Source organism: Dermacentor albipictus, chromosome 1 (genome assembly GCF_038994185.2).
Source record: "Dermacentor albipictus isolate Rhodes 1998 colony chromosome 1, USDA_Dalb.pri_finalv2, whole genome shotgun sequence".
NCBI classification, from domain to species: domain Eukaryota; kingdom Metazoa; phylum Arthropoda; class Arachnida; order Ixodida; family Ixodidae; genus Dermacentor; species Dermacentor albipictus.
The window spans coordinates 51,168,329-51,312,507 of record NC_091821.1 but is presented as its reverse complement, the minus strand read 5'-3'; the positions used below and the strand labels follow the sequence as shown (position 1 = coordinate 51,312,507).

General features: G+C 43.2%; 3 protein-coding genes and 3 pseudogenes across 4 annotated transcripts in view; 3 read left to right on the top strand and 3 right to left on the bottom strand.

Annotated features, from left to right (window-relative positions):
• Positions 1-36,033, top strand: part of Arp5 (Actin-related protein 5) — a 47,545-nt gene extending 11,512 nt beyond the window's left edge. The window contains exons 8-18 of the mRNA XM_070521018.1: positions 5,130-5,231; positions 5,324-5,404; positions 6,608-6,738; positions 8,202-8,292; positions 10,699-10,759; positions 12,496-12,521; positions 13,727-13,827; positions 18,823-18,900; positions 21,805-21,922; positions 24,952-25,063; positions 35,668-36,033. Of these exons, the coding sequence (XP_070377119.1) occupies positions 5,130-5,231; positions 5,324-5,404; positions 6,608-6,738; positions 8,202-8,292; positions 10,699-10,759; positions 12,496-12,521; positions 13,727-13,827; positions 18,823-18,900; positions 21,805-21,922; positions 24,952-25,063; positions 35,668-35,870 (1,104 nt within the window). The 3' untranslated portion in view covers positions 35,871-36,033. The remainder of the gene's footprint in view (positions 1-5,129; positions 5,232-5,323; positions 5,405-6,607; positions 6,739-8,201; positions 8,293-10,698; positions 10,760-12,495; positions 12,522-13,726; positions 13,828-18,822; positions 18,901-21,804; positions 21,923-24,951; positions 25,064-35,667) is intronic.
• LOC139054966 (uncharacterized) lies at positions 29,122-30,537 on the top strand (annotated as a pseudogene).
• On the top strand, positions 30,564-31,831 carry LOC139054899 (uncharacterized; annotated as a pseudogene).
• Positions 36,034-46,473: 10,440 nt separating the features above from the next.
• On the bottom strand, positions 46,474-47,819 carry RfC4 (replication factor C subunit RfC4). Its single transcript, XM_065444382.2, has one exon. The coding sequence runs from the start codon at positions 47,699-47,701 to the stop codon at positions 46,688-46,690; it is 1,014 nt and encodes a 337-aa protein (XP_065300454.1). The 5' UTR covers positions 47,702-47,819; the 3' UTR covers positions 46,474-46,687.
• A 2,214-nt stretch (positions 47,820-50,033) lies between these two features.
• On the bottom strand, positions 50,034-50,205 carry LOC135912020 (U2 spliceosomal RNA; annotated as a pseudogene).
• Positions 50,206-60,269: 10,064 nt separating this feature from the next.
• On the bottom strand, positions 60,270-141,699 carry LOC135912003 (uncharacterized). Of its 2 annotated transcripts, none has more exons than XM_065444383.2 (18): positions 141,373-141,699; positions 140,626-140,811; positions 136,174-136,301; positions 128,624-128,753; positions 118,834-118,902; positions 110,338-110,441; positions 101,083-101,167; positions 100,448-100,615; positions 92,957-93,043; positions 83,797-83,891; positions 81,378-81,494; positions 74,121-74,181; positions 73,224-73,334; positions 71,051-71,115; positions 70,887-70,958; positions 66,486-66,588; positions 64,712-64,778; positions 60,270-61,981 (listed from the first exon to the last, which is right to left on the bottom strand). In XM_065444383.2, the coding sequence occupies exons 1-18, from the start codon at positions 141,487-141,489 to the stop codon at positions 61,869-61,871; spliced, it is 1,878 nt and encodes a 625-aa protein (XP_065300455.1). In that variant the 5' UTR covers positions 141,490-141,699; the 3' UTR covers positions 60,270-61,868. The 2 variants fall into 2 exon arrangements, with proteins under 2 accessions (XP_065300455.1, XP_065300456.1); XM_065444384.1 differs by lacking the exon at positions 141,373-141,699 and adding an exon at positions 141,159-141,366.
• Positions 141,700-144,179: the final 2,480 nt, after the last annotated feature.

The window sequence follows — 144,179 nt, the reverse complement described above, 5'->3', positions numbered from 1 at the left end:
AAAAGCAACAATGCACGGTTTTGCTTGCCGTGACAGCTGATGGCCGAAAACTACCGCCGTTCGTGATCTTCATGCGGAAGATCACGAATGGATTCCCAGTCGGACCTCTCGACCAGTAATTCTGACTAGATCATGCATGACCGGATCTGGCTGGTTAAAGTACGTGCTAATTCTGTTAAATAAACAAGTACCCTTCGTTTGCGCTATTATTTATTTTCTTTTTAATGTACATACCATGCACATTACTAGATATTGCACGTTATTTCGAATGTGTTCACAAAATCTTCGCATAATTCGCGCACCCCCTTTTCAGAGCTCTATAATTGCAAAAAAAATAAAAAAATGCGCAAATTATGCGAGTAAGTACAGTAGCTAATATTCTAGTTGGCATTATGAGGAAGTAATGGAGTTGGGCAGCTCATGTAATGTGTAGGGTAAATAAAGGGAGGTTTATTAGAGTTACAGAATGTGTGCCAAGTAAAGGGAGATGCAGTCAAGGACAGCGGACAACTAGGTGGTGTGACGAAATTTAAAAATTTTGTGCATAAGGGCCTGTTGGTGCAGTACTGGGTTAATTGGAGATCACTGGGAGAGGCCTTCATTCTGGCAGTTAAAGGACCTCTCACCAGGCCGCATAGCATATTTTGATTACATGCTGGAAGTTGTTACATGCCCTCTTGGGAGTGTCCTACCGCAAGAATTTTTCAAATTAGTTTATCAATAGCCGAGACAAATATTTCAGTGCTGGGAACCCATGACTTCAGGAGGCAAGGGCCACTGTCAACAAGGACACTCTCTCCACTTGCCCCGTCCTGCCTGCGCGAGCAAAATTTCTTCCCTGCATTCTCCCATACCAGAGCTGGAGGATGGCGTGACATATACGTCATGCGCCCAACCTTTCTTTCTCTTTTTTTTTCTTCACATTCTTTGCTGTGCGCACACTTCTGCTGACAGTTGTGCACGTGAGCTCTTGCATTGTCTCGTTTTGCGTTCTGTGCACGAGAACACCTGACTGGCGATATAAGTCAGTGCTGCACAAATACTGAGGCAGACGCAAGCAGATTACAGAGCATGATTGCGCGTTGGAACACGGTGGAAAATGTCATAGTTCCGCTCTCAGCGCGCACTACTGAAAGACGGGGGAACAAGCAGACGGAACAGAAGTACATCTCTCTTGCTGCATTGTGAAGTAAAACAAAAACACCCAGACATTCAGTATTGTTTTATGATTTTTCTAAACTTTAATTCATCTATTAAAGCGACAGATTACACAAATAACAGATGCAGCCCTGAATAATTCTTGAAGTGTCCCGGGTAACTATGAGCGACGTCGCAGCATATACGTGTACATAGGTGCACTTGCTGATATATGGCATTTAGTTCGAAATTTCGGCACTTTCCACAGCGCCTCGCGATGTAATTCTTAGAAGACATAATAGTGAGCATGCATTGACTGCACTGCACTTGTCAGCTTAAAATGGCCAGTCCTGGTAAAGGTGCCTTTAACCCTTTCCCTACCAAGTTGTTCGGCCAAAAATAATACAAAAATATCAATTTTTTTTATTTGCCTAAATAATTCTACCTATCTTGAAAGAACCAAAAAATATCCTCTAAAGTACTTTATTTGTAAGGTATGTGCAAAATATCTTTTTAAGTATGGAGTGAGGGTTGGCTTCACTGCACTGCACAGTGGAGATTCTTTGACTTTCTGTAGAGCTTGTTGCAAAAAAATGTCTCTTTGGAAATTCAGAACAATACTGTGACAGCCGAAGCGCACACTTGTGGCAAGGGATGTCAGATCCCTATATTATCCACTTGGTGTGGTACATTTCAAAGCACGAAAGGGTGCAGACTGCGACTCCGCATTCCTCGCACCAGGTACATGTAGCGCTTGGTTTTGCGGAGAAGAAAATGCATTAGTTAATTCGTTCGAAAGAATTCAAAATACCACGCACAGTTCCCGTCCTCTGTCACATGTACCATTATGCCAGGTGCGGCCATGAAAACAAACCTTGCAGGTGCCGGTGGGGGGTTCTTGACATCTATCAGCGTCCATTTCCGACGCGTTGAGATGCTGTTGTCATCCAAATCCGACAACACAGAGAAAATATGTTGCTCAGTATCGTCGCTGCCGCTTTCGGACGAAAAACGAACTTCTTCACTGTCCGAGTTCGACAAAACATCTGCAAACATTTTTTTTTTCTTTTTTCCGGAGTGGAGCCATTGTAGCACGTGTAAGCAAAAAGTGGGATGCCTCTTCTACATGCCAGTTGCCAGCATCAGAACATTTCTCAACCAAAATGCAAGCTTTGAGTGCATTCTTTCTTTTTTTTACTGCACCATCTTCTGAAGCCAGAAAGAACTAAAAAGATTTATCGGGGTAGCTAGACTGCGACAGTGCACAAGCGCTTGTTTCAGTGTAGACGAGCCTAGCTTCTCTTCGGTCGGAGTGGTACAAAACCGTGTGGATGAGCTCAGCTCGTCTAATTTTGTATAAGTTTCTATTCTTTAATTTTTGATGGAACACAGTAAAAGCTCGGTAATTTGAATTGTGCAAGGATGCTACGAAAACTTGAATTATACGAATTTGAACTAACGAAACTCTGAGCAAAAAATCACTTGGTTAAGGCATGTATGCAGTCCGATGTAGCATGAGTGCTCCAGGGCACATGCTGGCTCAGCCAACGTAACTGGACGTGACCAACGTGGTCTGACATGCCCGACGTTGAGATGGCTTTTGCTCCATCCGCATGTTCGTCGCGCGGTCTGCACCGACCTACAATGCATGGAGTGGAGAAAAAAAGTGCTCATGCCTCTTCCCTGACGGTTGCAGACAGCCGTTCAAAGCAGGACGCGGGTGGGGGATCGTTCTGCGCATGCTCCGAAGAGAGCAGCCGACGGTGCTCGCATCAAAGTCTAGAGGGGACAGCATTTTGGCTGGTGCAGTGCAGGCGGTGTAGCATGACTGGCCGCAAGCAACATGCGCCGAAGATGTCGGGACTATAAACGTGCCTTTGCGCCACCGCCGCTCGCCGCAGGAACAAGAGCTATGCTCTAAAATGCACTCGCGAGACACGCCACAACCTGCTGCGACGTTGGTCTCGGTTATACTTTTGTAGCTGCACCGGCCAACACCGGCTGCAAGCTGCTGAGTTCCACTATACGTATAGGTGGCACCCAACAAGTATCCCAGCAATGCTTTCCTTTGAGTAATAACCACGAATTTTAAAGGCTATGCTTTTCAGTACTGCGAGTGCTGATAAACATCACGGCCACCATGTTTTAGACATTACCTGGTGCCGCTTCTCGGCAGAACACCTCATAAGAAAAGAGCATAGCCTCAAAGATCTAACATTTAAAAAAAAAATGCAGCGCTGCATTCACGTTTTTATCTTGAATGTCTTGAGAGAGGGAGAGAACTGACCTGCAGCAGAGGTATTGGCCATGTCTGGCCAGGCGCAAACATCTCTCTCCAGTCAGGCGTAAACAAAGGGCCGCAGATGGAAAGAACAACCCTGCACGGTGACGCCACCATCGTCAACGTGCTCCTGCACACTAGCACTCTCCCCATCAATGATGGCACGGAGTTCGAATTATCGATGGCGGTGCGGATTTCAGTGTGAATTAGTGGGATGCGTTACGAAGGTTATGGGATCGTTCCCCACCTGTGGCAAGTTGTTTTTTCATCCACTTTCATTTCCAGTAATTTATCGTTTCTTTATTTCATTTATTAAGTACAAATAATTTCCCCTATGTTGTCCTTGGTATCAGTGTTTGTTGGCTTCTTATGCTATGACTAATACAAATTGGGCCCCTCAGTTAACCCCCTTTCTTTTCGTTTAACACACAAATAGTATTTTTAGGGCTGAATAAAATCCAGCTGTATATTAAATTACATTATAGACTTGGCCACCTTTTCAAAGAATGTGAATGTTTGCTGGCATCCATAACAATTACTCACTTATGTCTAAATGGCAACTAAATGAAGGGTGCTTGGAAAAGGTTCATCAAATGTTAGTTGACAAACTAAAATGGCGCTCTTATAGCTGGATAGCTAAGGTCACTTAGGTTGGTGCCAGGGAATTACCCATAGACAGTTTCTCAGTTTTTCACTGGCGCTTTCGGGAGCATATCCCCCTAGCCCCAGCAACAATGAAGTGCTATGCTTCATAGAGGACTTAGATGCGATCGTCATGGCATTGAGTAACCACAGTCTTGTGAGCAAGGTGTTCATACAACACAGCCCTTCAAGGGAAGATTATTGAAAAAAATTTTTGAAGAGCACGCTCTTAGTGAAGATAAACAATGTTTGAAGGGCTACAATGGATGCATTGAAAGAGCCAGGCCAGCTCGTACCATTTAATGTACTTGTGCAATGTTAATGGAAGGGAGAGAGGTAATATTAAGTAATCAATTATTTTATAGTAGCTGATCAGGTACCTTCATGGGACAGTACTTAGTAACTCTAATCAGTTACTTTTTGAAAGAAGTAATTGTAATCGGCTACTTTCTTCTGTAATGTTTGCAAGACTGGTTGAGAGCACCTGATAGCATGTGCACTGTAACAGTGCATTTTGCTGTACGATTTCCCTGTTACGAGCCATGTTGTGTTTATTCGGTGAGGTTGAAGGGTACCCGTGCCTTCTGTTGTCCTTCACCATCATTTTACTCATGACGAACCTCTTATGCCACATGAACACTTGCTCCTATGATAATGTCTCGTTGCCGTAAGTATCACAGTGAAGCTCATACATTGTGTGGCTGTCTTGCCGAGCTTCGCGCAGAATTTTACATTTGCACACTGTTCTCAACGTCCCGCACTCTACCAACTAGCCCAAACCATCACCCTTCTAAATCACTCTACAGTCATTCACTGAAGAAAGTATCAACGACTAGTGGCAATGAATCCTTCTGCGTCATAATGCCATCCAGCGACTGCCACAGCAGCAAACACAAACAACACACATACCAACATATATTTAGAAGAATCACATCCCTTACTCATACATTCCTCCCGCAACTTTTTCTTCTCTTGTATTTAGGCGAAGCTTAGGTCAACAGTCTGTATGCTCTTGACTGCACCTTGCCTGTGTGAATGAAAAAGTGTCGTTGTGTGAACTCTTTTCCAGACTTCCAGTGGTGTTATTGGCTCTGGAGTTGGGAAGATGGATATCTGCTTCAACATTGTAAAGAGAGTACAGGAGTCCATAGCCAAGAAGAAACAAGACACGGTCAGTGTTAATGATGTGCTATAAAAGAACAAGGGTTATTGGCCATGTGACTGACACTTTCTGTACTTTGTTTATTCTTTGTTTCATTGCAGCTTGCAGATGACGAAGAAAAGCTGCAGCAGCTGATTAGTATTCAGGAGCTGTTGGAATTTGAAGATGAGGCAACCTTTCAGGTCAGAAGTCTAACAGAAGTATGATGTTAGCAACAGAGATTTATGGGACATGACAGTGCTGCCAGAGCTGCACTATCAGGCCATGCAGTGTTGCATGCCAAGTGTCAAGGCATGAACATTGTGAAATGCTGCATATTTGTGAATTTCAGTGAAAAAGAAAAAGTAACTTTTTTGTGAGCATGAACCCTCTGAGGGTTCATTTTTTTTCGCCATATGCGACCGCCCAGGGTCGATTTTTTTATTGCAGATTCCGATTCTTTTTAGGGACTTATTTCAAAAAAATTTACCGTAATTTTTCTAGGGTGACCGTAAAGTGAGAAAAAAATCTTTTGCGTTGGTATATATGCACTCTTCATTCATGAATAACAACAATAAAAAAGGAAATACACTTATCAGAATGAAAAAATTTATGCATTTTTATCCAAATCGTTCAAGGCTTTGAAAATCCGCGAACAAGAATATTTCGCAAGCTTCAAATGTTCCTGCTCTTACACTAATACATACGTCCATAGCGTAATCGAACTGCGTAGGTGCACGCACTCAAGAAAACTGGTTGTGTGCCCATCAAAAAAAGCAACATGTGTGACAAACTTCCACTGATCTTTATCTTATCGCCAACCAGCTAGGGCAATTAGTTTTTGCCAGTCTTAAAAAAAAGAAAGGAAACGGAAACGCATGCACGGCGGCATCCTTCCTTTGCGCACCCCTGTGAGCACTAAATGAGCGAGACACAAGCGGTCACCCTTTGAGCGATTAGGAACGAGATAGCCATCAGTTTCGCAAGCGCAAAAAGCCCAAACCGCCCGTGAAACAAAATTCAAACGGCCGCCCGCCCGCGCCAATGCGCGAGTGGTAGTGTATAGACGCGCGGGAGCAAACTAGCGCTGAAACAAACCATGCAAGGAAAACCGAGAAAGGTAGGCGCACGAAAAAAATTGCCGTTATCCCCACATAGTGGCAGCACATGATAGCTAACAAAAAGTTAGAAAATTGGCGCACTTTTTAAACGTACAGACGGCGCCGTAAATATACGGCATCGACCATTTTCGGACTTGTTCGCGGCGCCGTATATTTACGTCATTGACCGTCAAAGGGTTAAAAAGTTGTCACCTAACTCCCAAAAAGGCACCCAACAAGTAATTAGTATTATTTTAGTTATGCTTTCTGGCACCTAGAACTCATTTATGATGTTTACCTTTGCAGAGGACATTACAAGAGTTGGGATTTTCCAGCATTGAAGAGCTTAGCTTGGTAATCAACGAGTTACGGCGACAAGTCCAGCAAGTGAAGAATTCACTTGCCAGTGGAAACAATACAGAGCCCGATCTCACGGAAAGTCTCTTATTCTGCCTTTAAAAAAAATTTATTTGTTAGGCACTTTAAGTTATTTTCTGCTTAGACTGTGCGAGCAATGGCATAATTGGAAAGGAAGCCATTGTAGTATCTCTCATCTCGTCTATTGCACTCAGTGGCCAATCCTGGCTATACAGGGTGTCCCAGCTATCTTGCACCAATATTTAAAAATATGCAAATGCCAGGTAGCTGGACAGAACCAAGGTAATCTAGTTTGCCGTCGCTTGGTGATACTAAGATTATTTTTGCATTCTGCCTAATTACATAATTAGTCTTCATTAATAAATAAACTCAAATATTATAATTAGATGTAAAGTGTCAATAAAGAAATTGTAGAGCAGCATGGTAAACTCCCGATACAGCTTTCCATTGCTCAATACATGCTACATAAATGTGTTTTTCCAAATGTGAAAGAAGCCTGCAAATACACACGAAGTGCTTCGAGTGGCCAGTTGTGCATGAATTTTATGTGTATTCGCAGGCTTCTTTCACACTTGGAAAAATACTTTTATGTAGCATTCATAGAGCAGCATAAGGCTGTAATGGAAGTTTTTCATGTTGCTCTACAATTTTCTCATTGACACTTATCATCTAATTATAATACTTGAGAAGGTGATTAGTTAATTAAGACTAATTATGTAATTAGGTGGAATGCAAAAATTAATCTGAGTATCTCCAAGCGACAAACAACATTACCTTGGTTCTGTCCAGCTACGGGTCATTTGCATATTTTTAAATCTTGGCGCATGATAGTTGGCTGTATAACGTTGGTGCAGCTGTGTCGGCACCAGTGATGAAAGGTGATGGCTCCTAATTTTCATTTTCTTGTTAGATCAAAGTTGTCAAAGCTTGGCAATGCGTAAGATTATTTTAGGGGAACACATGACCCTATTTTTGACTGAACATTATGACTGAAAACTTCATTTAGGGCAGTGTTCTAAAGATGTGACGCTTGGCCAGTTTTGCCTTATTCTCAAGAAAGACCTTGGCACTGGTTTTAGAGGCACATATGTACTGTGAATAATTGCTGGCTGTTGCTGGCACGTGATGGCAACTATCATCATCATGTTGCTAAAGACTATTATAACTTGCACCTGCCCACCAAATTTGTTTAAATGTGGATATTGTAAAAAAGCTGAAATGCTTGAAGAGTGAAGCATGCAGCCAGGAGTGATTCAGTTCGTAGCCCAACACTCTTGTGCAGAAAGTACTCAACTGCACTCTGAATGGTTAGGCTGCAAAGCACTTGAGCTTTTTTGCTTATGTGCACAGGCATGCATTTCATTTGTTACTGCCGGCTCCTTTCCTTAAATAACTGTTTATTGGGTTTCTCTTTTATTGGAAAGCACCACTTTTCTTTTTAACATGCCTAAACTTGAAGTTCGCTGTAATTATAATGTAAGCGTGCCATTTTTGAATAATTTTGTGTGTATGTATTACAGGAGAGTGCATTAAAACGATCTTGTTCAGATGTGGACCCTCGTTTCTTCACGGAACCTGATGCTTGGATATCAGCTGTTAGGAAGAGAAGGGAGGTGAGGACATTTTGAGTGGTATTCAGTTTTCTTTCTTTTTATTAAGGGAAAGAGGAGGAAAGAGGCATTTAGCTGGGGGGGGGGGGGGGGTATTCTGTAAGAGTCCACCTAGTGGACTGTCCATTTCTGCCGCTGCTGATTGGATGCAGCTGTACGAGGGAGGAGGAGACGAGCGGCCCCAGCCAATCAGCAGCGGTCGAAATGGACAGTCCACAAGGTGGACTCTTATAGAATACCCCCCCTCAGCTAAATGCCTCTTTCCTTTATCGCATTCTACTACTATTTGGCATAGAATGCCAAAGCCTGCTGTTGAATTTATCAACATTTACTTTGTTTCTATTATAGCCAGCAGCCACACTGATGCACTTTAACATTTAGGAGTAGAAATTTTGCATTTGACATAAACATAACCATATATTGTCTCTGAAGCTATAAGCAGGAATATACACATGCTTCTTCAAACTAAGAGCAACAGCCAAATAAAGCATTGCCTTTCTGATCACCTCTCATAACCAGCAAAATATATTTCAGGTTTAGTAATAGCATAGTGCCAAAGACATGATGCATGGTTCTAAATGTAATCATGCCCACTGGTATCACACCAGCATCAGTTTTCACAGATGCTGGTGTGTTTTCGCACTGTCATGCGTTTCTACTGCAACTAGAATAAAGAAATGGTCAAAAAGACACATCTCGTTAATAGACGGGAAGAGAGTGGTGTGGATCAGATAGCAAACGTTGATAACCGATGTTCTAATTGACATTAAGAGAAAAGAATGGAGCTGGACAGGTCATGTAATGCGTAGGTTAGATAACCGGTGGACTATTAGGGTTATAGAATGGGTGCCAAGAAAAGGGAACTGCAGTCGAGGACGGCAGAAGAGTAGGTGGGGCGATGAAATTGGGAAATTCACAGGCGCTAGTTGGAATTAGTTGGCGCAGGACAGAGGTAATTGGAGATCGCAGGGAGAGGCCTTTGTCCTGCAGTGGACGTAAAATGGGCTGCTGATGATGATATTTACTTGTCAGCTCAAAGGCACCTAGAGGCACTAATGCCATTCAGAAGCTTCTATCTCTTGTGGCAAGTGCTTACCTTTGACCCATTCTCATGACAACAGTGACAGTGTATCATTATAATTTGTAAATGTTGACAGGGGAGCCTGATGTCCTGTGTGATTGACAGCAGCAAGAGGCCATGTGGATCTTGAGAAACTTGATGTGTGTGCTCGAGCACAGCTGAAAGTCGAATCAATAGAATAGAATAGAATGTTATTTTACAGCCTAGTCTATAGGCCTATGCGACAGCACACCATGTTGGACATATTTTATGCACATCACAAAAATGAAAAAATATAAAAGTAAAAAAGCACAATAAAAACAATATCGAGAATACAGGGCACTGTCATACAGCAGTGGCATAACATTAATGGTTAAAATAAAATTACACAGTGGATAATGCAAACAAAGTCATGCAAATCGCATAAAGAGGTTACTGATTGGAACATAGAATCATATGTTTTTCTAATTGCATTGTTGGGCAGGGTGAACAAACATCAGGATAGAATGTACGAACACCTGCTCGTTCTTTTTTTTTTTCTTTTTTGGTGATGTAGAAAAATGTTAAAATGTTCTCGCAAACAAAAATGTTCACACAGTTAAGCTCAGCATGCACAACTTGGTGCACAAATATCATGTCTAGTTGCGGCATTCATACTGAATGCCACAGAAGGCTCTCTATGTACACAAGGCACATGCCTAAAAGGAACTTAGTATATAAGCCTGTCTTTGACTCTGGTATCAGGCTCCCTCAAGGATTTATTTAGTGTAAAAGAGAAATGGTGACAAAAATAATTTGGTGAATGATGAAAAGCTTGGAAGTTTCTCCCACTTTTAAAAATTTAATCTGCTAAACCAACCAATTCATGAAGTTCTGTCACGGTCAAAGTGAAAGTTCACTGTATTGGTAACTGGTAGAATGTTGCTATTTAGTTGTGACCAAGTCTTTTTCATTAATTGTGTTTGAACACTCTGACAGGACACTCGCTGTTATATGTGTTTGTGTTTGCCTGTGTGTGCGTGACAACGTGCTTGTTAATTTAGTTAGTAAGCGAATGTTTACAGCAGCTTATGCAGCTGATAAAACAACTAAGGTTACTTCGTGTAGCTGTCTAATAATATTCTATCGCAATCAATGCTTCGCCTGTCGGGCGAAACGGTGACATTTATTCATGTGCGTTAGCTACATTAGCTGCATTGTTTCTTGAGCCAGGGTTCAGCTGTTTTAATCATTTAGTCACATCTGTGCAATGCTTTTTACAAAGCAGTGAACTCTACACAGGAAAGAGTGTATTCTGTATGACAGTCTTGGCACATTTTTGGTAATGTTTTGTGCTCTGCTGTTTGCAGGAGCTAAAAGAAAAGAAGATGCTGCAGCAGCAAAGGTTTCTGGAGCGAGCACACAATGCTGGTAATATAGGAAAGTCTATACCTTTTAGGTAAACTGTATGGTGTGGTGCATGGTGTAGCGTGTACAGGTTTACTTTTCTAGAACTAGGTACTTTGCTGTCACAAACATCACAGACAGGGGCTGAAGGTAGAGCTGTCTGAGTAATTCATTTTATCTTTTCAGGGAATGAAGTGTTGGGCGCTCTTAGAAGGCTAAATGGTCCCTCAAGGGCCCAATTGAAAAGGGGAATTTGCAAAAAGAAATCAAAAGTTCACAATCAGCATTTCTACTGCCTTCAGATATGCAGCATAAGTTGACCAGGATTTCCTGACAAAATTCATCACTTGTGCCCATAAAAAAATTCACTTATTCATGCTGCTTTATGAGCACATTATTGTGTGACACGTAATGTCGTGTGCTTGAGTTCTTGTGTTTCTTGCGTGAGCATGAATGTTCGGTATAGCATATTCCAAAACATTTGCCTTTGTTTTAAAACCAAAGGATATGATTACTTGTGGCGTGCAAATATAGTAATTATTGACTAAATCGGGAACTAATGGTGCAAAGCTATGTTTACGATAAGAGGGTCACAATCTGTGCTCAGCCTTTCTTGACAAGAATGTAGGAGGTGGTGAGGTGCACACAAAAAGTGTGCATACATCATCCGCTATTATAGCAAAAACAGTCAACATGAAATTATCTGCTGCGCGGGACAGCTGATCCATTTCCATCCTGGCTATGATGCCACAGTGCTGAGACAGCTACTAAGTGTTAACGTCTTGGAAATTATTTTCGAAATATTTTATTCGCACTCAATTTAGCTTGGTCACAAGTCTATCCACATCCAGTAAAGTTCTGAAAATAACTATTTTCATATGCATTATTTCTGGCATACCTGATGCGTCATTCAGAAGGTGCCGAGTTCACTCAACACACAAAGTTAGATAAACTTGCTTTCAGAGAAATTAATTCAGCATATGTTCAACCATGAGAAAGGCTCTGCACATTTTCTGCTCTTATAGCAGATGTTTTTGCATACTGCGAGAAATTGCCAAAAATAGTGCACAAAAATAGAGGCAAGTCTTTTCAGTGACAATTTAGTCAGTATTCAGGATGTTAGTGTGTTCTCATTCTGAGTGCAGTTTAGACATTGCATTGTTTACGCACTGGGCTGTACCGTCTGTTAACCACTAATACAAAGGTTCAACCACAAATATAAGATTGATTGGCCAGCCAAGGCTCCTATTGCTGTTAGTGTGGTAGTTAAAGGTTAAGCCGGCACCATTCAGGAATGCAAATATGGGAGTAAAGTGAGAACATGCATTAGTGTGGCTTAAATTTGCCATAAATTAATTGCCTCTGGAGAAATTGCAGGCATGTGCACACGCCCATGCATCTAAAGTCTTTTGTGCAGTTGCTAGAGCTCTTCTCACAGAGCTTGCCAGTATGTGTGCATTGGTGTGGCACCTGCAAGCACTTGCCTGTAGTGAGGCAGAGCTTTATTTAAACTTGCTTCTGATGTTTGCCAGTGGCTCCAACATACAAGAGTTGACACGTCAGTGATGAATGTGGCAGCCTTTCTACTTTTGCAACAGGCTGTATTCTGAAATATACTTGTGGGCTATTTATTTGATAACAGCATCGACTATTGACTTAACAGTGGACAACTGTATCAACATGTCTTTGATGGGGATATTTATGCTTGAAATTTAGGTTGGTACAAATGTGCATAAGGTATGTTTCATTGTTTTTTTCAGGACAGAAAGGAAAGTCAAGGAAGAGGGTGAGTGTCAAAATTCTGTAATGTGTGCTATTGTTTTTACCTGTTATTTATCTTTGTTGTTGTTTTACAGTCAATTCGATCCTGCCGGGGCGGACAAAACTAGTCGAATTATCCTATGGTTGAATGAAACAAAAGATGGAAAGGATGCCTTTTAGTTGGCACTAGTTGCCATTAATGTTATCATTGCCACAATGCAGAAGTGTTATGCTATGAAGCATACCAAGGAGGTAAACGTGACACTGTCACGGGACATGACATGTGTTACTTAATTTGCACACGCATATCTCCAGTGACAGTATGAGCGCTCAGACGCCTGAAAAGTACTGGCTAGTCTTGAGAGCTTTAGATTGACCCCCGCTCCTTTATTGGCCCTAAACGTCCCCTTAACTTTGAGTTTCTTTATGTTACCGCCTTACTTTTTGCTAGCATTCTCAAAACATAGCGGAATGTTGCATGTCTTGCAGTAAACTCTTGTTTTCTGTTTGGTTTTCCTGTCATTGTAGCATTTGTTGCAGTTTCTATAAGTATTCATCTTGGCACGCTCTCAAGCACTCCAAAGGACAACAAAGACAGGCCGAAGCAAAAAGCAAAACTAATGGGGCTGCGGCCCCCAATGTTGTGAGCGGGTTTGCGTCATCGTTGTTCTCAGAGTCAAAGGCCAACAAAAAGGCAGCTTCCTCAGACTTGCTGCTGCTCGATCCATCAATAAAATTAGGCGCTGTAGATAGTTTTTCTGCAATTTTTGGTTAATTGAGGAACGCAAACTAGGCCCTGTTAACGGTCTCATATACAATACACGCATAGTGGGTGAAATGAGAGCTCAAATCGCCACAAGAACGCCAGAAACAGTCCTGAATGGTTGCCAGTTTGCTTATTTAGTGTTTAGGGTCTGGCTCAGCGGCCGGAGGTGGTGCATGTACATGTGTCTAATTAAGGAATGCATACTATGCCCCGTGACAGTGGCCCCTTTCCATTCTTAGTATGCTTCACCGCGTAACACAGCTCTATAGCGGCTTAAACAGTCAAGTTCAAATTGTCCGGCAAAGGCTAATTTTGAGATTGAAATAACAAAAGTTTGGGCCCATCAAAATGTATGGGCGCCTGCCTGGACCTTCAGTCGGGATTGAAATAACGAAATCGAAATAACAGAAGTCTGCTGTATTTTGTTTTTTGGAGTATATTTACACATGTATTTCAATTTTTAGGAGTCCCAGTTTTCGGACAGTGAGCTTGACGATGCTGATTATGCCGAGGAAGGAGAAGAGATGGAAGAGATTATTGCAGAGTTTGAAAGGGAGTTCAAAAAGTAAGTCCTCGCGGTTCTACTATTTTTAGAGCTCAGCTTGGGTGTCAAGCGGGGTTATTGTATGAGGCATGTTTGTTTGCATGTAGCACGAATTATCCACAACTACCAAGCTACAACAAGATAATGTGATGAGAACTGAATAGAGGAGGAGGAGGAATAAACTTTATTTATAAAGATGAGCTGACAATGGAGTAGTCTGAGTTGGGCGCGGTCCCTAGTCCAGGATGCCGTGGGCCTGAGCCGATAGCTTCGCCCTGCTCACCAGACAATGCTGGTCTTCAGGACTTGGGCTTGTGACCTGGGCCTCCCACTGCTCAATGGTTGGTCCGGTTATGTGTGTTTTAGACTGTGTGTTACAGTGCGAAGCGAGACAGGGGACACAGGAAAAAACAAGGACAAGTGCTTATTTCCAACTGAAATTTTATTCTTTTAATTTAATTTAATTTTTATTACACAGCCTAAATTGGAAAACCAACTAGCCCAAACCATGACCCTTCTAGGTTATGTGTGGTATTGATGGATTGTGCCGACACTTCCATATGTGGTAGAAGATATTGGGCACAGAGCAGAAGGCATACTAGTAAGTGTAGCTCGCAGGATACATGGCGTGCAGCAGGGTGCCGTGCCATTATGTGCTGGTCTGTATTTTGCAGAAGATCGCCGCCTCTTCTCTAGTCAGCTTGGGATGTGGGGGAAACTAAATATTATAGTGCCAGAGAATTGGAGCCATAGTACAAGGAGAACAGGGCGTGGTGAACAAATACAAATGCAGTGCCTGATTATGTCCATGGTGATTGGAAAACTACAGCGGGAGATTTCCAAGTTCGCTTGTATGGAACCGTTATAGTATTTACAGTTAAACATCAATATAATGAAGTCACTGAAATCAACACTTCGCTTCATTATAACGAAATTTCATTGTATTGAAATTCAACCTTTTATCCAAGTGAGTACAGTTGTTAAGTTTTCCTTACACAGAAAGAGCTGTAAAGATTTCCAAAGTATCAGGGTCGGAAAAAATCAATTTCTATGAGAAAAAAAAAATTTTATTTGAGAGGCGGTGATCAGAGATACGATCTCGTGCTGTACTGACAATAACTTCATGCCAGTGGTACGAAGCGGTTTCTGCAAAGTCCCCGCTGCTGAAAGTGTCACCCACTGTGGGACAACGCTATCAGGAAGAGCGCAGGCAGATGGGAGCGAACACTTTGTCTGCCTCTAGCTTTAATGTGTCTCCAAAGCTTAAAACTATGCGACCTCCAGCACTAAATATGCGGGAAGACAGTGCACACGAAGTCGCGGCCATCTCAGCTCACCCATCGTATACACTTGACGCAGATTACCTCCAAGACAGGACACATGTACCATGTCTGCATTCAGCTATGCTGACAGCCATGCGCAGCTACAGCTGAGCTAGAGGAGGAGACACGCACCCACCTGCTCTCTCCCCCCCAGTGCGCACTTGATCACGTTACCATGCAGTTGCCCCCACTTCCCTCCGCTACTTGCGCAGTAAGACAGCACACATCAAACTACCCTTTTCATTACCTTCACACGCTTTACCTCACACCCAAAGCATATGGTGTGTGGTGTGCAATATAATCTTATTGCACTTGGACTTCATACGGAACATGACAGTGAGAGGGTCTTGCTGCTGTGCTTTGGTAGCACGTGATTTGAGAGGTAGATTCACAGGCAGCCACATGTAATTAAACCATTTGACAATCTGTGTCAGTTTCCATTTATTGCCTCGGTATTCCTTCGTGGAGGCAGTGAAGTTTCGTTATACAGTCGAACCCGACTATATCGAACCCATTTACATAGAATTATTCTGCATATCAAACAATTTCTGAACATGGTATAGTTACAATGAGTATATATAGCAAAAATTACGCTTACATCCAACAAAAATAGCAGCGAATCCTGGTATATTGAACGTCAAGTGGTGCAAAAGTGCCCCCAGAAGTTGGCTTTCCCTCGTGGCGGCGGGGAAACCCTGCGGCGCCGCTGCATCCAACCGCTCTCCCTACCATGACAGCGCTGCGTCGGGCGAGCCGTCGATACCCCCCTGCAAAAAGTGATCCTGGCCCGCCCACAGCACTTGCTCAGACAGCCAATCAGAGGCTCTTGTGCTCTCGTCGTGTAAGATGGTGCAAGTGCGAGTTATCTCACTGATTTTCTGGTTCATTGTGCTTGCACCTTGTGGGCCTTCTCCTGCAAACAGCAGAATTTGCCTTTCACCATGACACCACAATCGGGTCGAACGTGGTGAGAAGTCGGATGTCCCCGCATCGTGTAAGATTCTGAGGAGCACTCTCAGCACGATCTTGAAGAATAACGGGGAGATTAGGGCGAAAGCAGACAAACTCGCGACCCGGTGCCCGTAGCGCGTGGCGCCTACACACAGCGGTGTACAAGTGGTTCATCCGAAATTGCTTCAGACGTACCAGCTTCCGCGGGCCCAGTGATGACTGCAAATTCTGATGAGAGCGTCGAAGACATTACCGGTGTTGCCGAAGTTTGGGGCAAGCTGTCAGAATTTCCGGAAGCCGCTGACGAATGAACGATTGACGAGTTTGTGAATGCAGATGATGGTGTCGTGACCACGAGAGAGCCAGAAAATGAAGACTACATTGCCGACATCGTACTGAGCACAAGTGAAAGGGGGCACAATGAGGAAAGCAACAAAGGTCCTTTGCCCACATCCTCCGAGGTGATTGGTGCATTCGCACTTGTCCGGCGCTCTTGTGCGAACGTGGAAGTTTGCGGCCTCAGCTGCTCCGACTCTTTAGACAATGTGGAGAACTGCGTGCATTGCAGGCAGGGAAATTGCCCAAGCAGAAGAAAATACAGGACTATTTCATGCAAAACTACGCTAGTTTCATCAACAAAGTAATTTTATAAATGGTATGTGCTTTTATGATGTCCAATTCTTTAGCAGGCTTATATGCAATTATGCTTATGTCGAACTGATAGGCGTTTCTTTGCGAGTTCGATATAGCCGGGTTTGACTGTATTGAAATTGTGGATAAACACACTTCGTTATACTACAGTCAAACCTTGTTAATACGTAGTCGGCTGAAAACGGCATTTAGGTACGCACTAAACAATGTACAAATTGAATTAACCACCAATGCCACTTTAGAAGCTGCTTACTGGCCGGAAAGAACTAAGTCACGATGTTCTCAAAGACAGGCTTTATTTGTGTTTAGGCAGCAAAAAATCGGCTATCTTCACTTGCCGCCACGAGTGAGTTTGTTCACGAGGCCCCGCTTCTCTGCGAAAGCTTGCATGATGCTCAGAGCACGTGCTGCGACAGATAATGAAGGGCTGTCGTCCACTTCCACATCGTCGTTGTCATCACTTTTGCTTGAAGATGGGCGAAGTGCGACGGTGGCAACAATGTCGCTATCCGAGAACTCCGCGGATGTAACGTTGACTTCTCGATAACATAAATACGACATGCCGCAGCAAAGACCGTTGTGCACCGCGGCAACACGATGACTGTTAACACACTGGCAGAATGCAGAAAAAAAAATTCCCGCAGGAACTTCTCTGGGAGTTGTCTAATTATGCGTAAGCATTGTGCCACTTGCTCATGTTCACGCGGCCAGTGTCATTATCAATGTTATGAAACTTGATCCGGCCAGTACAAACAAACAGTGCTGCGGCGACATGAACTAATGAGCACAGAGGCGCAAGGTGAATTGATAATGCAAACAAAGTACTGCAGGTGGTGGCACCCGGTGCGCTGATGATGTTCCGATCATTATAAGCCGTTATCGTTCATTAGCGCCTTATCCATCCATGTCGAACCATTATGAACCGTGATCAAATGTGCACCGCGGCGCCTGCCTATATGGCACGGCCGCGTGGACCGTATCTTGAAAATGATCTGTGATGCGGACAGAGAGTGCTGACTACTAGCTCCGTGCGCTGTGTTTCCGCCACTGCGCGCTGAATAGAGAGAGATGCGTGGGCCCATATCTTGAAAGCGATCTGCAGGGGCAGGGCGCGGCTTGTGCCGAGAGCTTCGTGAGCGCTGTGTTCTCGCCGCCTCGTCCGCATTGAAGTGACAGGAAGTGTGAAGGTACAGTCGCTCACTGCTGCGGGCTTTATCTTGAAAGTGGTTGTCTTACGGGACGGACGAACAGAAGGACATTTGTCTCGTTGGGTAAGCATAAAAATGTCTCTGCATATTAAAAAAATGTGCTTCTGCATGGTTACTACTTGAATTAGATTGGGTTCGGTGGTGACAGCGGGTTTGCACCTCTACCGGCAGCTTCTTCGCTTTACCGGAAACGAATCTCGAAGGCTGTGCTTTTGTGCGCTGCAATCGGTAACAGTTGTATGAACTACATCATGGTGGCCATGTTTAAACATCACTATCGCTGGTGGCTGTCGTCCGGGTGTCGAGACTCGAGAATTATGCCGATTTTATGTCTGTGTTTGTAGAACAAGAAAGAAAATAGTATGTACTAACCGTTTGGTGGGCACTGAGCGACTACGGCTTAACCGATCAGCCTACTCGACAATGGGGTTCAGTGGGGGCTGAGTGGGGGAATTTTTGTGGCTATGTTTAAACCGCAATTACACATTAAGCGGGTACGTATTAACAAGGTTTGACTTTATTGAGGTTCAGAATACATGGTTTTCTATAGTCAAGAGGTTGATACATGGTGTTTTGTGGACAAGAAGTTATAAAAAGTAAAATACTTCGTTATATTGAGTTCATTATATTGAGATTTAACTGTATAGCAGGTGACTCAGACATGTGACCTATGAAGCAGTTGTCTGTCTGCTATGCATATTATCGGGCACCTTGAGTTTGAGATGCCTGGTATGTTGCACGATTCCATCTGTGCTGTTTGCAGATGGTCAAAATAAATCTGGAGTCCCATACTACAGCAGGCCTCATAATCATATTGCAGTTTTGGCCCGTAAAATACCAGAATTGAATTAAGTTTTATTTAAAATCTGTGTTTTATGTTTCAGAAAACAACTTGGTGCTGAACAAGTGGGCACAAGCATTGCTGAATATTATCAACTTCAACTAGGAACTGAAAGGATCAGGTTTGTTTGAGTCTATGCAGCTGTCTTTTAAGCCTTTCTATGCCATGGACAAGTCTCACTGTCCAGAGATTGTGGCAGTAATTTTATCATTTTGGTGTGAATTCTGCTTTACTAGATAGGGCAAGCTATTCAGAAAATAGATCTTTTTATAGGCACGGTTGGTGGGAGCGCAGCAGAAGTCTGGCTCCCCTGGGTTTTAAATGTGACAGTGCAGATTTTTAAAGGGGCCCTGATTCATTCTTTATCGAAGTTGAGAAATGCATTTGAAGTTAAATTAGACTATTTCAGAAGTACTTTGGCCGCAAGAAGTTCTTCAATGTTTTCAGCAGAAGTGGAGTTATTGGCAACCAAACACACCACTCGTGTTGCTTCCGCTCCTTCAATTGCTTGCACTGCGAAGGCTATACGGGAGCAGGGTGTGCCCATATCGCTCCGCCTACTGAACGTCATCGTGGCGCAGTTCAAATTTGATTTTGGTTGTTCACGTAGACACCGCTATATCTGATTTTCATGCCTATGATGCACCGAACGCGGTTGTCCGCAGTGAGCTGCAGTGCGCTCAGCCAGCTAGGGTGTCCTGATGTTCTCCTTGCTCGTCAGCAAAGAGGACATAGAGGCACCCTAAGCCAGCGGACTCGTCGCAGCGCCCCACGGCGGCCGCGGTATCTACACTACGTAGCAGACCACACTTTCATGCAACTGCAGCGTTTGCTTTGTGCACGACTGGGCTAGCACACACTCATGCACATATGCTCCTGTCTCGCTGTGCTACGTGGTGCAGACCAGCTTTGTCCTGCACCAGCTTGACCGACGTATAGTAGCCACATTCAACTTGCATATTTTAAAGCGCTATCAATAACTCACTATGAAGTGAAATGTGCCAAGGCATCTAACCAGAGGCAAGAAGGGAGCGTGTGCTGGCAAGCAGGCGTGTAGTCTGATCTTAAGCTTTGCATAGTTTGAGAGTAGTTGAGTGTTCAAAACTGGTAGAAATTAGTGAGACCCAATGGCTTTGACACTGATCAGCTGGGTGGCCAAAGTTTAATTCCTAAGCAGTTCGCTGCAGCCGAGCATGAGCAGACGATAGTCAGCTTCTTCTGGATTTTCCACGTAATTATTATAGAAATTCAAAAGCAAATTTTCACTTACTTCAGCCTGTTTATAAACTGTGTCATTAAATATAAACAGTAACAGTAGGAAGAAGTGGACTGACCCAAACACCTTTCTTCATTGATGCAGACTGTTGGCCAAAAGCAGCTGCATATGGGAAGCCGCCTTATTGTGAAATAAAGCATCCAGAAAAGAATGAGGATTAGGCTTCCGCTGAAGAGAGAGCGTTTGAGAGAAAGGTGACTTCCCGCTCTATTTGTGAGCTCCATGCACCACACATGATTGCAGAACTTGGCTGAGATGTTGACAGCAGTATATCCTATTCGTGGACTGTGTTTTTTTATTAAGCCCAAGGGGTGGTTCAGGTCCCCTTTAAGCAGCTGTGATAACGATGGCCTTTTGTGAAATGCCTGGAATGTGTTTTTGGATGTTTCTTGACTTCCAGTAAAAAGCAAACCTGAAAACCCCTAGTGAGTCAGGTTCAGAGATTAAACATAATAGTGATGATGTGTGAGGACGAGTTGGAGCTGCTGGAAACCTCTCACATGGAACCGGCTTAACAGAAATGCATTGCTGTCTGTGCCTCTGCAATTTTCTTTCTTCACAGCACCAGAAATGGCTTGTCCCATAGAGAACAACAAAAGCACACTTGATTTCTGTTCCAAGAAATGTGAAGCCTCATATAGACTTCTGTGACCATGCCTATCTGCACTAAAAAAGCTGGAAAAAATATTTATGGCAACAGGCAACATAAGACAACAAATGAGCTGCTGATATTGCAATAACAAAAGCTGTTTGTAATGAATTAGTCATAAAATAATTTGGAAAATTTTGCTGGGCTAAAAGAATAGCACGGAAAGGGTTAACCCTTTGAGGGTTTTTGCTCTACATGTACGGCACCGTATGGTTTCTGGTGTACATGTATGACGCCAATCTTATGTTTGATATTTTGCACGTATTCAACTCCATTGGTTGTTGAGAGGTGCTGCCATCTCTATGGAGTCGCCTAAACTCATTTTAAATTGTGTTTCTGCTAACCGGGGCGCACAACTCTACTTGTTTACCTCCAAGCACTTCATCTGCTACCTCCAAGATCTTTGCGAAGGAGATGCTACCGTTTTTTATGGTCGATGCTATCGTGTTCCCGGTACCTTAGCTATAGCCCAGCATGACCGAAGTTTAGAGATACTAATAAATTTTCTTTTTATTTTCCTTCGGTTGCAGTTTGCGTATTCCATTACACTGGGATGTGTGCAGTTGTGGTTTTGCTGTAGTTGTGCATGGTACCTCTTCTCACGGCAACTGCTTAAGCTTTTCTTATTCCAACTCATTTCTGATGCGTTTCTTCTTTTGATGAAACACGTTTTTGGGAAAACACATTGACAGCCGTAAATTTTGCTAGACATTTTTCTCAATCTCTTACTGATATCATATCTGTGTGTATAGTGTTGATGTGAGTAAAGCATTTTTGAGACAAAATGTTGCCTGCAATAAATTATTGCTGTATTCATGAGTTCTCAGTCATTTCCTACTACTGGAAACTGCAATAAAAAGAAATTTACCGCAGGGGCACTGTTTTTGCAAGAATATTCAACCTTAAAAGGGTTAATACGTAGAACCTTACCTATACAGTGTCTTTCTCTGCTGATCGTGAATTAGAAGCGTGACTAGTATTTGTGTTAGTGTGTAAAAGTAACTCGGTATTGTAGTCCTGATGATTTGGGCATTGCTTTTGGAGCTCGCAAGAATTTAGAAGTTGCCAACTGTGGCTTTATTTTCTTTGTGTCTATGCAGGGCACCGGAGATACTTTTTCAGCCAAGCATAATCGGTGTTGAACAGGCAGGTGTTGCCGAGACCTTGGAGTTTGTGTTCTCTAGGTACGCTAAAGAACAGCAGTCTTTCTTGGCTCAGGTAATGAATTCACTTTTGTATTCTGCGTTTTTATCAATATGGCAACAGCCTTCGCTAAAAAAACATATGCAGAGTTTGGTTGACTTGAGCTTGAAATAATGCTATGTTAATTGTTCATTGGCATAGCTGTTTACTTTAATCAAGGGGGATGATGACTGGAGGTGTTGAGAAAACAATATGTAATGTTCTCTGGCATACCATATAGACTTTTGTCGGAGCCGCACCCATGCAAGGGCCACAACCTCAATTTAGCAGTTCAAAATTTGGAAAAATAATTTTCCAGTGAACAAGAAGTTGCATTCGGTGCACCGGTGCAGTGTGCACGCATCGGTGAATTTTTTCACGCTGTGTACTTCTGTGTGCCGCACAAGATTCGAGGTGTGCACAAGTCGCCAGAAATGGTTCGGTCCTGTGTGAGGGCTGCATGTCGTCATAATTGTGAAAGAAAAGGTGCGGCCCCTACATGAGTCTATACAGTATATCATATGAAGAAAACTTGCTGGTGTGCTTTGTAGAACTATTAGACTTAAACTTTATAATATCTTCATTCAAAAATAGACAACATAGTATTTGAAAATCCATTGACATTTCTTCTGGAAAGTTACCTTTTGCTGTAAATTTTGCCTGTGTGATTTTGACAGACTGAACTTTTTCAGTAGAGAGGAAAAAATTATCATACGCCAATGTACTTGCCATTCTTCAATCTCTGTGAGCTGTCTTCTCCACATATTTGCCCTGTGCTGTCGACACACACTGTGAAAAAATTTGCTCATGAATTTAGCATGTCTTCCAACCAGCGGGCCTTTGAAATCACATTTATTTTCTGGGAAATGCTTAATTTTCTCATCTGTCATCTCTCTTTTTCTCTGTTCACTGGGTGTGTATCTGTAGGCTGGGTAGAGTGCACATTCATAGCATGCTTGTAATGGTAGCATAATGGGGAAATTCACCAGGTAAGAAGAAGCCACAGCACTAAACGATATAGTGTGATCATATTTTAGTGCTACACATGCAAGTTTGTCATGATGATGTGCATAGCATTAACATGATTCAGTTATAAACAAACTTAGGTCGTGCACCTGCTCTTTTGTTCTTGGTGCTAACGAGAGCCACCTAAATGCACTGCACATTCTAGTCTAGCCTCTCTTTTGCTGAGGACTGTGGGAATTAGTGGGAAACGTGCCCATGATAATGTTCAGCCTGTTGCATGCCTGCCGCCGCCAATATGCCCTCATCATGGCTTTGTCATCAGTTGCGCCGTCATCAAACTGGAGGCCGTTTGCGGGCTGTGCTGACGCATAGTGACGGGAATTGAAGTGCACTTGCTCTAAATGAATTTGCATCTGTAAAAGATTCTAGTTACCCCAAATAATTACAGCGCGGCCATTTGATTGCAGGACTGCACTGGACCAAAGTTGAGTTGAGAAAACTAAAATCCTAATTTTCAAGAGCGAAGTTGGGGGTGCGTTTATCATGTGAATGCGTTCATCACACAAATATATGCGGTATGCTACTGATTACTGAGAAGCAGTGAGCACAAGAGGGGCTGGCATCAGGGCACATGAGCATTGGGTTTTGGGGAGTCGCTGGAAAAGGGAAGGTGCACATATGGTGGTTTCCCTGGTTTGTCGGTCCTTTGATGTCAGTGCAATGAGAGGTTTGGAGGTCACACCTCAGTTTTACCAGAAGATGCTGAAAAGGTGAGGTAGATTGAAGGGCTCCTTGAGAAAGTTTAGCACTGTGCAGACGAAGGAAAGTGCGCTCTGTTCTTTCCTCCATGGTGTTGGCGTACACTGAAAACTATGATGAATGCATTATTCAGGCTGTTGCACAATTCTTGTCAAGCAGCAGTAAGTCAGGCTGAAAGAGGTAATAGAAAATGTTTTTCTTAAAGAGGAGGCACTGCCAGAGCTGAAACAAATCATTGATGTACAGTTGCACCTCCACTGAATCAGATGAGAGGACAGTACAGGCATTAGAGACATAAATGCAGATGCTATAGGTTGTCGGGCTTCAGAGGTCTGTGGTGGCTGGCGAGGCTCAGTGGCTGGTTTGGGAAGCCAGTTGTTCCCGAGGTGCTGGCTCGGGTGCTTGTGATCACCATGTACGTGGCATCTGAGTAGCAGTGAGCAACCACATTTATTGCGAGAGCTGGCCCAACCATGGACATGGTCGCGATGCTGAAGGCGGAGTAATGGTGGAGACAACCGCCATCCCAGCCAGAGTGTGCAGTGCCATCATTGGCCTTGTTGTTATCATAGCAATGATGGTGCCACACATCAAATCGAGGAGAGGTAAATATTGTATGTACGGAACAAACAAAAAGAGAAATCAGTTCACATCTCGGCAAACGAAAACGGTCATAATGGGGGTTGGTGTTGTATTGCTCGGTCTTATAGTTCTTGCCATTGTTGTCCAATCTCTGGTCACACCAATATTGGTTTACTAGTACATGCTGATAAGCACATAGAAGAGGGAGGAAAGAATGAGAATGACATCTGATGGTCGGGCCTCTTTCTGTTGGAAAGTTGCAGTGTGAGGTTACTGTAAACACGATCTTCTGGTTAGTGGAATACATCAGCTAATTTTTTCTGAATGTAAACGGAAGACATGACACCGAATGTAATGCTTGTGCGCCCATTTGGTCCCATCATGCTGCCATCACTTGTGCTAGATTCAAGCTTGAGAAGCTGAAACATTGTAAAAAACAAAATAATTATTTCTGTATTGTGCATTGATGAACTTATGCTGCAATTGACAATCAGTGCACATGCAGTGTGGTAAGCAACAATAGGTAACAATCTGTTTGCATTTTAAGGCTGCCCACATAAATTAGTCATGGCAGTGCATTAAGAGAAAAAGTTACTAGGACTGTCAAGGGAACTCTAACATTTCTATGCTCGTTTAGTTGTTGAAGGGCTGATGAGACCTGAAAAAGTATGTAACCATTCAGTAAGAGTCCTTGTTCTGGTGAAACGGTTGAATTCTTGATATTGCTGTTTATTGTGTGTTGGCTTTTCTTTTTGCAGAATGTGTTCATAACGGGCAGCCCAGCATTGCTTCCTGGTATTCGTGAACGCTTGTGCACAGAACTTTTGGCCATGCGTCCCTTTCAATCACTCTTCTCGGTAACATTAGCAAGTAAGTAGAGAACACTTGGTGACATATTCTAGACATCTGGTGTTGAGGAAACAGTGTGACTAAATGATTCTAATTTTTTTCTTCTTATCTCATTGTATTTACTTTCTTTTTATATTGGTGTGTTTCTTGCATCCCTTTCGCATTCCACTTGTGAAGCACTTGTAGTTGGGTATTTAAGATGTTGTTTTCAATGTTTCATCTGTCTTTTTTATGCATTGCTTTTCATTCACCGAGAATAAGCATTGGCGAGGCTGGCAAGCAAGTACCTGGAATTCTTTTATTCCAAAATATATACATAGGGGAACCTTGTTAGTATGTATATTTATGAGCAGTATGAGCAGAACACCAAATTTGTTTTCAAGAAACAAGTACTTGTGATGTGTGAATTCGAATGTGATATTTTAACATGCAGCAGGTAGCTCTCCCTCTTAACATTTAGCTGCATTGAGCACTTTTGTGCTGCCATTGTATGTTAGGCCACTACAGTACTTTGAAAACAATTTCTTTATTCCTTTTCACATTGCTTGAGGGGATACCTGTTTGGAACACAACCTGACCACGTACTAAGCAGTAGTAACCACCAACTACAAATTTGTGCCACACCACAAACCGTAGTGGCACAGTTGGATTCTGCTCAACAAGAAGAGATCATGGCATGCACTAACCTATTAATACAAAACCACGGTGGTTAAGCTGTCAGCCAATAGGCTTTATAGAGCCTGAATCAGGGACTCATTGCAACGACGTCTTAACCATTGGTATCACTTAAAGGGAAGCTGAAGAGTCTGTACAATTCAATAAGACGCTCATATACGGATGCGGGAACCTTATAAACCATGTAGGTCAAATTTGGTTTTTTTTTTTTCAAATAGGAGCGACGTAATCGTCGGTTGAAATTGCGCTGTAGCTCCGCCCCCCGTCGAATGCCGCGCGCTGCTGCTGACGCTGACGATGCGAGCGGAGACCGGAAACCGCGGTGTTGTGACGTCAACTTTAGTGTTTTGCTCCTTCGCAGCCTTCGTGACCGTGCCTGACCGTGCTTGTTTCTGCGTGCGTGCCGTCGTAATCTGCTTCGATCGACCCTGCATTTCTTTGTTGGTGCGTCTGTGTGTATGTAGAGTGGTGGTCAACGTGCGCAGCATCAACTGATGTGGTGGGCCGATCATGCCGTCTTTCTGTGCAGCCTACGGTTGCACGAACACCAGCGGCCGCGACGATGTTGTCTTCCATTGCTTCCCACAAGACAAGAAGCTTTTAAGGAAGTGGGAGGCTGCTGTAAAGCGAAAGAATTTCAAGCCCTCAAGAACAACACTGCTGTGCTCCAGCCACTTCCGTGACGACGATTATCACCAGAATTTCCACTAGCAGGCTTTCTATACACAGCGCGAAAAGATCGGAGCAACGAAAACAAAGACGGCACGAGCGCGGACTGACTGATGATAACTGGTGTTGGAAGGCCTTATGAATGCACGAACTCGCCCAAACCTGGATTTTTATTTACTGCGAGCTCCTTCATGTTAGCACGCTGAACGGAAGGTGCATGTTTATTTCCCGCCCTCGACGCAGGTTTCGTCGCAAAGCGCCGCGAATTTTCTATTTGCACGTGTGTTGTAAAACAGCCTGCACGCAGCTACCATAACGCAGTGCAAATGTAGAGTTTGCATGTGCTGGAAAGCCGGCGCACGCCAGGACGCTACGCTCCCCCCGTCTCTCGCGCACAGCGAGAAACCGACCGTCTCACGTAGCCGACGGAATTCGCCGCCTTTACGACTTCGGTTACGAGTAGTGTGCGGATGGCGCACAGATGAAGGTCACTACACGTACTGCATGAACCGGGAAGCTTTTCACGCGTTTGAACCGTCTTTGTAGGTTGCCGACAGCTTTGGACAGCGCACAAATGCCGACGATCGCATCCCCGCTTACGTTCCACGAGGAGGCATGCAGGAACACAACACTGCAGTTGTTTGACCGGAAACGAGCTCACTAGATCGGCGAAAGATCGGCGAGATCACTAGATCGCTTTGCAAAAAACATACTCACCAAAGAGCATTTCCAACACGAGGAGATCCCAAGACTTCACTTTCGTTCTCGTCGAAAGCACTGCTCGCACCAGCATCGTTTGCTTCTTCGAGAGGTCGGCTCTTTGCAATCGGCTCGTACATGTAGGGAGCAACGCCGAACTCTTCAGAAAGACGCAGTCTCTCTAAATTTTCTATTACCTCTGAAATTTCTATTACGGCACCAAACTACCTGGCAGCGCGCTTCGTGTGGAGCGGCAGCGGCCGGTCGCTAAAGTTGACGTCACGGGTCGCCCGACCAATCACAGGCGGAAACGAGACGCGCGAGCTGGGCGTGTCCGCTGCTGCACTTTTCGTCGAAATAAAATATATTTGCGCTTTCTTTCGCTCAATTTCGATATGATATTCGAATTCGGAGAGTTGAAAACCATTATGTACACATGTTCACTCATTTTTTCTGGAAAACCTTTCAGCTTCCCTTTAAGTGGATACATATTAGCCAGGTTCTACTGTACATAAATATTCATCAATCTACGGTAGTAGTAGCACCCTCTGCTAGCATTTTCGTGTTTATGTTAGTAGTGCCACACAAATGACATATAAACCTTACAGCACACAGGCACTCACAACTGATGCAACTGCTTTTAGCCATTGAGGCTTCCAACTTTCATAGTTTGATTTTAAAAAATTCATTGCATTGGTTGATTGATGGCTTAGTAGGCTGACTGGATTGTGACTGCGCATTGCGGTAATTTGGTCTGGGAGCACATTCTTTTTGCCAGGAGTGGTGTGTGATCCTAGCTTACACATACCTGCCAGCTTTTACGATTTCATTGTAAAATGCTTGATTTTTAAAGCTCGTTTATGGCTGTTGTATTGACACAAGTAATATTATTCTTCTTCATTTGCATCCGGTTTAGGGCAAAAATTAATTTCAAAGAATACAAAACACTGTCCCTGGCCGATTTCTTGACCCTATTTTTGGGACCTGCTAGATTATTCAGGCCTACCCACAACAGCGCCAGATATTCATTGAATCAGTATAAGGAGGCACCGAATTTTCAACCGCGGTAACGTGAATGATTCGTGTATAAACTTCATGAACATTTCCATTTGTCTGTGGCCAGATCATTCTTGCTTTAACTACTGAGCAGAATGCCCATTCACAGCATTATGCTACACCATTGTGCTACTAACAGTCAGTCTCAATAAAACAATTTTCAATATGTTTCATAAAACTTCAGTAAAAAAAATAATTTTATCATTTTGTGTGCCATAACCACAATCTAATTGTGAGGCATGCCATAGTCCAGATTAGTTTTGACCACCTGGGTTCTTTAACATGCACCTATATTTAAGCATACGAGCATTTTTTTGGCATTTTGGACCCCATCCAAATGCAGCTGCTGTAGCCGGGAGTACAACCCGTGACCATGTTCCAAGCAGCATGTCGTATCCACTAAGCTACCATAGTGAGTACCAAACATTAGTACAGTGGAATCTCTTTATTTCATACCCACTTAATTTGAACTTCCACTTTACTCGAACTGACGCTGTGGTCTTGTCAAAATTATGTCTATTACAGCGAAGCTATATATGGCTAGCCAATTCGTCTGTCTGTCCGTCCGTCCGTATGTTGGTTGCCTGTGCACCGAAAACTCCTCTGGTGCAACCCCATGCACATGCACAAAAAAAGAGAGAGAGGAAGAGAGGCACATGATTAGCCAACACCACCTAGAAAGCACAAGGCCTGTTTACCCCAATCCATGACGTCACACTACCTGGCCAGAAATTTCCATTTACAAGGCTGGCGTGATGAAACAGGCAACATCAAATCATTTTTGCCTACTCGGGAGCATCCCCATTAGATTCTATGGCAGTCAGGTCAGGTAACATGACATCATGGATCAGGGTGAAAAGGCCTTGTTCTGTCTAGGTGGTGTTGGATTAGCTGCACCAATATTGACGTCGTTGCTCTCTGTTGCAGCCAAGTGTACGCGCAGCAGTTTCTCTCTGGCTCCGAAATGGGTTGGCCACGTGTCATACGTACTCCTTAGGAGCAGGCAGCTTTTGATCAGCAACGCTGCAGGCAGAACCGGGAACGAGGTTGTCTACGCCATGTCTGTGCTGCAGCCCATGCACAAGAACACTCTCATGCAGCCGAGTGCAAGCAGCAACTGCGTACCGAGGATCCGGCAGCCTACCAAGCCGTCATTTAATGATCTGTCAGGATTAACCCAGTGATAAACACCGGGGCCGCACGTTTCAGCTTCGCTGGTTAACCATCTGTATGGAGTGCTTGGACGGTGTTTTTTCAGTGCGCGACAATGCCCAGTAATTCGAACATGAAAGCGTTTGTGATGGTTAATTTGAACATACCTCGCCACCGACTTTGCTCTCAGCAGCGTGCCAACTCACATGATGATGCTTCCAACCCGGCAGTGTGGATGCGCACCAACTGGTGCACCTGTCTCCCATTGCAAGTGCCGTATTGTTGTGTTTATAACCCGCACCAAAAATTTCTTTAATTTAACAGTAAAGTTGGGGGGCTGTTAATATGCAAATTTTGCCTTGAGGGGCAGCTTCACAGCAGCGAAAACCTTGCCTAGAAGTGCGGCCTCATGGTAGTGAGGCACATGCTGCCATGAAGCCACACTTTTGCAACTCGTCATTGTGTGCCATTCCAATTTTCTGGAAGATGCCAAGGGTATACAAGAGAAAGCATTCCGATAGAGCGCAAACATCAAACAGTTTGATGCTGGATGCTGTGATATTGGTGTGCGATGAAAAGAAAAGTATAAGCGACGTGGAAGAAGCTTGTAAAATATCAAAATCATCGCTTGGTCGAGCAGCGAAGAAGTACAAGGAGTGCGATGACAGAGGCGGCATCTTGTTCAAGTCCAATTTGGTCTGCGGAATGGTCTTCACAGCAGAAAATGAAGTACTCTTGAAAGAGTATTTGCTGAAGGCAAGCAAGAAACCTATTGGCTTATGAGTATGCAGGTTCATTCGCTGGCATACCAATTTGCAACAGCCTTAAACCGGAAGTGCCCGGCGTCATGGGAAGTCAACAAGGTAGCTGGAAGTGACTGGTTTATGGGTTTTACGGACTGCCATCCAGAGCTATCGCTTCGAATGCTGGAAGCGACCAGTCTCACTAGGGCAACAAGCTTCAACAAGAGCAACTTTGATGCTTTCCTTTCAAATCTGAAAGGCGTCTACGACCGATACAAGCTACCTCCGGACTGCATCTATAATTCTGACGAAACGGGCTTCACAACTGCACACAATCCACCAAAGATAGTAGCAGCACGTGGTGATAAGCAAATTGATCAAGTCACATCAGCAGGTTACGGCGAATCGGTGACCATTTTGTGCACTGTCAATACCCAGTGTTAATTTTTCCACGGGTGAGATTCAAAGACTTTTTTCTGTAACGTGCCCCAGCCGGAAGTCTTGGTTTGGCAAGCAGGTCGGGATGGATGTCTGGTGAACTGTTTTTACTGGCATTAGAGCACATTGTGAGACATACAAAGTGCTCAAAGGAAGCACCCAGTCTTCTAATTCTTGACAATCATGAAAGCCATGTCAGCATCAGCACCATCAACAAGGCCAAAGAGAGTGGCATAATCCTGCTGACCTTTTCCCCACACTGTAGCCACCGCCTGCAGCCACTTGATGTGTCTGTGTATGGACCATTCAAATCTCGGTACAACGCTGCTTGTAATGATTGGCTCATAAATAACCCAGGAAAAGCCATCTCCATCTACATATAATGTTGAACTAGTGGGATCTGCCTACATATTAACGTTGACACAAAAGAACATAATCTCAGGCTTTCAGAAAACCAGCATTTGGCCTTTCAATAGCGAACCCTTCACTTCAAAGGACTACTTGATGTCATCAGTAATTCACCGACCTGTAACATCCGCAAGTGGAGAGGTGTCATGGCAGACAGCCACCGTCATCAGTGAAACAAACAACCCACGCCTTCTGGAAAATGTTTTGAACTTTGAGACAAACACCGACGGAGCTCGAAACGTCCCTACAGATGTCTTCATACCCATTGTCGATAAAGCAGCCTTGATGTCAATGGCATCTTCAAGCCGAATTGTTCCAAGCGATCTTAGGCCCTACCCTAAGGCTGCACTGCATAAGACAGGGCAAAAAGAAAGGAAGAAAGGTAGGACAAAAGTCCTTACAGATACAGCAGAGAAGCATGCGTTTGAACAAGAAGCTGCACAGAGGTTTTCATGACAGAGCCTGAAAAAACGAGCGCTTAACACAGTTAAGACTGCCGCCACTACCCGTCCAAAAAATAAACGGCGACTTCAGAAGGATTTTAATTCTCCAAGCGAAGAAGAAACTGTTGCCGTTTCATTCGATGATTCTGACAGTGACATGTCAGATTTCAATAATGAGAGGCAGGAAATTTCTGAAGCCGATTGGCCGAATGAAGCTGTTCGAGTGACAAAGGGTGACTTTGTTCTTGTCAGGTTTAGTTTTAAAAAATCTGACTTCTATTACACAAGTCAAGTCGAGAGCAGTGACAGCACTGACATGTGTGTTCACTTTCTACGAAAGAAAGAAGAGAGCTCAATTTTACTTTCCTCCTCATAAAGATATAGGGACTGTACCAGTCGCGGACATAGTGATGAAGCCGCCAGTTTCAAAAACTATTGGGGGAACAAAGCGTCTGCAATCTTGAATCAAGTTTTATGTTGACTTATCGGCTTTTAATGTTTGCTGAAGACGTTGGAACCAACGCGTTACAGATGTCCCATTCCTCCCAAATGATGTCCCACTCCACCCAAAGGGACGGGTCGAATGGGACAGATTTTAGCTGTTAGAAATTATTTTTTTTTAAAGCTGCGCCAGAAGGGGTAGGAACCAGTGCTCCTTAGAATTTGTGCAGCATGTTTCAACTTGTACTATAATCCATCAAAGATCTGGTTGCATTCAAAATAAACAAAACTAAAAATACATTTGTGAAGAGTGTCCCATTCCTTCCGACTGTCCCCTACTTGCTGAAATGCAAGACTATGTTCCAATAAAACAAATGATAAAACTGCGGTAACAAAGAGTTGTACTTGTAGAAAACGAAACGATGAGCTCTTTAACGTACAAGCCCTGGGTTTCGCTGTGCTGCCGATCTGCTAGTGCACCGACCGGCAGGCTTAAATTAGTGGAGCACTCAACCAGCTATCGCTCGCATATCCCTACCTGATGCATGTGCTAATGCCGACCTTGCCTGACGTTGGTTGTTTCGAATTGTGGACTTTCCCGTTGAACCGAAAACCAATAAAAAAATATTTCGGTTTCACTCCGAAACAAAATAATGAATAATATTTCGGTTACGTTTCGTTCCGGTCAAAAATATTGTTTTTTATTGTTTTTAGTTTTTTTGTTCTGTTCTGACACTCTGGCTCCATTATCGCTCAGTGCTGCACTGGTTCTGCTGTGTTGCGAGATTCCAGAACGGTTGACGCAACTTGACCAAGAGCAGCTGCAGCAACGAATCCAACTTGGTTCCATTTCTCCAGAGCCGTGCATTTGCGTTTTGCACAGAAGTCCATAGCGCTGTCTGTCAAACGCTATTTTATTCACTGACGATATTGAAGGGTGGTGATGGCGTATGCAACATCACCACTTCCCGCTCGGAGGCAGGCAATTTGAATTGCACTGAAAGTATGCGTACCCCTCAGATGCAATTTTCTCCAAAATTAAGTCTTTTCTTGGCACGAAATGAGTGTCCCAAGGTTTCTGGAATTGTATTTTAATAGTCCACGTCGACTTAGTATTTGTCTTTAGTGTCCCGTTAAGAAAAGTGGTCTAAAATGTACAAATTTATATTCTTGGTGCACTTAAAGATCTGTGACACGAAATTATAAATGAAACATCATTAAAACCAAAAAGGAAGATGTAAAAAGGAGACATTTATTGGATCTGTGTAATGCTAACCATTGCTTTATGCACTCTTAAAGGGGCCATGGATCACTTTTTATCAGTCGAGAAATGCATTTGAAGTTAAAATAGGCTATTTCAGAAAAAAATGCTGGCTCTCCCGTAATTGAGAGTAGACATAAGCATGAAATGGCTACCGGCAAAGCAGATTGGTTGGAGATGATACTAGCAACAATCTTAGAATGGGTGCATGTTCACAACAGCATACCCCACCTCATCACACTTCACCGCACCATACTGTGCACTGGCCCATATCAAAGTTGCCTAACCAGAAGAAAACTGGCTAAAAGCAGCACGACAGGCAGTGAAAGACGCCAGGGAGACAGAGTGCACTGCTCAGCTAGAATAAGAAAAGCATAGCGTGGTGCCATCTCTTGAGGCAACGCAAAACCCATGCTGCAGAACTCGCGGACCGCTGGCGTTCAAAGGAGCACAGGCAACCCTGTCTCAGCGCCAAAAAATGAAAATGAAGTGTATGGTGCCCTGTGTCTGCCTTTCGAATGTCGCTATTAGAAATGACAAATAAAACTTCAGTGCACTTGCAGTTACAGCTTGAATGATATTGTGAGCAAACATTAGGGAGAACTCGGAAGCAATATTTTTTGTACCTTGTTTGAGCAGTAACTAGCGTATTTAATTCGGTCCTGTACAAACTGTTGGGAACCATAAACCGCATTTTCTTAAGTTTTGACTGGTTACCCGGACCCGCTGTGGTTGCTTAGTGGTTATGGTGTTGGGCTGCTAAGCACGAGGTCGCAGGATTGAATCCCGGCCACGATGGCTGCATTTCAATAGGGTCGAAATGCGAAAACACCCATATACTTAGATTTAGGTGCACGTTAAAGAACCCCAGGGAGTCAAAATTACTGGAGTCCCCCACTACATCGATCAGATTGTGGTTTTGGCACGTGACACCCCACAAAAATTTTTTTTTTTTTTTTTTTTTTTTTGACTGGCTGCCCAGATGTCCTCGTTTGAGTGCTCGGGTAACGGCTCTGGCTTTTGGCTGAAGGTGACTTGAAGGCCGCCGCCGCCGAGAGCTAAAAGCATTGCATGCTTAATGCTTTGTTACAAAAAGTACTTCAATTCATTCAGCAGAAGTGGAGTTATTGGTAATCAAAGGTCGCGTATGATCCCCGTCGCAGTGCTTCTGCTCCTTCAATTACTTGGACTGCAAAGGATATGGCGGAGCAAGGCATACCTAAACACTCCACCTACTGCCAAGCTTTAGCTCAGGGGCTCCTATCTAAATGCATGGGAATGGACAAATCATTTTTCTTACCAACTACTGCACTGAATTTGATGAGGTTTGTTTCATTTAAAGGAATAAGTTAAAATCTACTGACCGCGGGAAACGGATTTTTTCTTTAGGCCGTCAATTTCTGAATTAAAATTGTTATAGAATTTCAATATTTTGAAAAATGAAACTTTCATATTTACAACTCTGGTAACTCGGCAATGAAAAGCGATATCGCAATTTTGTAAACTGTACCTAATAATACATCTAAAGCAGACAAATGTGATGTATAAGCACCCCTTTGAAATATACCACTAATATGTGAGTAGGACTTTTCCAAAACTCCTGGTATTATTGCAACAAATTCTCTTACGCTGTAAATTTATATATCAGATTTGTTTGCTTTAGATGGTCTAACAGATGCAATTCACAGAACTGTGATATCTATTTTCGGTAGTGTTATAAATTTGTAAACGTTGTGGTTCTATTTTTATTTACTTTCCTAAACACAAATTTTTGGCAAATGTTTTTTTAAATTTTATATCCTAAATCAAAATTCTGCTTGCTACACTCACTAGAATTTAACTGTCTCAGATGCAACAAATTTCATTCAAATCAGTCCGGCGGTTGTCTCATGAAAGCATTTCTGCGTTTTACATTTATTTGAATAGGTGGAGTTGGAGTTGGCCCTGAGATAAGGCTTCCTCTTAAATCTGATTCTGACAAAGCCGGGAAAGAAAGAAGACTGCTTTGCGAGGACAGCATTGTAGTTAAGAACGGTACAGGTTATCGAAACAAGATGGTGGCTAAGCAGCTTGCATGGAAACTTCTTGGAAAGTTTTGCTGTGCACAAGAAAGTGTAGACAGGCTTCCTTTCACTCTTAATATAGGCCACGTTGTGTTTTTTAAAGTTTTTTTTTTATTAACACACGGTAGCGTTAAGTAGCATAGACGCATTCCATATGCATTACAGTACTTGGGCTCAAAGCTATCTCAGCCGTCTAAGTAGACTGGTTTCACTGCAGACCAGACCCACAACACGCCCTTAGTGTCTGTTGATCAACAGTGTGCAGACAAGGAAAGCTTCAGCCCAGAGCCAGTATTTCAACAAGAAGACCTGTCTTTGTCAGGACCTTGCAAAGACAAGTCTCCTTGTCAAAACATTGGCTCCAGGCTGAGGCTTCCCCTCTTTGCCCACTGTTGATCAGTTTGTCTTCATCTTCCTGTGACTCTTTTGCATTGTTTGGACTTGGCTTCGGTGTATAATGCAAAAATTAAAATTAATTTCAACTGCAAATGTATTCCGCTTCCTTTTTCTGCTGCCAGTGCACATGCTTAATTATGCTGTTCAACTTATGGAAAACTTGTTTCTTTACCTTTTTCAGAAAACCCAGCATCGGATAGCTGGAAAGGTGCAAGGCAATGTGCTATGCAAAGAGATTTCCTCAGCAAGTTTGCTATCAAAAGGGCGGAGTATGAAGAGAAAGGTCCAGACTACCTGAAGGAGCATTGCTATTCTAACGTGTTAAGCTCGTCCATTTTGCCATCACCTGCAAAGCCTTTGACGTTGCAATCTAGTACATTGTGATAGAAGTCAGCAAAAAGGAAGAAGACACTCGGACAAAATGTAAATTATCTTGACAAGTGTTTTGTCCTTGTAAACTATTTCGATTTCATCAAGAGACATTCTATGGCTGTACGCATTATGTTGCTCATTTCAGTTTACGATAAACATGTTGTTTGTTTATTTATTTTTGCTTTGGGATCCAATAGTATTGGGAAACACAGCTAAGGGCACTGGTTTTTTGCTTCGCTGGGACTGTGGTACGGAGAATAGCATACTACTGTAATTAAAATGTTTGCAACCATAGCTTGCTGTGTTATGGAGTAGTTATATTTAATTACTCCTTGAGCATTCAAGTTTGGCTGTTTCAGTTTCTAAGAGCAGGATACTCTGTTTAGAACATAAAAAAAAAATATATATATATATACAGTATATATATATATATGAATTATGAAGTTAACAGCAGCAACCAATGAGTGGGATTCATTAAACTTTGCATTTCGAGGCCAACTTGGCTCCTTTAGGGGTTAAATGGTGGACATCTGTGGAATGCAGGTTTAGGTAAGATCTTGATAATAGAGGGAAGGAATTTCACCTATGCTTGTGAGCTTGTTTTTCTGTTGGAGTTGATCGACAAAGATGTTGAAGGTGTAGAAGTGGTGTATTGACCAGGGGTTAGTTGTTGATACTGAAGATGGGAGGCTACTGTTCTTGTGAACCCCTGTTTGTTCTTAAAAAAAAATTAAATTCTGGGCTTTTACGTGCCAAAACCACTGTCTGATTATGAGGCACGCCGTAATGGAGGACTCCGGAAATTTTGACCACCTGGGGTTCTTTAACGTGCACCTAAATCTAAGTACACGGGTGTTTTCGCATTTCGCCCCCATCGAAATGCAGCCACTGTGGCTGGGATTTGATCCTGCGACTTCGTGCTCAGCAGCCCAACACCATAGCCACTGAGCAACCACGGCGGGTTCTGTTTGCTCTTGAATGCGGCATGCAGAGCATTAATATAAACGGTGGAGAGCTTGCACGTAGAACAATTGATCTTGTTTAGCATGTTCTGTATGTGCCATGACTCCAGTGACAGCCTTTTTCAAGTGTTGGTCTCTGTGGAATTCCAATTTCATAAAAAGTGATTTTGTGTTGGCATCTTCTGAAGTTCAGTGATGGCATTTTGTACTAGTGACGGAGTCCTGGCATCGTTCTTGTGTTGCCTGATTTTTAATGCAAAAGCATTATATGCCCATTACGTGAGAATCCGTCGGTATTACCACTGAGCGATGGTATCAAAAATGGCCGATGGTGCAGAGTAAAAACATCAAAAATGCTTGGGATTGACGTCATATTTCTCAGCGAGGATTCTGTAAGCAAAGTAAATCAATGGCTTTGAAAAGAAAATTTGGTAAATTTCGGTCTGGGTAGGGACGAGCATGCTTCCCCAATGCCACAACGGTTCCACGGTTCTTGCTGACTAAAGGTGTGCCTAGTGCATGCTCATTGCACACGTCACGTCGCAGCCATCTGGCGGACTAAAGGTGTGGCCTAGTGTGTGCGTCATTGGGCACGTGACAACCCAACCAATGGGGAGGTGGTGGTGCCACGTCATGAGTGTATAAAGTGAGTGTATAAAATAAAAAGCATTAACGTTGTGAACTCCTTGCGGGCAAGCGAGCGCGTTGTGATTTGGCCTTACCATAGAGCGCAGGCGAGAGCTTGTGCGAACAAGGTATGTTTAGTTAGAAAAAAACATTTCGCTGTAATGCTTTCACATTCCCACACTTCAGCAATCTTGAGTGTTTCTGTAATTTTTTTCCATTTCCCCACTGTATGTTACCGGAGTTGTCACATGAGATCTTAAATTGCTCTTGCAGTGACTGGCACTGTAGAAATATTGCTCAATTGTCACAGCATGTCATGCTAAATAATTGGCATGTACTAAAAGCTGTGAATGTTGTCTTACAATTTAATTTACTGCGTATTACCACATATGACTCGAGGAGTAGACATACAAAACAATTGTCACTTAATAAAGGCATTGAGCTTTGCTTGATCAACTTATTTTCAGTGAGCTTTGCAATGAGCTTGGGCTTTGCCACAATACCATCTGGACTGTCTTGAGCCAGCATGAGCACCTGCTCAAAAGTACTAGGAGCAGCCGAAGTATGTACACTTTACCCATATGCAAAATATCCAGAGAGGATGTGCTCTCGTGTCCCGATGAAAAGGTTACATTGTAGTGTATTGATCACCTTCCTTGGAGCAATTACCCCAAGGTGGTTGTGTTGGCCTACATATGGAGAGTCGATCTTCTTGTTTATGTAGCCGATTTATGCAGAGATTATACCCACACCGAACTCCATTTTCTTGTGGATATTAAGTTGACTCTGGAGTCCTCATTTATTTAGCCAGACAGACACCATGCCACCTGTGTGACCATACGCTCTTGCTCACATTCTGGAATGATTGTGAACTTCTTTGCTTCATAAGAAACTGGAAGGTACCACCACAAGCTTAGCAAAAATATCGTGAAATGCTTAAGAGGAAGCTTTAGCTCAGGGTCAACTCGGATTTCCCTGTTCACATGGATGTGACATGCAGAAATGCTCTCATTAGATGACCGCTGAACCAATTCGACTGACATTTGTTGCATTTTAAGCGAAAAGACTGAATCCTACCGACTGTAGAATGCAAAATGTTGATTTAGGCCTCAAATATTTTTAAAATATTGCCGGAAATTGGCAATTGTAAAAAAGAACAAGCACAAAGTTTATAAGTTAACTCAATACCAGAAACGCATATCGCTGTTCTGTAATTTGCATCTGTTAAAGCATCTGAAGTAGACAAATTTGATGTATCACTTTACCACTTACGTAAAATTTTTACAATGTTTATGAAGGTTCTTCAAAAGTTCTACACGTAAATTAGTGGCATATTATGATACATCCAATTTTGTCACCTTTAGATCTCTCAATAAATGTAGTTTATAGACTTGTGATATCATTTTTATTGCATTTTTATTGCAGTATAGACTCGTATAAGGGCCACACTTATTTTTCACAATTTTGACAAGGTGGGGCCCTTGCATAGCACCGAACCTTTTGGTCAAAATGGTGTTGGCACAGCCAGTGACTACTGCGCACCCCGGATCCCTGAATATACCATTACATCAGAGGTCAACATGCAGCTTTTGCCATCTAGTAGGGGTATGCAGAAGTGTGCAGCATGCAAAAATTCGCTGATGTGTGCACAGAATTGGGACACCGAACCCGATTGCTTCTCCGATGGAAAATTGTTTTTTTTTTTCAAAATTTTGGGCTTCCTAGTTGGGGGTGTGGCCCAAACACAAGTTTGTATGATCGATCATGCAGTATTCTCGCGCTGCTCCAATCAGCACGGCTGTACTTTGCCTGCTCAAAGTAAGCCACAGCATACCAGCACCAATGACTCGTGTCATCATCAAGGACAGCGAAAAGGTTGAGTATGGAATTCTTATTGCATATAGTGAAAAGCCTTGCATGGGGTTGAGTTTTGTTTTACATGTTCTGCTTCTCAAAACTCTCTCCTTTGTGTACACGTGACATGTAACTTTACTGTTCTCTGTATGTATCCACCTTTCTCTCATAATCACTCCTACCCCTTCCCTGTCCCACTGGCTCAGTTCAGACTAGCAAGCTAGTGCAGGTGCCCTGTAGTCCACCCAGTTAACCTCCCTGCCTTTCCTCCCTCCCTTCTCTGTCTCTGCATTTCTGTTAAATAAATTACCTCCTCCATTTGACACATGATACTTCTCACTGTTGCACTGCATCTAATGAGCGTTCTTGTCTGAGATCATCTGATAAAACAAGTGACTCCATGTAGCGCTACATATACAACAGCTGTGTGTTGCTGAACAAAGTGAGGTTGTCATATTCTCCTCGTGTGCATGTGACGCAAGGTGTGCAAGGTATTTGAGGACAGCGCTTTTCAAAATGCTGTTGACAGAACATTCTCATTCTGTCTGTCTAGATGTTTAACATTGTTTTCATCAACTCCGCTGCTATCTTACAGTCGTGAAACGGGACACGGAAATGCACGTAGTCCCAGTTGCCTTTGACGCTGACCACAGTGACTTGGAGATTGGAGATTTCCACCTTCTTGAATGTGGTGAAAATCACTTTTTTTTTCACGAAGAGAAAAGAGCTCATGGCTTCAAATGGCAAACTGTCATTTGTGACAAGGAGAAAGGTGTGTTGCCATTTGTCGGGCGTCAAACAAATCTAATAAACGTATGGTGGCGCAATGAAAAGTAACATACAGAAGAGTGAAAAAGAGATGACAGGAAGAGTACCAGCTCTTTTTTGTCGTCTCCTTTTTTATTCCATATGTTATTTTACATTGTGCCACAGTATGTTTATTATTTATGTGCTAACTTGCCCAACATTATACACTGCTAAAGTCATACAAACAGTTGAGTGTCTTCTGCCTGCAGAGGCCATCATGAGTGGAAACCTTGAAGAGGCAGTGCTGACTGCTACTAAACACCTTTAAGATGCAGATTCACCAGTTGGACTTTCTGTGCACTAGAATGTAAGGTACCAGACCCAAGCAATTTCCTTCTTCCCACAAGGCCTGTGTGACACGAGATTGGGTTGCTGTGAATTTCTGCGGTAACTTCACTATCGCTGCGGCACCCCAGGTCCCAATATTTCAACCTGCTACACCGCCATGTAAGGGGGGAATTGGTGAGAGGGAGGCAAACAGCAAAACAAGCTAAAAACTTGCACAAAGGCTGCTATTGTGGAAGCACTGGCCAACATCAACAAGCATGCACAATCTGATGAGCATATAACCATTTTTAAGGGCAAATTCAGTCAGTTATTGGGGCTGAAGCTGGTTCTTCAAACAGCTTGTGAAAACAGCAGTGAAACAAATTGTAAAAAAATTGCAACAAATATATCTAATCTCACTGAAAACTATTGAGAATGCGAATGACACTGGAAAGATGCACAGACAAGTGCTGTGTCGCACTGTCGGTCTTTTCTGTGCCATTCATGTCGTTTCGCAATGTCAGTAGTTTTCAGTTTGGATTACCAACATGCCCAACGTAATGTCCTTTTGAAATGAGATTGAATCTTGTTTGAAGTATTATTTCTATTCCTGTAGTCGTGATTTTCTTTCTCTCATTACACATTCTTGTTTCATCAACATCAGCCTATTTTATGTCCACTACAGGACAAAGGCCCCTTCCTGCGATCTCCAATTGCCCCTGTCCTGCGCCAACTGATTCCAACTACCACAAATTTCCTAATTTCATTGCCCCACCTAGTCTTCTGCTGTCCTCACCTGAGCTTCCCTTCTCTTGGTACCCATTCTATAACCCTAATCGTCCACCGATTATCCAACCTGCGCATTACATGACCCGGCCCAGCTCTGTTTTTTTCTCTTAATGTCAATTAGAATATCGGCTATACCCGTTTGCTCTCTGATCCAAACTGCATGCGGCAGACATTGTCAGCTCCTGACTGGAAGCTTACCATTATCATTGAAAAGGAAGGTGTACAATCAGTGCATTTTACCGGTGCTGACATATGGGGCAGAAACTTGGAGACTGACTCTTGTGAACAAGTTAAGGACCGTGCAAAGAGCGATGGAACAAAGAATGCTAGACACAACGTTGAGAGACGTTCTTGATTACAATACATAAAAATAGGCAAAACAAGGGCTGGTATAACGTAGAACTATTCCAATATGTTTTTATTCCAAATCTTCCATTAGCCTTCATGATAAGTCGGAATGGTTCATGTCCACCCCGTATGGGCAGGTGCCACGCCCATATGGGCAGAGACCGAGCCATTTTGGCCAAAGTCTAGCAATGAACATGGTTCCAAAACGGCCCATACCCAGACAACACAAAGGTATCCCCAGTAGATCTCCGGGATGTTGGCAATGGTCATTCGTACATCCTTTAAGGATGTCCTGCGCTAATCCTAAAAGGCTTCTAATCAGGTAGATACTGAGAACATAGCAGGCACATAATTGGAGGACCATTTTAAGGTGATGTCGGGACATGTTCCAAGGCACTAGTATTTGACACTGTAATTAAATGGCAATTAATTATTAACAAATTGGGTTAATATATGCATGACGCAGCTTGCTGTATGAGAACCCATATTGTAGGGCTCTGTTTTGATATTTGTGTGCTTTCATGTGCTCTGAAATTTCTGAAATTTTGCGTCTGTTTCTTACCACGATTGAAAAAGCAGTTCAGTATCAAAAGAACTACCTAAGGTGCAGCACCACCTGTGCACTTACGGTGGCACAGCCTTTGAGATCTGCTTTTCTTACTTCAAGAGAACCGTTGGTGGAAGGTGTGCTTCGGACATCAAGTCCAATAATAATAATGATACTACTACTACTACTACTACTACTACTACTACTACTACTACTAATAATAATAATAATAATAATAATAATAATGTCTAAAACAAAATTTTAAAATCAATGTTTTCTTTTTTTCCTTTTGTTTCTTTTTTTTTCAGTGTGCCATTTGTATATTGTTTTTGTTTATACTCGCTTTCATTCGGACAAGCATGAAGTTCTCAGATAAACACACCTGGAAGCAATGTCCTGACAATATCCTGTTAGGGCTGTTGCTCAGATATATGTCCAGTTAAGTTCGCAATAAGTCCAGCAGGAGATGTTGGGTTTAAAGTTCATTGTGGGCATGGTGTTGTGGACATCCTCAGTACGTCCCATAAAGGGGTAAGATGTTTGGATCTATCTGGGACATCCATGGGATGTTTTGTGTCTGGGTAGCAATGCAAATGTTAACTGCACATTAAAGTTTCTTTAGCAGCAGATTATGGTGCAAAGTTGGTATCACAAGAAATAAAACAATAACATTTTCTTAAGATTATGTTTTCAATTTAGGTTCTACTCTTCACTAATGATTAAGCATGTACCGAGGTTTGGATCAGCTTACCTGACAGCTGGATTTGACACTGCATTCTTGTGAAACTCCACTTTTTTCAAAAAGCAAGCATATATGCTTTCATTTATTTGTTTCTTAAGCACTGAAATTAAGGTTTATCTTGTTTAAAGGGAGATTTAGCATGGTGCCAATTCCGACTGCCCTGTTCAAATTCATATTAAACACAGAAATGCTCTTACAAATGCTGAACCAATTTGAAATTATTTTGCATTTAAGAGAGCTAAACTCTACTCACTGTTGAAAGCATAATTTTGATTTATGTCCTCCTTGCAAAAACTTTGAAATATTAGTAAATAAAAAAAATTGTAGGCAACCTTAATCTTTGACTTGGGTATCTCTTAGTGGCACTTGCACCTCGGTGTTGGTGTTCGTTAGGTTAAGTGAGCGAACGTCCTTCCCCTCACACGATATACAGGCGTGGAGCGAGGGAGGGGGAGGAGGAAGCACAGCGCACGCCACCTGGGGGCGCAGCCCTAGCGAGCGGCGCATGAAGCGCACCTTACGTGCTCTCTCTTGTGCTGACGTTAGAGCATGTAACGAGTGCGCGCTTGCAGCTGTTGCGAGCAAACGAACAGGTGAGCGCCGGGAGAGAAGCAAGAGAGGAAGGAGTGACGTCGCATCCGCTCTGCTAGGCAGATGTTCAGTCTATGCCAGGCAACTGCTTTCCATTAATTAGCCGGTTACATATCATGCCACCTTCTTGTGTGTGACGTCATTACTTCTGCTTTTTACTTCCGGGTTTCCAGGAATTTCACCAAAGTCGTGCTCACGTGGCGGGTCTCTAAAGTCTACAATTCTGTGCTTTGGTGCGCGGTAATCAGTGATTTCTAATTTATTCTAATTGTTCCAGACACTTCAGTTACTCAACTTGTAAATAAACTCATGCTCTGATATATCTATAATGAAGCCCATAAATTTTGTACTGTACTCTTTTTTTTCTGACATATTTTGACTTTCATCCCCAGTCGTCTCAGGAGGTGAAACGAAAGTGCTGCACAAGAAACAAGAGTGTCACTTGATGCTCGTGCCACTAAATATTGAAGCACATATGTAACTTTATTTATGCACCAAGAATGGATATCGTGATTCTGCAAACTGCATCACTTAAGCAGACAAACATGAGTTTACATATATGCCTTGAAGAAGGGTAAAAAGAAGGACACCGACCACTGAATGAATACAAGAAAAGACGTTTCGGCTCCCCTGACGGGAGCCTTGTTCACAATGAAATCAAGGGCGTGCGATACAATGTTTATTTGGTTTTAAAATATGATGCAAGCAGCGCGTGTAGATGGGGGGGAGGGTTCCGTCATTCCGGTTGAGGGTGTTATCTGTCATTTGGATTAGGAGAGATTCCAAGTGGTGTCTTGACGTCAAATTTCTTTCTTTTTCTAATATCTTGGCGTTATCCCAATCAATCCTGTGGTCCAAGTCATCTGCATGCTCTGCCAAGGCGTTTGAGGCGACTTTTTTCTTTTTTACATCGTTGATATGCTGCTTCAACCGCTGTTCGAAATTTCCTGTCTCGCCGATATATACGCAGTCGCAGTCTTCACATGGAATCCCGTAGACGATGCCAGGAAACTTAGTCTTTGGAAGCTTGTCTTTCACGTTTACCAGCCGGTGGCGTAATTTTTGGGACGGTACGTGAGCTACCTGGACGTCATAGCCGTGTAGAACGCGGGCTAAGCCCTCGCTCACACCGGGCACATACAGTATGGGGGCGCGTTTTCTTGGGAGCACACAGTCAGGCCTTGGGGGCTGAGACAGATGGCGTTCCACCGAGTTCACAAACGACTTCGGGTAGCCACATGCTGAGAGATTACGGTGGACCTCTTGTAGGTCGGCAGCACGGCTTTGTGGCGTTGTGCAGATGCGCTTGGTTCTGCCGACAAGAGAGGCTACTACCGATCTCTTCTGGTTTATTGGGTGCACTGAATTAAAATGCAGATACCTGCCTGTGTGTGTGCTCTTTCTGTACACGGTGAATGCCAGACTGCGCCTGTCACGTTTTACGAGGACGTCCAGAAAAGGAAGCTCGCCATCTTTTTCTTCCTCGACTGTGAATTGTAAGGACGCTTCAATACTGTTCAAATGTGACAAAAATGAAGGAATTTGTTCTCGCTGAATTATGCAGAACACATCGTCTACGTAACGTAGGAAGACTCTGGGCGGCGAGTTGAAAGAGGCGAGTGCTCGACGCTCAAGCCATTCCATAGTTAAATTTGCAGTGGTTACCGAAATGGATGCGCCCATCGGTGTCCCATGCACTTGCCTGTAGAAGGTGCCTTCAAAAGTGAAGTAGGTGTTCTCCAGGCAGAACAGGAGGAGCCTCTTCAAGTCAGGAACGCCGATGGGCGTCCTTTCTGGTAGGGTAGGGTCATCGTCCAGAGCGGCGGTGCAAGTTTCCGCGGCGAGTCGAATAGGCACGCTTGTAAAAAGCGACACGACATCGAACGAGACAAGCGCTTCTTGATCGTCGAGAGTAAAATGACGAATCTTGTTTATGAAGTCTTCAGAATGGTGAACGTGCGTGCTGCCTCTACCAACGAGAGGGGAAAGAACCTTATGAAGGTATTTCGACAGTTTATGAAGCGGAGAGTGAGTAAAATCAACAATAGGTCGCATCGGCACGTTAGGTTTATGTATTTTTGGCAAACCGTAGAGCGCCGGCGCCGAACCGTTAGTGCACAGAAGGGAGAAGTACAACCCTTTGTGCCTTGGATCTACAAACCCGAACACATCCGTAAGAAGCTTCTGTAGCTCCCTCTGTATCTTCAGCGTGGGATCCTTCTTCAGACGACTGTACGTTGCTTCGTCTGCAAGAAGTGACAGCATCTTGTCACGGTAGTCAGTCCTGTTGAGTAGCACCGTGGCGTTGCCCTTGTCAGCCGGGAGGATGACGAGATTTTGGTTTGAGCGAAGGTCTTTAATCGCCTTGTTTTCTTCCGCTGAAAGCGGGGAGATGGAGGGGTGTGCGCGAAGCCGCGAGAGAATGCCTATGGTGCGGGTTCGTGCCTCCTCTCTCGCTCCTCTCTGATGCCTCCCGACCAGACGGGCTTCCGTCAAAGCCTCGACTTAACATATACGCCTTGCACGGTTTACTGTCGTGACCCTGCTCTAAACGAGGATGGTAGGGAAGAACGTCACCCTTGTACTAGGCATGTACTAACGTTCGAGTGCTGAATGGCTGTTATGCTCAGTTCAGGTATGATGCCTATTAATAGGGATTAGATTTTTGTGTTTTGAACGTGTAAGTGAACTGCACTACACAGCTTAAGGGCATTAAGTTTCTATTGATTATTAACATGGTAATGAAGTCAGAACTTCAAAACAACTTATCCTGGGACTAAATATTCTTTTTTAACCTACGAGACAACTGTGCTCAAATCGCCTGTAGAACATTTAGATGCAACACTGGCTCTGTATTGTTTCACATGAGCACTTTCTTTAAAACTGTTTTTGATTGAGTTCATTTACAATGACAATGAAGACTTGTTGGGTTTAGTGTGTTTAGCATAAAGTGCATGAAATATATTTGGCTCATGCATACATTTATATTTAGAAACAAAGTACTGCAATTCTGGCTGCCATAGCTTCTAAAAAAGTTTTCATTGTGCATTCTATTTATTCATAAATGAATGGGCTGGTAAGTTTCTGTGAATAGCAGTTTATTCAACGGTTTCACAATTTTAGTGCAAGCAGCATGATTGTAAGCATTTTCGTGTATCTAGACAGCCGATTGCATGCCACGGCAAAAAAAAAAAAAAGTCAACTAGGAGTTTTTCTTTTATATATATATGTATAATGATGTACTGCTGTATAAGACAGTACTGAGTACGGAAGGGAAGTTACTAGCGCCAAAGTTTCAGTCGGATTTACACAGACGACTCTTCAAGCACAGCCGGGAGAGCAGGCCAGCCATCTGAAGCAAGGAGTGCACACCTTGCAATGTTCTCATTTGCGTGTAGCCTATTTCTTTGATGAACTCCAGCTTAATGTCTTCTCGAATGTCGTGGCTTTTGCAAACACGGAATATGTTCACAATGATGTCCTCGGCGGCATAGCCAAGCTTCCACATGTGCAACATGATCTTGTAGGCATTGTCTAGCTGACCGTCAACGCAGTACTGCAGCATGTCCTTGATCTGCTCTGGATGTGGTTCGTCACATACCTTGAAAACGTTCTGGCTGTTCACGTGTCCGAAACCCACTACTGTCGACTGGAGGTTGTTGATTGCCTGGCGCATGTCGCCCTGTGCAGTGAACACAAGGGCTTCCAAACCATCTTCTGAGTAGCTGGCATTTTCACGCTGGCATATGTCCAGAAGCTTAGCAAGCACCTGCGCATCCGTCAAGCGGCTGAAGCGTACAACGGCGCATCTGGACTGAATTGGCTCAATGATTTTGTCCGAAGTGTTGCAAGCAAGAGCAAATCGCGTGGTCTTTGAGTAGATCTCCATCGTGCGACGCAAGGCTTGCTGCGCTCCCTCAGTCATGCTGTCTGCTTCGTCGAGAATAATTACCTTGTGCTTCCCTGGTGGCAGCGTCACCTTCTTCTGAGCAAACATCTTGATCTTATTTCGGACAACATCGATGCCTCTATCGTTAGAGGCGTTCAGCTCCAGCACGGCCTCACGAAATGCGGGCCCGAGGAGGATCCGCGCCAAGCAGAGGATTGTTGTCGTTTTGCCCACACCGGGAGGGCCGGACAGGATTACGTTGGGTACGTTGCCTTCCCGTGAGAAAACTTCCAACCTTGCGATAGTCTCATCGTTGCCTACGATTTCGGTGAATTTCGCAGGCCGGTACTTTTCCACCCAGGGAATGCAGTCTTTCTTTTTCTGGCTGTCTCCCACGTCGATTTCCATGATCTCTGCCATAACAACAAGGTTTTTCACGTTACAGGACTTCACAAAAACGCTGGAAGCGCACACTGAAGCCTTTGAAACTGCTGCGCTGCTGCCACTCTTGACCGCACAAAAAAAATAACGCGCTAAAACCAGGGTTGCCAGATCGCTCCAACCACTGTAGCCAAAATCGAAATTTTTGGGTAGCCAAAAAGCTTAGTTTTTTTTTGTGAAGTCATTCCTTAAGCATATTGAATTCATTTTCGGCACGAATACCTACATATTAGTTTTTCCACGCATGAGCACGCACGACTTCCGCGCACATCGTTACGGAGGCCATGCGGCACGGAAAACGGATGCTGCACAAGCGCAAGAAGTGCAGAAACGCAGGCAAATTCATGATAAGGCAAATGCGGTCTACATTGCAAATGCCCTGTTTTATTTTTCCCAGAGCACCAAGACATCACGAAAAGAACAACACAAAAATAGAACCGCGCAATAAACACGCTAAGCAATGGCATGCATTCAGGCGTTCAGTATTATTACTTACAGCTCATGATAATTTCGCTTAACACCACACAATGCACTAAACGGAAAACTACAAAAAAAAATTCAAGACAAAGTCTAACACAATACTAGAGGGCATTGTGCACATTCGACGTGGTATGGTGCAAAACGAGTTTCTTGCGTCTCTCTTCTTCTCTGCCACGCTCCTTCCATGCATATACACGCTCTGAACCACCCCCTGACTCAGTGTGCCAGACATCAGCAGCAGCAGCAGTGGGAAAGTCAAAGGAAGAGGCAAAGAAAGCTTCGCTTTGAAATATTCGTCATCTGGCTTAAAGGGACCCTGAAACGATTTTGGCGATTTTCTACAAACGTACTGAGTCGTTAGAGTAGGTTCTTCTGATCATTAATTGATGCATCTAAGTGCTCTGCGTAAAGCGTGTAATTTATTATAAGGTTTTAAAAATACACATCGCTGCCGATCGCAGCGCACTGCTCGGCGGAATTTTAAGCCGCCCCTACCCATATGATGCAAATAACCCATATTACGTCACATGGGCGAGCTATCTGATTGGCTGACCAGGGCGCGTGGTCGATAATTTTTCCAACTTTATGGTGAACAAATGATGCTCGTAATAGTTGGAATGTTAGTTACTTTGTTTTTGTAAAAAGAAAATAACTTAAAGAGAATACACAAGAATAGTTTTTTAGTACACTTCAGCACTTCCGGCACACAGCAAGTGTCGTCCGCTTGTGTTACAACGTACTCCATTTTGACGAGAGCTCCGCGGTCAGAGTCGGTCTCAGTCTTTTCGCGAGCACTATGATTCGACTTTGTTGCCTTGTGGACTGCAAACCTAGCGACCTGCAAACCGCGAGTCCAGTATTAGGGCAAACGCAAGCGCAAGGGGACAGGGTCTGGCCGCTTGACTGTGCCGGGATGAGCCACGAGATGAGCAGAAGGGCAAATGTGAACGGTCTGCACGGTGCAGCCACCTGGTGGCACAGAGCTCAACCATACACAGTAGCAGCAACGAAGTGTATTCTTTGCTGCTGGTGTGTATTTTTCGCAGGAGTGTAATCATCAACACGTTGATTTATAAATATTTAAAATGCTTTCCACTTGGTTAGAGCAATATTAGCACTTTGTTTGACTGGTTAAGCGCTGCGCCAGCAAGTGTCTGGACCGTGCAGACCGATCAGGCTGCTCATGTACGTCTACGCTAAAGTTCCTTCATCAGCTTGAGTTTATGCCTCCAGTCATTTGCCGAAATGACCAGCTTGCCTGTTTTTAGCGGAGTACCGGACACGTTCGGCGCTACGACAGAATGCTCGCAACGCACGCTGCTTCGATAGCTCTCGGTCGACGGCCAAGCGGCTAGCGGAGATGTCTCGCGCGGGAGGGGGCGTGCTCCTAAACAACCGGAAGTGAGCGATGTGACGTCGCATCGTGACGCTGAACCAGTGAAGGCGGAGCTTAGCGCCGCTCGCTCGGCGAGCGAGTTGAGGAGGAAAAGCATAGCTAGGGAGGAGGGTAACTTCTAATCGCTTGCAGCTCCATTAATACGTAACGCTTCACTTAAATTGTGGTGCGAATGTTCTACTTAAGCTGTACCCTACGCGCCTACAAAATTTGTCCGAACCGTTTCAGGGGCCCTTTAATTACTTTTTACAGCGAAGCTGCAGTGTTTACCTCTGCCCTCGCATGCATTCCCAGGAAGGGCACCTTGGCCAGCTAATTACGTCCGTATGGGCAATAGGAATGTGTGTGCTGATCCCGGCGATAGTGCAGTACCGGGCATGCGTTGCTAGGGGGTACCCCGGCCGGCTTACGTCCCTATCACGGCGCGTGAACAGGAATGTGTGGGCCGATCCCGGAGATAGTGCAATACCGGGCCAACTCGCAGTGGAGGTGAAGCAGGCTTCCAGCCCACTCCGCCAACTTCCAAAAATAAGTTTAATATCTTGGGTCCAAACAGAACCACGTAAATTCGGCGTCGTAATATATATATATATATATATATATATATATATATATATATATATATATATATATATATATATATATATATATATATATATATATATATATATATATATATATATATTAGAAAGTGCATTTATTTATAGTGTAGGAAGTTGGCCTTCATATATACAGTCAAACCTCGATATAACGAACACGCATATAACGAATTATTGAATATATCGAACTCTTCCGTAATATTTTTGTGAAACACATGTATTCTTAACTTCCTATAGCGAACGCGGTTTGGCATAAAACGGATATAACGAACTTCGCGACGCCAAGCCCTACCTCACATTAATAGCATTCGGCAGGCTTCGTTGCACTGCAAGTGTGTTGTGCGGCGCAGCAAACGTTCAGGACTACCTCGCAGGCGCTGACAGCGCCGCAGATGCCACGTCGTCATCGAGAGTTGACAGCCAAAGAAATCGTCCGCATCTCACAACCGCTGACAGCGCCGCTTCAGCAGCGGCGGCAGCGGCGTGATCGAATGTTGCTTTTGCGTTTTAGTGTTAGCATTGGCGTGGCCGTAGTAGCGTTGTGTGGAGGCTCTTTCGGTGGTCGTGTCGAGTGCGGTGCGCGGGTGTGCGTAGTGCTGTGATGGCGATGAATGTGAAAAAAAGAGTGGCACTGACGTTAAAAACCAAGCTGATGAGAGAACATTCCGACTTCACAAAAACAACGAACATTCCGACTTCACAAGAAGCACTTGCTGCGTTGGACTTACTGCCGACAGGGCGTGATACGGAATGCGATCAACACCAAGAAGCAGGCCGCGATAACGCAGTTCTTTGTGCGTAAATAAATGAACGTGACCCAAGTAAGCATCGTTCGAGTTGATGTGCCTTCTCTGATTGAATTTTGCCCCTCTTGCATGTATTTTTTTACGAAATTTTATATTACGAATTATGGATATAGCGAACTAATTTCCGACTTTTTAACTGTTCGTTATAACGAGGTTTCACTGTATATATATATTAGAAAGTGCATTTATAGTGTAGGAAGTTGGCCTTCATGCGCTTGTTTTAAATCCTGTTTGACGAATAGTGAGAGGGGGAAAGTGAGTGGCGACGGCACCTGTGCATGTTGCCTGGGCTTCTGTGCTTATAATGCCACGCGTTTCGGAGGTGCCGGCGCGGCAGCAACAGCGGTTGCGGCATATATGTATGGGAACCGCAGTGACCGTGGTGGCGCTTGTGTCGGCGTAGTGTGGCGCTGCACTAAAGAAATGAATGATTTCATAATGTATATGCAGCCCGTGTATGCAGCCTAACAGCTTTGCCAGTAATCCGTAGCCATATGAATATTGTGGCCCCACAAATTTTTTTAAAACTCTGCGCTCACTAGTTTCCTGTCAAGAATGCTGGCTATGTCACGCTGATAACACTGATGCCGTTCGTGACCTAGAAAACAAAAGTAATGACTGGGTGCACAGCATTAAAGAAAGGAAGTGAGGTAGATGACGATTATCATTTTGTGGGACAAAGATATGCTCCAATGGGTGTAAACTGTATTTAGAGTGCAGTTTGGCTTCCATAATGAAAGGATGTAAAAGTCCTACTTGTGCCCTATGAAGGCGACTACAATAGAGAGTTTCAGGTCAAGGGAGGCAAGCCCCACCCAAACTTAGGGGGACGCAAATCGCCGGGTGTACAAAAGGACCCAAAGGGAGCACAATACCCTAATCTAAAGCTCTCTTACTGCAAAACCAGTTTACTGCAATCACGTGAGAGCGAACGTCATGCTGGATGTCCACAGTGCCACCATGCACACTTCCTCCACACCAGTGAGTTTCCTACAATAATTATTGTATGAAACTGTATGCTCAACACGTTGTTTGCACTTGTGCTAATTTGCGATTGGTGCTCAGGTCACCTCTCTGCAGTGGTCGGCACACTGTACTGTATATATATGTTGATCATCGACAAGCTCTATGTGTAAAAACGTATTGTTAGGGTAATTCCTTCAGAGAGAGGGGGAGGACACTGGGATACCCTTCCCTCACCATCAGGGGTCAGTGCCACATCACCCGACATCAACCTCCCTTGGACATTAGACATTGATGGGGCAGATACTTTTCAGTATAACTGCAGGAGCATAAAGAACAATTAATAAGATGCCTGACGTTCAAGCGCTTGCTTCCTCTCGTCTGCTCCGCTTCACCATCATACTATCTGGGGCGTGGCTCGATGCATCTGTGGCCAACAGCAAAGTATTGTTGTCACTCGAGGCGTACTTCGTGTCCCGTAAGGACAGATGTGGCAGAGGCGGTGGTGTCCTGATTGCAATTCCTTCTGCTTGCATGTCAACAGGCACCTTGATCTGGAGCACACCGACCTTCGTCGAGTTCTTCTTTCCACATGAAACAATCCTCGTAGGATGTGCCTATTGCTTGCCCACCTCAGGCGAAAAAGCATATTGTCTACGTACTCTATCAGACCTTGGAGCTAGCTAGAGCGAAAGCTTACATATACTACTATTCGAAGAATTTAACGCCCTCAGCAACTGTGACTCCCATGATGACCCTGTTGCTCGCGACAGTACCGGCGACATTCTACAATTTTCTCATTGACACTTTCCATCTACTTATAATATTTGAGAAGTTCATCAATTGATTAAGACTAATTATGTAATTAGCAGAATGCAAAAAATAATCCGAGTATCTCTAGGTGACGGCAAACAACATTATCTTGGTTGTGTGCAGCTACGTGGCATTTGCACATTTTTAAAGTATGGCTAAAGTTACATGGGACACCCTGTACATTTACCTTTAGACAAAGCCCACAAGCAGCAGCAAACTTGGAACAGCAGAGACTGACAAACAACAAATTATTTTCAGATGCACTTCAGCGAATTTGCTGCATTGATTTTGCCTGCTTTAGAAGCTTGTAAGCAAGGCATGGAGAAAGGAAAAAAAATATTTTTCCTTCCTTTTTTTTTTCATTCCGTCTGGCATCCTCTAACTACCAGAAGACTTCCAACAGAAAGCTTGAAGACTGACGAGCAAAACACATCAATCGTAATAGTGTAAGACGACTCAAAATTCGTAAACTTTATGAAAAATTTGGCAGGGTTGGCAGGTATGCGTATGTGATTAGACCATTTAAAAACAATGAAAACAACCTAACTGGGTATGTTTGAAACGGGAACCCCATGGCTGCTATATGGGTGGGCACCATGATCCAGAATGTTCCATGTAACACTCTAATACGAGTGTTACATGGAACACTCTGGATCATGATGTGGCCCTATCGGGACCCAACTTTTTGGTTGTGATTGGCTCCTTTACTCAAACTATTGCAGGGAGCCAATTGTGGTTGAGAATTTCGATTAGGCTCAATTGCAATCGAAAGTGGCCACGTGACACAACTACACAAAATGTGCCAACCTTACTCTCATATTTCACAAGATGGTTTCAATGTGCAAAATTAAAGGTAGCATCAAAAAATATAAAATCCCTTCTTTAGTAATTGAAGTTTTACCCAAAACGTACAGTGAAAATGAAATGAGCACCATTATGCAGAGCGCGCAGAAGAGTACTAGCCAATTCGATGACTTCAGATTCATGCCACCATGCTCTATAGTGTGCCTCGATGTGCATGCCCCCAACCTCCTGCACACCTTAAGCACAGAAACACAGTATGCGTTCAGTCAAGCTGAAATCCCATATGAAGTGGTTTTCATGGCTGTCACAGTCCCTGGCTGTGTATGATGCATTGTCAAAGTGTTTATCTTGGAGGGTTTTACTGACTTATGCATATGGTACCCTCGAGATCTCATTTTACTATGTTATTGATAATTTGAACTGCCACTTGGTGGATTAATTTGCCCACTTGCAGAGGCAAAAAGTGACAGCAGTCACTGAACAGTCAACAATAGTGTTCAAGCAAAGACCAATCTTGAGCAATGCATTCGTACACATTTGATCGGTTATATGATTGGGGTTGGTAGGTCATGCGAAGAGGATTCATGGCATTGTAGCTGCTTAGTGCAGTCATTGAGTTGGGGCTGTGGAGTCTCAGGTTTTTGTTGTTGCTTATTGTGACCAGAGGTGGGCAAATGCCCTCATTTTGTTTTCTTCCCCAAAACCCAAAACATGGCGTTTTGTTCTCACTCTCACTTTTACACGTTACATGTCTTACCTCACCCTCAGTGTATAATATTCATCGCCCCTCTCTTGCCCTCAGCAGGTAATTTTTCTTCCACCCTCGCTTAGTCACTCTCAGCTCGCAAGGATGTGTTGTTCGCCCTCACATGCAACATTCAATTTCCAACTTTTAAATAATAGTCTACTTGACCCATCACTGGAAACTTCTACTGTATTTTGCCAATAATACTTGTATAAATGGGGCAAGGAAGTGTGCAGACAAACAATCACAGAGTCCATGTTATAGCAAAATATCTTTATGTTCCACACACATAAAAACAGACAGAAATATGCTTACTTGTATGCTTTAACTACAGTAAGTGCCACTGAACAAACATCTACAATACTAAATAAACAATACAAAATGATCAATCTGCATTTTCCATACAATTTGAAAGCTGTGCTCGCTTCAAAACAATTTTGCTCTTGGCTTATTAATGGTCATAGTGCCAACAGGAGAATCTTGCAGATGTGCCTTTATGCGAGTTGTTATTGAAGGTCATGTGCATGGATTATTGTGCTTCATTTACATGGCACTGCTCACTTGCACTCATTTAGATTTTAACAGTACATCACATATAGCTCACACACTGCACGTTGGTACAGCATTCAGGTATGGACAAACAGATGACAAACTTTATTGACTTTACCTGTCAAAGCCACAACAACAAGAGATTGAAACAATTCGAATGACGTTATTTTAGGCTGGCGGAGGTATTGGAACAGCAACTTGAAAAGCACTGGCTTACTAATCTTTCCATACAGTACTTTGGGAGGTCTTCTTCCAAGGCCATGCAGTTTGAAACTTTCCTGCTTGCCAAACATTGAAGAACTTGGCATCTAATAAAGTGAAAACTTAGTGTCTGCCACACAGAAGGGCAGGGGCAGAAAAAGCGCACATGATGAAAAAGCTGCCTTGCCCGCCTCATTATCCCAATCTCCCTCGTTTTTGTGATGCACCGATAACATAACACATAGGCAGACGTTATGCGCTTCCTGGTCTTCCAGCCAACATATTGAGATGAAAGAAAACTAGATAATTACACTCGTATTCTTGACTGTGCAAGTGTAATGCAAATGATCTGCAAAAAAAGAGAAAAAGAAAAAAAAAGGACAACAACAACACAAAGCAGGCAAGAACACGTGGAGCATAATCTTCTATTGTCCACAATTTATTGACACAAAATTTAAGTGCAGCTTCCAGTTAGCTAACAGCTACAATACTCCCAACTTTCATGTTATTTAGCTTCTCTACATGGTGCGATGCATGTAGAAAAGAAAGTTATAAAAAAGCAGAATCAAGTTTATTTACATACCTGCCAACCTGTGAACTTCAAAATTTGTTAACATACTCATGGACATGGCAAGCAGAAAGCGGCGAGGGCGTGAAGAAAGGGAGCAGCACGCACTTTTGTTTACGTTTGCCTCAAGTGCAAACGTAACGGAATCAGGGTGTAGATGAGCCGTATGTAAAAATACTGAAAGACATCTATAGCGGCTTCACAGCCACCGTAGTCCTCCATAAAGAAAGCAACAAAATCCCAATAAAGAAAGGCGTCAGACAGGGAGATACAATCTCGCCAATGCTATTCACAGCGTGCTTACAGGAGGTATTCAGAGACCTGGAGTGGGAAGAATTGGGGACAAAAGTTGATGGAGAATACCTTAGCAACTTGCGATTTGCTGATGATATTGCCTTGCTTAGTAACTCAGGAGACCAATTGCAATGCATGCTCACTGACCTGGAGAGGCAAAGCAGAAGGGTGGGTCCGAAAATTAATCTGCAGAAAACTAAAGTAATGTTTAAAAGTCTCGGAAGAGAACAACAGTTTACAATAGGTAGCGAGGCACTGTAAGTGGTAAGGGAATACATCTACTTAGGGCAGGTAGTGACTACAGATCCGGATCATGAGACTGAAATGACCAGAAGAATAAGAATGGGCTGGGGTGCGTTTGGCACGCATTCTCAAATCATGAACAGCAGCTTGCCACTATCCCTCAAGAGAAATGTGTATAACAGCTGTGTCTTACCAGTACTCACGTATGGGGCAGAAACCTGGAGGCTTACGAAAAGGGTTCTGCTTAAATTGAGGACGACGCAACGAGCTATGGAAAGAAGAATGATGGGTGTAACGTTAAGGGATAAGAAAAGAGCAGATTGGGTGAGAGAACAAACACAGGTAAATGACATCTTAGTTGAAATCAAGAAAAAGAAATGGGCATGGGCAGGACATGCAATGAGGAGGGAAGATAACCGATGGTCATTAAGGGTTACGGAATGGATTCCAAGGGAAGGGAAGCGTAGCAGGGGGCGGCAGAAAGTTAGTTGGGCGCATGAGATTAAGAAGTTTGCAGGGACAACATGGCCACAATTAGTACATGACCGAGGTAGTTGGAGAAGTATGGGAGAGGCCTTTGCCCTGCAGTGGGCGTAACCAGGCTGAGGATGATGATGAAGTGCACACATGTTGTGGGACACATGTGCACTTACGATACTTACGTTTAGACACAGCACACAAGGAGCAGCAAGCTAGGCACAGCTGAGACATACAAGCAATACAGTGCTTTTAAATATCAGTGACCTGTTCAGTGACTTTTCTTTTGCCAATTTAGCCTTCTTCAGGAAGTTGTCTGAATAAAACTTGCTCAAAACCAGTAGCCCTCTGTTCAGCATTTTTAACTGCCACAAAAGGGTAGTGCAGGTACCATCGTGAATTTTTTCTTGTAGGCATTTTTTTCCTTCAATCTTGCTATGCCCCCTCCTTCAACACTTTTAAAACATTTTCATGAACAGAATCAATCTTTGTAAAACTTGCCACAACATTTATAAAGAATTGTAAATGAACCCAAATTCACAAACTTTACCGCAAATATGGGAACGTTGACAGATATATATATATATATATGCATATGATGAATGCATGACAGTGGGATGCATAAATTCAATAACTACAATTTACATACTGAGTGACATCATAATTTACTTGGGTGACGACAAAAAAAAAAAAAAAAACAAGCAGCAAGTGTATAAATCAGCGGCAACAGGCCGATTTATCACACAACACCAGTGTTGGTGTGGAGATATGATTGCCGTGTCGTTGCAGTGTTACAACAAATACTGGCTGTCTTCCGACAATTAGGATCTGCTGACACTGCTGTCAGTGGACAGTCTGCATGAAGGCGGTTGCCATCAGTGCGTTGTCACAGGAGCAAGAACACAACAGAGACCACTGTTGCCAGAAGTGGGTGGGTTGCGATCCTAATGTTAACATGCCTTCACTATCAAATGCAAGGTTAAAATTTAAATTTAATTCTGGGGTTTTATATGCCAAAACCAAGCTATGATTACGAGGCATGCCATAGTAGGGGACGACCAAGGGTTATTTAATGAGCACCCAATGTATGGTACGCAGCCATTTTAGCATTTTGGCCCGATTGAAATGCAGCCGCTGTGGTCAGGATTAAATCTTGTGCCCTTGGGCTTAGCAGCGTAATGTCAAAGGCATTATTCCACCACGGCGGGTCCGATCAAATGCAAAGTGAACTTGGTGTAGCGCTGATGGACATGACCACAAGTGAGCCCCTTCCTGTGTCTGTGTCTGTCAGAACTAAAACAAGTTCACAATGAATAACCAACTCACCCAAGTAACCACTTTGATCAAATGCAGAGAGCTCGCCGTTCCTATAGCGGCTTGAATCACGACCTGCTTTAACCTCACTTCAATGGAATTGCCCTTCCTTGCCCTCACCTCATGACGTCCACGTTCCCTCACCCTCGGCCACAAAATTACCAACTAAGATCCTCACCCTTGCCTCACTCTGTCAGGGTGAGGATGTTCGTGTGAACGTGCACCGGCACGAGGGTGTCCATGTCTGATTGTGACATGGCAAAAACATGATGCTCACTGGGTGTACTTCTTCAGTTATCACATACAAGCAATGCTTCGGGCAGAATCAAAAACAGAAATCTTACGAGACTAACGTGGTGGCAGAGGACAATACCGCTGTACCCATACTCTGCGATCAGGTAGCGTGATGGACTGATTTTGTATGCCATGCCTATACCAAAGCACAGTGCGATGATGGGAGGAATAACATGGGCACTGCTCCGCGTTGGCACCGAAATGGAACCATGAGCACAGCAGGTATGATAAAAAGGAGAGTAAGGCCATGCAGCTGTGGCAGGGGCAGTGCTTGATTGCTAATGACTCGGCTCCTTGAGGTGCATTAAAAAAACTTTTGTTTGATAGGATTCATAAGGTGACATCCTTTAATATGAGACATTCTACAAATTTCTTAACGTGTTGCAGGGCCCCTATAGCTGTTCTGTGGGACCCTTCATTATTATCTATGCTGAAGTGGTAAGCAAAACATCCACCAGCCCAGTGCCACCACTCCAGAGTGATAACAGCTTTGAAACAAAACAGTTCCTGCTACCCGAGGATGTTTAATCTGTTTGTGATCAAAGCTGGCACTGTGATACAGTGTGTGTGCTGAAAGGAAGAAACATTTACTCATTTTTTGGCTTCACAAGGTTCTCCATGGCACAAGCCAACAATCATGAAATTAACATGCATCTATTCGCTGTAGCCTTGTTCCTGTAGCCATAGTTCCTGAAAGTAAATTACTCTCACAGCAGTGAAAAGGTGTCGGCGTCTTTCACGAATGCCTTATGTAAGTACGATGCCTAAAATGTCTAACAGGTTGTACCATATCGTGACGATTATTACACCAAGAGGCTATTAATAAAAAACAAAATATACACTAAAAGTTCAGTGATGAAGCGCTTTAACAGTTGCAGAATGGCAATAAATACATTTACACAACCTGCATATAAGCTCAAAAGTGGGCCCCGCTATGGCCAGCATGTGTAAGCAATGGAAAAACCTTGCTTCTTGTAGCCCTTTTTTGCCATATTTACTAATGAACAAACTATTCATGATGAAAGCCAAGACTTGTGAGCACAAGGCAGGTGGCAAGGTTCGTAAGGCACCACCATGTACACAGCAGTACCAATAGGTATGGCAGTATGTGCACAATATTGACAAGCATTTATAGAGTTTTATAGCTTAAGAGGAAGCTTTAGCTAGGGGGCTCCTATCTAAATGCATGTAAAAGGAGAATTCTTTTTTCTCAGCAACCATGCACCAGATTTGACGAGGTTTGTTGCATTTGAAAGAAGAACTTAAAATGTTGTGACTGTTGGTTTCGAATTTTAGATTTAGGTGGTCAATTTTTTATTAAAGATTAGCAAAAATTAGGTTTTAGAAAACGAAACTATCAAGTTTACAACTCTGTAACTCAGCAATGAAAAATGGTACCACAATTCTGTGAATTGCATCTGATAGTACATCTAAAGAGGACAAAATTCATACGTTACACATGAATCTAAAAAGATTTTGTCAAATGGAAATATAGCTTTTGCAGAACCCTTGTACACAATGTAACAAATTCACTTAACATAAATATTGACATATCAAATTTGCCTGCTTTGAATGATCTAATGGATGCCGTTTACAGAACAGTGATATCGGTTTTTGATGCAGAGTTATTAATTTATAAACTTCGTGCTTCTATTTTTTTTCTAACTTTTATAATTTTTGAAAATCCTTGTAACAAAATTCAGGCCCTACATCGAAATTCTCCTTCTAGCAGTCACTAGAATTTAACTTTCTCTCTCAAATACAACAAATTTCATTAAAATTGGTCCAGGGGTTATCTTAGAAAAACATTCTTTCGTTTTACACGCATTTGAATAGGCCGCATCGGAGTTAGGCCCGAGCTAACGCTTCCTCTTAATGACAGCATCAAGGGCACAAACACATGCACAAGCGAACTATGGCGTTTGCAAAAACGTGAAAGCCGATAAAGTGAAAGGCAGTACTTTATAGCTTCAAGCCACATCACTGTGTATACTGCAGCAACAAGTGTTTGAAGCTTTATTACTGAAGAAATTTGCAGTACAAAACAAATTAAAGGCATTCCCAGAGACACTCAATCTGACACCACAGCTTATGCTGCTTATTGCAACAGCAGTCGAGCATGGGCAAACCAAACTCAATCTTACAGGCAATAAAGACAAAAATGAAAGCATAACATTGCAGACATAGCACATCCACTGTCTAGGAAATTGCTAACTAAAGTGTAGTTGCATTTATGCATCAAGAAGAAATCAAGGAAGCACATGTACTAAAGAAAAACACATGTATGGTTTTACATCAAGTACAATAAAAGCCCTTTAATTAGGATTTTATAGCAGTGAAAAAAAAAAGCGTCAGAATGTCAAATTATTAAAAAATCATCATAACAAAAACCAATAAAATAAAAAGAAAACCAAAGCATCCTGTTATGCTTGTTCATGCTTTGCTTGAAATCTGTGGAAAAAAAAATTTTGTCAACTTGTCCAAATGATGTAGCGGGACCTTTTCAGAGAATTCCCATGGAACACTGCCAAACACCGTCTGACAGCAGTCATGACAATGTGCCATGTGCACCTTCATTTGAGCGTTGCTTCACACAACCCCTCACCACATCTCCCAATTACTTCATCATGAATGTGCTGGCCGCAAGGACAGACAACATGAAGTTAATAGGTTTGGTATTAATGGCAATGTAATCATCACATTGAACGGTAGCGTGCAGCCCTTACTTGAAGCATCCATAATGCTTTTTATCGGAATTTTCTGCCATGTCTGTGTTTCACATTATGGGAATGAAAGAACTGTTTGTCAAACCTGTCTTTGTGTGCAAGACCTGCAAGCATGCGAGGCAAAATGCAAATGGAGGAGCTGGGTATAGTGTCCGTGGTTCTTCTCAGAGTGACGAGCTCGTCAATGCATATTCTGCTGCTTCAGGCTTCAATTTGGCAGCATCTGATTCAGACTGTGTGCTGGCGCCATTTTCGCTTAGTCTGTTCACCATCACTGCTACTTCATCTTAATGCTTTGTGCAGGCTGCATTTCCATTTTTCATTTATTGACTGACTTGCAAATGAACATGTCCGAAACTCTGGACTAACAAGTTTTCTGTGCCACAGAATAAGGCCAAAACTAAAAAGTGTGCCCGAATGATCCAATTTTCCAAATTGATGGTAGTATAATTACAAAATACATGATACTCAATATTATTGATGGTGCAAAAGTAATATAATAGCATGTCAAGGCGAAGGTTTCAGCTGCTTACAATATTTGTCTGTCACTATCTAAATTGTCTCTAACCCTGTAAAAATTCGCAGTATATCATGCAGGCTGCACCATATTCTAAGTTTAGATGAATACATTTTCAACAGTGGTGAAAGTCAGAGTGGCAAAGCGTGCCAACCCATTCCACCCACATTTCTGCTATTGTTTCCTAGTAAACTTACTAGATTTCAGAATTATTTGGGACAAGAATGAGGTAAGCCATGGATGGAGTACTGTGCATTTCATGGCTCAAGAGCAAAATGATACAAAATATGTGGTTTTATGAAGTCTTGTGCTTATGAAATCTTGGAAATATCGCACCAGCCTGTTGCAGCTCCTGTCTTAATGACCCTTTGTTTCCACAATGTACTTGTTGACTTGCTTTTCTAGGAAGGTCAGTGGGCCAGGATTGTCAAGGACGACCTTGTGGAATGCACGGACATCAAATTTTGCACCTAGGAACAGAGTGATAAATAAATATGGGCAGTCAGTACTTGAAATTCAATAGATAATGCACAACCTTAACAACCTAAGGTCTCAAGGATTAAAAACAAACCAAAGCTTAACAAAATAAAATTACGAACGTAATATACTGCTCAAACTTTGCTCCACTGCAATGTTCATGAACAGCCAAAGCGAAAACCAGAGTCACTGCTAGTAACTTTGTGCTGGGAGCGATTATTCTGACAAAGCCAGACATTTTGGAATTTAAACCACATAGTCACACACATATTAAAGCTTTGAGCAGTGAACCAACAAATCCTTCCATCACAACACAGGCAGCAAAATGCTTCTGGCAAGGCTGTAATTATTACGGGCCATGTTCCTATCTCTTTTCAAGACTCCATACAGATATTTTTTACAGGGACTTCCAAAGCCCTCACAAAGCTCTGGCCAACAGCCAAACCAGGACTGAAACAATCAAGGTCTCACTGTCATTTGTTCACAATACATATATAATTTTCATGGAAGGGGGAAGCATACAGCAGGGCATAATTAAAGGGCTTGAAACACCTTTTCTTGAAACTGAGCAACATGCCGGAATAAGTGCAACACTTTTCAAGGAATAGATGATTTAAGGAATGCTTGAGAAGCATCTATTACGAACAGAGATATAATGAGTGCAGCATTTACTTTTTACATTCACCCACAACTCATTGGCTTCTCTTAGCTGGGGCGGCACCTATAGCAATGCCCTGCCTGTCGCTCTATATGTTCTCCTTTCCATGGTGAGCTTACGATAACACTTTGAGGCTGCCATCTCACAAAGGCGCCTGATGGCAAAAAAGGGAGCAGTGGTAGAACAGGTGGGAGCATTAGCCCCAATTGCTGCTTCCTTGTTTCCTATGAAACCTGGAAGGGTATGCATGCATGTGTCACATGACTGGCCACTATGGGCATTTTCACTTTATGTATATTTATCATCGCTGACATTGCTTAAAGTAGACAAAAAAGCAAGTTTTTGGAAAGCTGTAGGGGAGAGCAAGCAATCTATTATGCAAGATTGTAGGTTCTATGCTGTGGAATAATATCTGGCTCGCACGTACATGGCAGCAATGTCTACAGATTTTGAAGGTTTTCTTAATGTGTTGAAATAGTGCTTCAGTGCCTCTTTAAAGGGACCCTGAAACGCTTTTGACGATTTTCTACAAACGTACTGAGTCGTTAGAGTAGGTCCTTCTGATCATTAATTGACACATCTAAGTGCTCTGCGTAAAGCGTGTAATTTATTATAAGGTTTTAAAAATGCACATCACTGCCGATCGCAGCACACTGCTCGGCGGAATTTTAAGCCGCCCCACCCATATGACCGAAATCACCCATATGACGGATATGACGTCAGTGGGGCGAGCTATCCGATTGGCTGACCAGGGCACGTGATCGGTAATTTTTCCAACTTTATGGTAAACAAATGATCTTCTTAATAGTTGGAATGTTAGTTAATTTGTTTTTATAAAGAGAAAGTAGCAGAAACAGAATGCACAAGAACAATTTTTCAGTACACTTAAGCACTTCCGGCACACAGCAAGTGTCGTCTGCTTGTGTTACAACGTACTCAATTTTGACGAGAGCTCCACGGTCAGAGTTGGTCTCGGTCTTTTCGCGAGCACTATGATTCGACTTTGTTGCCTTGTGGACTGCAAACGTAGCGACTGGCAATATGTCAAGCTGCGACATCGTGTCCCTCTGCAGGGCAGGGCACAAGCGAACTGGCTGCTGCGCATTGGGCTGCCGCTATCCTATCGGCGGCAGGATTTGCGCGTTTGTGGCCGTCACTTTACACCGGAAGATTACTAACGCACTAGCGTTTCGCGAGTCCCGTATAAGGGCAAACGTAAGCGCAAGGGGACAGGGTCTGGCCGCTTGACTGTGGCGTAATGGGATGAGCCGAGATGAGCAGAAGGGCAAATGTGAATGGTCTGCACGGTGCAGCCACCTGGTGGCATAGAGCTCAACCATACACAGTAGCAGCAACGAAGCGTATTCTTCTTTGCTGCTGGTGCGTATTTTTCGCAGGAGTGTAATCATCAACACGTTGTTTTTATAAATGTTTAAAATGTTTTACACTTGGTTAGAGCAATATTAGCGCTTTGTTTGGCTGGTTAAGCGCTGCGCCAACAAGTGTCTGGACCCTGCAGACCGATCAGGCCGCTCACGTATGTCTACGCCAAAGTTCCTTCATCAGCTTGAGTTTATGCCTCCAGTCATTTGCCGATATGACCAGCTTGCCTGTGGCTAACGGAATACCAAACACGTTTGGCACTACGACAGAATGCTCGCAACGCACGCTGCTTCGATAGCTCTCGCTTGGGGTCGACAGCCAAGCGGCTAGCGGAGAGGTTTCGCGCGGGCGGGGGCGGGCTCCAAAACAACCGGAAGTGGACGATATGATGTCGCGTCGTGACGCAGGACCAGTGAAGGCGGAGATTAGCCCCACTCGCTCGGCGAATGAGTTGAGGAGGAAAAGCATGGCTGGGGAGGAGGGTAACTTCTAATCGCTTGTAGCTCCATTAATACGTAACGCTTCACTTAAATTGTGGTGCGAATGTTCTACTTAAGCTGTACCCTACGCGTCTACAAAATCTGTCCGAACCATTTCAGGGGCCCTTTCAAAAAGCAGCTGTCCTTACATGAGAATCTCAGGTTGAAGGTGGCTGATAAAAAAGCAATGGCAACACGCTCACCTAGTGAATCCTGTGCTTTCTGGCGCAACTGTTTGATCTTCAGCTCACCAACTTTGTAAGCACATGCCTGTAAAAAAAGTTATGACATCATTCATAAGCGGAAAAGAAAAAAAAAAAACGAAATGGAAGCAAAAGCACAGAATAGAGAACCTACTCTCAACTGAAGTTCAATAAAAAAATAATTATATGCACACACACACACACACTCCACAATGCTGCTTGGTAATTGCAAAAAAAAAAACAAGAAACAAAGCACAACACTAAAAACACATGGTACTGATATAATATATATGTAGTGTTGCCAGATGTGCAGTTCAACATGCATCATCACAATATGATGAAGTGCAGAGGTCATGAGCAATCAAAGTGTGCAATGCTGGCGGTCTACAAATTCAGTCCGGAGCTTCTGATGATATGTGAGGTCTTTTGCCTATTCTAAAGGCACATTTACACTACAGGCACTTTTGCGGGGGATATGGGTGGAGTTGAGTGACGTCAGCCGCTGCAAAAAATTCCCTGTAGATGTCCCCTGCTTACATGGGCGAGGCAACCGGGGAGGGACATCAGTGTGAGCAGACTACTCTGGTGGCTTCCGCTCTTGGCAACACGGTTCATTTTTTTCATATTCACATTGTTGTGCGCTTCAGATGTAGTGTCTCAAAGGCACGGAAATTGTTGGACTAGCGAAAAAAATAAAGTAGCATTGTCCTTAATTTGGCCATCACAGTGGCATACATGCAACGCACCTCGCAAATGTGACAGGGCCACCAGCTACAACAACAAAGTGATGGCGATACGGTTGCTGCTCTCTAGAGCAGCAACTTGGTCAAGGGTCCAAGACACCAGCATAAAATTCCACTGCTTGCCCTGCCAAGCGGAGATTGTATATTCCATTTAGACAGAAGGTCTTCTCTACTTGGGAATGCACGGTGGCAGCGCACCACCTATCAAAACCACAGCGTTGTTGTCACGTTATGCGTACTACCCATGCCAACAGCTGGGATTTGACCCTCATGTGAATACCCCTTAATAAGCAAACAAAACAAATTTGCTGCAAGCTGTTGGCCGCACACTGGCATGCCGTTTCTGATAAGCAGAGTGAAAAGTTCAGTGTGTGCACGTGTAATCTCCAACTCTGTGATGCGACTGACAATGCAATATGCTAACAGTTGGTAAGCTCACTGTCATACATGTTATGACTAACAAAGCTTGGACAAGTACTCTGAAAATTTTTTCGACATCTTGCTACTACAAATGGCATATTCAGTGATTCGAGACTTACTGTGTTTAGAATTGATTCAATCAATACTGGTCTGCTATTAGGCCTGGTGGCCATGCTGCACTAGGAATTGGAAAAAAATTACCTTTACACAAGAAATGCAGCTGGTTCTATAGTTTACTCCAGTGATGCTTGTAATGTGGTAAGCACATTTTAAAAACATGTTACATGGTGTCAGAATTTTTAGCCACCACAATACATTTTGCCCAGTAGTAACACATGGTGGCTAGTGCAACAAAGTTACGATAATTTAGTGAGTCCGAAAACTGGAGTCAGTAAATCGGCCAGCTACTGTACAAGACGAGGTTTCAGTTCACACACAGGTACATGGCCATCATTTAGCCACATAACAGTGTATAGAATTTATTTTGGCCCATGGAGCCACAATTCTGATTTGTTTGAACTTCAATTATTTTCAGACAACACATGAGGGACGGTGGGACAAAAATCTGCACTGAAGCAGTTTAACTAGCTTTAGTAATTCTTAGTACTTGCCTGTCCGGGCCAGGTGATGTAGCGGTCAATCTCGCTTTCCACTTCAGCTTGGCTAGATGAAGTGTGCTCTAGTAAATACTGTACTGCTTTCTCCCTGGACCAACTGGAAATTGCAAAGCAAGTCAATGAGACCCATTTGTGTGAGTGTTCTTTGTCATGTGATAGAATGGAGTACATTCTCTTGAATATTGAAAGATGAAATCACAATTAAATGACACATTTCTCAACAGTTTTCTTGCTGGTGGGGACGGTGGTCAGGCACGACATCGCATCCAAGATGTCGCACTCACGCCGGTTATTATTACCGGCTACGATAACGCTGATGGTATTGTCCATATGTCTTCGCCCGGATCAACAACTGCCTGCCAACCTGCTGCTGCCGCATGCCCATCCGCATCGACGATTGCTGACTCCAGCTCATCACCCGCCAGTTACAGATGAATCCAAGTGGTCCACCTGGCAACCTAGGATTACATCATGTGCGTTCACGGCGGCCGAGGCAGGATATAAAGGACAGCTGGCTGGCTCCCACTTCGGGCACGACATCGCATCCAAGATGTCGCACTCACGCTGGTTATTATTACAGGCTAGTTACCTGAAAGCTGCGCATTGTTTTAGAAGTAGTAATTACTCTTTGTTGGCGGTGTCCTGCCCACCACAGTCTATTGAAAAATTGAAGTTTTTGATGGCTCTGTTTACTTGCAAATTTTGTACCTTGTCTGCTATTTTACTATTGCTTTCGGGAGATATAGAATCTAATCCTAGCCCTACGACAAAAGGTGAAGCAGATTCACTTGCCCAGGCCACAGATACTATCCGCCGGCTTGAAGAGGGTCAAGCTTCCCTGATAGCTGATTTGAAGTCTGCCAGGGAGAAGCAAGTGGAAGCTGACAACAAAATTAAAACATTAAGTGACAAGGTTGTGTCTTTGGAACAAGCAATGGAGTTAAATTGCACATTTAAAGCTGGGACAGATTCCGACGCTGTACGCATGGTGTCTGAGCAGGTGGCGGTTATTAAGGCACGCTGTAACGACTCCGAGAATAGGCTGTGACGTTCGAATCTGCTTTTCTTCACTTTGGAAAATAATGCTAGAGAAGACTGGACAAAGTCGGAGCAAAAAATAATTGACTTCTGTGCGGATAAGCTTGGCATCAAAATAAGTGAACAACAATTTGAGCGGGTGCATCGGTTGGGAAGATATAGCGAGGACTAACGGAGACCATTCATAGCCAAGCTGACCGTCTTTAAGGACAAAGATCGCATTCTCTCTTCGGCACACAAACTGAAGGGAACGTTTTATTCCATTCGCGAAGATTTTTCACCGGAAACTCGACGTGCTAGACAAAAGTTCATTGAATTCGCGAAAACCCAGAATAAAGCTTTCAAGCTTTCAGTGGACAAGCTGCGTATTGATTCAAGAACTTTTATCTACGATGGTTCTGCAAGTGCAGTTGTCCCGCTGAATAGATAGCTACGGTTGGGAGCATGCACACAGAGTCACCAAGTACTAAAACTAACCCCTTCACCCTCGCTATCATTATCGTATACCAACATACGAAGCATATTATCAAAGCGCGATCTCATTTCTTCCTTCTTGGAAGACAGTAAATTGGACATTATCGCTTTCACAGAGACATGGCTGCATTCTGCAATAACGAATGATGAAATCTTTTATCTTCAAACATGTATGACATATACATAGGTGTGACCGCTCTATTAAAAGCGGAGGCGGTGTCTTGATTGGTGTAAAGAAAACCATTACGTCATTTTTGGTCAACACTAATTCTGATCTCGAGATTGTTTGGGTGGCCTGCAAGAGCTCATCTTCTAGGGTACTAATAGGTAATTGTTACCGTGCACCAGATTCTAACAATTCTTTCATCAATGCTCTGCGTGACACAATCAACAAAGCCATGGAACTCTTCCCGGTTGATTTAAATTATCTTCTTGATGATTTCAATTATCTACTAATCGATTGGACGAATTTATCATCTCTTGCCATATATCGTCTGAATTCATCAACTTGTCTTTAGACTTTAATCTCTTTCAAGCTGTCACGAAACCCACACGTGGTGCCAATGTTCTAGATCTCATTCTTAGTACAGCAGCTGAAACAATAGGTCACATAGAATATTTGTATGGTTTCAGCGACCACCATTTGCTCCAAATAACAATAAACACAACGCCACCGGTTGGGGGTAAAATGAGAAAACATGTTCGTGATTACAATAAAGGAAATTGTAAAACAATAATTTCAGAATTTGAAACTTTCTTCGAAAACAAAAGGTGGCCATCATTTTACGATGGATCCGTTGAAGAAAACTGGCTCATGTTTAAAAATACACTGTGCGCATTAGTTGACAAGTATGTTCCACTCGTTAATATAACTAACGATAAGTTGCACCCTTGGCTTAATAAAAAGCTTCAGCGCACGAGGAACAAGAAAAAACGCTTGTATAGTATCGCCAAGCGAGATCGCACATCAGCAGCATGGCAGAATTACAAAACGTACCTTAAATCGTACTGCTCAGATTTAGGTGAAGCTAAAGATAAATATTTTTCTAATGATCTTCCTGAGCTGCTTAAGAACAATCCTGCCAAGTTTTGGAAAATAATAAAGCCTAACAACGAATCAGATGAATTGTCATTACAAAACAGCAGCAGTATTCGTATTCCAGACAGCGAATGTTCGGAGGTCTTTAATTCATTCTTCAGTTCTGTATTTACACAGGAGAACACTTCAAATATACATTTTGTTTCAGGATTAAGCTACCAATACATGGAACTTATTGAAGTCACTTTGGAGGGCCCCTCTCTCATAAATACGCTTAAGATGTCTTCTTCATGTGGCATAGATGGTATAAACTCAAAGATTTTAAAGAATACAATAGAAATATCAAGCAAAATTCCTTTTTTGACATATTCAGACAGTCACTTGCGACTGGCCACCCTCCCGCAGATTGGAAGATGGCGAAAGTTATACCTGTATTTAAATATGGCAACAGGAACTCCTGTGAGAATTATCGTCCCATTTCATTGACATGCATTCCCAGCAAGTTGCTTGAACACATTATCGCTTCGCAGATTTACAGACATGTTGAGACTAACAAATTCCTTTTTCATAATCAGCATGGCAGTTTTACGTTTGTCGCACAATGCTTTCTGTACTTGCAATATCCTTTACAGCTTATTGTCGCATTACTACCGTTATGTCGCTATGTTTGCCGTTACGTAGGAATGTCGTGTCCGTAGCTCTTCTGTCATTTTTTCATTATTACTGCTTAACACTCTGATCTTGTTAATTACATGACTTCACTGAAAACAATCTGTGTGATTTATTCCTTGTTATTATATTATGTTTTCTTCTTTTCCCTAGTGAATCGCGAACTAAATAATTCTTTTTTTATCTCGCTTGCACTTGCGGTTGTAGTTAGTAAACAGATATGGTTTATAGATGTCTTGTATTCTATGTATTTTCTATGTACTTTCCCCCCTTACTCAGTGCCTCACTTTGAGGCCTGTAAGGTATATTTAAATAAATAAATAAATACTGTTTTCAATTATTTTTGTCAGCAAGAATTTCAGTGTAACACGACTGCTTCATGAGCGAGTAGTGCTAAATAAAGTGAAGTGTTGGTGGAAGAAAAAGTACTGCATTAATGTTTTTGTCATGAATGAACTGCTGCATAATGGTGATGAGGTTCCAAAATAAACTTTCTTTCCCTCAGTGTAGTACAGCCAATAAAGTTCAAGCTTGCCGTACAAGCTTGAAACATCCAAAAAAGCAACTAGACTTAAGGCAGTATTGTAAAATAGAAAAAAATAATGTGGACTGAGTATTCCAAAGCAACCTTGAAGAACATGCACCAGCACGAGGGACAGAATTTTAGGAAAGTGAAGAACCTATTAAAATGCCCTCGCACTTGGTTCTTAGCTACTCTTTAAAATTTACCTTATTATTCTTAGATCATATTGTTGTCGTAGGTTATCTATTTTTCTCATACCTTTATTACTATTATTTTGAATGCATCAACTGGGTTCTACTTTACTGTCATTTTCACAATCCCACAAAGTGTGGTGACCTTTCCCATTTTGCTCATTTAGAAGCAGCCCAGCTGAATGGACCTGCAAGGGGCAATGGATATTTTGAAGGCCTACTTTCCTACCTTCTAAAAAAAAAAAAAAAAGGAAGTGGCACTTGAATCTTTTACAATTTAAATGGAACATTTTACTAGTTGTGCACAATCAGTCACATGGAAGGTCTTGTGTAAACATTGAGAAAGTGCACCAAAATTAGCTTGCATATTGCAGCAACACGCACAAAAATTAGCTAGTGCCACTTTGCACCGTTTAAAAGTACAGGTGCCAAGGAAGGAAAGGCAGTTGGAAAGCGCTTACCCAAGTGCGTGCATCCCTGTGTCAACCACAAGGCGACAGGCACGAAGCATTTCTTGGGACAGGTGTCCAAACCTGTAAATTTATGGAGTGAGCAGAGCAGCAGTTTTTAGTGATCCTGTGACAGCGAAGGGCTATAAAAATTTGCATCAAAAGATTCCACTCACTTGTCATAGAGGGTTTTGTAAATGCCTAGCTCATAGCCAAGGTATTCACTGTACAAGCCCCAGCCCTGCAGGCCATAGAAAAGAGAGACTTTCATTTTTTTGCAGCACAGTGCTTTCTAATTTTGATTTCTGTGTTAGCTTGTCACCAAAATACTGGCCAGTAGCAATGGACTAGTTATGCATGCAGTGCTGGTTTTGTTGAAGCAAGAGCATATTTATTTGCAATTAAGTGATCAAGGTTATGTAATATACTTTTGACAAGTGAGTATAAGAAAACATTTTTAATAAAAAAGTTGTGAAGTACCATGAGGAACCCTCAAGGTTCCTCAAGGATGCAAAGGTTGTGGGATCGTTTCCCAGCTGTGGCAAGTTGTTTTTTTTCATCCACTTTCACTTCCTATAATTTATCGTTTCCTTATTTAATTTATTAAGCACCAGTAATTTCCCCTAACTTGTCGTTGGTGTCAGTGTTTGTTCGCTTCTTCTGATATGACTAGTAAAAATCAGGCCCCTCAGTTAACCCCCTTTCTTGAGGAACCCTCGAGATATAAACATAACATTATAGTCTTCTCTAAGCTTTGGATAAAACACGAAGGCGAGAAGCATGAAAGTTTAGCCACTCACATATACAGTAAAATAGCCAATACAGTGAGCATTATCAAGTATGGCTTTTATTTTAGCATTGAAGCAGTGCCATTAGTATATAAATTAGATGTTTACGCCTATACTTTGCCCTCTAAATCTGTCTTTTAAACGTCTTCACAGACCCCATGTTAATCTTTATGGACCTTTTGTGGCATGCATAATTATTTGTTGAGTTACTTTAGCATTTTCTGTAACCATGAGATGTGACAATCTACAAGTGAAGTTGTAGCCAACTGGTCGTCATTAATATTGCTCAAAATAAATTTATTTCCTTCTTAACAGGAAAGAAAGAAAGAAAAAGAAAGGAATTCTGTCCAGAATTCCTGCTGAAATGAAAAACATTTTTTTACTAGTATCTTCTGCACACAAGCACATTACCATCCCTACTATGCATCCATACAGTTTCACTTTCTCCAATGAACACAAGTAGGTTACACTAATTCATCAGACCTCTTGCCCTGTAGAATCTGCCATTCCTAGATGCAGGTGTAGAAAACAGTTATTAGCTGGCAACTCACTTTTACATTGTTTGACATAATAGTTCTGCGTAAGCCCACAAAGTGGAGAGAAGTAATTAATGAAGGGAAAATGAGACATCCACTCAATCATAGCAATTGCTACAAAGGAAACCCATACGGGTTCCTCGAAAGAAAAGCCTTGAAGTTATAGAAAAATTTGTCCTGGTCTGGGACTCAAACCTGGGAATGCCGCCTTTCCGGGGATGCCACTCTACCATCTAGCTAATCAGGCGGCTAGCACATGGCAGGGCAAAGTTGAACTCATCAAGAACTCGAAGCAAAGGCAAGAGTTTGACGTAATAGTTCTGCAGAAACCCGCAAGGTGGAGAGAAGTAATTAACAAAGGTAATTAATAAAGGTAATAAAGGAAATAAATAGAGGTAATAAAAGTAGAAGTAATGATGAATAAATAAATAAATTAACAATATTAATAAATATTAATAATAATAAATTAATAAATTAATTAATAATTCATTTATTATAATAATAAATAATAATAAATAACCCAATCGCAGCAATTGCCACAAAGGAAATCCATACAGGTAAAGAAAAGCATCGCAGTTGAAGAAAAATTTGTCCTGGTTCGGGACTCGAACCCGGGACCAATGATTTTCCGGGGCAGCAGCTCTACCATCTGAGCTAACCAGGTGGCTAGCAGATGGCAGGGCAAAGTTGAACTTAACAACTCGAACTAAAGGCAAGAGTTTTATGTAATAGTTCTGGGCAAACTTGCAAGGTGGAAAGAACTATTTCCGCAGAACTATTATGTCAACTCTTAATAGGTGCTAGTGAACACAACTACTAGTAACCAATTGCACTTTATAAGTTCTAATGCAAGCATTTAACATATGATACCAAATGAAGTTTTGAAAGGGCAAATAACAGAGGTTTGTAAATCTAAATTGGGTATCTGGAATACAGCAACATGAACAGACTCATGGTAAATCTGAGAAAGCAGAATCTGTAGGAGAAGGTAACCAGGGCAGTACTACCACGATTCTGGAACTCACCTCAACATAGGCAGTGTGGAGAGGGAAATGTACAGGCCCATCATTGTAGCGCCGGTCTTCAATCTGGCTTCGAAAGTATGGCATGCCAGGCAGCTCCATGGCATAAGAGCCCTGTGAGCAGATTCACAACCCATAACAATGTTGACTGCACAGTCAAGTGATACACACATTTGCAAGGCATGTGCATTTTAGGTGCCACCCTCTCTACAGTGCCAACAACCTTTTTTGTGTAAGCCATTATCCGTTAAGAACACAAATGATTAATCATTCTGTATTATGTACTATCAAAGGCCGATGAATCAATACCCGAAGCTACTAAACAAAGCTAACACTTTGAATGAAAAAAAAGAATGGCTGAGGCGCAGCACTTTGTGCTCGTCAGTCTTATTGAATGCATGCTCTTGACAGCCAAATGGCCACATGTGATAGTGGCAGCTGCTGCACATCCAACAGTAAAACACTGATTTTTGTTGGTACTATTCATGATCAAGGTTCGCAGGTAGGATCTATGCTGCCAATAAGAAATCACTTGATCCTTGCACATTACTTGCTCAGTAACACAGCAGAGATCACGAACATGCATGAATGAAAACTGCATGTGCACTGCTTGTAGAGCACTTTATTAATTGTAGATAAATTACATAAGGCCTGCCCTCGCTTCTCACCCATTCCACATCCTTCATAGATCCTGTAACACATATTACAGTTGGAAATTTCTTTTAGATAGCCAGAAAAAGTAAAGACAATGACACTACAGCTTTAAAAATGCTTTGAATTGGTCATAGCGGTGAGTCAATCTGACGTATCTGCATATGAGATGCTTACGTGCACTTCATTATTTAATAAACAGCCTAAGCAAATGACAGTTACAAATTTAGTAGATATACTTTAACTTACCTGCAAATGGTGACCAGGGTTACCTTCATGCAATGCCAATGCAGCCATGAGGTACTTCGGCCTAAATGAGGACAAGTTGAAATTGAAGCCATGTGCAGTGAGCACCTCTGGCCACACCAATATAAATGTGTGAAAATAATATTTGTCATTCTCTTGGTGGTACAGTTCATAAAAAGTTGGTATTTTTTCATAAAATGTCATCCCAGAAAGTCCTCAGAAAGTGCAGACGCCAGATGAACTAAGATCACATAGGATGCAGCTTAAAAACCCTATGTAGTATTAACATGTGACCTGGTGGAATTGAAAATGCATATGCTAGTGTGTGGGTATGGCGGTGCTACAGTACTGCATGAGCACATACCATCTTCGAACTTTCACTAGGCCACTGCAGTTAGATCACATTTCTGTGCAACATCTTTGTGGCAGAAGCCAGCCACAGAAGCACCTACAACCAGTGATGCTAAAATTTAGTTTACCTAGTAATGTGTTGGGTATTGGTGAAAAATAAAAAAAGTGGTTCTTTTCATGAGGTTATACAGAAGTTGCAGTCCTACAACACATACAATCTGCAATGTTAGAAATGATTTTAAACATGGCAGTATTTGAACACTTACTAAAGACGAGGACAAAAAAGGCGACACATGGACACGCGGGCGCTACACACAACAATGAAGTTAACTCCTTGACAGAGCCGAACAAAAGTGCCCTTGAATACATGTCACCGACCACATGAACCATGTTGCCACTGGAGAGCAAGATGACAGGATAGAGTGTACAAACATGAATTAAAATTTGGTTACACATGCGCGAAAATTTCAGTTCTTTATCGGACATTGCTAAGGAAGTATTGCTGATACGGGAACCACCGTGATAGTCAATCTGCTCGCTCTCAATCATTAAACAGGTGATTTCACACTTTCTGCTACCTACTATCCCCGTTTTATCGAAGAGGGGGACACACACACAAGCATGTCAATGAATAGCTAGAAAAACATCTGAAGGCATTTTATTAACTTTGTAGTTATGCTCCTTAAAAACCTTTCATTCACGCACCGTCCCATTTGCCCAATGTAACAACGGCTGCAATGCAATGGTATGCAATAGATGGCACCCTATTTTCATTCAACAAACTTATTTTTATGCATCTTTTTACTAGTTTACTTTCTCAGTTGCCCTACACAAACTACCCAGCTTGGTAGGTGCTCAGAACACAACCTGTACATTGTCTAGAGCAACTATTTTCTTTAGATTGTGCAAAACTTGGTGAATATACGGAATGATGGCTACATTACGCTTCTCAATAGGATGCCCAGCGTTCGTGTTGGAAACACCAAGACGATTTTTTTTTTTTTTGCCTCGTAGGACCCCCTTCACCGACTGATACTATAATGTCAGTTGAATAACTGGACTTTAAAAGCAGTGAAACTTGCTCATTGAAGCTAGATGGCACTAAATGGCAACACCACTTGTCAAGTGCGTTGTTAAAGCACATCTTAGTGATACTACATTTTACCAGTTTAGAATGGTTGGAACGAAATGCTAAAAATGCTTTAGCGGTCCTGGGTGCACAACATCAACAGGTGCGGGGATGAGGGCACACTAATTTCCTGTCTAGGAACCCAATGGTTCCGTTAAGAGGCAGTTCGACGATCAGAACAAGGGAGGAAAGACAATTACGTATAACCAATACGATGTCATCACATTCTTTCTGGAAATGCTCAAAGGATCAATCTAAAAACACAATAAAATCGTCTACATATCTAAAGATTTGCATGCAATTACTAAAGGATCCAAGTAAAGCAATAAAGGGGGCTAGTTGGTGAACGTTCATGGTTATATTGCGCTCAGTTTTACAAACACGATATTAAGGAAGGACAGGAAGGACGTCCGTCCATGTCCTGTCCTTCTGTAATATAGTGTTTGTAAAACTGAGTGCAATATAACCATGAAAGGATCCAAGGCTAAGGGACAGGCCACTGTCAAACTTTGCTAGATACAAATCGGTTAAAATGGGAGCAAGACAGGAGCCAATACAGACTCCTTTCTTTTGTAACAGAGGAAGGTTATTCGATTGGATGAAGGTCGAACAAAGGTTAAAGTTAAGCATCTCTATAAAACCACCGATGGAGACACTAGCTTTACAAGAAAATTTTACGGATCCATATTCATCAATGCATTTCTCGACACAATGCAACACTTCATCATGTGGCAAGGAATAGTGCAGTTAAACCTCCATATAATGAAGTCGATAAAATTGGCAATTTGCTTTGTTATATCGAAATTTTGTTGTATTGAAATTTGATCTTTTATGCAAATAAGCAGTCGCCAATCAATTTTTCTTACACGGAAAGAGGTCGCAAAATTTTCCGAATTATTGGGTCAAAAAGAGCAAACTTGAATGAGAAAACAATTCATTTTAATAAATGTGGGAGTCGGCAACGAATAATACTGTTTCATGCCACGTATGTCGACCATTTCTTCACGTCAGCAGTGCAAATTAAGCAAAGCCAGCCATGCTTTCGTGTGCACTTCGCCCCCACGGTTGATAGCGTCGTCTGCATTACAACAACACTATCAGGAAAGCACTGGCAGTGGGGAGCGAATGCTTCATATGCCTCTCACTCTAACGGGTCACCGAAACTTGAGATTACGCAACCTACAATAATAAATGTGTGGGAAGACAGCTTACAAGGAGCCATGCCCTCTCAGCATGTGCACTCTTTGCACACGCAGCAGATTACCTCTAAAGGAGGGTGCGCGGCTGTGTATGCGCTCAGCCGCTCTTACAGCCATGTGCAGCCACGGCCGAGATGCGCGCGCCACCTTACCCCCTCACATGCACTTGATTGAATTACCGCAAGCTCACTCCCCTCCCTCTCTTTGCCTTTGCTCGCGCGGGAAGGCAGCACTCATGAAGCCACCATCTTTCTTGTCTCGCTCTCACGCACTTACACTCGCTCCTAAAGCACACAGTGCACAGCGTGCAATAGGATATTATCGCACTTGGACTTCATAGAACTATGATGCGACCCCACTTTGGCGATCGCTGTTGTCATGCAGCATGCGATTTGAGAGGTGCACTTGCAAGCAGCCGCTTGTAATTCGATCATTTGACCATCTGCGTCCACGGAAGTTTCTATTTATTGTCTCGGCATTTCTATGACATGCTTTCACAGTTTTCGATACTCTTGTGCAATTTATCAAGAACTCGGTTGTTGCAAAGTTTCACCACGCGAGCTTTTACTTTAGGCTATGAAACCTTCCTACGCTCATTAAAGACAGCTGACACAGCCTCGTTAGACTTTCTAAAAAAGTTTTAAAGTGAAGATAAAGCAAAACTGCCCTCTTTATCTAAGAAAAGCACACAGAGAGAGTGATCATTAAGATGGGACGAAACACGCTTCACTGGAAGACCGATGAAGCATGTGGGAAGCAGACTATGTGAGCCGTGTCCTTAACCTCAGACCAATGTTTGGGGTAGGCTCTAAGAGGCCAAATGCTGAGCTTCTTTCTCTTGTACGTCAAGTTTCCAAGCAAGTTCCTGAGAAGGAAACACACAAGCTAAATTCTGAGGGAGTGAATGTCCTGCATCGGTATAAGCCTCCGTCCTGCGGCCTTCCAGTGAAGCGTATTTCATCCTAGCTTAATGATCACTCCCTCTTTGTCCTTTCCGCAGATAAAAAGGGCGGTTTTGCTCTATGTTCATGTAAAAGTTTTTTTTAGAAAGGCTAACGAGGCTGTGTCAGCCATTTTCAATGAGCGTAGGTCAGTTTCGTTGCCTAAAGTAAAAGCTCACCTGGTGGAACATTGGAATAACGTGGGTCTTGATAAATTGCACAAAAGTATCGAAAACACTGAAAGCATGTCATTTGATGTATATTTCAGTGTCAAAATGTACAAAGAGGGGATCCCTTATAGGATCATGATTTCGGAGAAAGGCACATGGAAAAAGCAGGTTGTGTCATATCCAAATGACATGTTAGGACGGTTGGAAATCAAAGACCCGTTTCTGGTAAAGAATTCTGATCAAGTGATTAAATATTTAAAGGCCCATGAAGACGTTGGCCTGAAGGCCTTTTCGGTTGCTGTGACCGACTTATACTATTCCTTGCCACATGATGAAATGTTGCATTGTGTTGAGGAATGCATTGGTGAATACAGATCCATAAATTTTTTTTTTGTGAAGCTAGTGTCTCCATCGGTAGTTTTTTAGAGATGCTTAACTTTTACCTTTGGTCGACCTTCATCGAATAGAATAACATTCCTCTGTTACAAAAGAAAGGAGTCTGTATTGGCTCCTGTCTTGCTCCCGTTTTGACCAATTTGTTTCTAGCAAAGTTGGACTGTGGCCTGTCCCTTAGCCTTGGATCGTTTCATGGTTATATTGCACTCAGTTTTACAAACACTATATTACGGAAGGACAGGACATGGACGGACGTCCTTCCTGTCCTTCCTTAATATCGTGTTTGTAAAACTGAGCGCAATATAACCATGAACGTTCACCAACTAGCCCCCTTCATTGCTTTACTTGGATCCTTTAGTAATTGCATGCAAATATTTAGATATGTAGACGATTTTAATGTGTCTTTAAATTGCCCTTTGAGCATTTTCAGAAAGAATGTGATGACATCGTATTGGTTATACGTAATTGTCTTTCCTCCCTTGTTTTGACTGTCGAAATGCCTCTTAACGGAACCATTGGGTTCCTAAACAGGAAATTAGTGTGCCCTCATCACTGCACCTGTTGATGTTGTGCACCCAGGACTGCTAAAGCATTTTTAGCATTTCGTTCGAACCATTCTAAACTGGTAAAATGTAGTATTACTAAGATGTGCTTTAACAACGCACTTGACAAGTGGTGTTGCCATTTAGTGCCATCTAGCTTCAATAAGCAAGTTTCACTGCTTTTAAAGTCCAGTTATTCAACTGACATTCTAGTATCAGTCGGTGAAGGGGTCCCACGACGGAAAAAAAAAAAAAAAATCTCGTCTTGGTGTTTCCAACACGAACGCTGGGCCTCCTTTTGAGAAGCGTAATGTAGCCATCATTCCGTATATTCACCAAGTTTCGCACAATCTAAAGAAAATAGTTGCTCTAGACAGTGTACAGGTTGTGTTCTGAGCCCCTAGCAAGCTGGGTAGTTTGTGTAGGGCAACTGATCTGACTGAGAAAGTAAAGGAAAGTAGCAAAAAGATGCATAAAAATAAGTTTGTTGAATGAAAATAGGGAGCCATTTATTGCATACCGTTGCACTGCAACCGTTGTTACACTGGGCAAATGGGATGGTGCGTGAATGAAAGGCTTAAAGGAGCATAACTACAAAGTTAATAAAATGCCTTCAGATGTTTTTCTAGCTATTCATAGCGATGCTTGTGTGTGTCTCCCTCTTCGTAAAACAGGGATAGTAGGAAGCAGAAAGTGTGAAATCAGCTGTTCAATAATTGAGAGTGAGCAGATTGGCCATCACGGTGGTTCCTGTATCAGCAATACTTCCTTAGCAATGTCCGATAAAGAACTGAAATTTTTGTGCATGTGTAACAAAATTTTAATTCATGTTTGTACACTCTATCCTGTCATCTTGCTCTCCGGTGGCAACATGGTTCACGTGGTCGGTGACATGTATTCAAAGGCACTTTTGTTCGGCTCTGTCAAGGAATTAAACTTCATTGTTGTGTGTAGCGCCCGCGTGTCCATGTGTCGCCTTTTTTGTCCTCGTCTTTAGTATGTGCTCAACTACTGCCATTCAAGATGAACCAACAAGCCCATTTCGCATACTTGTCAGCTTTTAAACATACCTTTAAACAAAAAGACAAGGACAAAATTTAAGATGTCTCTTTCACATACTAGTTTAACAAAATGAGCTTTTCACTCCACTGTGCACCACGAGGCATCTTTCTTATTTGTCTATTTTAGACCAAGAAATATTTTTCTTTATTCGTCATTTTGTGCATGCTGCACTGAGAAAGCCAAGTGAAGGAATGAACCCAGTTGCATACAGCAGCATGACTGCCTGTCAGTGCTACCAAAGCAACATTTAATATGTCTTGCCGCTTTCTGTCTGACAAATGTAATTTGATTATAGCATACAAAGATGCACTTCAAATTCCATAATTCATTACTTTATCCTAAATTCTTGTTTAACACACTGGGTACAATTAAGCCACTGTTATGCTGCTGCACAACGTCTGCTTTTGGTCTCAATTACTATGGGTTTACTCAACACCCCCTCTCAACTTGTTAGGTGAGCATGGTGAGTGCAGCTGTAAAAAGTGATGTTCCTCATTTCGTTTCAGTGTTTTTTAACAGATTTTTAAGTATTGTTTAACCCTTTGTGGGTCGAGTTTTTTTATTGCCGATTCCAATTCTTCCGAGGGAGCTATTTCGAAGAAAATATTTGGTGTTCGTATATATGTATTGTTTATTCATGAATAACAATAAAAAAAGTAAAGAAACTTATAAGAATAAAAAAATTGACGCATTATTATACACATAGTTCAAGGCTTAGAAAATGAGCACACAAGAATATTTGGCAACTCTCAAGTGTTCCTGCTCTTACACTGATGTTTATGTACATAACGTAATAAAACTGCGCAGGTGAGCGCACTCAAGAAAACTGTGTGGTAGTGTGCCCGTTAAAAAAGTAAAATGTGTGACAATCTTCTCCTAATCTTCATCTTATCGGCAACCAGAGGCAATTAGTTTTCGGGCATTTCCAAAAAAGAAAAAAAGAAAAGAAAAGGAAACGCATGCACGGCAGCATCCTTCCTATGCACACCCCTGTGAGCACTAAACGAGCAAGAAACAGGTGGTTGCCCTTTGAGCAATTAGTAACGAGATAGCCATCAGTATTGCGAGTGCAAGAAGCTGAAACTGCCTGTGGAACAAAACCCAAACCACTGCCCACCTGTGTGCATGCCAACGCGCAAGTGGTAGTATATAGATGCGCCGGAGCAAACTAGCACTAAAACAAACCATGCAAAGAAAACCGAGAGAGAGAGGCACGAGGAAAAAATTCCCTGTATTCCCACATAGTGGCAGCACATGCTAGAAAAGAAAAAGTTAGGAAATAGGCACGCTTTTTAAACGCACAGACGGCGTCGTAAATATACGGCATCGACCATTTTGGTCTTGTTCGCGGCACCGTATATTTACGTCACTGACCCTTAAAGGGTTAACCATGTAAACCAACAGCTCACAAACATAACAGAATCAAAGTCCTCCTTAACATTATCTGCAAAGGATTAAAAAACTACTCACGATCGGGTCAGGTCGGCGGCATTGACATAGAATATTCCAGGGCGAGAGAAATCGGGTGTGCCCTGAATGTACATGGCACATGGCCCACCAGACTTGGAGGCATCTTGAAGCTGAATTCTAGAAACATGTAAATTAAACCGAAAGCAGAACTTCTTTTGATACTCTGTTTTTAGCTGACTGTCCTCAGTAAACATGCACATACCAGAGTACAGAAAAGTTCTCAGTCCAACCAAGAAACAAAGCCCATTGCGTCATGAAATTTTCAAACTTGTTTTAAATGTATGAAGCTGAATGCACTTAACCACATCATTTGCAAAAATTTTTAAGACTATCTGAAGGGGTGGAAAAAAAAATATGTGGCCAATGGTAGCTGAAATATTCTTCTGCTGTATGAATCCTCACCCAAAATTATGTTAAAGATTATTGCCTCATTTTAGCATGTAAGTTTGAGTCCTGGAAGTCTACCATCTGTCTTGATAGTGACACGTGTACTTGTCTTTATCAAGTGACACGTTTTGCCACCTAACAAATGTTATCGCACAGTGCGGGACGCGCCTGCATGTATCCGAAGTTTCTGGAAAGTTATCGATGCTTCTATCCGCTGTCTGTTGTCGCCGAACCTTGTGTTATCTGATTTCATCGCATGGTGCGAATGGTGTACAACTTTGTAGAAGGCATGCGGGTCCCGACGATAGTCTGGAACATTCGATGACTGCTGTATAAAAGCCGACGCGCTTGACCCGCTGATCAGATTTTCGCCGATCGCCGACCGTGTTCGCCGCTATCGTTGTGCTATAAGTGTAGCCTGTTTTGTGGGCACAAGTTCGCCCAATAAAAGTTAGTTTTGTCGTTCACAGTATTGCTACTGTGTTCTTCAATGTCACCACCACGTGACAATAGGAACTCTTGGTTATGCATGAGGGTTTCTCTTTGGGTCAAGCAAGGAAGCTCTGTTGCCTACATTGGAAATATTCTTTTTGGACATACTAAACTTTCGAAAAAAAAAAAAATCATAAGCTGCATGTTTGTTACTTTCAGCAGCACCATAAATTGCTGAATGGACATTTATGTTGTTCCACTTGCACTCTTAATACAGCCCTGAAATGTAAGCTGCACACCTTCACTAAAGTTGTGCACCTTAAATTCGTTAAGTCTCTTGTACATATTCATTGATGATTTAAAAATTATGCAGATCCCATGCACCATGGCAATCGATGTAAGTGAAGCTTTCTGTGCTGGTTGCTTTTATTGGCGATAATTAGCAGAGATGTTGATGGCGAAAGCTCAATTTCGTCAACATTTAGTCTAACACGAAAGTAGTGAGTTGATGTTAAACATTACCCTGCATGCTCCATTGCAATTTGTCTGCGTAGTACACAGAGAACACACAGGGAGAGGTGTTTGCTTGAGGTGTTGTTGTGCACCATACTTCATGAGCTTTGAGGAGGTTGAGCATTGTCATTACCTCACATGGCACATTGCATCGTGGCAGAAGTATTAAACTCGGATTATGGGAATGTACATGGCAAAACCACAATCGGATTATGAGGTACGCTGTAGTGGCGATCTCGGGATTAATTTTGGCACTGTGATGTTCTTTAACGTATCCAAATTCTCAGTGCACGTGTGTTTTCTGTTTCGGCTTTGTCAAAATGCAGCTGCCACGGTCGGGATCAAATCCACGACCTTGAGCAATGCCACAGTTGCAAAGCTACCGTGGCGGGCAAAGAAGTGTTGATTTGAGGGTCGACCGCTTCTGTAGTGTCGCCTGGACCCTGCGGTGCACTTTAATTAATATGGCTCTGCTTTTGCACGCCCTGCGTAATTTGTCCGCTTGACATATGTGCATCGTGTTTATTTTTCTGAAATATCAGGAACGTACTGTATCGCACCTTGAACTTAAGGTTATCCAGTTTCCCCGCAACCACTGTCGTATAGTAGTAGGGTTCCCTTGCCTTCTCACGTCACCGCCCCTTGTATGGGAACTGCCTCTTCCCCTCCCGCCTCTCTACAGTTTTATATACGTCCCCTCTGGACTTGCACGTTAGTACAAAGGTAAAAGCTTGCGGGGGGGTCACAGATAATTACACCTGTCAAGAGGCTAATGTGGCGACACCCAGGGAGCTCCAGAGGGCATTGTGCACATTTAACGTGGTGCGGTCTAAACGAGTTTCTCCCGTCTCTTCTCTGCCATGCTCCTTCCATGTATATACACGCTCTGAACCACCCCCTGACGCAGTGTGCCAGACAGCAGCAGCAGTGGGAAAGTCAAAGGAAGAGGCAAAGAAAGCTTCACTTTAAAAGGCTTCACAGACTACTAGAAATGCAGTGGGGTCTGTCTGCTAACCATCATATTGCAAAATGCTGCCTCAAAACATGACATACTTACAGCTCATAAAGTTAAAAAAAAGTAACAAACCTGAGAGGGGATTTTGGCACTGAAGGGAAAATAGTTAGCAGCTTTGGGTTGATTACTTCTTCAAGCAACTGTTCATACATCCTTACAACCTCCTCCTACAGAAAGAGAACAAAGTCAGCAAGGTCAAAAAATGGCCAAACAAACCCTATGGCTAAAAGTAGTATCACATTTACATGTAAATGTCACACATTTGTACATTATATGTAGTAAAAGGACAGGGAGAGAGGATAGCAAAGTTGATAAAGGAGAACGATTTACATATTCACAACAGAGTGACTAGATAAAAATATCCATAGTTTGCTTGTGGACTGACATCCTCAAGACAGTTTGTCATCTGACCCCATATACCAGCACTGTTAGATCATGTAGAGCAGCCGGGTGGCAAAACCCTACTGCCAAAGGAAGTTGCACAGTGTTTTATGAGCTGCCTCCTGCATGCGCGGGGCACTGTGTGGCCATAATAGAGCCTTGGTGCTGCTGGCTGGCAGCCAGTGCGTGCGGTAGCAGCTCAAGAGTTCCTTCCACAGAGCCTTGAAAGCACTGCACCGCAGGAGCAAGTGTTGCTGCATAGGTTAAACAATACACTCCCATTCTAATATTTAAATCATATAATGTTCTAATCTGATGAAACATTTCATGCTTAAAGGGACACTAAACAGGAAGATTACGTTAAGTTAAGCTTGATTAGTAAATAACATTTCCAAATTACTGAGAGAGACATGCTTACCAAGAGCAGAGGCTTATATGCATGCTCAATGTCAAAATACAGTCAATGAATGACTTTTCGGATGCCTGATTTTTCACAACTGGGACACCTTTGCTTCGACGCAATGTACCCCATAGAGCAAATGTATAGGTGTTTTAAAATCCAGTTAAGGAAGGAAAAGGCTGTGTTATGTAAAAATCCTGTCATCTAGAAATTTTCGAACGTCAGATAGTGGGACTAGCAGATCATCACCTAAAATTAAAGCAGGGTGTAAAGGTATGTGTAGCTGATATAGGTTGTGCAAAAGGTTTCGTCTCTGTATTTCAATGTGTCTACATGTCAGTAATATATGCATAACCGTTATTGGTTCTTGGCATTTCTCGCATGTCGGTGTGCCTTCTTTCGTAAGTAAATAATTGTGTGTGAGGTGTGAGTGCCCAATGCGTAATCGGCATAAAACTCATTCGAAGAACCGTTCCTGATGATAACATGACCTACACTCATTAACTATGGGCTTAGTGAGATGTAGCTTGTTGTTGGCATAATGGTCCCATTCATTTAGCCATTTTGACGTTAAAGCTTTTATAATCGTACGGACGCTATCTTTATATGGAAGTGTTCTGTTCATTATGTCTTTGTACGCTGCCATCAATGCACACCTATCAGCTGCTTCGTTACCCGGTATCCCAACATGGCTTGGAACCCAACAGAAATGAATTGACCTCCTGTATTTGTTAAGTGCCACCATGTTTAAAATGTCTCCTATCAGGGGGTTCACACTCAGGTTTCAGATGTAGAGCCTTCAGTGTGCGTAAAGAATCAGTGTATATGACTACATTTTTTTGTTTACCAGTGATAATCTTTTTAACAACAACCCATGTCGCGCCAACTTCGGCCGTGAAAACAGAGGCGTGTTGTGGCAATCGAATACTTGTTTCTCAATTTTACGTTACGGCCCCCACACTCACGTGTTCTTTTGTTTTAGAGCCATCAGTGTAATATTTCATGTTATTTTGATATTTGTCCTGAAGAGCACAGAATTCTTGTATAATGTGTTCTTGTGGGGTGTCTCTTTTCTTTAGACGTGTTAACATCCAGTCACATAACTGTGAAATCGTACCACAGGGGCAGCCATTGTGATTTTACAGCAATCCGGAGGACTTCATGAAGAATGTCATAATCTCAACAATATTGCTCATACTGCAGACAAGTGGCCTAATCATGTTTGGTTTATTTGTATAGTGTAAGCGTGAGTTGCATTATGTGAGGATATTGTAGCATACGTGTTGTGGTGGTGACTGAATTCTGAGTACGTAAGAAAAACTGAGTAATGCTCTGCACTGCTGTAAGGAGGGTTCGTTATACTCAATGTATAATCTTTGAATAGGTGATGTTCTGTAGGCACCACTTGCCAGTCGCAGTCCAAGGTTATGTACTGGATCAAGTCGTTGGATGTAGGACTATCTGGCTGAACCGTAAACCACAGAGCCGTAGTTTAAAAGGCTATGCACAAGAGACCGGTAAATATGTAAAAAACACGTTCGGTCGGAGCCCCAGTGCTTATGAGGTAAAACTTTGAGGATATTCAACGCTTTATTTGCCTTAACCTGTAGTGTTTTAATGTGGGCTAGGAAGTTTAGTTTTTTGTCAAAGATTACTCCTGAAAATTTATATTCTTGTTTTACCGGCAGAGCGACAATCATTCAATTTTAAAACTGGGTCTAAGTACAATCCTCGTTTTTGCGAGAATAGCACTGTAACAGTTCTTTTAGTAGAGAAGTGGAAGCCATTTTTCTCAGCCCACTCCATTAGTTTATTTATTGTTATCTGGAGCTGCCTTTCACATGTTGGTATGTTTGAGGCGCAGCATGCTATTTGCAGATCATCGACGTATATGGAGTGCATAAGAGAGGGGGGAATGACTTTGTTAACAGAGTTCATTTTTACTATAAAGAGTGTTGTGCTAAGTACACAACCTTGTGGCACGCCGTTTTCCTGGATAAATGTGCGCGAGAGCACAGTGCCTAGATGGATTTGGAATGTTCTGTTGGACATAAAATCAGCGAGACAGTTTAGCATTATGCCACGGATTCCTAACGCAGCGAGGTCACACAAGATTCCAAATCTCCACGTGGTGTCATACACTTTTTCTAGATCGAAGAACACTGCCAGGCAGTGCTGTTTGTGTAAGAATGCTTCCCATATTTCGCATTCAAGTCGGACGAGGTGGTCCGTCATTGAACACCCTTTTTTATACACGCACTGACGAAAATCAATAAAGTTCCGTATATCAAGCGTGAATGTTAATCACACATTTACGACACTTTCATACGATTTCACCAAACAGCTTGTCAGGGCAATGGGCCGAAGGCTGCTTGGGGATGTGGGGAATTTACCCACTTTTAAGAAACAACTATTGCATTTTTCAAACTTTTTCAAACTCTTAGAGTAATTAAATATTTTCTTGTTTGCATATGTAATAGCTCTGTCCACCTTCAGTCTCTGTCGTTCTTCCACAACATCAACGAACATGCACACTGCACGTGTCAATCGTTTAGAACCACTCTGAGGATTAGTGCATTGCAAGCAGAGGTGGAAGCCTGTGCCACTGCAGACACTGCAACTGGACAGCAGGCCCAGGGATTGTGACACTAGTTCAGAGCTCAAAGCAGCCGAGGAAAGATAGTATTCACTTTTCGTGACTGTGTTTACATGTGGCACCTTCCCCTTCGTTTGAAACAAGCTAGAACCTGTTTCAGGTGATTTGCGTAGTGCCAGTCAGTGGATCGGAGAGCACATGGCGGCAGCCTTTTTCTTCCCTCAATGCGATATGCCAGCACCACGCGAGACAACTCACTTTGTCTCAAACTACACTCCCCTACGGCATTAATGTGATTTGCCTTCCTAGTGCATTACCGCCGTTTACACAAATGCGATCGCTACGAATGTAACATGCAACGTGTATCATTCATGTAAACACCGCTAAATGCACAAGTTTGGAGTGTGGCCGAGAGTTTCTGAAGTTCTGCAGAGCTTTGCAAGGCAGACGACTTACAGGGATGTGAAAAAAAAGAAGGTCGTTTTATTTTTTGTGTGAGCTACTTGGCAAGACTGCAGCAGCAGCCACAGTCAAAAATGTTTGGGAAGGTTCGCTAAGAATGCTTCGGTTTAAAGAAACGCTCTGAGCACTTCAGCTGAGACACATACATGATATGCATAATTCTAGCAATGGACCTTTTCCACCATTCTGTAAGTTGGCTGCCCTGAAAAGCTCAAGTGACCAGAACAGCTATGGCTGTAGCACGTACGACTGTGTGTCGCGATTTGGTTGCATTGAAATTGTGCAGAAACCATTGAATACAATTGTCAGTGTAACTCAATAGTCTGAATGAACAAACGTTTTCCTTGCAGAATCTGACTACCAATTAACCATGGCTGAAGAGCCAAAGAAAACAATTTGCTTTAACCAAGGTCTTCAGGTGGTCACAATAAATCAGGTAAGTGTCCCACATTATGGTGTGCTGCATAATCAAATCATGGTTTTAGTGTGTAAAACGAATAAATTTTGTTTATATTTAATGTGAGAGAGAGAGAGAGAGAGGGAGCTCTTTATTAGAAAAACAGTGAATTTTGCCGGCGCGTATATAACTGCTGGCATGCTACTCTGTATAGGGAAGGGGAATGGGATTAAAAGATTCCAGAAGAGAGTGGGAGAAAAAGAGGATAAAAATAAATATGAAATGTCCGAGTGGACCTGATACTAATATTTACAGGTGACATGGCGGGTAAATTTAGGCTTTTGTATAGGAAGTGTGCAATTTTTCAAGCTTTCCTATTACACCAATTTCTGTCAGGTATTTGAACAATAAATTCAAAACCCGTCGCTGTTTTGAAGGGCCGGGCATTGGACCTAAGATGCTCGGTAACGTTAATGGTTCATGGCAAATCATGTCCATTTGGTGCTAAAAAAATTGTCTCTCATCGTGGTACGCGGGGCATTCTAGTAATATGTGCTCAATTGTCTCTAAGTTGCGACAGTTATCACAGTATGGGTTAGTGGTAAGCCCTATGTGGTACAGATAATTGTTCGTGTATGCCACGTTCAGTCGAAGACGATGGTACAATGTCTCTAAGTGTGAAGGAAGTGGTCGTGGAATTTTCGGTCTCATTTCTGGGTCAATGTAACGCAGGAAGTTATCTTGGTGAAGCGGTAGATTCCAGATGCGGTCTTTTTCTTGATAGGCATATTTTTTTGAACTTGCGGTATTGGAGTCCATTTCTGGCAGCTTTGTCCGCTCTTTCATTTCCCAAAATGCCGGCATGGCCAGGTATCCACTGGAACTTTATGCAATGCCCAGCAATCTTAGCCCTGTGGTGAAGATAAGCAATGTCAAATGCTGCAGGTTGATTATTGCAACGCTTGTGCCTGTTCCACATACTTTGTAGGGCTGCTTTTGAATCTGTGAAGATCACCCATATCTTTGGCGGCTGCTGTCGAAGTACATACACAAGGGCCTCCTTAATGCCATATAGTTCCACTGAAGTAGATGACATCACTCGCTCAAGACGAAACGAGAATCGTTGCCCTGTAGAGGGAACAAAAAGTCCGCATGATGAATGGTGTGGAGTTTAGAGCCATCTGTGAAAATGTGCATTGCGGCTGCGTATTCTTTGTGCATATATTCCAAAGCTATCTGATAAGTCACTGCTTGAGGCATTTTCTTTTTCGCGCTGATTCCAGGTATATATGGCATGATTTCCAGTGGGGACAATGTCCATGGTGAAATGTTTCGCGGCATAATTTGTGACGCCTGAGCAGGAATCGAAATAGATATGCTTCCGACGGCCTGCCCAAAGCTAGATGTAGCACAGGTTCTGGAAATATCCTTTAAAAAGTGAGTCTTCGTATGAATGACGTGGCGGAGGTGAATCCGAAGTGTCTCCTGCGAAGAGAGCACTTCGAGAGGCAGGCATCTAGCTTCTGCTACAATTCCTGAGGGGAACGACCCTTTCGGAAGGCCAAGACATACGCAAAGGCAATTGTTTCGTGCTGCCTCGAGTTTTCTCTTGCTTGTGGCAGACATTTTGTGCAGGATCGGGAGGTAATATCGTAGTGTTCCGTCGATGTAAGCCTTATGGAGGAGCACCATTGATCGACAGTTGCTACCCCACTGTGATCCGGCTAAAAATCGGAATACGTGCGACGCCGTGGAAATCTTCTCACTCAGTTTTTTCACTTGGGGCAACCATGTGAGGTTCCTATCGATCGTCACTCCAAGAAACCTTTGCGTCTTGACGTATGGAAGGGCACGACCACCCAACACTAGTGGGTATTTTTCCATACACCTCCGTGTGAAAGCCATGGCAACGCTTTTGTCGGGGGACAATTTCAGACCCCTTGGATTTAGGTAGGCCGATATATTTGCTAGCGCTCTCTGGAGACGCTGTTGGGTTGTACTGCGTGAATGCGCCACACTCCAAATGCAGATGTCGTCCGCATACAGTGTGATTTTGATGCCAGGGGGCAGGTTTTTTCCCAGATGGATGGGGACTAAATTAAATAATACCAGGCTTAACACAGCTCCTTGTGGCACTCCCTTCTCGACGGCATAAAGCGCCGTGGGGCCATCCGGGGTACACATGAAAAGTTGGCGTCCTTGAAGATAGTCTTCAATCCATGCGTAAAGCTGTCCTCCAAGACCAAGGGTTTCCAAAGCGTCAAGTATTACTTTCTGATATACCGAATCATATGCTGCCTTAATGTCTAAAAATAATGCAGTAGGTATGTTTCCTGAGACCAATTCCTCTTCATTTGATGAGACCAAGGCAATGACATTATCAACTGCCGACCTATTTTGCCGGAAGCCATTCATTTGCTCCGGGTAAACTTTTGTAGTTTCGAGGGTCCAATTTAGTCGTTTGTAGATAATTTTTTCGAATAGCTTCCCTATGCAGCTAAGCAGAGATATGGGTCTGAAGGAGGTGTAATTTGTTGGCTGCTTTGCTGGCTTCAATATAGGAATAACTTTCGCAAGCTCCCATTCCATAGGAACCTCCCCAGTTATCCATGAGGCGTTGTAGTACTCCAGAAGGTGTAAGCGAGATGTGTGGCATAGATTTGCGAGCGCTTCATAACTCACGCCGTCATGGCCAGGTGATGATCACTTGTTTACGTCGCCGATTGCTGCCGTGAGCTCTTCGATGGTGAATGGTAATTCTAAGTCAGGAATGGTAGCTCGAGGTGGACTAGGCTGATTACTTGCAATTTGCCGAAGAGGTTGTGCCCCGTTGGAAAGGAGCCTGCAGTACTGCTCTGCCACCTCTTTCAGGGATGCGCGCTCATGTAATGAGAGGGCGATAAAAGGATAAAGCTGTTGCGGCTCTTTGCGAATGCCTCTGACGACTCGCCAGATTTTGCTCAGCGGTTGTCGTATCTCCAGTGTCCCACAAAAGTCCCTCCACCTTTTTTGGTCCAGTTTGGTGAGGTAACGTCGTATATGTCTTTGTGCCCGTCGACAAGTTCTGAGGTCTTCGATATTCTTAGTACGTAGAGCCTTTCTTTCGGCACGCCTTCGAATGGCACATAACCTTTCAAATTCCTCGTCGTTAGTTGGTACGTTACAATGCTTAGTGGCAGAGCGGGTACTTTGTTTGAGGCAATGAGCTATTGTCGGTATTATTTCTATATTTGTAGTCGAGGTTGTTATTCCTTTGTCTACGGCTGCTGTGTAAGCTTCCCAGTCTACCGACTTCAGTTTCACTTTTCTGGGCGACGTCCGATAATGAAGGGCAGAGATTAGGATCAAGTAGTGATCACTACCTTGAGTCTTGAAATCTGTACACCATACGAACATAGGGGCCACTTGACTTGATACGAATGCGACGTCAATGCAGCTAACAGTCTTCGAATTTTTCAGGTATGTTATGCTGCCATCCTTCAAGGGCTCTATGTTGTATTTTGTAAGGAGCTTTGCCAGCTTGGCACCCTGAGCACATGTATGTGAACTGCCCCAGATCTCGTTTTGTGCATTGAAATCGCCACAAATAATGTGTGGAGACTGAGTGCTTGTCAACAAGTTTTCCAATCTTGTCACGTCGAAAGGTGATCCTGGTTCCAAGTAGATGCCGATCAGGGTAAACACTTTGGATGCAATCACTGTATTGTGCAAATATATTTAATGTGACTTAATCACATGACTCTGAGCGAGCCATTGGGAAATTCAAGATGTTTGTGTACATGCATCATCTAAAACAATTTACACACACACACACACATGTATAAAGAGAGAGGAGGGGATGGGAAAAGCTTGGGCCCTTGCCTTCGCAGGGAAAATGAAAACTCAAATGAAAGCTGCCTATGACAACAGGTCCGAATCGGCATTAATCGGAACCACCATTGCTACCATTTTGATTATCTTGAAGCCTCGAGCCGGCGCTCTTGCATGCCGATTCACTGGCAATGCTAGGCCTAGCTGCTTCAACATTCACAACCGAGTTTCCTGCTGTTCGGTACCATCTTTTTCATTGAAAGAATTTGCCACTGTCAGCAATGGCGCCGACTCCGCCTTTGTAATCCTCACCGATGGCCTTGATGGGCAGAAAGCACGACGCCTTACATAATGCCGGTTCCCAAAAGTCAGCTTCGCCAAAATTCAGCGGTGTTACGCGGTGAAGCACACGCAATGAACTGTGGTGAAGCATACCCTGAGTGGAAAGGGGGCCGCTGTCACGGCACACAGTATGTATTCTCTAATTACACACGCATGCACCCGCCATCTCCTGTCACAGTACAAGCACGGATCCGCCTATTAAGTATGCTGGTATGCCTTCACAGCTATTTCTGACGGCTGTGTAGCGATTTGAGCCCTTGGGGGCAGTAAAAGAGAAGCATTCATTTTTTCAGACTGCCTCATTTTCCCAAAATTCCAAGTCTGAAAAATCCGACGTTGCTGGCATAGTAGGAAACCAGTACCAGGAATTCTTTATTGCAATAAATATATGGATGCTAAGGTGCATTCGCACTGCCTCCACTGCCATCATGCTGTCACATGGTACTGACGTGCATGCGCTGCCTGCCATTGGAGTGCTAGAACTCAGAAGGTCTTCAGTGATGCACAGCTGCCAATTTTCTTTTACAGCACCTTGTATTTTGCTAACATAATCTTGAATACTAAAGAAACCTGAAACTAAAAGAATCTGAAACTGCATCTTCTGGACAAAGATTGCGATTACTTGTACGATGTCTCCCTTATAAAATTACTTGTCAACTTACATGTCAGGTACAGGGCATTTAGGGCACAGTATCAGTACCTGAAATGTGCCTTAGATGGACCTTTGTGCCACAGGTTGTGTTAATGTTGTATTCATGAAGGGTACGACAAACTACTTATTGAAGCAGCACCTATAGTAAGAAAACACTCGTAATATTTGATATTCAAGTTGCCAAAAACTCACACTTGATTTGCACAGGAAAGATGAATCATTGCGGATCATTGCAGAAAATTCTTTTGGGCTTGCATCAAAACCCAGGGACTTGATAATCTGAAAAATGTTAAGATCAACATAAATGTCTATAAATTTTCCGACACACAATTTTGAGCTTGAATTATGCACTGCATGTTAAATTGGACCTGTCCCACAGTTCATTGGCAAAATCTGAGTGTATTCGGTGTGCTATAAATTTTGTATCTGAATTTTTTATTTCACAGTTGAACAGTATGGCAGTCTAGCAACACTAATTAGTGACGAAATGAATCGTACCCTCAGTTATGGCTCCCTCGAAGTAACTAAATAAAATCTTGGAGGCCCTGCTATACTGCAAGCATTGGAAGTGACTGTAGAAGCTGGAAATGTGCTGTGGTCGCTATGCATTATTTTGTGTTTGCATGTATGTCTCAACTGTCAGCCCAGGTAGTTTTTGCAGGCGTTTTATGGTTTGAGCTGGTGTTATTGCGCGAGTGAAAGAATTGTGGGCACAATTCAACTGTGACACCCTTGCTGTGTTATTGGGTGCCAGAGCGTGGGCAGCAAGATGTTTGATGTGATTTCTGACTGTTTCGAAGCAGTCAACACAGCGGTGGTGCCATATTTCCTGACGTCACACAATGCAAGCCTACATGGCGGTCACTCTAGGTGGGAATGGCTTAAATGCAGTGATTTCAACTTCAATTCTTCAGTTAGATGAGTGCTGAGAGCCCAGTTTTTTTGTGTGGGTGTATACAGTAAAACCTTGGTGATACGAATTTGAAGGGGTTGCGTAAAATATTCGAATCAGCCAAAACTTGTATCCCCAAAAAACAAATAAAGTTAGCATGTTAGAGAGCCAGGAACTTATTTTTAGAAATTTGTTCACAATGGAAGAAGCCCATGATGTCCTGGGTTTTCTTTGACAGGTTGACCAGCAGCGAATTCTGGAAGATTCTGGAAGTTGTACGTGCACTTCACAAAACTGGCCCAGTGAGAATGTTAGATACAGCACAGCGTGAGCCTAATGAGCAGTGATATGTGGGAGAGACTGCCAGTGCTGTACAGTTTCCACTCCATACAGTATGCGCAGTTGCCGTTGTTAACGGCTGCCTTCTGCCGGCCTCCCACCAGGCTGCGAACATGGAAACGGTCTGCCTGCCGACCTGCCTCGGCGTGCTCGCTGCTGCCAAGCCCATGGCATGTGGCGTGTTTCGTGTCTAAGCCTTGGGGTGGCGGCACCATAGAAACGATGACAGCACACCACTGGCAGCGATAATCGAAGTGTCAGCTAAGCCTTTATATTGTAAACTTTATTTGTAACGCTTCAAACCAGCACAAACATAAAAACATTCATCTTTTAAATTTTTTAAGTTGTTTGAAGCAAATTCAGCTTAAACGCTGAAAAGTTTTATATCATAACAACTTCCTGATGGGTAACGGCAAGAGAGAGAGAGCAGGCAGTCTGGACCAAAAGATGAACAGTCGCGACAGAATTTGCCCTTGCGAAAGCTACGTGTTTATGCGCAAATCGAGCTGCAATTTGTTAGATATTGTGAACGAAGTGGTGTGACATCTTCAGCAACAAAAGTGGAGGAACTTTAGCAACATACTAGCCTGTGACGGCTCTTTGTGATCGGAAGCATTTCTTCATTCAGCGGCGGACAGCTTGTGTTCACCAGAAATGTGTGGCGAGACTGTATATAGTATCTTTCTGCCCATAAACAATTATGCATATTACACACCAGTACTGCTTCTGAAACGCTATTCACAAGCTTTTTATTTCATATACACATGGATGCCGATATAGTAAAGCTGTTTATTTGCAGCAAGTTGGTGTGATTAGCATCGGGATTTCGCTCAACCTATGCAGCAGTGCCAAACTTCAAAGGTAAATGTAAAAGCGAATTCTGAGTCCTAAATAAGAATGAATATATATATATATATATATATATATATATATATATATATATATATATATATATATATATATATATATATATATATATAATGTGAACGAGATAACATTGTGATATACCTGGCCAAAGCAAGCAGGCAGCGCAACAGCAATATGAGAAGCAGACAACGCCGTCATCGGTCGTCTGCTGCGCAGTACTCCTCACATGCGTCATTCCGCTTTCGACACACATTTCACTTTCTGATCAACTAGAAATTATTCAGACGTTGCCTGTCATTTTTAAATTTAGATGATAAGTGAATAATATTCACAACATCATCTAGTATTAGTAAGTGAACATTTTTATGGTATCTGCGCAACTACTGTTAGAATCCAGGCGGCGCTAGCGTCGCCTCTGAGAACCGGCCCTATTGGCCCTATGGGAATATCACAGGCAGCCTCCTTGCCATTTCACTGCTGGCGGTCATGGCGGTCGTGGCTCCATCATTCGTATCACCTGAACCAGCACTGGGGAGCGTTGGGGACATCTGAAAAGTGGCTTATAGTATACAGCGTGCTTCGGCCAGGGAACTGTACGAATTCTTTTCACCTCGAAGTTCGTACCAGCTGTAATCTTATCACCGAGGTTTCACTGCAATCATATTGGCCTCTATACTTTCACTTGTAATGATAAGCTGAGAATAGTTGGAGGACCGTGTCATGGCCCCTTTAAATGCAGCTTAAAATTATGTGCTTATTTTTGTTTCCTGCACTGTTAGCTACACAGCTTTTGCAGCTATTAACTGTAATATTTACTGGGGTTATAATGTCAGAAGCATTGCAGTGGGGTATGAGGGATGCTTTAGTGCAGGGCTCTAGATTATTCTGGCCAACTTTATTTAAATTTTTTTTATAAGCACCTGATCTAAGGACACAAGTGTTTCCTGCGTTCTGGCCTCATAAGAATGTGGGCAGCATGGCTGGGAATTGAAGCAGGGTGCACATGTGAACTATAGTTGGTGACATCATGGATGAAGAAACAGCGTGAACACAAACACATACAGCTCAATACTGTACATGTCTGCATATGTGTGTGTGTATGCATGGCCACAAATGCACATACGTCCACACATACACCAGATAACATGCAAGAAAAGTAGGATAGCAGCAAGAGGTTCAGGAAAACAAAACAAACACAGCCATCCATAAGCACATATATTTGCCATCAATGTTTAAGGTACAAAATCTTTTTTGAAAAGAATGAGTGACAGTGCACTTATGCATAATGGCCCCTTCTAATTAATCTTGAATGTGTGCTGGATATCCTGTGATTGCAAATCTCAGTAACTAGCTAACCTGTGCATGAGGTTAAAAAAGGGCTGGTGACCATAAGTGGCTCAATGCACTGCCAAAGTACTGCCTGTTCTAGATTTCTGCAAGTTCACAAATCACACAGATGATCCTTCATGCAATGTGAGAACTAAACTTGTGAACTCATTTTCAGCAGCAGAATTCCATGGAACATACAAAAACGAACGACTTATTGTTTCGTTACTGCAGCTATAGAAATAAATCAATTTGATCGATTTTCTATGGTTTGTTAAGCATTTTTATTAGAATTATTCTACTAGCCACATCATGCACTATCTGAAATGACAACTGAAATTTAACTATTTGTCAGATTTGACAGTTTTTGGCAGAGTGGGGAGTCTGGAAAAGTAAAACTTCGGCTGGAGGTATTATCAAAGTTAGCCTGCAGTGCTCCTAGCACTTCTTCCTTAAAAAGATCCAAAATTTGAGCTTTGGTCAACTTGGCAGCACCACTTTTAAAGGACAGCAGCAGTGAAGACACAGAAGCTTCTCTCTGGTTGTTAATTTTCCAATCTGATGTATAGGCTGTTTTAACAATGTTTGAAGCAATGGTAGATGCTCATGAGCGCATGTTAATTTGATAATTTTGTTCAACTTTATTTTTCCATCAAAGTTTGCTTTTATGCATCAGCGCTTCAACAATGTATGTACAAATTATTACACGCAATTCTCCCTGTTGTGTGGGGCTTTCACTCAACAAGAGCGCACAGTCGATTTCAGACCTTCACCGAACCTTAACTAGCTGTCTATCTTTTACATTTTTAACACCGCCTGTGCAAGTGCCCTTATTCATTACTGTAAAATATTGTGCAACGCTCCACGTTGCTATACAATACAGTACAGGAACTGAACAAAGCATGTGAAGGCTCCACCGTCAGTTGAATGCACACTTGACCCCCTTGCTTGCACAGAAAATGTTGCACATGAGTGTGCCAAGGGAAAAAGCATGATGCACGAAAGCAAGGAGCTGTTGGTAATGGAATGCCACTAATATTCATTACAAAACTTGGCTGATGAATGGTCAAAGCTTTGGTGGTACTTCTATCAAATTTTGGCCTGCTTTGTGTGTAGCATGCATGGCAGCTGCATGGAAAAAAGCAGCAAACAGCTCAAAAAAAAAAAGAAGCTCAGATTACGAAATGGGAGCAGCAAACAGTGCAACTGCCCACTGTGATTTGCAAAGAAACAGATCAATCCCAAGTTTATAACCAGAAAGCTGAAAAGAATAATGCTATGACAATCAATAAAATGCTGGCTCATCTCCACTGCTCCTTAATATATTGAACATATTATGGAATATATTGAACACCTTATGAAAAGTTTCATGGGAAAAAAGGCTACAAGGGAGAACAGCTGAAATAACTATATGCCGAGTTACTATTTACCCCGCTGACTGAGCTACAGTGCACTTTGCAGACGGAAGTTTAATGAATGTATAAAAGCAGCCAAGATCTGTTTGTTCATCCATACTTGTACTGTTATTAATATCAAGCTACCTATATATGTTCTTTAATCGTAGGAAAGTTTATGCAGTTTTGAAAATGACACCTCACATATCCTTTGGCTGATTCTGTCCCTATAGAGTGTTTTATCGGTGAAGAGGAACGTACCATATTTATTCGAATATAATGTGCACTTTCCCCTCCCCGATAAAACAGGTCTAAAAACTGCATGCGCGTTAGAATAGAGTATGATGCTAAATCTGCATTACCATATTGACATCGGCATTTCAAAATGGCCGCCTCGTACGGGCTTCGAGCCTAGCTGCCGTAGTTTCCTCTAATATTCTAGGGACCATAGTTTCTTCCATGTGCTGTAGTATGTGTGCTTAGGTTAGTCCACCATCCGCCTTCCCATTTCTAGCGTTTGCTCTATCAACATGGAAGCACTGACTGTGAAGACACGATGAGTTCATCACGATGCCGCGATTAAAAGGAAAGTGATCATGCATGCGGAGACGGATGGAAATTGGGCCGCATCACTGGTGTTCAGAGTTCTTGAAGCTTGCGTGCGGGAACTGGCGCAAACAAGAGAGGTGTTCCACTCTGTCAGCTGGTGCGTACGGCGCTGCCCCTATTTTTAAAGTGATCTGCGATGGAGACAGTCTATGCATCTAGGCGCACCGCACTGTGTTCTTGTCGCTTAGTTTGCGTTAAAGTGAGAGGCCACACAAAGGTCAATTCGCTCGCTCCTGCTACCTTACTTCCTCACTACAGCGTCATTTTCCCGCGGTCACTGAGTGAGATGCTTGTTAGTTCAGTTAGCACACGAATGTTTAAAAGTTTATACTGCCAATAAAACTACTATCCTTACTTTTCAAACAGCTGTCAACTAATTTGCTATCGCAATTGATCCTTTGCCTTTCGGGCAAAACTGTGACTTTTTTTATTTATCGCAACTTTAGTGCATTGGGAGTAAAGCATTGTTTTTCCAAATGAGAGACAGTTGTATTTCTGTGTGAAAGAATGAGGCACGTGGTACTAATGAGGCACGTAATGAGGCACTTTTCTTTTATTTAGGTCATGGCAAACAGGTGTGTGTTAGAATCGAGTAAATATGGTAGCCTTGAACCAGTGCACCGCACCACTCTCCTTCTCACAATGGTATGTGCGAGGAGGTATGCGTGAGTTCCCAATGGCAGCTTGGAACGGTAGCGGTGTTAGTGCGAATTGGTGCGATGTCAAATGACTTAAGGTCAATGGGCTACCACTGCGCTGTATTCGGCTGCAAAAATAACTTTCGGAAGCGAATGTGTAGAGCATCTTCAGTCATGGTGACTCCGTGGACACTGTGGCTGCAGACAAGTGTCTGCTTTGCATTCCCAGCATAAACAGAAAGCATTTGATTCCACCAGCTTCATTGTGTGCATGTTCGGAAGATCTTGTTCACAGTGAGTGCACGGCGACGAACTCGGCACCCATGATTAAATTGGGATATGAATGAAAGGTGCGTATTCGAGTTGGTAAATTAGTGCGAATGGACGAAGTCAACTATTCCTTTGTGCACGCACATTAAAGTTATTCTGTTTGAATATGTTCTAAGATTATCATGCTTGGCAACCAATGTTCTGCTGGAAGTTGACTGCGAACGTATTGTTGTTATCACCTTCAACATATGGCACTTACCCACGAGGGGGGATAGGCCATGGTTCTCAATGGAAAATATTATGAAAACAGTACTGTACATGCCGATGAAGAAAATGGAGGTATGTTCTTTATCGTTGTGTGATCAAGCCATGCCTACCCAGTCCCAGCCTAGTTGACATGGGCTTTCTCGTGCTTGTGAATCTTGCCGCCATGCTGTCTGGCCGATGACGTGCATCGTGTGCTATATACTGAAGAAAATAATGTTGCTGTAGAAGAGAGTAATAGTTTGTTTTTCAGCTTTCTTGAATCGGCAAGGTGCCCTTGCACAGGCACCACTCGAAACCTAAGAGTGTGTGTATTTTCTTAAGGTGTCAGTGCATCTGGTTGATAATGTAATATTTGTGGCCACTATCACCAGGTTGTTTTATCAAGTACTTCATTTTAATTGCCCTTCCGGTCGAGTGATATTACAAATGTTTATTTTGTTAAGCTCGATGCCCGGGTGCCAAGTAAACAATGCTTAGAAAAACATACCCTAAAAATTTTAGGACCACGAAAGCTTGCAGAACGTGTTTCCTCGGAGCTTTGCTAGTTACCTGGACTGGGATCTACTCTGGTGTGGCACACCACACGGCACATGGAGACACCTTTCATTGTTGTCACTTGAGTGATACCTTAACAGAGTTCAAGGCTAGACAAGCAATTGAATAATAACACGTTGCTCATATGTTACGTATCGACAATGTCTAGACAACTTGCCACTAATTCAATCGCGGGCAGAGCTGCGGCAGCGCCTCTAGGCCCATCACTATTCGATATTGCGGGTACATCAAAGCTCAAGGTTTAGCGATGACACGCGAAAAAGTTTCCCAGTCACAAGAACTTGTTGAAACCTCTTGGAAGAACACAGAAACTTGCCACTCGTTGTCTACAGCACGTTCACTGTGTACCTTCTAGCGCGATCCCACATACCATCATGGCTGTGGACGGTAAACAGCGCTGCGTGATGGCAAAATGGCGACGCCCTCAAAAAAGCAGTCTATAAAAAGCTTCCAATAAATGTCACTAATGCTTCTGGTCCTTAAGTGTTTAGTTTCAGGGGTGCTTAAAGTATAAAGAAGCAGTTACCTGCTTCATATTGCCAGATATCCTCTTCACTTCATCTAGGCCCAACTGATGCACCTCCTGAGGACTGAGGTCAAGCTCAAGGTGGAAGCGCAGACACTCCTTGTAGTAGGCTTCACCAGCTGGTAAGGAGGTGGCTGCAATCTCTGGCCTTAGGTGAGGCACATACTCCTAGAAATGGTACGGGCACATTGCATTTGTGTTCACACTTGCTACAACATAGAAAACTGCTCGTACAAGAACATCTGCCAGTAATAACTAGTGATAAGCACTCAAAACAGCACCAAAAAATAAGTAGTAGTAAAAAAACACACAGGCAAAGTACAATATGGGTAGTTCAAGGCTGGAAATCATCACCCTTTTGCTTTGAGTGTAGCAATAAATGCAGATTTGCTGGATGATGAGCGCTAATGAGAGGTTGACTTCCAGTGCAGCAACTTCTATGTTGATAGCGTAGCGCATAAAAACGAGGTTGTTAAATCATGTATGCTCTTGCCATATAAGCACTCTCAAGTGCAAAAATATTAGCAATGAAGACTTGTAGGTCAGTGCGGCTGCACTACAGAGCAATCGCAAAATGGCACTTGAGTAGTGTCACCTTAGAACAAAAAATGGCATATACCTTCAAGTGCACTTACCTCTTTAATGAACTTTCTTAGCTTACTGAAGGCAGGCAGCACTGATGTTTCTATTACTTTCACTGCGTCTTGCCTGAGAACTTTCCTGAAAGCACGAGGAAATTATTGACATGAAGAAAAATAACACACACACACACACACACACACACACACACACACACACACACACACACACACACACACACACACACACACACACACACACACACACACACACACAGTCAAACCTCGATATAACGAAATTCGTGATGTAACAAATTATTTTCATTTCTCAATCTTAGTTATCGATTTTTCATGATTTAACGAAGTAATTTTGTGACACAGAGTTTCAATTTAATGAAGTTTTCGGCCATTTCAATCATGTACTTGTAGTATGGCTTGTAAATCCAGCCTTCTGTATGAAAAGTTTGAGCAACAAAACCGCCATCAAAGTGCGCATGCGCTGGGACGCAGTAGGCAGGAAACACCGCTGTGCCATTTGTCGCGTTGCAGCTCGCAGTGCTTGGAGAAATACGAGAGCTACTATTCCTTTTGCGTTAGGGATGAGGAGGCAGTGAACGTGCAATAATGTCATCAAGCATGCGCTGGAGGGGGGGAGCCAAGTCCTCAAGCACGTGCCTATCTGCCTTCTCCTCCTCACGCGCGTCCTTGCCCTGGCCATGCACCATATTTTGGAGGTAATCTCTCTGTGCCAAATGCAATGCAAAGCCTGAGCCAAAATGGTTCATGGTTGTTCCCTTGCATCTAGTGTTGGCGGTCGCTTATGTAATCTCATGTTTCCGAGACACAGACTTACGGCACTGTACGACGCAATGCACACAAATTTCGCATGTTGTGAGCTACGTCGATGTATTACTCTCAGCGTGATCAGCACTGCATGCGCTTACGCTTATAACCGTGCTATTATGGCCCGACCTCCTTCCAATTTGTTTATAACTGCTTACTAGCGATACTATCCACCAGGAATGCTCTGGGAAGTTGTGAAGTTATTTTTAATGTTGAAACTTTAAAACATCTAATTAATGAAATTTGCAATTAAACAAAGTTTTTCGCTGCAAGTACAACTTCATTATATCAAGGTTTGACTTTGCCTCTCTGTCTGTCTGTGCATGTGTGTGTGTGCACGTGTGCGAATGTGCATGTTACAACCTGTTTCAGCCCTCTAATGCAACTTAAGTAGCACCTCTGCTTCTTAGGCTGAAAGAGAAAAATGCACATAAGATGGTTGATTGGTTGGTTAGTTGGGGTTTAATGGCACAAAGGCAACTAAGGCCATGCTGCGCCAGTCACAAGACAAAAGGAAACGCAAGGTTAGAGCAGGCAAACCTGCATTGCATTATAGTTCGTGTAAATAACCAGTTGTCTCTAAGAAGTGGAACAGGTTAGTAAATGGCACTAGTGGGTCATCTGCCAGTAATAGGGCAGGGTGTAAAGGTATGTTTAAATTATATAGGTTGTGTAAAAGCTTCCGTCGCTGGGTTTCAAACTGTGGACATGTTATAAGGATATGTATCAGTGTAAGAGGTTGATTGCATTTTTCGCAAGTCGGCGGGTTTTCTTTTCGGAGGAGGAAGTTGTGTGTTAAATGTGTGTGTTCAATCCGAAGTCGACACAGGATCACCTCATAGAACCGTTGCTGGTGAGTGCACGACTTCCACTCACCAATTATGGGTTTAGTAAGATGTAGCTTGTTGCTTAAGCAATGGTCCCGTGTCTGTTGCCATTTGGCCGTCAAGGCCTTCCTAATTGCCGCGATACTATCCCGATATGGAAGCGCCGTGTTTGTTATGTATTTGCGCGCTGCCATTGATGCACACCTATCCGCTGCTTCATTTCCCGGTATACTGACATGGCTTGGTACACAGCAAAACCTAACTGACCAGCCGTATTTGTTTAATGTTACCATGTTTAAAATATCCCCTATCAGGGGTTCACATTCGGATTTTGCGTGTAGAGCCTTCAGTATGCTTAATGAATCAGTGTATATTACTGTGTTTTCGTGTTTGTCAGCTATGCTCTTTTTAACTACAGTCCATATTGCGTATACTTCAGCTGTGTAGACAGAGGCATGTTGTGGTAATCGAATACTTATTTCCCAATGTTTCGTTACGGCCTCCACACCCACGTAATTTTTTGTTTTAGAGCCATCGGTGTAAAATTCCATGTAATTTTGGTATTTTTCCTGAAGAGTGCGGAATTCTTGTATAATGTGCTCGTGTGGGGTGTCTTTCTTCTTTAAATGTGTCAATGTCCAGTCACATAACGGTTCAAAATCGTACCACGGGGCCAAACGCTGTGGCTTTGTGGCAACCTGGAGGACTTCGCGAGGAATGTCATAATCCGGAACATATTCCTTATATCGCAGGATTAGTGTCTTAATCATGTTTGGTTTGTTTGTATAGTGTAAGCGCGAGTTGCACTATGTGACTATGTTGAAACATATGTGTTGTGGTGAGGACAGAATTCTGAGTACAAAAGAGAAAGTTAGTAGCACTCTGCACTGCTGTAAGGGAGGTTCATTACAGTCAACATATAAGCTCTGGACAGGCAATGTTTTGTAAGCACCACTTGCCAGTCGTAGTCCAAAGTTATGAACTGGGTCAATTCATCGGACATAAGATAGTCTGGCTGAGCCATATATGATGCTACCGTAGTCTAATATGCTACGCACCAAAGTGCGGTAGATGCGTAGCAGGCATTTACAGTCAGAGCCCCAGCGCTTCCGCGACAGGGCTTTGAGGATCTTAAGAGCATTGTTCGCTTTAATTTTAAGGCTATTTATGTGAGCCAGGAAGTTTAACTTTTTATCAAATAGAACACCCAGAAACTTGTGTTCTTGTTTTACCGGTAATGTAGCTTCTTGTAGCTTAAGCATGGGATCTGGTTGTAGGCCTCTTTTTTGTGAAAAGAGAACACAAATAATTTTTTCAGTTGAAAAGCAAAAACCGTTTTCAGATGCCCACTGGGTGAGTTTGTTCAACGTAATTTGAATTTGCCGTTTACAGGTTGCCATGTACGATGCACAACATGCAACTTGTAGATCATCCACATATAGTGAATGCATTACAGAGGATGGAATTACATTATTGAGCGAGTTCATTTTCACCACAAACAATGTTGTGCTTAATACGCATCCCGAAGTACACCGTTTTCTTGAATAAATACGCGGGACAGCACCGTTCCTAAACGCACTTTGAATGTTCGATCGGACATGAAATCAGCAAGACATTTAAGCATTCTACCGCGGATCCCTAAATCCGCTAAGTCCCTTAAAATATCAAACCTCCATGTTGTGTCGTACGCCTTTTCTAAATCAAAGAAAACAGTGAGACGATATTGTTTGTCTAGAAAGGCGGCACGTATCTCGTGTTCTAGCCTAACTAGATGATCTGTTGTAGAGCAACCTTTCTTGTATCCACACTGATGGTTATCAAGCAGGTTCTCTGTTTCAAGGACGTATGTCAATCTTATGTTGATGACGGCTTCATATGACTTTGCAAGACAACTTGTGAGTGCTATGGGTCTGTAACTGGTTGCTGTTGTGGGAAGTTTTCCAGCTTTCAAGAATGGGATTATGATGGCTTTCTTCCACTCTTTGGGCATTTTTCCCGTTTCCCAGATTATGTTGAAGAAATGAAGCAAGATCTCAACTGCTTTAGGGGATAGGTGAGCTAGCATTGTGTAATGTACCCTGTCCGGACCGGGTGCTGTTTTTTTGCGAGTAGGAAGTGCTCTGTTGATTTCTGGAAGTGTTAAAGCGGCATTATACATTCTTTCTGAACTTCCTGTGGTCGGAAGCTTTAGTTTTTCTGCTAATTGCTTTTGTTTTAGAAATGCAGCAGAGTAGTTCTCTGAGCTTGATATATCACGGAAATGTTGCCCCAAGATGTCTGCTTGTTCGTCTATATTTGTTTGCGTGCCTGGAGGTGATAGTATGGGGATAGCATAAAAAGCGTAGTCGCCTCTAAACTTACGAACCTGATCCCACATTCGTTTGGATGTTATTGAGCTATTTATAGATGAGACATAATTTTTCCAGGACTGTCTTTCGGCTTGTCTGCCTGTATACCTGGCTTTTGCTTTTGATTTCTTGAAAGAGAGTAGATTTTCTTGGGTTGGGTATCGCCGAAAGATACCCCACACTTTGTTTTGTAATTTTTTTGTTTGTGTACATTCCTTCGTCTCCCAGGGTTTGAGGTTTTTTTCTTAAGAAGCTAGAGGATTGTGGGATTGTTTGTTCTGCTGCAGCGAGTATGCAGGCGGTAATCTTCTCATTCATTTCATCTATTGTTAGCTCATCTGATATGTTATCCAGAGTGGCCTTTTCAGTAAAGAGAGACCAGTCTTCTAGATGGAGTTTCCAACGAGGTGGTCTTAATGGTATGGAAGGAGAAGTTCTTTTAATGATAGCAGGCATATTGTCACTACCATACGGGTTCTCAATAACATTCCACTGAAAATCGCCAAAAAGAGATGGAGAGCACAGTGCCAGATCTAAGCAACTCATAGCTCCTGTGCTTGGGCAGTAGTAAGTCGCCGCACCAGTGTTTAAAAGGCATATGTCATTAGTTTGGATAAAATCTTCAAGCGTTTGACCCCTGTTGTCAGTAGTTTTACTACCCCATAACGTGTTATCTGAATTAAAATCACCGCCTATTAAAAATGGTTCAGGTAGCTGGTTTAAAATTAACTCTAGGTCTCTTACGGTAAAATGTGAATGCGGTGGAATGTATACTGAACAAATGGTGATGGTTTTGTGAGCTAAAACGGTGACAGCAACGGCTTCTATGGGAGTGTTAATGGGAACTTCTCTGGCTGCTATACCCCCTCGCAGGACAATGGCTACACCACCTGACAGCCGGTTCGCCTGAGTACGGTCGCGCCGTACAACAGTGAAACCTTTCAAAATGTTTTTGTGTTTTTCACCTAGGTTTGTTTCCTGTAAGCATAGGGCCACGGGAGAGAAGTTTATTAACATGTCTTTAATGTCCCCTAAGTTGTGTAAAATCCCTCTACGATTCCAGTGGATAATTAAAGCCATCTTAAAATGGAAAGATAAGAAATGGCACTATGGAAAAATTAAGAGGTGAGGTATAGGTGACACGGATTTAAAAAGGCTAATACAAATGAGCGATAACCTTTAGGTTAACACTTTATTATTTTGAGTTGTTATTGGGATTTTGTCCCTCTTACTGCACTCGAGAGAGCGCTTGTCCTTCGGTGTCAATGACACCCGGGTTTTTGTGTCGACCTCCATCGCTCTCTCTGAGGCGCTGGAGGACCGAGAGTTAGGTGCCGAGACACATGCCTCGGGCCTTGGGGTTCATTTGATTTTGGGGCTCTGCGGGACTGTTGTCTGCAGGGGCGTCGAAGAGGGTGGAGCAGTACTGACTGCTTCCACCACAGGGGTGGGAGGAGTCACTGCGGCACCACTGCGCGTGGGCTCGGAGGGCTCCGGAGGCCTCTGTGACGCTGCCCCCACCTGCGTCACATCGGCATAACTGCGTCGCGAAAGGTACGACAGTCTCTTTCTGGCTTCGAAGAATGAGATTTTTTCTTTACCAGTTAGTGCAATAACTTCTTTTTCTTTTTTCCAGCAAGGGATGATTTCCTTTGCAGCTAACACAATGTGGTGAAGAGGTGCAATTCTCAGATTGATGATCGTTGGAGCTGCATTTAGCACAAGTTGTTTGTCCTCGGCATGCATATGAAGCATGTCCAAATCTTTGGCACTTGAAACATCGTCTGGGATTCAGGATATATGGTCTCACATTGACTTTGACATAACCTGCATCGAGTGAAGTAGGCATTTCTTGGTCGTTCCTGTGGAATTACAATTCTTTGTACCTTAGTAACATTTTGTTCCTGGAAACCTTCCAGCAGTTCCTCATCGCTTAAGCCAATAAAGCCTTCTTCAGATATTACTCCTCTGCTTGTATTAAGTGTTCTGTGAGCTGAAACTGTCACTGTCACGTCGCTAATACTGGTAAGTTCAGAGAGCGTCTCTGCTTGATCTTCATCATTCAGTTTTAGGAGGAGGTCCCCGCTAGACATTTTGGAGGCTTTGTATGTAGGTCCGATTTTATCTTTCAGGCATTTCGCTACAAGGAATGGAGATAACTTTCTTACTGGCATGTTGGTTTCGCTGTGGATTACATAGCACTTGGGGAAAAGATGGAGCATTGCTTCAAAAGGAGAAATGGAATGGTACTTCGGTGCGGCATCTCTTCAGACGCCGATCATAAACAACAGAGGCTTGCGCTGCCATAGGAAAATGTGTATGTTCGGCAACAGCGCCGACCGCCCACCGCAGAGCCCAGTGAGGGGACGCGGCAAAGCTTGTGTTCAAGCCTGCACGACGCCAGCCGTACGCCGTCACTATAACCAAATATAGTGTACCCAAGGTAGGATAGCCTCACAAGATTAACCCTTGCCGCCGTGGAGAAAGGAAGTAAATGGAAGAGAGAAGAAGACAGGAAAGATCAAAAAGTGAGAGCACCCCAGGTGGGTCAGTCCAGGGGTGCCATTACGTGAAGCAGAGGCCAAAGAAGTGTGTTGCCTCTGCTGGGGGGGCCTTAAAGGTCTGAACACCTGGCATCGGCTCAACCCCCAGGATTCCACTTTCACCGGACACGGCTAAGCCGCACACGGCTACACGCAGGAGGGTCTAACCCTCGTGTGCTCGGGTACGTGGTGTCGCAACACACCAAACGCCTGCTGACGCAGACGCCCCTGCGGGGGGCACATAAGATGTTCACAGATTTTTGGATTATTTAAAGGAATCGGTACCCTAGTTCGACTTAGTGCAGGTAGAACCCATTTATTGCTACATTTTTCTGGCTAACTTTGTCGTCTTCTCTTTCTCATTACCCCCCTGGCAATGTGGATTGCCACATTAAGTGAAACTAAAGTGACAGATCAGTGCTCTAAGGTGCTCAAAGCACCACTTTTACCAAAAGCAGAGCCTCTGTAAGCAAGAAATGTAAAACTTGGGACTGCATTGGTGCCACTGCTGTGAAAATATGGCGCCAGATCCTATGATGCGAAGTCCTGTCTATAATTTGCAAATTGTAGTCAATACACTGGCACATCCCAATACACTTTAACCTGAGAGAAAATGCAGGTTGGCCAATTTTATTGGCTTTTCTACAGAACGCACTGATGCTATCCTTCCAATACACTCTTTGATGCTATTTGCGATTGTATGGTATACTCTCCATGCGGGCTTCTTACTCAATGCAAACAGCACTGCTGGCGAAGTCCAACCTCTAAGATGACGCATGCATATTATTGACGCAATTCATGTAAGTTCAGTGAATAAGATGAGTTTGGTGCCCTGGATGAATAAATGTTGCCTTCAGATAGTCAGCAAACGTCCTCGGATGAGAGTGCTTTAAAAGACAGTGGCTATGAAGGCCCTACAGACATGCAGCGCAAATTTTGAATTCCTCACAGGAGTCTGCTTTGAGTGCGACTACACAATGCTCAAGTACTGTTGAGCGCCTCAGGAATAAGCAAATTTTCTGAAATAAATCACTTAACATGTGCTAATTTACCTGAGTGCTTTTTCTGCATGGCGTCTCAATGCACGAAATAGCTCCCAACGGGGATGACCACAAATTGGGTAATTGCAATTGACTGCAAATTGTTAATAAGCAAACATTCTTCTGCTTTCAGAGCTTCAAAATGCTTGTTGCTGTTTGGTAAACTATTAAACATTCCACCAAAATTATGAAAGTTCCTTTTTATTGCATGACACAGTGTTATGACCAGATCCTAACAGCTGGCATTTGAATTTTAAAATGCAACTAAAGGCAAAGATAAGATCACTCTGTATTGCATGTGTAAGCCTTGTAACCTTTGTTTTGTTCCAAAAGATTACTTATCTTCTGCTATTCAAACCACCCGCAATGAGCTGGGCGATCCTCACAGGAATATACTGGCCATTATGGCTGTTGCCACCTCACATTGCAAATCATGTGAGAATCCCTTCAAATGTGAAGGAAGGGAAAAATAAATAAATAAAAGAAAAGGTTGGAGATATTGAGAAGTGCACTTTCTACATGAAAAAGTTTGCGAAAGCTGGTGCTACTAACCCAAATAACCAGGGAACACGAACATGTGTGCGTCGGGCGTTACCTGACCAGAACGGATATTTTCATGTGTCATGTGGGGCCCGACGCATGAGCACTAGAGAGTTAATTCCCTTTTACACTTACCTATATATATTTAGCCACTGTAGATGACCACAGTGCATGAAATACATATTTAGTCTAAAGTTTCCATAGTATAACAATAAACGTGATGACACTAATACACTGTTTATTTTCTGTCACCTGAATCCCCATGGGCAGCAATGGTGTTACTAGCTGCAAGCATGGGTACAGTGCATGTGTGCAAGGAGGTTGTGGTAAGGCAGAGAGAGCAAACATGTCCTTCAGTCAAAAGTGTGCAGTATAGCAAGAGCATTGCTGCTGCATAAGGCTGTGCAGTGCTTCTGTGAGGCTTAAGCATGCCTGCTCTACAGAAGTTGCTAATAAGCAGGAATGTCAAGTACACATGAACTAAGACATTTTCCAACACTACCGTGAATGCAAAGAACTGAACCAGTTTGGGGCATTTGCAATGTCGTTAACAAGCCCAATTTTCACACATCTGCTGTCACTACGTACATTGCTGATATAACTGTACTAACCTAAACCTGGCGATACTTGCATATTTTGTTAAAAAATGTTTTTTTTTTGTTCTCATTGTTATTCCATCTGTAGTTCCATCCCACAACACGGCCATGAGATATTGTTCCTGTGGCTGTTTGTAAGAACATCCTATACTGTCTGGTTCACACTTTCAGTGACTCCAACTACATAATTTTTGTAGACAAAGAACTGCCAGATCATCTGTCCTGCCTAGGATTTTTGCAAATTCCACACTTTGCAGCTCACTGCAATTAGGCCTCTGGGCTGCATCTTTTGAGGTTGACATACAAGGCCTGATACATACCTTAAGTGGAATGTGAATGGCCTTATAATAACTTGTGGTCATTCTCCCCACACTTATGATTACTAGTTTAGAAATTTAATGTGCCATAAGCTCCCTACAATTAGCGGAATTTGTGACAGAAGGCTTTGATATATATTGCAAAAGACTGTACTGGTCACTTTTTTTCTCCCGTGTGTCATCTACATGAGCAATACATGTTTTATGCTTGTAAAACAAAATTTGCACAAGAAATGGTTAGAGAAAAATGAAGCATACCTGTCTTGTTCGCAAATGGTATCGGGATACTTTTCAAAACGTTGAAAGAACTCGGACTTCTCAGCTGGCCCTTCAAATGAGGCTAGCCTTTCCAGGACATGTTTCTAAAAAAAAGTTAAATAGAGTTACTTTTTCTTTAGCATTACTTTTAGTACTGCATAGTGCACAGGAATATTCTGTCTAGGGGAGAGGGTTGAAAATTTGGTAAGAAATCATGATGATTTTTAACAGGATATATATATATATATATTTATATATGTATGTATGTATCAGAGTGTCTACCAAGTTGACATTTCCAAATTCCTTGAGTTTTCCAAGTTTCCCCCGAGTGCCTTTGCAAAATTCCCTGAGTGATGCAGAACTATGTTTTATGTCAAGGCGACCTGAAACCATATCGCCCGATGCTATCACTCTCTAGTAAGCATATGAAAAAAAAAAGACAAAATCCAATTTGAATACTAAGGAGTAGTGTTTATGTTATTCAAAAAGAGAATAGAAGGGAGTGGTTAGTAAAATGCACAGCAAATAAAATGTCTTAAATTGCAAATCGAGTCGGACATTCTGAAATACGAATAAAAAGGAGATGCATACAGAAGCAAACATTTTCGAATATGAGCTATTTCTATCAACTGATAGCAAGCTCAGTGGTATGAGGCCCGAACTTTGTCACAATTGAGATTTTCTCTCAACAGCTCGTAAGTCAACCTCAACTGTCCTGACATACTCTCGGCCTGCGCACAATGCCTCAGTGTTGTGTTTCACTGCTTTAAAGAGTTTAATTTGGTTTGGATGAGGGACACTTGCATCTCGGCATCAGCCAACACTTTGTTTTTTGAGCTCAAGCTCCTTCAAAACGGCGGCAGCATGCTTCCTTTTCCATTCATTCCTCAATGCGTAGGTCCTTTCTGTTCTTGTACTCCTTCTGCCACTTGTTCGCCCCACGGACCATTTGAAGCATCTTCTTGGTCAGTTGCGCAGTCCAAGTCCAAGTTTTCGAACTCCTTAGGGGGCAACGAAAACGTCCGAAAAATCGACCAGTTGGAAAAAAATTAATGCATGTAATTTACTGCCCTTAAGGGCTCAAACCACCACAGGCACATTTGAAAACGCTCTGAAGGCCTGTCAGTACATGTATTAGGCATATTGGTGCTCGTACTGTGACAGGAAATACGGGGTGCATGCGTGTATAGTTAAGGAATACATACTGTGTCCCGTGGCAATAGCCCCATCCCACGTTTGTTATGCTTCACTGCAATACTTTTGCGCATGTTTCACCAAGTAAAATTTATGCACGAAGGTGAAGCTGACTTTCGCGAACCGACATTATGCAATGCACCATGCTTTTAAAGCTTCTAAGCCAATCGCTAGGACCACAAAGGCGAAGTCCATGCCATTGCTGACAGCAGTGAATTCTTTCAATAAAAAATACGGCCCCCAAAGGCAAGAAGCTTCATAGCGAACGCCGAAGCAGCTAGGCCTAGCGTTGCCGCAGTGGTGGGTACGGCTGCCAGCGGATCTGCATGCAAGAGCGCCGGTTTCAGGCGGCGCGGTAATCAAAATGGCAGCAGTGGTGGCTTTGATTGATGCCATTTCGGACCTGCAGTCACGGCAAAACGTCTGGAAAATCAGACAGCAATGAGTTCTTGCGTCCGAAATTTCAGACATTCTGATACACTGGCTCTATGGGGTATGTGGTGGTGCCGCGAAGCCGTCCAAATTATCAGGAATCCGGAAAGTCGGTCGTTGACTGTACACTGGCAACTCCTCCAGCCGACGACAGGACGTCAAAGACGATTCATTACGATTCCTGTCTGTTACTTGAGCCAGCATTACCGCGACTTTCAACCCTTTTAATAAGATTACAGCTAATTTTCCCTGATAGAGGCACAAATTCCCTGAGTTTTCCAGACTACTCAAAATCCCTGAGAATTCCCGGTTTTCCTGCTTGATAGACACCCTGATGTATACTATATTTTCCAAATTATAGTGTGGACTACACAAGCCTGAAAGTTGAAATTTGGCATGGTGCAGACTATACATGATTTTATTTTTTAAGACTGAAACATGCTTCAAAACAACATGCTTGACTTGTTTTGTTCTGACAGAGAGGTGCCACTCCTCTGAACAGAGAGGACAACGCACCACGCATGGCGTGTGCATGTGCGCGTGCACACACACACACACACACACACACACACACACACACACACACACACACACACACACACACACACACACACACACACACGCGCACGCACACGCACACAATGTTACATTGCCTCATATTAGTCCCAGAGAATTTCTTTACTACTGTTTTTGTTTATGAAATATATTTCTCCCCTCATGTGCTGCTTTCTGCTTAAAACGTGAATGATAAATAACACTACTCAAATGAGAGAAACTTGCGCTGCTGATCTCAGTGTCGAGAGTTTGATATCGCGCCGTGGCAGCTGCATTTTGATGGAGGCAATATGTGAAAATAACTGTGCAAAGAGCATTTGGAACGCTAGGCTAGTACACTCTACCCAGGCACATTATATTTTGGCTAATGACACATTTGTAGAGGTGACGGCTTCGTTCATTCCTGCGTATTGAAAATGGGGCAATAACAATAAAATACAATATTATTATTATTATTATTTTATACTGCAGACCAAGAACCGGTCCACACAGGACAGGTACAAGAGGCAAGATAAAAGCACAAACATAAAAGATAACAGAGGAAAACTTTCCATAAGATAGAAACATAACACCAATTAACAGTAGGTATTACCCATGAACAGTATGTACCAAGGGAAAATATTATGCAAAATGGAAACAAACCACCAATTAACAGTATGTATCAAGGCTCTAGGTTGCAGAAAATAGGCTAAGATCAGTTGGACGGTTCCATTCTAATACAGTATGCGGGGAAAAAGGAAAACTGAAAAGCATTAGTTTTAGCAAAATACGGAGTTAAAGAATGGGCGTGATGATGTCATGTATGGCTATTGGACAGAGAAGATAGATGGACAGGAAGAGAGATGCATGCGGGTCAAGGGCCAACTTATGATTAAGAAGTAGGCAAAGAAAGTTGAGGCAGTTCTTTTTTCATCGTAGTTCAAGTTTTTCAATGTTGTTAGCAGCCATGAATTCAGACGGTGAGTCTGTAATATTAAATTTAGAATAAACAAACCTAACAGCCCTTCTTTTGTACAGTTTCGTTTTTTTATGATAGCTTTACTGAAGGGGTCTCATACAACACAAGAGCATTATAATTTAGGTCTTGTAAATGTAAAGTAACTGAGTAGTTTAAAGCTAGAAGGAGAATTTCTAAGCTTATGTTCTAGAAAACCCAACTTACGGAAGTCAGCAGAACATATGTTGTCTATGTGTAGGTTCCAGGACAAGTAATTAGTTATTGTTATGCCGAGATATTTGTAGTTGGCTACCTGTTGTAGTGACGTTGAGCCAAGGCTATATGTAAGATCAAGAGGTGTTTTTGTACAAGTTGCACAAAGATAAATAGTTTTTTGTGTGTTTAGAGCCACACTGTGTTCATCACACAAGTTTAATATGTTATTAAGTGTTAAATTCAAGTTCTATTGACCCTTAGTACAAGTAACTTGACAAAAGAGCACACAATCATCCATGAACAGTCTGATTTGAGTTCCTTGTAAACAATGTCCTGGTAAACAATGTTAAAAATGTCATTTATATAAAGTAAGAACAAGAATGGCCCCAGAACACTGCCCTGGGGCACGCCTGATGTTACAGGACGAAAGCTCGCATTGTTCCCATCTACAGAAACAAACTGGGCACGATCTGTCAAGTAGTCTTCAATCCATGCAATAAATATATCTGGCAGATTAACTCTTTCTGTACCGCGGACATTGGGCATCGTTAGCCCACTAACGATGATTTGAAATGCCACTTTCAAGACGTTCCGGCCTGCTCACGGACACGCTGCGGTATTGGACGTGAAGGAGGAGAACGATACTTTTGTTCTCTAAGCAGTCTGCTTTCCCCCCCCCCCTTTTTTTTATTGAAGTGAATGTTAGGAGAGGTTGGCGCCTTTATGTGGTGGCACCGGCTACTCCTTGTCTCTTGGCTGACGAAACAAATTTACGCAACTTCAGGTGGTGATTTTTGAATACACTCCAAAGTTTTCGCGATTGTCAAGGTAGGAAGCAAAAATGGCCTCCCACTATCGATGGTTTAAAACGCTGCTTTCAAGACCTTCCGCGCCCCTCACGAACACCCTGCGCCATAGGACGTGAAGGAAAAGACCTATATTTTTGTTTTCTAAGCAGTTCGCTTTTTTCCCCTACAGGCGTTAAACGTTTAATGCACTCCAATGTTTTGCAATCGTCAAAGTAGAAAGCAAAATGGCCGCCTCTGGGAACGGCTCATGCATTTAGAAAGATTGTAGATCTCGCTATTCCGCTGAGTCTGCCGGTGATTTTATCGATGGATCAAGCAGCAGCGAGTCTGAGGATGCTGCCTTTTCGTTGGACTTTGACTCTGAGAGGTGCGACGACGCAAACCAGCCCGGAAGATCGGCGGCTGCAGTCTGGCACGCAAAATTGTAGTGCTTGCACTTAAATTTTTGTAGCAAAATACCTGCTGAATGAAAAATTTAGATTTTTTCGGAGATAGTGCCTATTAGATGGCAATACATTTTGTATATCTCATAATTTTTGCTAATTTTTTTCTTAGTATATACGAGCAAGTCTTTAAAACTTTGTTCAATTTTATCCCACAATCTTGATTCTGGCACTATATATATACTTTTTATGACATATATCTCATTAACAACATTTTTGTGCGTGAAAAGTGCATTCATTTTGCTTTTTGTTTATGTATTATATAAAATATTGAGTGCAGTAGTTCGTTCAGAAAATGAAAATCTAGCGTAACCTACAAAGAACACCTATTTTCCCTATGATAGGGAAAGAGTTAATGTCCTTATGTTTCGTAATTAGTTTTTGATGAATAACTCTCAAACGCCGTGCTAAAATGAAGGAATATGACGTCCATTTGACCATTCTTATCCAGAGTTTCTGCAAATGAATGAACCACTGTGACTAACTGAATTACGTTTGAATAACCCTTTCTAAAACCATGCTGAAAGTTAGTAAGTATAGAGTTTTGTTCAAGAAATTCCGCAATGCGTTTAGATATTACATGTTCAAGCATTTTAGAAATTGGTGATACTAATGAGATAGGATGGTAATTTTCTAAGAGTAAATGGTTGCCTTTCTTAAGGATGGGAAAAACACGAGCCCTCTTCCAACCCCCAGGTAATTTTGCAGTTACTACCCGGGAACATTGAAACAGCACAATGACAAAATGAGCGATAATTTCTGCATAAAGGCAAAGAAATCTTCAGTGGGTACGGTAGACCAGACTCAAGTTGTCACGGAATCCCCTTTTCTGCTTTGTGCAGGCTCTTCTGCTCGGTTTTGCCGGAAGGCTTGATCCAGAATCTTGCCTTGTCACTAACGCTGACACGTGTACTACCATATCTCAGCTAGTTCACAGTGCAACTCCTTTCTTCTGTTGAAGCCAGGACGACAGCACCATCTACTGTGACTGCGTCGTCGGACCTACCTATAAAAGATCGTCCGCAGAACTACACCTTCAGTGGGTACGGCGGATCAGACTGTGGCATGTTGCCACGAAATCCCTTTTACTTCGTGCAGGTTAGTCCTAGCTACAGCAGCTTTTGTAGTGATTATCGTGGCCTTCTGGTCCTGCCGTGCCCACAAAGGTGTATTATGATTGCATATGATGTACTCTCTCTATTTGTGCTACTTCTTTGTGGTGATGTAGAGACTAATTCAGGCCCTTCTACAGCAGAAATGCTGAAGGAATTGATGACAGGGCAAAATAAATTAGCTCAAGAAATGGCTACTATAAGGGAACAGCAAATGAGCATGGAAAAAGTAATGTCTTATCTTAGTTTGCGCTTTCTTGAAATAGAAAAATGAACTGCCCAGGTCGAATCACTCGAAAAATTAAGGTCTTGAAATCTAAATTAACCTATCTGGAAGACCGCAGTATACATTCAAATTTAGTTATTTTTGGAATGCAAGAAGATCCTAATGAGAAAGACTCAGATTTAAAACAAAAAGTTCTAAACAACTTCTTAGCATCAAAACTACAGGTATCATGCGTATCTATTGGTAGAATTAACTGCTTAGGCAGACATGGTAATCCTAGACCAATTATAGTTGATATTCTGGCTTATAATGGGAAGCAAGCAGTGTTTAAGAATGCCTACAAGCTTAAAGGGACAAAAATATCTATCCAAAATGATTACTCGTGTGAGACACTGCAGAAAAGAAAGCTGTTATGGGCAAGTGCTAAGAATAAAAAACGACAAGGAAAGAATGTTTCTCATTAACGACAAGCTGCGAGCAAACGGGGAGCTCTTCATGTGGGATGAAGACATCCAAACAGGAATAAAGATTCCTTTCTTTCATGCTAATTCTAAAATGGTCTGACATGTACAATCTTCTAATAATCAACATAAAATTTCTAACATAAATGCGCATAGCGTTGTTAACAAATGAACAGAAATAGAAGCCATCTGGCTAGATTACAATCCTGCTGCCCCCACAAGGCAGTTATGGTCCGGTCAGCAGAACCCCCTCCTTTTTGTTCTCATAACCACAAATAAAATCATTTGCTCATCCTTTGCTTGTGGCAGGTGCATTGTGGTGGTCAGGAATGCAACCCCAAAGATGGGGATAGGAGGAGATGAACACAGTGGTCTGCTCTGGGCATTTCTGATTGTCGTGGCTGCACTCTGGATGGATGGGAAAAAGGGCTTTTGTTTTGTATGCTGTTCCCTCGTGCTACTTTTGCTACAAAATAGGCCTTAATCGATGAAGGCAACCAGTAGTGTGTGCTTCAAGGTGAGAAGGAACCGGTCATGCCATTGTTCAGTTGTACTCCTATTGACACTGCGTGAGCAACAAAATAATGATGGCGGGCCAAGGCAGCACTCATCGCTCATGAAACATGAGGAGTTGGGTGGGGTGGCGGAGATGCTTTTCTTGACCAAAGCAGACCTCCTGCTGAATTGGCAAATCGATTTTTTTTTTCGATCTGATGAAATCTGAACTACTCGCAAGATGGCGGCCGTGGTACCCCAGTTTAAAACAACGTAATCTGCTGTGAATGTATGTTATACGAACATATAATACAAACAAGGCAACCAAGGTGTGGCAAAAGCCCTGTGGCACTACAATTGTGACAGTGAATACTACACCTCCTTTCAAGATAGACTGGTACAGCTTTCGCAGCAATTTGCTTGTACTCTTGTAGTTTCCTGGGCTTAATGGTTAACTGAATCAGGGTGTCTACCAAGTTGACATTTCCGAATTTCGTGAGTTTTCCAGGTTTTACCTGAGTGCCTTTGCAAAATTCATGAGTGACACAGAACTTTGTTTTATGTCAAGGCGGGCTGGTTAAAAGGCATGTTAAAAAAAATAAAAAAAGGACTTAATCCAGTTTGAATATCAAGGAGTAGAGTTTATTTTATTCAAGAAGAAAACAGAAGGGACAGGTTAGTAAAATGCACAGCAAATGAAATATCTTCGAAAAAAGAATGGTAAAGCCCATCGCAAATCGAGTCAAACATTTTCAAATACGAATAAAAAGAGATGCATACAGAAGTAAATATTTTCGATTATGAGTTATTTCTATTAACTGATAGCAAACTCATTGGCATGAGGCCCGAACTTTGACACATGTGAGATTCTCTCTCAGCAGCTGAAAAGTCAACCTCAACTGCCCTGACATACTCTCAGACTGCGCACAACGCCTCAGTGTTGCATTTCACTGCTTTAAAGAATTTATTTTGGTTTGGATGAGGACACTTGCACCTCGGCATCAGCCAACATTTTGTTTTTTGAGTTCAAGCTCCTTCAAAGAAGCGGCGGCACACCTCCTTTCCCCTTCATTCCTCAATACGTCGGTCCTTTGTGTTGTCGTCCTCTTTCCGTCACACGTTCACCCCGCGGACCATTTGAAGCATCCTCTAGGTCTGTTGTACAGTCAACGTCCTATTTTTCGGACTCCCCAGGAGCCGCGAAAACGTCCGAAAAAGCAGGCAGTCGAAAAAATGAATGCATGTCTTTTACAACCCTTAAAGGCTCAAATCGCCATAGACACGTCGGGAAATGCTCTGAAAGCATGCCAGTACACTTATTAGGCATATCGATGCTCGTACTGTGACAGGAGAAGGCGTGTGCATGCGTGTATAATTAAGGAATACATACTGTATCCTGTGACAATTGCCCCTCCACACACTTAAGCTTCACCGCAATACTTCGCGCATGCTTCACCACTTAACACTGCTGTAATAAGGAGAAGTTGACTTTCGGGAACCGGCTTTATGCAACACGTGCTTTCCCGGTTGGTAGACACCCTGTGAATATGTTAACTGAATATTTGTTACAAATATGCATAATACAAAGAAGGTAACATAAAAAAAGGCAAGCTTACCATAGACACAGCATGCGCAGTTTTATTAAGTTCGATGCCTTCCTTCATCAGTTCTGTGATTTCTTCAATCTATAAAAGAAAGAAAACAGTAGGCTTTCTTTGAAGGGTATACCTTATTTATATATGTCTCAACACTGTGAACAAGTTGAATAGTTTTGTGCCAACAAACCAATTTAATGCTCATTACCATCATCAGCAGCCTGTTCTATGTACACTGCAGGACGAAGGCCTCTCCCTGCGATCTCCAAGTACCCCTGTCCTGTGCCAACTGATTCCAACTAGCGCCTGCGAATTTCCTAATTTCATCACACCACCTAGTCTTCTGTCATCCTCGATTGCATTTTGCTTCTCTTGGTACCCATTCTGTAACCCTAATGGTCCAACGGTTACTTAAGCAGCGCATTGCATGACCTGCCCAGCTCCATTTTTTTCTCTTGATGTCAATTATAATATTGTCTATACCCGTTTTCTCTCTGATCCAACCCGCTCTCTTTCTGTCTCTTAAAGTTATGGCTAGCAATCTTTGTTCCATCGCTCTTTGCGTGGTCCTTAACTTGTTCTCATTCAATTGCTTTTTAACTAGAGTCATATAAATATCTAGAATATCTAAAAAAGTTATTTCTTGTTTACTGCTATGAGTACAGATGCTAGATGTGATTCATGATCAGTTTTATGATGAAATTTTTTCTCAAGCTAACAAATAAAGGATGGCAACATGAACTGCTGGTCACATACAATGTGGTCACATATAATGAGATATCTATCACTTTTCACAACCAGCTACCTCAGCTTTGTCAAGTTATACAGGGTGTTTCAGTGAACACGAGAAAAAAAGAAAACCTGTTCAGAAGGAAACTGCTAGCTGCGGCGGATGCCAGGAGGTATCAAGGGCACTCTAATTAGTTATCTGATGAATTAAACTTCACTAAATTTCTTAATTAGCAAAATTTCGTGGTTATTGTCAATGGTGAGTTTGCAGCCACGGAGAAGATGATGTCGTATCAGTTTTTAAAACAAAGTTGTTTAAATCTCTGCAGCGTGAGAAAACCAAACATTTTTTTCAGCTCAAAAACGAAACTTGGCGCTTGAGGAGTGCCGGAAGTCTTGAGCAAATGCAACGTCCGCTGGTGACTTGTTGCAATGACTGTGGTGGCCAATTCAAAATGTAAGTGCTTTCCTAGCTAGGAAGCCTCGATGCTCAGCATAGGGAGCAGCCAGCGTTATCTTTTGCTTACTCACTTGGCGGAAGGCAGAAGCTAGTCATCGCCAACTACGCAGCTGTCGATTTTAAGATGCTGTTCGGTGCTGACCTGGCGCCCTGCCAGTGCAGTTGCCTCTGGAAGCAGTCCTTTAATTTCCATTCACATTACGCTAGCTTTGTTAAAAGAATAAAGCCACGCTTTTGTGACAGTGCAGTTTTTTTAGCGGTGCCGGTATCGTGACATGCAACTCTCAGGAGTTATTTTTATGTGGTATGGGCTTGACAGCTAAAATAAACGAGGGATCCATAGCTGACAACTTCTTGGCATTGTAGCGCAATGTTGTTTCGTACCAGCTGCTGTCCCATTTGTTGTAAGTGCTGGCCTAGGATTAGGAAATCTTGACTTCATACTATGTTTAGCAGTTTTGAGTAATGTAACAAACATCAATGAACAAAAATGGTTTATTTCAACCTTTCATTTGTTTGTAGGTCTATTCGGGCACTCCACGAGAGTAATATAATTTTGGACGACAACACAGAATAATTATACGATGTACTCAAATTGCTTTCCGTCCGTTGCAATGCATAGACAAAGGTGCTCTTTCATGGAGTTCATAGTAGATAAAGCATCTGTCTGGGAATGTTGTCGAGGAAGATTCTCACACGTTGCTTCATATCCTCGAGGTCAGCTGGTTCCGTCTTGAAAACCTAATTTTTTAACATATCCCCAGAGAAAGAAGTCCAAGGGTGACAAATCGGGTGACCTAGGCGGCCAGGGTGTTTCCACCACGCCCAATCCACTGGTTGGGAAAGGACTCGTCAATGAATTTACGAGCCGGTGAAGAAAAATGTGGTGGGGCTCCGTCGTGCTGGAACCACATTTTTTTCAGCGCAGCTGGTGGTAACTTTGAGGCTGAAGGCCCCTAGCCTTCGCTCAGGGGGTCCGCGAGCCGCGACCAGCACGACAAAGGACCAAAGGCGCAAGGAACAAAAACTGCTTTAATTTACGCTAGAATGTAACACTCAAAATTACCGCAGCCTCGCGGCCAATAGCAGAAAACAACAAGGCAGGGAAGCAGGCAGCGAAGAAGCAAAGCAGCAAAAGACAGCAAAAGCGAAGAGGCAAGCAGCAAAACAGCGAGGCAACCAAATATACAAGCGAAAGGGAGCGACGAAAGAACGGCCGCTACCAACCATCAACCAACACAATCTTTCGGGCGATAACAGAATGCATAAAACGCAGAAAGCAAGCAAGCACCGAACCAGGCGCGCGGATAGTCCCAAAAGCGAACAACAAGAACAACAACACTCTTTCATGCAGACACAATGCAAAGACGCTTTTTCCCCCTGCTCTGCAGCACGCTCGGTCAAAGAAACCTAGACGGGCCACGCCCCACCAGCGCCTCCTCAAGCCCGCGCCCCGCAAAAAGCCCCGAGTGCCGTCTCCGCTGCCTTCTTATCGGGCAGCCGCCTTCCCGGCAGTCCCCGCGCGAGTTCTTACGCTACCGCGATCGATGCGCATGCTCCATGCGACGAGTGCCGTTGTGGCGCGCGATTCAAAGGCTTCCCCCGTGTGCGCTGCAGAGAGGGCCAAGGGCCCGACAAGGCGAACTCTGAGACGACGCCCTTTAATACACACTCTATGTACTTCTTTCCAGTATAGTTTCCGCTGATGACACAGACCAACAATACGGCCTTTATAAATGCCGCACCATACGTTCACTGACCACCTTATCCTGGTGCTTATGCTCACGAAGCCAGTGGGGATTCTGATTGCACCAATAACATGCATTGTGCAAATTTACATTCGAATCCCTACAAAATTGGGCCTCGTCGGTCCAAAGCACTCTGTTGAGAAATTCCGGATTTTCGTTGCATTGAATAAGGCACCAGTTGCAAAAACTAGCCATTTTTGAAAGTCACCTGGTCTCAGCTCTTGGTGAAGACATACATGATATGGGTGATAGACGCGTCTTGAAAGTGACCTCCAAACTCAAGCTGGGCTCGCTCCATATGCGCTGGCAATTTCCGTGATGCTTACTTCTGGCCTGACAGTGCCGTATGCCAGCGTATCGGTGTCAAAATCATCGGTTGCACTGGCTGGTCATTTCCTTTTCTGTGCATGGATTGATACAGTGGTCCTAAACTGATTAAATATTGATACAAATACGTATGGGGTAAGCTGGCACATGGCAGCCAGGATGTTGGGCTGCATACAGCATCGATGCCAGCTCCGCGACCTTTTGCACACTCACATAAGCCAGCACAATATCCACTTTCTCGGCAACGGAATACTGGAGTTGCGCTGGTGCGGCCATTCGCACAATATTAACACTGCGGCGTTGAAACCTTGATCTTCAAATGGACGAGGTCACACCTGTGGTAATGAAATGGCTATGTCGCACACGCACCCCAAAAACAAGCACTTTAAAGGGAAATGTCAACGCGTTTGTAAAACTGGCGCTACAAGCCACAAGAACAAACAGCATGCAGCCACTGCCGCGAAAGTCCTCCTCGATCTGCAAACAAACCTTTCTTTTGTTTCATGCGCTCCTAACACGCAGCGATTATAAATTAACAGCGCATGAACCTAACGAATAAATGAACGCATGGTGACGCCTCACATCTAGCTCGTCAGGTAGCCACGTCAGAAGTGGTTGAGACAAAGAAAAAAAAAGCAAACCTGTTGGCAATGCCTACCAGGGCTCCCAAAACGGGTGATCGTGTAGTGGGAGACGGCTAGCTTCTTGCACCCACCAATGAAAGAAAAGATAACGCCAGCCATGGTCTAAGCTGAGCGTTGATGCTTCCTAGCCTGGGGAATCACTACAGACCTTTCAAATTGGACATCGTAGTCACCGCAACGCGTCATGAGCAAACACTGCGTTTGCACTAGATTTCTGGCGCACCATGTTCGCCGTGTTCTGGTTTCATGCGGGAAAAATTACTTGATTTTTGTGAGCTGCAGGGCTTTACTAAGTGACTTTTCCTTTGCTTTAAAAACTGATACGGCCTCGTCGTCTTCGTGGCTACAAACTCACCCCTGGCAATAACTGCCAAACGTTGCTAATTAAAAAGGTTGTTAGACAATTTTAGTTATTTAACTATGTAATTCGCATGTTTCTCATAATTTCTGACGTCCACCAAACCTGAAAGCTTGCTCCTCAAGAGAATTCCTATTTTTCTCGAAATACCTACCTTTAGGATTTTTTTGAAAGTCTTCGCTGAAACACCCTGTATATTGGCATTAGAAAAATGAATCACACATAATGATGAAATTATCATTCCATATTAGATTAGAATGATCCAAGTCCTTTCTTTGTAAAGCTGCTTTCTGTGAAAATCAGGCATAGACGGAAAAATTATGCAGATAGCACACATTGGAATCTACGTTAAAGAAAAGCATTTGCTGCATAACACATGGGATGATATGTTCTAATATATTGATTTTTGTGAACTCCACCCCTGCTGTTGGGACTTGCTTAGGAGCCATTAGAGGTAGCCTGATGTATACCCTCTAAGCACCCAGTTTTATATGCATCCCTATTGTGACGTGAGCCTCCTCAATACCATGCGCTGGGGAGGTTCACATCGTCTGAATACTCATGATGGCTATGCTATCTTGAGTACAATGCATGTCTCACACCAGTACAATGAGAACCAGGAAACTTGCACACGCACTCGCATGGAGCTTAACTAGATGCATCACTTGATGTGCATGAGAAATAAAAAGGGAGAAAATGCTTGACATCACTTTGAAACACATGCCTACAACTGGCTTTGCAGGTGCAGTACAGAGGCTGCAATTGAGGGAATGCCTAACGCCATCTGGCTACAGCTTCATTTATTTTCTTTAAATGGCAATTATTTATAAAGCAAATATTAATGCCTGTTGAGGCGTACATTACCTTAAAGGGGCAACAAAAAACAATTTCTTCTGTATCAGTTAGTCGACCTTCTGCAATATCAAAAACATCACTCGTGCCAAGATAAGATGCTTGGTAAGCCAGAAAAAGCACAATAACAAAATATGGGCGTTGATGCCTCTTGAAGTTCCCACAGTAGCTTGCTGTGCCATCATGGATTTTCACAGGGTCTTCTAGGGCCTAGTTAATTTTTTAGCTGTAAACATAGACTATATTTTGTCCTAAAAGAGCCAAAGATTGACCATGGCGAGTTTAAGGAACTTTTGCTGAGGCAACACGACTTAAATATAGAATATACATGGAACTCCGTGACGTCACAGTGCCGAAATGGCGTTGGGGATTTGGCACGTAATTCAAAAAGTGGAACTATGACCTTCATTTTCCCTTCTAATAATCAACCTATTATTTTGAAGTACACGACCACAGAGTTTTCAAAGAATGCTTTATCCGTCTAAACTGATTTAGTGTTTTGCTTAAGCGTCCCCTTAAAGGGGCCCTGAAACACTTTTTATTGAAGTCGAGAAGCGCGTTCGAAGTTAAAATTAACTATTTTGCAGCAAAAAGTACTTCAATGCATTCAGCAGAAGTGGTGTTATTGGCAATCAATGATCACTTTGGTCCCCTTTGCAGTGCTCCTGCTCCTTCTTCAACACCTTGCACTGCTAAGGCTACTGCAGGGCAGGGAGTGTCCACAATGCTCTGCTTATTGAATGTCACCACTGTGCATTTAATTTTGGATGTTCACATAAACGCCACTATTCCCAATTTTAACACTTACGATTTGCCAAACATGAAGCGCAGTTGTCCTCAACAAGCTGCAGTGAGCTCAATGAGTTAAGGTGCCTGCATGCTCTCTCTCTCCCAAGGAGGAGAGCATTCAGGCAACCTACAGCGAGCAGGCTCGTGGTGGCACCTCGCAGTGGCCATGGTGCAGTAAACTTCTGCTAATACAACTCCGGTTTATGAGATTTTTTTCTGATAATTCGATCCTGACTGAAGGTCCCGTTTGGTGCCTATTCATTTCTATGGGCATAAACTTTCGTTATTTCGATTCTAAAATTGGCCCTCGCCAGATAATTTGAGCTTAGACCAGTGAGCACACATGTGCCTAACTCCTGTGGTGACCCCAATAGTGACCCCCTTAGTGGCGGCATCTGTCCCAGCACAGCTTAGAGCACAGTGAATGCACTGAACACACATAAAAAAATCTCCTGTCGAAAATCTCCCGCCTATTTTTGGACTGCTCTAGAAATATTTTCAAGGAATAACCGAAGCCCACAATGTATGATTACCATAGATACCCGATTCCCTAATGCGTGCCTTAATTACTTTTTAAGAAAATTGGGCTGAAAACTGCCTGCACAGTATGACACGAAACCAAAACCGCCTGCTCGGCATTTGCATGCTTTACCACATAACACATATGTATTGTGGCAAAGATTAGAAAGCTGGCTGCCATTGTGCAACACATATTTCTCTTGAAAAATATCTGGTGTACATTAGATTTCTACTTTGGTTAGGAGCTTTAATATCGTTTCTATGCTAGTTCTCTACTTTGGAGACACAGAAAGTGGGCACCTATTTCATTGGGGTGCGTGTTAGAATTGGGCAAATACTGGTAAAAGAATAAGTGGTGTGTTTTGGCATTTTTTTTTTCTGTGTCTTGTGCAGTTCGACCTGCCAGATAATTCGATCAATTTCATCGGTCCCACCCGGGTCGAGTTAACAGAAGTAAACTGTATCTATGATACATAGCAAACGCAGCAACATGCAACTGTAGTGCTTACGCACAGCATTTGCTATGTGCATAACAGGGCTGGAGTGCGTGCTTGCACTCATGTGCTCCAGTCTGGCCGTGCCACGTGGTGCGGACTGGCTTTCTTCTGCACCAGCTTGACCGACAGATAGTAGCTACATCCAATTTGCACATTTTGAAGTGCTGTCAATAGCTCCATACGAAGCAATGTCTGCCAAAGCGTCTAGATAGGACTGAGCGTGCACTGACAAGCATACGTGTGGTCTGACCTTATGTTTCACATGTTTACAGGCCAGTCGAGTGCTCAAAACTAATTACAATTAGCAAAATCCAGTGGCTATGACGCCAATAAGCAGTGTGGCCAAAGTTTGGTTCGTACGCAAGCGGTCGAGCGTGAGCAGACAATAATTACGTAATTTTTATCTTCGAAATGGAAATCTTTGCTTGCTTCAGCTTGTTTATTAAACTGTGTCAATAAACATAGACAGTAACAGTAGGAAAAAGCACACTAATCGAAACATCCTTCTTGACTGACGTCAGCTATCAGCCAATAGCAGCCGTCTATGGGAATCTTGCATGTGACGACATATGCAAGCCACCAGCAGCTTTGAAACAGGTGAGGAGAAGGCCTCGTTTGAAAACAGTGTTTGAGAAAATAGTGACTTCGTGCTCCACTTGTGAGCTCCACATGCTGTGCACGACTGCAAAATTTGGCTGTGCTGTTGCTATCCACGGACTGTGCTTTTTCATCAAACCCAAGAGGTGGCTCAGGACCCCTTTAAAGCATTCACTGTATGCCCCCTTTTACTCTTTTCATGACTTGTACAGCCAAAATGACTAGCTGAAGCTGACATGCCACTAAAAATATTCTTTTCTACTTGTCATTCTCATGTTAGTACAATAAATGAGAAGAAAGGAGGTTAACCAAAGGGCACAATTTTTATTAGTCATAGCATAAGAAGCCAACAAACATTGACAACAAGGACAACATAGAGGAAATTACTTGTGCTTAATAAATGAAATAAAGAAACGATAAATTAATGGAAATGAAAGTGGATGACAAAACAACTTGCCGTAGGTGGGGAACGATCACACAGCCTTCGCATGATTCCATTAATTTATCATTTCTTTATTTCATTTATTAAGCGCACGTAATTTCCCCTACGTTGTCCTTGGTGTCAGTGTTTGTTAGCTTCTTATGTCATGTTATTGCAAGTCACATGTCTGCATGAGTGTAAGTTCATGCAGACACTAGTGCCAGGTTTCTCTCTCGTAATTTGTGTATAAAGCTCTATGGCGCAGCCGAAAATAGGCCCCAGATTGTGTCTGTATACTTAATGGCCATCTAGCCATTCCACTTCAATGATATATACACAATCCAGGTACTCATTTTTCACAGTTTGATTTATAGAATGCAGGTTTTTGTACAGATCCTAGCATACAGGTTTGTGGGGATCGTCATGGGACCAAGCTGTCTTTAAAAGCTCACTGTTTTAATGCTGCAAGCAGCCAAGATTGTTAGAAAAAGCGTTGCTGTCAAAGAAGTCCATAAACAGTCGTAGAGGACAGCTTCTAAAGTCATTCTAGATACGATAATAATTTATAGAGCTCTTGGTTTTGTGGGTGCAAACATGGTGGAAGAATTGACTACCTGTCAGAACGACGCTGTTGCGCTGACAATTTTTTTTGGTCGTGGTTTATATCTCTCTCAGCAGATGGCACGGATAATTGGGGGGTCAACCACAGCAGCTGGCACGGTGTGCAGGGCTTCTTAAACATGTGCGCACGTAAAAGGATCGCTAGTAAATTAACCCATATATGCCTTTGTGCTAGTCTAAGTGTCTGGCGAACCTTTGGCAAGCAAGCTTAGGTATATCCTCTTAAATATCTAAGCTTAGTAGCCCTATCCAGACTTCATGTGCTTTGCAACTCATGGAAGTCCACTGTAGAGACCTGTGATTACTGGGGAGCCACACATAAATAATTTCTGGGGTTAATAGGCCACAGTTTCAGAGCTTTTCGATACAGCTTCACGAGCGCACATGGGATGAAGCATATAAAAGTAATTTCGGAGTGATTCATGGTCACGCTGGCAAATTGGCTCTTCAAATTGCACTTTTCATTGTTATTAACATTGTACTCGTGCTTTTCTGTTTTCACTAAGAAACTAAGAAAGAGAGCATACCCAACCCCCAAGTATACACTAAAATTATTAAATTGCACAGATTCTTTGAAATGCATGCACTGGAGGAATAAAACGGCAAGTGCAAAGTTCTTCAAGTTGTGCTCATAGGACGAGAAATTACAGCTTGCCGAGTGCAGCGATGTTTGTAGTTAGCATGCATGCCAGCCATTAAGACGTACGATGATGGATGACCGCACTGCAGATTAAGATCAAAGAGGGTAGGTGGTTTCTTGTTGCGTATTCAATTTTTCTTCGCGAACAGCATGGGAAGCAGTAATACAGAATAGGCAAGAGCTAGTAGTGCCTCAGAAAAAGTAACATAGTGTGTTATAAGGCCGTTTTGCAGTGAAATACGCGAGTGCGAGACCTCACGCCACTAGGAGACGACAGAAAAAGATGACCCCGCAACACTGTAGCGCTCCTGCTGGCAAAGAGAGGAAGCCCGAACAGAACTGTGGTCAGCTCGCTCAGCAGACAGACAGCGCCGTTGAGACACCTGTCTAGTCTTCCACCGTGGATCCAACCATAAATACTAAATTGGACTGTACAGGGCAGGTATCTTGATAAAAAAAAATTGGCATAATATTTGTAAATGTAAATTGCATTGCTCATGGATGGCACAAACCAGCAACTTCAACACGATAAGTTCTGGCTGCTGGCAGTACTGCAGCTACTGTGTTAACAAAACATTTGAAAGAGAAGTACAAATGCCTGTGGCCAACCTGCTTCGGAAGTTTCTCATATCTGGATAATAATTTCTTGAAGTCCTCCACAGAATTGAACACCATGTAGTCAATGGTCTGGAAGATGTCCACATGGACTCCTTCAATGAAGGTGATTGGATAAAGGTGGCTGTTGGGAAAGGATCAACACAAATTTCAAGATTAATGACAGAAATGAACTGAAAATTGTGCTGTTAACTAATAATTAACAGCACAATGCGATTTTCGGTATGGCATTGATTGCTGTAAACTAACGTTGTCACATGTTCAGAACATTTCAAAGCATGGCAAAGCTTAATTTAAGAAGTCTGAAGAATAATGCACTGAAGTTTGGCCATGATTTGCATTGACGTTGGAAGTTAGCTGAACTGAAAAATATTGGAGTATCCTGCATTTACACATGCCACAATCAATTTTGCCACTGTCTTGAAATGTGCAAAATACTACAGTCAAACCTCAATATGATGAAGCGTCATCCATAAACGCCAGCTTGTGCAAAATTAATAACTTCAGCAGATGTAACAGCAGAAGCAGAGGGCGGAAATAGCAAGTGTATATTTTTAAATGTTTGCTTAGAGCACACACTTCTTGTGTGATACATACAGACTTTACTAATGATAATTTACATTTAGGCACACACACCCTTAGCAGCAAAAGTGAAACAGCATATACTGACAAGCAACAGATCGTTCCTTAGACCACCATGGCTTTTTCAGCAACATTGTTGTTGCTGATTTCCCCTGTTCCAGAAACTTGTCTGGAGTTACCCGTTAGCATTCTTTCATGATCAGAAGACTTCCAAGGCTGTGTGTGGTTGGAGGCCGACGAGAGAAACATTTTCGCAAGGAGAACTCATTTTTCGTAAAACTTGACGAAACATTCATAAAATCATAGAAGAATCCCTAATTCGTTAAGTTTATGACTATTCGGGAGAGTTGTCAGGTATGTGCATCTAATAACAATAGCTTAATTACTGTATTTGCACGATTCTAACTTTTCTTTAATAAAAGGTGTGTTAAAATTGGCCGGCGTGTTACAATTGTAACTAATTCTACTCAAACTAAAAAATGAAACCGTTTCTTAAAAAAAAAAAAAAAGCTCTATGCAAGGTAGCTAGCCACACTGCCATCGAGCCGTCTTAAGAAAGCGACACTCGGAGACATCGCAAAGTGGGTCAATGGTGCATGGAATACCCTCGCACAGAGGATGGTTGCGTTAGCCTCCAGAAATGTGACATTTCTGGTGCATTCAATTGAACTGATGACTCTCTGTGGCCAGTAGACAGCAAAAAGGAGGTGTTGTCAGACTCTGATAGCCACTAGCTGCTAAGATTCTGCTGTTGTGCATGTCTGTGTGCCTTTGTATGTTTCATAATATTATGTCAACACGGTATGCATCGACTCAGGTTTCGTTAATTGATGTGCGTGGCAGAATCGGCACTGTCGTGTTGTTAGTTTTGGTTTTGATACCCCATATGGAAACTCTGAACGACTGTGGCATTGTTGTCCCCATGATGTCATCGGGTGTAAAAAAACAAAGGGTGTCATTCATTGGGTTATGGCTGGTTGCCTTTCTTTTTCCTCGGCCCGTAGGCCGCGATACCACATTGGTGACGAGGGTTCTAGTTCGTTCAAATTTTCTTTCTGAAGGCGTTATCTCCTCTGCAGCCACGCTGGCCACGTCATGAGTTTCTCCAGCCTTGCTCCGCCGCCACCATATTTGCCTGCACAGGGGCTGCCCACCGGTTCCATTGCCGCAATGGTTTCGCATGTTTTAGACCTTTCTTTTGGCATCCGGAGCATCTGCCTTTCACCCCGAACGATGCAAAGCCCTCTTGTTACACAGCCTGGGTATTGAAGGTAAGCATATTTTCTTCACTCTGCCATCCCAAGTCTCCAAAACCGCCCCACCGGCTTCCACCGTGACAGCTTCCGATGAGGCCAAAAAGTCGCCCACTGCCCCATCATCATACAACCAAGCCGTCGCTGCGTTAACGCAGCATTGTGCCTCGGCAAGCAATGTTGTCGTGGAACATGGCATCGTCAACCGCCGTACCCAGCAACCAGGCGAGGACGTACAAGAGTACATCGCCGCTTTACGAGAGCTTGCTGCTTTGTGTTCTTTCATCGCCCTTGACGACTCCCTCCGCGACCAGTTCTTAGAAGGCATCAAGTCACAACACCTTCGTGGACAGTTGCTGCTAGAAGGTTTATCGCTCTCCTTTTCGCACGCCATGCTTCTAGCACAGCAACTGGAGCAGGCTGCTCAGAAAGTTCGCGAGCTTGCACCCGGCACATTCAGCAGGTAACTTCACGAGGCGTTCGGCGTTCAGGGGGTACAACGTGGCCGTGCTCATCTTTCTGTCGGTCTACTTTCTCCGAGTGCTCTCGCAACTCGAACAAGGTGTCACTGGACTGTTTTCGTTGTGATTTCTACCAGCATTGCCCCTCGTCATACCTGTCCAGAACAAGGTCGGCACTGTTTTCACTGTGGTCGCCTTGGGCACTTCCACCCAGTCTGTAACAAGCGACAGCGTCATTCCACCGTTGCTGTCCATGAAGTCGACTGGCAGGACTCGTCTGATGATGCTGAATGTTTGAGCGTTCTTACCATGATTGGCCCTGCTCGAGCTGGCATTTTTGTTGACATTTTCTTCGCCGGCAAGTCCTTGAAGTTTCTTGTTGACTCTGGATCGTCTGTTTCCATCCTGGAAGAGAACATTTTCCAGCAGTATTTTGTTGACGTGTCACTTCTTTCCGCTCCATGAGTGAAGCTTATCGATTACTCTAAGTGCTCCATTTCCATATGTGGTTGCTTCTTCACGGAAGTCACATTCAAGGGACACACGGCCTACCTACGGTTCTATGGTGGACCTTAAGGCACATCCATCCTTGGAATTGATGCAATCAAGGCTTTTGACGTGCACATTGAAGGGTTGTCTCTGCATTGCTTTGAAACATTGACCATGCCAGCGACACTTGACGTAGCCCAGCCCTCGGGCCCGTGCCAAGTTTCACCACCCAACCCTCTTCCGAAGACCCTGTCTAGTGAGTTTGGCTCCCTCTTTACGCCAGACCTTGGTCTCGCCGAAGGTTTCGTCCATTGGATCAAGATACGACTCGCGGTGCCTCTTGTGGCAGCGGAACTTCGGCGCCTCCCACTCACATTCCGACCTCAAGTTTCGGAAGAGCTCTGTCAGTTGGAAGAACTAGATATCATCGAGTGCATTAATGTCTTGGAATGGGTGTCCCCCATCATCGTGGTAAGGAAGGACGGTGGCATTCAACTCTGTGTTGACCTCCGGGAACCTGACAGAGCAGTCATCGCTGACAGCTTTCCACTTCCTCACACTGAAGAGCTCCTGAATAGCCTCGTCAGTGCCACTACCTTCTTCAAGTTGGATCTTGCATCCACCTACCACTAGGTTCTGCTGCATCCCAAGAACTACTTGACTGCATTCGTGACTCATGACAGACTGCTCCGTTTCAAGCGGGTACGCTTTGGGCTAGTGTCTGCCCCTGCAGCCTTCAGCGATTGATGTCACAGATTCTCAAAGGGTGCTCTGGCGTTCTGTTTTACATTGACAATATCATTGTGTTCAGCAAGACCGAACAAGAGCACCTAACAAACTTGACTGCTGTTCTGCACCGCATAAAGGCAGTTGGACTTAAGCTCAATCCCAAGTACACCTTTTGCATCGAGGAATTGTCTTTCTTGGACGGAAGGTATTTCTTGGAAGGTATTTCATCGCTGCCAGAGAAAGTTAATTCTATTCTGAACACTCCCGCTCCCACTGATGGCGCTGGTTTGCATTCGTTTCTCGGTCTAGTCGAGTGCTATGCCAAGTTTGTTCCCTGCCTTGCTGGAGTCGTGTACCTGATGTGCGCTCTGCTCCAGAAGAATCAACCTTTCATCTGGAGTGATGCCGTCGACGCTAGTTTTCAAAAGGTCAAGTTCCTGTTGTCATCCCGCAAAGTACTTCATACGTTTTATCTCACTCTTCCGGTGGTTGTCTCCATGGATGCTTCTGACTGCAGCCTTGGCGCCGTTATTCAACAAATGAATGGGCGCCAGCTACGCACAGTCGCCTTCGTACCTCACACACTCTCTCCAGAAGAGAGGAAGTATGCAGTTGGCGAACGAGAAGCACTTGCGTGCATCTGGGCCTCTGAGCGTTGGCCCACATACGTCTAGGAACGGCGCTTCACACTTCATACGGACCACCAAGACTTGGTCTCTCTTCTGTTGTCTCAAGGCTCAGGAAGATGCCCCCTTTGTATGGCACGCTGGTCAGAGTGTCTTCTGCGCTACAACTATATGATGGAATACCGCAAGGGGTGAGAGAATCAAGTTGCGGATGCACTGCCCCGCCTTCCAGTGTCTGTTTGCAGCAAGATGCTTCGTTCAACGCAGAGGTCATGTCTCTCATTGGTCCACTCTGCCTCACCAAAGAACAGTTCCAGCCGGCCCTGTGTGAAGATGTTACCTTGGAGCGAGTCAAGGCTTACGTCGCATCAGCTTGGCTCCTCACAAGTCCATGCTGGGTGAACTTCAGCCATTCTTCGCAGTGCGTGAAGAACTGTCTGTGGGCAACGACCTGATTTTGCATGGAGAATGGCTCGTAGTTCCTTCTTCCCTTACCCCACAGGTCATTTCCACCACACACGAAGCCCACCCTGGGATAGTTTGCACCATGGCAAGACTACGAGAGCAGTTTTGGTAGCCTGGCATGGACTAGCAAGTGGAAATTGCCATCCACAACGGCTTAGTCTGCCAGGCTGCAGACAAGAGTGCCAAGATTGCAGTAATTCCGCTGCAACCTGTGCACCTGCCAGAGCGTCCATGGCAGGAGGTCGCCATAGACATCGTCGGTCCCATGGAAAGAGCGCCGCACGATTGCAGATTTGTTATTACCTTCATAGACTACTTTTCCAAGTGGCCTGAAGTAAAGTTTTGCAGCGAGGTGTCAACGCGCACAGTGGCAATCTTTCTGCTCTCAGTATTTTCTCGAGAGGGCTACCTCGACGAGATTGTGTGTGACAACGGGCCTCAGTTTTGTTCCCGGGAATTCAACCAGTTCCTGAAGGATCGTGCCATTTGCCTCTCGCACTCTTCGGTGTACTAACCCCAGGCGAATGGACTTGTAGAACGATTTAACCATGTTTTCAAGAAGTTCGTGCAGACAGCTTTGCTGGAACATCGACCACTCTGCCCAGTGGTCATCGAATACCTTAGCATCTACCTGTGCACACTACATGCGACCACAGGAGTTGCCCCGGCTCTGTTGCTGCATAGAAGTCTGCCGAGAACATGCCTGGATGTCATCGGACACCCATTGTCTTCCTTCTTCAAGCACCAAGCTACCGAGCTCTGTCAGCTGTATTGTCAGGTGAAGCACAAGCAAGAGAGCAGCAAGAAGCAGATAGATTTGCATCAAGCCGCGAAGAAGACTAACATCGCAGTTGGTGACTTCGTCTGGGTGAGGAACATTCTGTGACTTTCAAAGGAGACTCCTCGTTTGGCAGTCCCCGAAAAGTGCTGAAGCAGCACGGACAGTCCTCTTTTCGCCTCGTTGATGGCAGGACCTGGAATGCATCCAAGCTTGCCAAAGTCCCTTCAGGTCCATGTACTCTGCGTTCAGAGGAGACCTGGAACATGCAAGAGGCTAGCACACCAAGGTTCCCGTCACCAGGGCCACTCATGCTGCTTTCGACCCAGACGTGCCTTTGCCACAAGCAGGTGAGCTTTTCCCTGTTGTTGTGGCTGATCGGGATACTCCCGACTCGGACCCCCCTGAACTGCAACCGGGTCCGGCTCCTGTTCGCGTCCAACCGCCACGGGCAAGACAACCTCCAAAATGTCATGTAGACTATGTGTGACAAATCTATAAGTTTTTTTTTGTTCTTTTCGTATAGTTTATGTTGTTTTGAACCTTTTGTAGAGATAATTTTTTCTTTGTAGGAAGAGAATGGAGTTTTCATGGGTTTTGTATATAAAATTTGTAGTTGCTGCTGAGTGTACTTGCGTTAAATGATGTTCCTTCGTTGTTGACCAGTCACCATTTTTCACTGCCTTATATTTCCCTCGTGAGCGCGAGTTGTTAATGTACAAAGCACCTTGCAGTACTAACCCACTAACAGCTTACTAAACCACTGAAACTTTTAAGGGGGGAATATGTTATGTCGTTAGTTTTGGTTTCAATAACCTGTCTGGAAACCCTGTGGATAACTGTGGCGCTGCTGTTCCGATGTATATAATTGGGTCTCAGAAAATAAAGGGGATCACTCGTTGGGTTATGGCTGGTTGGCTCTCTTCTTCGTTGGCCTGTAGGTCGCGATACCACAGGCACCAAGTTATTTTTTATATATATTTGGGTAGTAATATAACTGCGCATTACAATTGGTGGCACGGTAAAATCATGCAAATGTGGTATATCCAGTACCGATTATAGAAGCATACATGCTGATGCTGGCAAAAAAAAAAATTAGGAACAGCAATTGGGTCAATGCAAGAGAAATGTAGAAGTGCGATGCCTCCATCATGCCAGCAAAGTATTTCTTGTACATTTTGATGGCTTCTTGGTCACTTGCCGTGCTGATGCATTGCGTGTGAGCAATGCCAAATTACAAACACACACTTTGAATTGTTAATATGGATCACACGAAGCTGGATTGCTACCTGTGGGCCAGCCAAGCCAAATCAATGGCCATGACGTACAAGCACAATGAGAATGTATTGTTTGAAGCAGCGCTTGCCGAGTGTTTGGCATTTTTGCTACTAGAATACACATTTTGAGCTATGAGAAAATATATGCGTTGCTGGAAGCAATATTGTCTCGAATCTTGCCTTTGCAGCTTTATTATAGCAGTGAAAAATTGGTGAAATAAAGCACCACCAACCAAATCTTAGATTCCCTTTGTTATATCTAATAATTCATTATTTCAATCTTCATTAAATTTTTTCAGTATCAACTGTACTGAAATATGTGCTGATGTAGGATCAAGGAGGAAGCATACTGCAGGATAACATTTGGTTTCAAACTGATACGCCATGAACAGATTTTAACACAACAAAATTGCTGCTAAAGACTTTTTAGAGTGCAGCTCTTAGGTGCCCATTCCTCGGTTGAGCATTGCCGTCCCTCTCTAGTACCACTGCTTGTGTGTTCGTCGTTGTCTTCTTCCACAGAGGCTCTGATGCTGCTCATCATTCCAGCGTTCCCATACTGCCCCTTGCACTCGTCCCCCTGCTCACATCTTCGTTGTCGTCTTATTCCATAGCTGGCTCTGATGTCGCTCATCATGCCAGCATTCCCATACTGCCTCTCCCTCTGCGAAGGTGCTAACAGTACTGGCCTGCTGCCAGTTGGTACGGTGATTTTGGTCTCAAATTTTTTGCCTCAATATATTGTGAAATGAAAACATGAATACAGCTGTGCTCAAACTTCACATTAAGGAGTATTGTAATCGGACACTTGTTTTGCACATCAAAAAGAGGAACAGACACACACACATACACAGAAAAAAAGAAGACAGAAGCATTTACAGCACCCATGTGTGTCAAGACCACGAAGGTAGCCCTCCAGCCCATCAATCAGTATGTTCAGGCTTGATATGGACCACTGGTTCTCCAACTTGGGCAGCTCTTCTGCCTTTCTGAGGAAATACTGCACTTTCTCCTGCACAATAAAAGTACCTGTTAGACAACTGCAACTTTGGAATAAATTACCTTTAAAATCTACACAACGTTGAAACAAGCAACGGAAGTGGCCATTTTTGGCCAGTAACACAGTAAACTGACCTTTTCTTTAAGATTTTTTTGTTTCTGATGGCACTGAAGATGCAAAATCTTTCTTGATTACAAAATTTACCATCGATGAAGCTAAATAATTTTGGCAGTACTCAGCAATACAGCCACACAGTTGCACTTCTTTACTTAAAGCACCATCTTAATTAATGCTTTGTCTATTGCAGCACCTAAAAATGACAGGATTATCCCATCAGAATTTAAGCGTGTCGGCTGATCATGACAAAGAGATGAAGAAGAGGATGCAGGCAGTGCTGTGTACGTAATCTTGTTTTGTCCTTGTCCTGTGTTGTGCACTTCAAAATTCAATATTATTTCAATACAGTTACAGGAAGTATTTCACTGACTATATCCACTCCTCTTCATAAAATTACCATTGCTTAACCTGCAATGTGCATTCTTTCATCCAAAAATTATTGTTCTGGTTTACTGGCAGCTGCTTCAATTGTGTGCTAAACAGCTAAACCAAGCTACTTAAAAACATGCAGATACCGCGCACTGTGGGAATCGATGTAAGAGAAGCTTTCTGTGCTGGTTGCTTTGATTGACGATAATTAGCACCAATATTGATGGTGAAAGCTTAATTTCCTCAACATTTAGTCTAACATGAGAGTGGTGAGTTGATATTAAACGTTACCTTGCATGCAACACTGCTGTTTGTCAGCGTAGTACACAGAACCCATGGGGAGAGGTGCTTGCTTGAGGTGCTGTTGTGCGCCATATTTCATAACCTCTGAGCGGGTTGAGCATTGTCACTGCCTCACATGGCACATCGCATCGTGGCAAAAGTATTAAACTTGAATTGAATGATGGGGCTGTACATGCCAAAACCACAATCAGATCATGAGGCATGCCGTAGTGGCATGCCTCATAATTTTGACACCGTGATGTTCTTTAACGTCTCCCAAAATCGAAGTGCACATGCGTTTTCTATTTCGCCCCCGTTGAAATGCGGCTGCCGCGGTCGGAAACGATCCGCAACCTCTAGCAATGCTATAGCCACAAAGCTACCGTGGCGGGCACAGAAGTGTTGATTTGATGGTCGACCGCTTTCGTAGTGCTGTCTAGACCCTGCCGTGTGCTTTAATTAATGTGGCCCTGCTTATGCACACCCAGCGTAATTTGTCCACTCGACATATTTGCATGGTGGTAATTTTTCAGAAATAGCAGGAACATACTGTACCGTACCTTAAACTTAAGCTTATACAATTTTCCTGCAACCGCTGTCATATAGCAGTAGGGTTTCCTTGCCTTCTCAGGTCACCTCTGCCCTTCCCCTCGTATGGGAACTGTCTCTTCTCCTCGCTCCTCTCTACAGTTCTATGTACCCTCTGGACTCGCACGTTAGTAGAAAGGGAAACGCTGGAGTTTCCGCAATAGTTTTGAGGGGGTCATAGATAATTACAGCTGCCAAGAGGCTAATGTGGCGACACCCAAGGAGTGCCAGAAGGCATTGTCCACATTTGGCGCGGTGAGGTCCAAGAGTCTCTCGCATCACCTTTCCTTTCTGCCGTGCTCCTTTCATGTATACACATGCCCTAAACCACCCCCCGACCAACGCGGTGCGGGAAAGTCAAAGGAAGAGGCAAAGAAAGCTTTGTTTTAAAACATCCAAGATTGAAACCATGAAGCTTTTTCTCTGGAAAGCAGACACAGTTTTTTTTTTTAAAACTACATATACAACCATTTCTTTTACCATGTTACTTTGCAATAATGCATATGTAGTTAATTTCTTTCTTTTACTGCACCGGTATCATTAGAAAAATAATGTGGGAAGTGTTCGCAGCTGCCTCGTTTTTTAGATTTCTGCAGGACATGAATGTACAGTCATAAGACAGACTGTGACATAGGAAGGATAAGGTGGCACTGCTGTTTTTGCCAAGTGGTTTCAGCGCTATGTAGCACCAGTCCAATCAAATTGTATGCATACAAAAACTGTCAAACAAATTAAGTGTATGTCCACAATGATTTTGCTCTATTATCAGCTTTCTAGTACATCTCAAATTTGCATGTGAAACCCAGAAACATTTCTTTCTGTGCTGATATACCAAGGTGAGTAAAAAAATTATCGATAGTTTTCTGCTTTCTAAAACTTCTATTCACCACACTATCTTAAACAGCACTTTCTTTACGGGGTCACTATCTCACCACTAACTTTTGTGCTAGGTTGCACGTGATATACTGGTTCAGTTTTGAATATGGTGTGAGAAAGGACAGCTGCCCCACTTGTCGCATGCAGCAAGGAACAGCATGCAGTGATAGGACAAGCTTGGAGTCTGGAAAGTGCTCTTTCACAAAGAACTGTTGTCACTCCCAACAGTGCTATTGCACTGTACTGCCCTATTCTGTTTTAGTAAACAAGTTGATACTCAGTGCCCATGCTGTTTATTTCATATAGTGTTCCATCTTTAGCAGTGCAAATATCTCGCACACCTTAGGCTAATTCCTATTTTACCATTTGTGGCATTATGTAAGGCATTATCATGCAGTTATTTTGACTGTGATGTTCTCTTGTTGAACACATAAATATAGGTCAGTGGCTAGCACATTTCAAATGCTGAGCCTAGTATTACCTAACGTGAGTCAGGTACTGAGTTCTAATTTGAATATCTCTCAATAATCAAAGGCAGTGTTCAATGTTTACAATAAAGGTTTTGCAATAATAGCTCCTGTGAGCAAGTGGAATAACTGATGCATGCCAAATGTCACTGAGAAGTCATCAAAATTAAGCTCAGACCACTTGAGTAACATGCACCAAGTAGGCTACAAAGCAATGTGAGGAATTGAAGTTGTGATTTCATCAGCACTTGGGATTCTATACCAACTAGGTTTGATAACCAAATGGTAGGAATTTACGGTTGCTGCAAAGTTCCAAATAGTGGTGAAAAAGGTAATACATTTTCCAAAGCTTTTTTTTTTCACTGTGATGCTGGACCACTTAATAGCTTCACTGCAAAATTTACCAGATCTTCTTAGCAGTTTGCAATGGTTCTCAATTCAAGACATTTCTGCATTTAAATGAATTATGGCTTGTCGGCCCACCTTGTGTGGCTCCCAAGCCACGCCAGCTGTGCAATGGTACTATACACAAGCTGGGCATGTATGCGGAACAAATGCTTGCTTGTTTGTACTTTGATATGCATTCATCATCTGGGTTCTTGAGCAGCAGCCATCATGACTTTACACTAATAGGTTTCATTTGATCACATCTTGTAAAACCTGAAACAGATCATATATACATGAACATAGAACCTCTTGGGTGCAGATTAAATCTGCTCTGCTTTCTATTAAATCACATGCATGCTGACCCACAACTGAATTGGTGCAGTTATGAGAAAAATACACAAGCTAAAAAGGGAAACAGAAGAAAGGTGTTCAATTTTGTGCAGAACAGCCATCAAGGAAGATGCTGCTAAGGGCAGAGTGACCTCAGGTCAAAATGGTTGTTTCACTACAAATGAATATGTAGTAACGGCTCAGTAGTGCAAGCTGCTGGTCATTTTGTAAACAAATCTTGGTCCTAAAGAAAAATTGTGTGGTTTAATGTGTCAAGCCTACACACAAGCTATGAAGAATCTTGTGGTGGGGAATTTATGATTAATTTCGAGCACCTGGGGTTCTTTAACATGCATCCAAAGTATGCTACGCAAACAATTTTCTATTCTGCCTCCAACAGAATGTCGCGGCCACAGCCAGAAATTCAACCCGCAACCTTGTGCTCAGCAGCAGTACAGCATTGCTGCTGAGCAATGCTTCACCATACTGAGCTATCATGGCTTTCAACATAATACACACAGCTAGAGAACAGAGTTGCACGGAAGACAACTGCTTGTTTTGCTTATTTAACCTTTCCGTGCCATTATTGTTTTGTGCATAGCTGTTAAAAACAGCAATTCTGCCTAAATTCACATTCCTTCTGCGAGTGGGAGAACTCGCTTTTGTATAAACCGGGATGTTGAATGTGGCTTACTTGGCTGAGAGATGTCGCAAGGTATTGCTTCTGAACAAATTGACAAATCGTTCAGTCACGTTCAAATTGTTCAGATCAAGACTGTAATACACCTTTCTTCTTCCCCTTCAGTGGCAGTTCTTGCAGCTCAGATCGGAGATCGGTGAACCAACCGACAAAGTACATATAGACGCACTGCCAGGAAGCGAAAAAAAAAAAAAAAGAAGAAGAAGAAAGCGACACTCACTTTCCTGTCTTGAAACGACTTGATCGAGTATGACTCCAACAGGTGGTCGTAACCGTGAAAGCCGACCATGGTGGCTAACTCGGGGCTATCCTTCAGCCTCCACTGCCAAAACTCTTCAAACAGCTCGGTTGTCATTGCCTCCGGATCACTGTAGTAGTACCGATGTTGATAGTACCCGACAAAGGCCTGGATAGCAGATAGCGAGCGAAGTTGTAAGCAAAGTCGCGATGCCGCATGGGACAGGTAGCACTGTGAATCGTGTCACTTCCCGCATAAACAATGAGGTTGGTTCAGTGAACTAGAACGCGGGCACTCGGCGCTAGCGGTGAGCCAGCCGTCAGGATACAGGAAATGTAGTGGTGCTAGCCCGCTTTCAAGCGAAACTGATCAGCGCGCATACAATCAGTCACTTCGCCTCTGGCGATCAACACCCCCGTGAAAGAAATCAAGAATGAAAACAACTAGTCTTGAAGCAAGCCCGGGTATGTTCACGTAGTAAAAGAAGCAAGAGTTAAGTCATGAGTAAAGGCTACCTCACGCTTTCGATTCTCGTAGTCTTCAGTGGGCCAGTGCCGCAAAGCTTGCCCGATTTTATCCCCAGCCCCTGCGCTATTTCTTAGGAATCGACGTGCGACTGTAGCAGCACACGTAATACTGGTAAAACCGCTTTAGTGTTGCAAAGCAGCAAAGGCAGTCACGTTCAGTGGGCTTGGTTTCATGCACAAACGCACGTGCCGAGCGACGCACCTCGTAAGCATATGGAGAAATTGTGGCCAGCAGAAGTCCGCAGGCCGCTGCAAACGCCACCGGGAGCATGGCCTTCGAGATTGCGCGCGCTGGCACGTTTTGCTTCGGCCGCCTCATCTCATACAGCACGCTCCCCAGCAGAAAGTTCGCGCCTGCTCTACCGGCTGCGGAGGCTGCTGTAGAAGGCAGACCGCGCGATGGGACGGGCGGAGCCGCTGGATCATAACCTGCCAGCGCGCGCAATCTTGGAGGACATACCGGAAGAAATCCGCGGCACCAAGGCTGCCGTCCTCCGCGCCGCCAACGGCAGCAGCATGGGCAGCAACGAAAGCAGTGAGCAATGGCATGTGATGCAGGCGATGGGGGCGAACATACGCGTAAATGGAAGGAGTAGCACAGGGCGTTTCCAGTGGTTTTAACGCGCTAATGTAACATCCGGCGTCGGACTTCGCTTAGCGAAAAATCATTCCGAACCACAACCACTACAACCGCGCAGGCACTCCGCGTGGCGCAGAAGCGTTGCTGCGCCAGAAAAAATCGCGCAGTACAACCTAAACACAACCGACAGACGTGATAGCGTCGTAGTGTAATTTGAATATACCAGAAAACTTAATTCTGTTACGCGGAAACTCGATCGTAAAACACACATTTCCAGCCTTTCTACCATTCATAGACCGGCGCGCTGCGCTCGGTTCGTTGCAACACCACCATCCAGATGGCGCTTGCTTCCGCGCATCCGCGCAGAAATAGGCTAAAATGGGAGCAAATCGAAGAACAACTAAGGCAGGAGAACTTAATGGTTTATTGGTTTGTAGATACACATCTTAGGGACATGGAACAACCACCCTGTAACCCTGAGTATGCATGGGAACACTGCAACAGAGTGCAGGATAGCAGAAAAAGCGGAACCCGCCGCGGTTGCTCAGTGGCTATGGTGTTAGGCTGCTGAGCACGAGGTCGCGGGATCGAATCCCGGCCACGGCGGCCGCATTTCGATGGGGGCGAAATGCGAAAACACCCGTGCACTTAGATTTAGGTGCACGTTAAAGAACCCCGGGTGGTCGAAATTTCCGGAGTCCCCCACTACGGCGTGCCTCATAATCAGAAAGTGGTTTTGGCACGTAAAACCCCATATATTATTATATTAGAAAAAGCGGAGGAATTGGAGCACTCATTCATAAAAATACAAATTGGCAAAGGGTCAAACAGGAATGCAAGGAGCATTTATGGCTAAAAGGAAAAGTAGCAGGGGCGAAAACATTTCTAGGCTTTGTATACCTTTGGACAGGATCAAATGCTAAAGAGGAAAACAAAAACATGTTGGACTCTATAGCAGCGGACATCAATGAGCTAGGAAAATGATGTGAGATAATTGTATTAGGAGACATGAATGCGCATGTTGAAGGTATGGATGGGTACTGTTATGATTGGGGGTTCAGTCCTATCGCTCGTGATCTGGAGTCGGGCATGGATTAGAAGGTAGCTACCTTCTATGCCATCGTCCAACTATGCCATCGTCCAACCATGCCGTCGTCCAACTTATCCACCCTGAGGACGTTGATGAAGGGAAGGACTGCTTCTCATCGAGAACGAGGAATATATGGGTTTATTTACAGTATTTAAATCAGTCTAACATGACTGTTTGAGAAAGTACATCAGTCTAACATGACTGCTTGAGAGAGAGAGTCCTGAGCAGCCGCACAACAGCGGTTTTTAAACACTCGGTCCTACCCCGATACCCAGGTGACGGAAACGGCCGTCCAAGCACCGTAGGCGAGTTGACCAGGCACCGTAGGGGAGACGACCCGGCACCGTAGGGGCATTTATTCCCCGAACTTCAGCGCACCCGACGGCCGCCCAGTGTCTGGCGTCTTGGTCGGCGCGTGGGAAGGGGTGTCAGTAGACGTTCCCGCGGCTCAGTAACAATAGTTGGTCCGCCGAGCCCGTTTAGTTACCATGGCGACTTCGTCAAACTCGGCTCCAGCGACGGAGAGTCGAGGACGCACGTATTGTTGTTCACACACAGTCGACTTAGTCACGCCGTGGCTAGAGGTGTGCAGCGACGCTCCCGGAATGTCGCCTCCACAGTCGCAACTGGTTGGCAAAACTTGCACTGCAGCTGGCCGTTCTTAACAGTACACAGACTCCACAAGTAACATGCTGCTGGATATGTGTGAGAGGCATAACTTAGTTGTCTGTAACTCTACTGAGAAGTGTGACGGGATCATAATATGGGAGGTAGGGGGTCAACACTCGACAATAGATTATGCGTTAATGTCACATAGGATGTACGATAGATTAGGAGCCATGATTATAGATGAACAGAGCTCCAGAAGTATAGGTAGCGACCACAAACGTATCAAGTTGAGTTTTAAGAGGGAAACTAAGGCACGAACGACGCGTGAGGAAATGCCAGATGGGATTTTTCACTCAGAAGACTAAGTGGAAATAGCGGCCAAACAAATTGAAGAGGAAATATCAGAGGGTACGGAAACCGATTGGACTTACCCAAAGTTAATGAGACTATTTGAGCGTGAGCTAGGTAAGGCGCGAGGCAGGAAAACAAGGCAAGGGATACGAAAACTCAAGAGCTGGTGGGGTAAAGAGGTTAAGAAGGCCATAAAAAAACATCAGGAAGCCTCCAGGGAACACAGGTATTCCAAAAGTAAGGGAGAACCTGAAGCAGAAGTAGAGAAGAAATTGGTAAACTACATAAAATGCAGAAGGGAAGCATCCTATTTGATCAACGAGAAAATCAAGACAAAAGGGTCCCAATGGCTGTCAGAAATAAGCAATAAAAAAAGATA

Coding starts and splice junctions, on each gene's coding strand:
- RfC4 (XM_065444382.2), bottom strand. CDS start 47,701: ATGGCAGAGATCATGGAAATCGACGTGGGAGACAGCCAGAAAAAGAAA.
- LOC135912003 (XM_065444383.2), bottom strand. CDS start 141,489: ATGAGGCGGCCGAAGCAAAACGTGCCAGCGCGCGCAATCTCGAAGGCC. Junction 74,182..81,377: donor GCCGCCGACCTGACCCGATC/GTGAGTAGTTTT, acceptor GTCCTCATTTAG/GCCGAAGTACCTCATGGCTG. Junction 64,779..66,485: donor ACATCACCTGGCCCGGACAG/GCAAGTACTAAG, acceptor CTTTTTTTACAG/GCATGTGCTTACAAAGTTGG.